This window comes from Loxodonta africana, chromosome X, assembly GCF_030014295.1.
Source record: "Loxodonta africana isolate mLoxAfr1 chromosome X, mLoxAfr1.hap2, whole genome shotgun sequence".
Lineage (NCBI taxonomy): Eukaryota > Metazoa > Chordata > Mammalia > Proboscidea > Elephantidae > Loxodonta > Loxodonta africana.
Window position 1 is genome coordinate 157,650,856 of NC_087369.1, and position 144,179 is coordinate 157,795,034.

At 40.6% G+C, this 144,179-nt stretch overlaps 2 protein-coding genes and 1 pseudogene across 2 annotated transcripts; 1 reads left to right on the forward strand and 2 right to left on the reverse strand.

Moving 5' to 3' along the window:
* Window positions 1-6,969: 6,969 nt before the first annotated feature.
* On the reverse strand, window positions 6,970-71,645 carry LOC100666873 (RNA helicase Mov10l1). The gene is made up of 25 exons (XM_064278482.1): window positions 71,552-71,645; window positions 69,111-69,295; window positions 65,931-66,072; window positions 63,595-63,707; window positions 62,354-62,538; window positions 49,386-49,529; window positions 48,858-49,102; window positions 47,571-47,709; window positions 45,932-46,126; window positions 41,511-41,625; window positions 39,620-39,797; window positions 39,241-39,311; window positions 36,108-36,199; window positions 35,188-35,246; window positions 34,648-34,724; window positions 26,025-26,267; window positions 24,732-24,878; window positions 23,996-24,117; window positions 21,546-21,645; window positions 16,842-17,006; window positions 14,481-14,654; window positions 12,928-13,077; window positions 8,984-9,091; window positions 7,492-7,629; window positions 6,970-7,065 (listed from the first exon to the last, which is right to left on the reverse strand). The coding sequence occupies exons 1-25, from the start codon at window positions 71,643-71,645 to the stop codon at window positions 6,970-6,972; spliced, it is 3,477 nt and encodes a 1,158-aa protein (XP_064134552.1).
* A 24,809-nt stretch (window positions 71,646-96,454) lies between these two features.
* LOC100667160 (zinc finger protein 449-like) lies at window positions 96,455-105,106 on the reverse strand (annotated as a pseudogene).
* A 29,604-nt stretch (window positions 105,107-134,710) lies between these two features.
* Window positions 134,711-143,251, forward strand: LOC135228793 (zinc finger protein 449-like). The gene is made up of 4 exons (XM_064277619.1): window positions 134,711-135,412; window positions 137,289-137,493; window positions 141,986-142,102; window positions 142,281-143,251. Exons 1-4 carry the CDS (start codon window positions 135,059-135,061, stop codon window positions 143,165-143,167), a joined length of 1,563 nt encoding a protein of 520 aa, XP_064133689.1. The 5' UTR covers window positions 134,711-135,058; the 3' UTR covers window positions 143,168-143,251.
* Window positions 143,252-144,179: the final 928 nt, after the last annotated feature.

Genomic DNA, 144,179 nt, shown 5'->3' on the forward strand with positions numbered 1-144,179 from the left:
CTAAGACAGGTTGGCGAAATGGCACTCCACTCTCACAAAACTGCCAGTCCAGGTAATAACACTTTTTGTCTTCCAAGCTCGTCATACAGGCTCTTATCTACCCTGGCATCATTCCCAGTAGGGGTGAAGGGCAGTGATCATTGGTCCCATTTGAGAAATTAGTTATTTATGGCAAATAGCAGGAAGTGATTGCCTTAAGATGTGTCAGGGCAGAAGCAGGAAGAGAATTATGGTTTCCTGGCTCATAGTTCACTTACTCCATTACCCTTTGAATGCAAATACCCCAGGAGGAAAGCAAATTTTAGTCTGTGCAGTTGTGGAACAGGATTAAGGAGTCAGGGATCCCGGCTCACTGGTTAGTACTCTTTCTTTCCGTTCATCCCTCTGGCACATACTCCCAGGATTCCGTTCCCCAGCCATCTTGACCACTCAAATCAGCCCTCACTGTCTCAGAATGAGGATAAGGGGATAGTAGGGCACTGAGGAAGGAAATATCACACTGCATTAAAGGGGAGTGATGATATTCCATCTCATCCCTGCCCACCACTTCCCCAGCACATGGCTGAGAGTCATCCATTCCACTGGATTTCTGAGGCCACAACAGGTATATAGAAGGCTTGAGGAGTGGAGAAATGGGCAGGCTATTCATTCAGGGACCGGGTGAAGAGAGAGAATGCTCCAACTCCAGATCCTATGGGCCTGAGGAGAAATTGAGGATGCAAAAGCTGACCTGAGCCAGATGTGTTAGGTGTGGGTTCATATACCAGTCTCTGGGCTCCAGTCTTCAGGAAGTGAATGACATCTGGAAGAAGATGGGTTGAGCAAGTAGAGGACAAGAAAGGGGGCTGGGAGAGCAGAGGATAGCAGCCCTTCTCTCAAGTCTGCGTTCTGTAGTTCTGATATTGGAAGTCAGGGGGTTGTGGAACAGAATGCTGCTTGTTGGATGTGGCTCAGGCAGGAGAGCACCTCCACAGATCCAGGTAGCTCCTGCAGGGCCTGGGTTGCTGCCTTCTCCCAGCCAGCGAACAATGACAACCTTCCTCTCCTCCCAGTCCCTCCTCCTTCACAGCCTTGCTCCCTCTGCCCCAGGCCAAGCCTGCTTCTACGACATTAACATTTCTATTACCACAGATTGAGGAGGAGGTGCCCAGGGCCAGGACCTAGTCGTTGGTGTTGTATTTCACGGTTCTAGAGGAATGGCCACAATTTAGTATGGGCAGGCAGGGCTGGGGAGTGTGTGTGTGTGAGAGAAAAGGAATAAAAAGGTTCATGGGCTAGTCTTTTTCAAGAGTTTAACTGCTCTCCCTATTACTGCTCTCTCCACTCTCCCTCTCCCTCTCTCTCTTCCTTTGGAAACACTAAATAGCACTTCCATTCAAAAACACTAAAACCCCACACCAGGCTCCACCATGGGAATGCCTCCAAAATCCAATAGCAGGATGGAACACAAGGTGAAGAAGAAATATTTGGATAATTCTCATTATCTCCAGTGAGGCCTGTGGGTGGGCAGAAACAGAAGTGGTACCTGAAAAGAAAACCCTCTCAAGGCAAGAATGAGCATGGGAGGAGGGCTTGGGTGGGGGCATGTGCAGCTGCTGAAAGAGGGACAGGATTTCTCTTGGGAGCCCCCCACCCCCTTTAAAGCAAGAAAAGCTTCCTCCCCAACCTGGTCATCAGCATTCCTACCTACTTGCTATACGTGGAGAAAACTTTCCTTCACATTATAAAGAATGGAGAAGGGTCTTCATGATCAGCTGACACAGGCCCACCCAAGACCAGGCCCCTGTCACTGTACAAAGACCCCCACCAACACCCTGCCAAAGGAATCCGAAGCCTTTCAACGTGTTGTGCTGGGAGGGGCACTTTGGGGACCAGGGCATCCCCCGGGATATGTAAACATGCATACACAAAGTAATTTCACTCAGCGGTCTTAGACAACCTGGGAAGCAAGACCTCTTAATCTGGGTTTCATACATGGCTTCAGAGGACCTGAAAAATATAGAGCATGTGGGCATTTATGTGGGAAGCTGGCCCATAGATTTTTTTCAGATTATCAAAAGTCTTCTTGACCCCAAAGCAGGTAAGGCACAACTATTGCGGCAATTACTTAAAGCTGTACCCCAGACTCCCTCAAGACTTGAAGAATGTCAGAGCTGAAAAGGACCATGGAGGCCATGGGTTTTATGCCTCTCACTTTACAGAAAAGGCAACTGGAGCCAGGAGGTAATTCCCATAGTCTGCTGGCAGAGAGGAGTCCCCAGCTGGTGTAAAGAGCTAACACGCCAGGCTGCTAGCCAAAAGGTTGGGGGGTTCAAGTCTACCAGAGGCACCTCAGAAGAAAGGCCTGATGATCTACTCCCCCAAATTGGCCAATGAAAACCTTACGGATCACAACAGAACACTGTCCAACTCACTTGCTTTGGACGTGTCATCAAAGGGATCAGTTGCTGGAGGAGGACATCATGTTTGGTGAAGCAGAGGGCCAGTGAGGGTGAGACACCCTCGGTGAGATGGATTAGCACAATAATTGCAACTAAAGAAACTGCTTTATTTTGTTAAGAGAGCGTTATGGCATTTTAATTTACCTGCCTACCGTCTCCCACAGCCCAGCTCAGCAGCAGCCATGAGGACAATGGCGCACATTTCTGGTGTGTCTTGCTGGTGCCAATGGAGGCAATACAGACTTTGTTCTCAAAGAATTGTGGTGGTGTGTTTTGATCTGAGGGACAAACTCAGGGGCTTGCCTTTGTTTTACCTGCCTGGAAACCTTCTCAGGGCTGGAGTGGCCTTCTGGGCAGCATTTGTCTAAAGCATTTAAATGCAAATATATTAGGCACAACTGGCTGGGGTAAGCAGCAGATAGGCCAAAATGTCTGGAAAGGAAAAGGCTGGAAAAGGAGATATGTGAGGAATTAACCCACCCAGTGCCATTAGGGCTTTGAAAAGCTCATGCATTGTAATGGGAACCCTAGAAGTCCACACGCATGTCCAGGGCTGAATACATGCCCAGAAAAGAGAATAGCCAAGGCTTTCACCTCTGTCCAACCTTTTGACTCTGCATAAGCAGGAAGTGAAGGCTAAGGCAGATTTGTAAATGGCCTGGCTAAGAGTTGAAGGAGTGATCTAATATTAGCCAATCCACAAAGACCAGCAGGATTTTTTTTTTAATCCGGACATTTAAGGAAATCTTTATTAAATCACAAGCCGACAACGAAGCTAACAAAACAGAAACTCCAGTGACCACACATAACACAGGATATACACTTTACGAACAGTTTAGAAGAGTCACTAAACTCCAGCCAAAAATTGTGACATTATCAAAGACTCTCCTCACCCTCTAAGTAATCAACCACCAGCTCCTGTAGCCTGTTTCCTTATTTTCTCTTGTATCTATTTTTCCTTTTCATCAGCTTTGCCACTTTTAATTTAGGCCTTTTCTCTATTAATCTATTAATCACATTTCTGGGTTTTCAGTGTAAGAAACCCAGCTCCAACTACCTTAAGAAAAGAAAAAAAAGAGGAGGAGGAAGACGAAGAATTTATTGGCTTATATAACTGAGAAGTCTGAGTAGAACTGATTTCAGGCTTCTCTGGATGGAAAAGTTCATATTGTATTATCAGGACTGTTTCCCAACGCTTTGTCTCCAATGGGCAGTTCCTCGTGGTAGGAAGATGGCCACTGGTAATTCCAAGCCTACACAAGCCCTATAGCTATTAATGCCATAAAAGGGCCCAAACATCTTTTTTGATAGCTTCAGCACTTCTCAAATCCCTCTACCATTAAATCCAGAATGACAAATTGGACCTTTTTTGCTTTCAAAACTATTTGTGGAGGTCATTATTTTTTTTTAGATTTAATTTTATGAAACTTTTTACTGGTTCCTACCTAATTCATTTTGGATGACTAATAGGTGACAGTACTATTGAAGCACTTTGGAAACCAGATTATATTGACTCAGCCCCTAGCTGTGACATTATGGGTAGCATGGGTATTTTTTTTTCCTTTTTTGTTGTGCTGTAGGTGAAGGTTTACAGAACTAGTTTCTCATTAAACAATTAATACACATACTGTTTTGTGACATTGGATGCCAACTTCATGACATGTCAACACTCTTCCCTTCTCGACCTTGGGTTCCCATTCACCAGCTTTCCTATCCCTTCCTGCCTTCTTGTCCTTGTCCCTGGACTGGTACGCCCCTTTAGTCTTGTTTTGTTTTATGGGCGTATCTAATCCTTGGCTGATGGGTGAACCTCAGGAGTGACTTCATAACTGAGCTAAAAGTGTGTCAGGGGGCCATATTCTAGGCGTTTTTCCAGTCTCTGTCAGGCCAGTAAGTCTGGTCTTTTTCTCTGAGTTAGAGTTTTGTTCTACAGTTTTCTCCAGCTCTGTCCGGGATCCTCTGTTGTGATCCCTGTCAACATGGGTATTTTTCAGGAAAGCCTTTTGGTCAGTGCTTCTTCCACTGTTAAGTGCCAAGACACGGTGTGCCCAAATGGAAGGGGTGCCTGGAATTAGAGTCAAAAGGTCAGAGCACGAGGTGTCTCATTTTTCCTGCCCATCTACAAGACCTTGAGTAAGTCACTTAACTTCCGAGTCTTGATGTCTTATCTCTGAAGTGAGATAATCATACTGGTATTGCCCACTTCACAGAACTGTTTCTAGTATCAAATGAGATGACATCATATGCTCACAGTTAATCAGTTTACAAATACGAGGGTTTTTTTTAACAAATCATTCCTGTGATTATACAGAGGAGCTTTCATCCTCTCCTAGTTCTCTGATTTGCAGAGGGTAACGATGTTGACTGCACAGTTTGCTATCTCCTGTGAGGAGAGACTCTAACCGCCACTGAGTTCAGTGAGGTCTTCTCTTTGGCAAATTGTACATTACATGATTTAACAATCCAAGAGACAAGTTTAACATGTGCCTGCATAGCAAGTGGGGGTAACTTGTGGTTTTTCTCCTTGTTGGTAATAGGGAAGGAAAAGGATGGGAGAGGAACATGGAAATTGGCAGCAATGCTGTTCCATTTTAATTTTTTCTCATAGATTAATTTTACGGAGAGAGCCTCTTCCTGCTGGAAAGCCAAAATTTTGATGGACATCCAGTTGTGTGAAAAAAGTTCTAATTTCTCCATCAATAAAATAAGTATTGAGTACTGTCTTAGTTATCTAGGGCTCCTATAACAGAAATACCACAAGTGGGTAGCTTTACCAACGAGGAATTTATTCTCCACAATCTAGGAGGCTAAAAGTCCTAATTTAGGGCACCAGCTCCAGGTGAAGGCTTTCTGTCTCTGTTGGCTCTGAGGGAAGGTCCTTCTCGTCAATCTAGGAGCTTCTCAGTGGAGGGACCCTGGATCCAAAAGACGTGCTTCCCTCCTAGTTTTTCATTCTTGGTGTGGTTGTGTGTCAGCTTGGCTGGGCCATGATTCTCAGTGGTTTGGCAGTTATGATGGAATCTGTCAGTTGTATGATGATGTGATCACTTCCATGATGAGATCTGATATAATGTGGTCACCTCCATGATGGGATCTGCTGTAACCAATTGGTTGAAAGGAAATTTCTTTGGGGGTGTGGCCTGCATTGAATATAAGTATACTTTCTGGCAAGGCTCACAGGCTTTTGCTTGGTCTGGATCCTGCAGCTAGCTCCTGTTTGTCTGACTTCTAGTTCTTGGGACTTGAGCTAGCAGCTTACCTGCCATCTTGCCTGCCGATTTTGACATTCGTCAGTATTCACAGCCTGTGAGCAAGAGCCCTGCTGTCTGACTTGCTGATCTTGGGTTCACCAGCCCCTGTGGCTATGTGAATCAGGAGAAGCCTCCAGCCTGACCCATGTTCCAGCCTCTACAACCACGTGAGCCATTTCCTTGATATAAATCTCTCTATATATGTATGTATATGCTTTACTGGTTGTGTTTCTCTAGAGAACCCACCCTAAGACAAGTACCTACTACATGTGTCAAGCACTAGAAATAAAACATGAGCAAACCACACAAGGTCATTTGCTTTAATGAATTTATTGTTCAACGAATAAGGAAAACCAGTAAACAATTAAAAAAACTAATTTAACCAATTGTAAAATTCCAGTGATGCAAACTTTTTCATCTGGGGAAGACTGCAGTTCATCATCTCAGGATTTATTTAGATCATGGTACACTGCTGGGCAGGAATGGACAGAGCCACCCCTCATCTAGTCAAGGCTACAGATGGAGGGAAAAGCAAAACAAAGGCGGTGAGATAGTGTCTCTACTACAGAAGGGCTAGGCTAATACTAAGAAGAACAAATTCTGCACAAATGACTGGCATTTCTGTTCCTCATGTCATTTTTCAAGTTGCAGTTACATTTATGTGTTCTGGGTGTGCAAAGAAAAGTTGACACCAGACTATAAAAGATGTTATAGGAAAGAACTGCCAGGACTGATCTGAAAGAGGGAACTGAAGTCTAGGAAATAGGAAGTGCTAAGTAGTTGAGAAGGAGCCCTGGTGGCACAGTGGTTAAGTGCTCGGGTGCTAACTGAAAGGTCAGCAGTTTAAACCCACCAGCTGCTCCACAGGAGAAAGGTGTGGCAGTCTGCTTCCATAAAGATTACAGTGTTGGTACCCCCATGGGGCAGTTCTACGCTGTCCTATAGGGGCGCTATATGTTGAATCAACTGGACAACATACAACAACAACATGTATTTGAGAGCAGGCCAACTGCCCTGAAGCTGTGGCCTGGCTTCTGTGCTGTGGCCTGGCCCTGCTTCTCAGTATGAGATGGAGGGTGTGCCCAGGGAAGAGTGGGAAGCTACTACAGAGGCGGTGGTCTGTACACGTGCACACGCATGTACACGCATGCACACACACATGTGCATGCAATCATCCTTCCCTTTTTTGCACATCTCATGAAACTTCTTGTTTTAGATCTGTTACTTCACAACTTCTAAACCTGCCCATCCTTTAGGAAGACAGAAAAGAGAAACATTCACCTTTGTAAGGACTGCAATTCAGGAGGTAAATCACATCCGATGTAAGCACCATTTGTAATACAGTATTCCAGTAAAGCATTGAAACAGGGCTCCTGTTTAAAAAGAAAAAGGAAATGAAGAGAAAAAAGAAGGCCGGTTGCAAATCATACAAAAGCACTTGTGTTTAAAGTAAGAGAAATGGGTCTGCATGTGTCCAGGCAGATACTCTGCCCAGGTACCCTGGCTGGCTAACTAGGGAGGCAATGCAAATGCAAGGACCCCGAGGCAGGAGGTCCCAGGCCTAAGCTGTTATGAGGACACCCCTGTGCCCTAGAGCCTGGTGCACAAATGGTCTGCTCAGCAGAGACTCTCTCTTCGTGGTCCTTCCCGGGCACAGGTCTCGAGCCCTGAGTGATCCAAATCACAGGGGTCAGGCAAAGCTGGCTGGACTCAGTTTCCACAGACGTCATTTTCAGTTGATATGACACCTTTCCCTCTAAACCCTTCCCTTCTTGGTTAAACAAAAGGCCCACACTCACTTTGGCCAGAACGTGAGGGTTTCCCAGCACAATCAGTAAAGCTTTGGTTCTGGTGATTGCAACATTAAATCTTTTTGAGTTGGCCAAGAACCCCAAAAAAAGCTTATTATCTTGAAAATTGATTTCACTTGATCGTACCTAAAAAAATAAAGAAATAATATGTATTTTTGTTGTTATGGAAAGAAATTCACAACATACGAAACAGTTTAGAAATGTCACGAATCACTGTGTCATTTTTGGAAAAACAACAGGAGAAACAAAACTATATTATCTATTTGCGTATACACCTGGAGCAAAATGTTTAGAAGGAAGCACTCCAAAATGCTAACAGTGGTTGAGCTTGGTGGCAAGATTTTGGGTGAATTTTATTTTCTTATCAGAATTTTTTAACATCTGCAATTAACACATACTATCAGTTGTTTTGAAGCAGCAGTCAAGAAATCAATCGGCAGCATATTGCACTGGACAAATCTGGTGCAAAAAACCTCTTTTAACTGTTAAAAAAGCAAAGATGTCACTTTAAGGACTACAGTGCACCTGACCCAAGTCGTAATATTTTCAATCGCCTCATATGCATGCGAAAGCTGGACAATGAGTAAGGAAGACCAAAGAAGAGCTGATGCCTTTGAATTATGACTGCCAGAAGAACAAATAAATCTGTCTTGGAAGAAGTACAGCCAGAATGCTCCTTGGAAGTGAGGATGGCGAGACTTCATCTCATTTACTTTGGACACGTTATCAGAAGGGTCCAGTCCCTGGAGAAGGACACCATGCTTGGTAAAGTAGAGTGTCAGTGAAAAAAAAGGAAGACCCTCAATGAGATGGACTGACACAGTGGCTCCAACAATGGTCTCAAGCATAACAACGATCATGAGATGGCACATGACCTGGCAGTGTTTTGTTCTGTTGTACATAGGGTCGCTATGAGTTGGAACCAACTTGACAGCACCTAACAACAATGACGTGAGTTGAATAGAGATAATTTAAAAGCCTCTGTGCTGCTATTTCACTTTCTTCCCCTTTAATTTCCACCTCTTTCCTAATTCTGTTGTTGCTTTTTCTTACATCTTGTCCCTTGCCTCTACTGCATTTACCACCTTCCCCTGGACACCTCCCCTTTATTGTGTTCTGCACTTTGAATTAGAAAAAAAATCTTCTACGGTTACTGCGCAAGGAGTCTTCATTCCACAACTGAGAAAAGCCCAAAGGCTGTAATGGGTTACTGTTTAGTCTCTGTTTTGTATATCTGAATGTAATGAAAACACAATCAAGAAAATTCCAGTGTGTATCCCCACTAAGGAAACCCTGGTGGCACAGTGGTTGAGTGCCACGGCTGCTAACCAAAGGGTCGGCAGTTAGAATTCACCAAGCGCTCCTTGGAAACTGTGGGGCAGTTCTACTCTGTCCTATAGGGTCGCTATGAGTCGGAATCGACTCGATGGCACTGGGTTAGGTTAGGTTAGTTATCCCCACTAAAAACAGGGTTGCATACAGTTGAAATGATGATAGCCATATATTCTTGTCCTTGAAATTCCTCTACCGATCCAACCTTTATATCCATCAGATCTATGCTTCGCAAAACAATTCTGATTTTCTCCACCTTTAAAACAGACAAAACCGAGAGATTACAGATCTCATCTTACAGATATGACCATTTATTTTTACATAAAATAGTACAAACCCAATATTAAGAAATGTGCAATATCATTTTTCAAGTCTATACCACACTTCATCAACTCTAAAATACCAAATCTTGATTTTAGATATGTTACAATGGGGAAGAAAGGGCCAATGTGTATGAGGATAGTAATCTTTTATGGGGGAAAATCCTCCATCTCCCCCAAGTCCATAGCAATGACAGGGTAATTGTATTTTGTAAAAAAAAAAAATAAATAAAAAGCTATGTCCCCACCTAAAAGTGAGATAACTCTCTTCCTGGACCAGTAGGGGATCCCAATGACAGAGAAAAATGGGAGCTGAAGCCACAGCCTGTCAGGCTTCAGGAGCAAAAAGTAAATTACTGCAACCAGAAATACATATCCAAAGGGATTTGGGCAGCAACAGGAGCAAGGTTCACCCACAGGAAGTGGGGAGGGGTGCTGAGAGGCAGAAGTTGGTTCTGCTGCTGAGGCTGGTCATGGAGGCACTTGTTTTCCTGTGACATGGTTACCAACACTAAATATAAACCTACTGTTTATGGCTAAGCTTTTGTGAAGTAAAAGTATAAAATCATGTTATGACCTGCAACATCATGACAGTGGTTTCTTCTAGAGAGGAAAGGAGGTGAATAGAGCTGAGGAAAGGCATGAAGGAACCTACAGTTCATCTAAAATATTCTGATTATATTAAAATAAACCTGAAATCCAAACCAATTTCACAAAAACTTACGAATCACCTACTATGTAAAAGGCACTACTATCTCATTACTAACACTTCTTGACCTTCCATACATCTCCAAGTTAATTCTAATTCAGTAACTTAATCTAACACATATATTCTAAGCACACATTAGGTGTCAGGTTCTCTGCTATGTGCTGGGAACATAGCAGATAAGGAGACAGATGTGGGTTCCTTACAGTGTAGTTGGGGACCAACCAACCACCCATCTGACCATCCCTCCATCCGCCTGTCCGCCCGTCCGACCATCCGTCCATCTGTCCATCCGTCCAGTTGTCTGTCTGTCCTTCCGTCTGTCCATCTGTCCAACATCCATCCAATGAATGTCTCCTATTTGCCAGACTCTTGTTCTTGGTGCTGGGGACTTATTAGTGACCATGACAAAACCCTGCCCTCACTGCACTTTGATTCTGGTTGCAGAAGACAGATAATGAACCACTAAACATGTTATAAAATGGAATATCAACTATAGTAAGTACTGGGAAACAATGAAGGAAGCTAAGAGTATACAGTGTGACTGGGGGAAGGGGGCCTATATCGAGATTGTCAGGGAAGGGATCTTTGGGGTGATAATGGAGCGGAGACCTGAATGAAGGGAAGGAGCAAGTCGTGCCAAGGATAGGCAGAGGCCAGCCACCCTAAGTTCCACTGCATGTTTCATGAGGCCCTGCCTTTCCACGTGCTGCCCACTATGCCTGAAAACTCTTATCTTTCAAGGTTTATTACAGTATCACCCTTTCCGTGAAGCCTTCCCTGGCTCTCCCAGTCAGACTGCTCTTGGGTTCAACATCTTCCTAAAGGCACTTTCGACCTGGTAGAGTAGACTGTGAATTCCCTGAGGGCAGTATTTGTGCCTCTTGTGTGTGCACACCCAGGGACATAGCCCATTACCTGACACACGGTAGGCATCTATTTTTTTTTTTTAATGAATAAACCACTTTTTAAACAATGTTTACTACTTTCCTTCCAGAGTCTACCTGTATTCCTGAATCTGGCTCTTCTAAAATCTGATTATATAGATTATTCCCTTCTTAATCTCCCATTCAATCTACAAATATTTATTGTATGCTACTCTATGCTAGGGGCTGGTGATAGGCACAAGGTCAGATCTCATAGGCCTTATGGTCAATTAGGAAGATGCAGGGAAACCACCTGTCTATTCAAACGCAGGCACTACAGGAACACAAAGGATGGTCTGGAGCTGATGAGGGTGGTCTGGGAAGGAGTGAGAAAGACATTTCCAGAAACATTACTTGATAGGCGACAAATAACACATTTAACAGTGAAATGTAAAGTATGGCTATTATTTCCACACATAGTTCACACCAACTACAAGTTGGAAGTCACTAACTGCAGGATGTCTTCCAAGAATGTGAAGGTAAAGGAAAGGAGGCACCCTTCTGATAATAAAATACAAGATCAGTGAGTAATGGTTCACAGCAGAGACCTCTAATCTCTGAGGATAGCATGCTCGGGCTCTGGCTTGACCCAAATAGCTAAGCACAGAAGGTATCACTCAAAAAGCAGGATGGTCTGGCCATGGAATCCTAAATATAGAATCATCAGGGAGTTGAGCTACAGCTGTCCCTGGCCACCTCTCCCCACAGCACTCCAGGGGAGGGTACCTGCTGCCCATCATGAATGTCAGTCTGCTCCTGGCTGGGGTGATCACATGGACTCATGGAACTCGATGCCTTTATACACTTCCATCCATGGCTCATTCCCTTCACTTTGTTGGTCCATCTGATAGTCATATTTCTTATGATAAAGTAGTAAAGAATGATCCTGGCCTCTAGACTTGAGTCTCTTTTGAATCTGTATCAGTAAGTACCATCAATACAATCGTGTTAGAATGCCAATGAGGCTGAGGTATTTGCCCTTTAAGGTGAAGGCCATACTTGAGTTTTGCCATAGAAGTACAAATGACATTTTCAGCAAGTCATTTCTTCATTGGGAAGGAGCGTCCCAGTCATGACGCATTGTGCAGGAGTGTCCCATGCTCCACTATATGCCCACAGTGCTCCCTATTTATTGGGACAACCTAAAAGGGCCTTACCCATTTCCAAATGCTCACTAAAGGGGTAAAATCACCCCAGTTTACAGTCACTGCTCTAGGCGGTGGCACATTCACCAAGGTAACACCATCTTGCAGCTAGTCACTAGGCTAGCCTCCTATAACCTGGATGTGTAACTATGTAGGCTTTACAATCTGAATGTTACCCATTACTGTCATATTTTCAACACGCTGAAAGAAAAGTCCATGGGGATTTAAACCAAACATGGACCATTTGTTTGTTAGACCCCAGAAGCTAAGTATAATTAGGCCAAAAGGATTTCTTATAATGCTTATGATCTACAAAAAACAAAGCAATAAGAAAAGCAAGGAAGAGGCATGGGTTGGGCATTTTGAGAAAGGCTAAAATGTGGAACATCGATCTGATATATAATGAGAGGTGAGACCCATAAAAGTGATAGTCTTGAATGTGTTTCAACTCAGAGACTCTTGGAGCCTATATTGGTACATATGAAGAAGAAAGAAGGGAACATTCTTCCACATTGAACATTGGACATAGCAAATGATTTGGTATTGACAGGTCTGGCTTAGTGGTGTGGCATATGGTCCTAAAACATGATGGTGAAGAGAAAGGGCTCTGGCTTTGGATTCTAGTTCCAACACTAACTAGCTGTGTGATATTCAGCACATTACTTTCCTTGTTTGAGCATTTGTAATCTTCTCTTTACAAACAGGAGAAATCAGTACCTAACTCATAGAAAAACCATCTTCAGAGTAAAATAAGATGATGTCTTTTATGGGCTTAGCATAGTGCATGGCACATTAACATGTACTCTGTCATATGAAACAGAGCCACAAGGAAAGAATTTTCCCATCCAAGATACCCACAGAAGCCCCTTTAGGAAACAGTGGTTTTCCATTTAAAGTGAGCTTATTTTTGCCTACCATGGCATTCTATGAACAGCCAAAGAAACAGGGCTGCAATGACATCGTAAAATGAGGCTCTTGGTAAAGCAGCACCATACCTGCTTCCGGTAGGGGGTGATCACACCAATATCACTCGGTGACAGGTTACTTGAGACACACTTGGTAAGAAGACAGCAATAACGCATGACTTGCACTGCTTCAGCTGTATTGAACCATGAGGAGCCTCTTCCTTCCTGCATTTCATTGCCCTATGTTAAGGAGGGGAGAGACAAAGAATGGAGCATAAAGTATAAAAACATCATTTGCTCAACAAGTGTTTATTAAAGGCCTATGTACAAGGCTAATGTTTTGCCAAATCTGACCATTTATGAGTTAGGTGAAAGCAAGAAAGCAATAAATAGAACAGAAAAGATCCCTATTCTTAGGGATCTCACACCATAGCAGGGAAGACTGACATTAATTACATAATTGCTAACAATTGTATGAAGCGCTACAAAGAAGAAAGGCAGGCCCTACAAGAGTGCATAATTGGAGAACTGACGACACCAGAATGGGAGTGGTGATGTGGTCATGGAGGGACTCCTTTATGAAAGGGAGGCTGGAGCTGACTCTGAAGGGTAAGTAGGGATTCGATAGCGAAGTGGGCAGGATGTAGGAGAACAGGGTTATTTGGTGGAGGGGACAGCATGCACACAGGTCCTAAAGTGGGAAGGATCATGACACATTAAGTAAAAAAGGCTGATGTGGCTAAAAAGCTCAGAGTACAGGCGAGAGTAGAAACGAAGGCAGGGTTGAGGCAGGCAGGGATCATTCTGTATAGGAACATGCCGACAGTAATGAGGACCCAATCAAAGGCCAATCAATTCCTCCACACAGGCTCATCCATTCTTTCCCTTGCAAGAAATTTGCTTGCATTCAGTCATCTCCTTGTCAACAGCTATAGCTTTCACTCTTCTGAGTGCTAGCAGCAGAGAAAATTAATTATTAATGGAATGGGAAAGTATAGTAGGGCTTCTCAACTGATAAGAAAATTCAATGAATAGTAACTGATAAAACTATCAAAATCAAGAAAAAAGCAAAAGAGGAAAGAACAATAATAAATTAATAAAAGATGAAGGAATAAAATTAAATAAATGTAGAATAAGTTGAATGATCTCATTAATAAACTGCTTTAAGCCTCACTTTAGCCAGTCTATTTCTATTGCTCTTCTCCAGCAAATGTCTCTTACAAATATCTAACAACAGGTAATATTTGAGTGCTTATATAAAAAAAAAATTTATTTTTACCACTTACCAGGCCATTTTCTAAACCCTATACATGTATTAACCCATTTCATCTGAGAAGTAATCAGCTGTTTGCCTGTCTTCCCCAAGGTTCAAAACCCCCTTGAGGGCAAAGAGATTATTTCTTATTGGTTTTCTGATTTTCAGGGAGTAGCACAATGTCTGTCACATAATAGTCATTTATTAAATGTTTGCCTAATTATCATACAAAGTATACACACAGAACACATATAAAGCACAATCATTTAAAAAAACAGTGTGGTAAATCTTATTTTGTAGCTGGGCACCTGAAATGACTGACTTCCTAGTGTTATTATTTTCACTTAACATAAAAAATCATACAAGAGTTCAAACCGTAAAAACGTACCCTCACACCATGAAAAATGAGAGGAAAACCCTTTCTAGGCAATTTCTCCCAGCCAAGCAAAGAATTCACTATGTTAGGATTTGCACAGACTTCGAGTTCTTGATGATAAAATAGTTTAGATGGCAATGTAAGCAAAGCAGAGTGGGATCTGTAGTTCTTCACAAGCTTTGTAACCTATGAGAGAATATGGGGCACTTTAATAGGGCGATCAATACACAACATACAAGCAACAGTTTTTGTCAATAGAAAAAAAAAGTTCTGCTTGGCAAATGCTAAGAGCCAGATCAAATTCCACTGTCACTGGGCAACTTCCTCTCTTCTGTGAGTGCTTACTTGCATGTTCTCTTCATCTCAAAATGAAATCAGTTGCTTAGGAGGTGCTCTCACCACTAGACCAAGCTCACGAAATGATTTAAGAATATTCGGTCCATTTGTAATATAAAATTGGCTTCCAGAAATAAACAGACATGGATATCGGCAAAAGAGAAGAGAGGCTCTCTTTGAGCCTATTCTGGGTCTGGGCTTCAGGATGCCTAGACATAGCCGAGGAGAGGCAGAGTTTCTGTTAGGAAGGGAGAGCCAGCTTCTGCCCCATGGAGCCAGGAAGCAAGGCAGTCTTGAAAGGGATCAAGGCTGAAGGAAGGTGATACGCGTATTTTATATGCCGGTCATCTGTCTGGCTACATGTGACTCTCTGGGTTCGCTGCCTTGTGACTCCATTGCCTGGAAATGAGGCCTCATTTAAGCTCTCAACTCAGCAGCAGAGAATGAAGGGATTCAGGGCTACTAATGTTGGGGTGGCTATGTAAATGACAACAACTTGGAGCACATGGTGGCTGTGAGATTTTTCCCTCCACTGCCAACCTCAGGAGTATCCAGTTATGATTGTATTGAGGAAGTTGATGATATTGATATCACCAGTGTGCTGAGAAAGAGCAATATCAAACACAGGTTCAGAGCAAAATATTCCTGTACTGTACATGTTTAGAGAATGTTACTTGGCTAGTACTAAGGACCAGTATTACAGATTCAGGATTCTCAAACACTAGTGTTCTGGGGAGCTTCTTAAAATGCAGATTCCAGAGCCCAGATTCTGCCTTGGAGGTCTGCTGAAATCCCAGGAATTTGCATTTTAATAAGCACCTGAAGTGATTCTGATGCAACTGGTAAGAGAACACTGTCTTGGCCTCTTTCTTTGAACATTTTCTTTTCTTTAGGCCAAGTTAAAACAAACAAACAAAAACCAGTTGCCATCAAGTCGACTCTGACTCATGGTGACCTCATGAATGTCACAATAGAACTGTGCTCCATAGGGCTTTCAATAGCTGAGTTTTCAGAAGTAGATCAGCAGGCCTTTCTTCTGAGGTGCCTCTAGGTGGACTTGAATTGCTAACCTTCTGGTTAGCAGCCAAGTGTGTTAATCATTTGCACCACCCAGGGACTCCTAGGCCAAGTTACAAAAGTTATTTGCAACATTAACAGAGTAACACAACCTACATTTTTTTCCTATCATCAACCTCATGGGAAGTCTTCCGTGATGCGTAACTAGGGTATGGCAGGTATTGCACCAGCCCTGGGTGCACAGCACCACTGAGCAGTTTCTATTAACCCAGTGCGGCCAGCGCCATATCTATGGAAAATGGCGCCTATGGTAGGCACTGAAATTCCGCCGTGTCCAAATATCTGACACTCCTCTTTTAGATAATTTTACCATAATATCATCTCAAAAATACAAGTCAAGCTTGTTAACCTTTTAATTAACACATTACTATGCTTGAGGAAGGACGTTGAGCTGAACCAGGTTAGTAGAAAAGGCTCAGTGGCTAAGTGCTCAGGCCTAGTGCAATACCCTAGACACGCCACTGCTTCCATCAACAGTAGAATGCCTGAAATTCCCTGATAACTTGCCAGGGGACCCTGATGAGACAAGGTTCAGTGTCTCTGTGACAAAAGAGCAAGTCTGTATGTGGTTAGGGGAAATGAGTTTGAATTGGCATTCATACATTCCTCATGTAGTTTCTGTTGCCCTGCACGATAATGAGTTTTCTCAGGTGAGAGCATTTGGGCTTCTTACAGTGTAGAGGTGTGAAAGGAACTGAGGGTTTTTCTACCTGATGGATGAAAACTCTATCAAATCTTGCCCTTCTTGGTATTGCAGAAAACTTTTGCCATGGAGTGTGACTTTGGGGGGACAAGGAAATAATGAGATGCAAAGCTTAATTCACTGTGACCACGTTGACACAGAACTGTTCACATATGAGCCACGGAGAATCCTTCTGTGTGGCTATTATGTGCTCTAATACAACTTCACTTATTCATTAAGATAAACTGAACAACAAAAAGGTAAATATGTTAACTTACCATCAAAGGGTTGTATGCACCACAATCACCAAATGCATTTTCATCTCTTTGATACGCTGGTCGAGACATCAATCTTTCCAACATAGACACATTCAGCCCATAAGCCAAAGCAAGTCTGGATTTGACAACTGGTCCAAGCTGCATGGGGTCTCCAGCAAGCACAATCTATGCACACACACACACAAAACAATACCTGGATACTTTTCCCCTCAAAAGAATTTTATGTCCGTAGAAATAAGACATTAAATTACCATAGAGAAGACACACACACAAATGTAGCTAGCTTACTTTGTTTACTTGAGAAGCTTAAGCGGTGTTCTGCAAAGGTAAAATGTTATCATGGTAGTCTTGCCAGGAACTTTACATGAATTATTTCATAAAATTTTAACAACATACCCAAAAGGTAGGCCCTATCATCTGCAATATATAGATGAAGGCATTGAGATTCAGATGGTCTGGCTTGCCCAAGATCATTTAGCTACAACACAGTACAAGCACAACTTGAACCTAGGCCTGTGTGGCTCTAAAGCTGCATTTTTTCCTATAGGCATTTCCCGAACATTTACTGAATGTGCCAGGCTCTGTGTTCAGTGCCCCATAAATAAATCCAATGCAGACTGCAAGTCTCATCCAGAGCCTCAACCTTGAAGGTAATCAATACTATTCTGCTTCTCTCATTCCCTTCACGCAGGGGCACACTAACCAGTAAGGAAGGTACACATGGGCTTACTTGTGTTTACTTCTAATCTGTAGTGCACAATTTCACACTGGTTTCATCATGTCAAAAATGAAAAACAGGTGAAATTGTGCACTACAGATTAGTAAATAAACACAAAAGTAAGCCTGTGCGTACCTTGCTTATTGGCTAATCCGCCCCACCACCATGTTTGCTATTGCCCAAAGTACACATCTCTACATTTACCTAACATTATTTTCCCCCTAATTATTCTTTTTTTTCTCCTCTGTCTCTTCTTCCAAACTTTTTAATTCAGAGATAACGCTCATACAGGGAAGTACACAAAACATAAATGCATGGCTTAATGAATTGTTACAAGGCAAATAGTCATGTAACTACCACTTGAGTAAATAAATGAAAACATTCCCAGCACCCCAGAAACTACTCAAATTCCATATCCCAATCAATTGTCCTTTCCTCCCCAATGGTAACCAGAATCTTCTTTTGCTATAGTTTAATAGGACTCTTTGTGAACTTTATATAAACAGAATAAAACAGTATGCATTCTTTCATGCCTGCCTTCTTTATCTCAGTATGATGTTGATGTGGTTTGTGCATGTTATTGTGTAGTGTTACAGTTTGTTTCCAATGCTGTATCGGAAACATTCTACTGTGTGAAGATACCACCGTTTATTTTTATTTTGCTGTTGACATTAGGTTGTTTTCAAGTTTTGGCTATTACAGACAATGGTACTACAAATAGCTGTTGACAACTGTTGCGATTCATAGGGTTTTCATTGGCTAATTTTAGAAGTAGATCACCAGGCCTTTCTTCCTAGTCTTTCTTAATCTGGAAGCTCTGCTGAAACCTGTCCACCATGGATGACCCTGCTGGTATTTGAAATGCTGGTGGCAGAGCTTCCAGCATCATAGCAACACACAAGCCACCACAGTACGACAAACTGACAGATGGGTGGTGAAAGTTGTCAATGATTTCATTCTACTCAAATCAACAATCAATGTCCATGGAAACAGCAGTCAAAAAATCAAACAACACATTGGGCAAATCTGCTGCAAAAGATCTCTTTAAAGTTTTAAAGGACAAAACAACATTTTGATGACTAAGGTGTGTCTGACACAAGCCCTGGTCTCTTCAATTGCCTCATGAGCATGCAAGTGTTGGATAATGAAAATGGAAGACAGAAGAATTGATGTGTTCGAACTGTGGTGTTGGCGAAGAATATTGAATATATTAAGCAAATCAGTCTTAAAAGAAATAAAATCAGAATGTTCTTTAGAAGTGAGGATGACAAGACTTCAGCTTGTTTACTATGGACACATCATCAGGAAAAACCAATCGCTAGAAAAGGACATCACCTTTGGTAAAGGAGAGGGTCAGCAAAAATGAGAGAAATCCTCGATGAGATGATTTGACATAATGGCCACAACTTTGGACTCAAACATACCAATGATCATGAAGAAGGGATAGTACCAGGCCAGGGTTCGTTCTGTTATATTTAGGGTCACCAGAAGTCAGAGCTGACTTGACAGAACCAACAACAACAATAAGTATGCAGAACAACTGGTGGCAACACTAAGTGGTACTTTGGAATACAGTTTGGCAGTTAGTGGTGCAATTAATTACTCTTTTGTGTGGCCTTTCTAGCCACAGTCTTGTAACTCCCACCCAGGTGATTCTGTGATAGGGTAATTGGGGTCTACCAAGGCTGTTGGTGATAGGATAATATCCACACACCTACAAGGAAGACCAATTAATATGACTATTATTCAAATTTATGCACCAACCATTAAAGCCAAATATGAAGAAACTGAAGACTTTTATCAACTTCAGCAGTCTAAAATTGATCAAACATGCAATCAGGATGCACTGATAATTACTGGTGATTGGAACGAGAAAGTTGGAAACAAAGAAGGATCGGTAGTTGGAAAATACGGCCTTGGTGATAGAAATAATGCCAGAGACTGAATGACAGAATTTTGCAAGACCAACGACTTCTTCATTGCAAATACCTTTTTTCACCAACATAAATGGCGACTATTCACGTGGACCTTGCCAGATGGAACACACAGGGATCAAAATTTGACTGTATCTGTGGAAAGAGATGGTGGAAAAGCTCAATATCATCAGTCAGAACAAGGCCAGGGGCTGACTATGGAACAGACCATCACTTACTCATATGCGAGTTCAAGCTGAAACTGAAGAAAATCAGAGCAAGTCCACGAGAGCCAAAATATGACCTTGAGTATATCCTACCTGAATTTAGAGACCATCTCAAGAATAGAGTTGACGCATTGAACACTAATGACCAAAGACCAGACGAGTTGTGGAATGACATCAAGGACATCATACAGGAAGAAAGCAAGAGGTCATTGAAAAGACAGGAAAGAAAGAAAAGACCAAGACGGATGTCAGAGGAGACTCTGAAACTTGCTCTTGAGTGTTGAGCAGCTAAAGCAAAAGGAAGAATTGATGAAGTAAAAGAACTGAACAGAAGATTTCAAAGGGCCTCTCGAGAAGACAAAGTATTATAATAACATGTGCAAAGAGCTGGAGATGGAAAACCAAAAGGGAAGAACATGTTTCTCAAGCTGAAAGAACTAAAGAAAAAATTCAAGCCTGGAGTTGCAATAGTGAAGGATTCCATGGGGAAAATATTAAATGTCACAGGAAGCATCAAAAGAAGATGGAAGGAATACACAGAGTCATTATACCAAAAAGAATTAGTTGATATTCAACCATTTCAAGAGGTGGCATATGATCAGGAACCTATGGTACTGAAGGAAGAAGTCCAAGCTGCTCTGAAGGCACTGGCGAAAAACAAGGCTCCAGGAATTGACAGAATATCAATTGAGATGTTTCAACAAATGGATGCAGCGCTGGAAGTACTCACTTGTCTATGCCAAGAAATATGGAAGACAGCTTCCTGGCCAACTGACTGGAAAAGATCCATATTTTTGCCTATTCCCAAGAAAGGTGTTCCAACTGAATGTGGAAATTATCGAGCAATATCATTAATATCGCATACAAACAAAAGGAACTGCAGCAATACATTGACAGGGAACTGCCAGAAATTCAGGCCAGATTCAGAAGAGGACATGGAACCAGGGATATCACTGCTGATGTCAGATGGATCCTGGCTGAAAGCAGAGAATACCAGAAGGATGTTTACCTGTGTTTTATTGACTATGCAAGGCATTCGACTGTGTGGATCATAACAAATTATGGATAACATTGCAAAGAATGGGAATTCCAGAACACTTAATTGTGCTCATGAGGAACCTGTACATAGATCACGAGGCAGTTGTTCGGACAGAACAAGGGGATGCTGAGTGGTTTAAAGTCAGGAGAGGTGTGCGTCACGGTTGAAAAGCAAAGATGTCACCTTGAAGACTAAGGTATGCCTGACCCAAGCCATGGTGTTTTCAATCGCATCATATGCATGTGAAAGCTTGACGATGAATAATAAGACCAAAGAAGAACTGATGCCTTTGAATTATGGTGTTGGTGAAGGATATTGAATACACCCTAGACTGCCAGAAGAACGAAGAAATCTGTCTTGGAAGAAGTATAGCCAGAATGCTTCTTAGAAGCAAGGAGGGTGAGACTACATCTCACATACTTTGGACATGTTATCAGGAGGGACCAGTCCCTGGAGAAGGACATCATGCTTGGTAAAGTAGAGAGTCAGCGGAAGAGAGGACTGACACAGTGGCTGCAACAATTGGCTGAAGCATAACATGAGGAACCTGTACATAGACCAAGAGGCAGTCATTCGAACAGAACAAGGGGATACTGCGTGGTTTAGAATCAGGAAATATGTACATTAGGGTTGTATCCTTGTACCATACAACTATATGCATTTGTCAAATGTATTCTTGTAATGTCAGACTTCTACATGGAAAAGAAAGGTGAATTTTGCTATTGGCACATAAAGCCTTAGTTAAAAAACTGAAAAATAACAATAATAAAAATGAAGACAAAGAATCAAAACATAAAGAAGCCTTACCTGGCCTGTGGAGTGTGAAATAAACCCTAGAGGAATAAGGCATTCTGGCTCCGATGCTTGTCCTGCTTCATCCACAAATACATGTGTAAAATGTCCAACTCTAGAATCAAATATGTTTTTTACATTTTAATTTTGGAGGAAGTATTAAGTTGTAAAAAAATTTTAGGAAATCACTGGCTTTTTAGACATTGGTTGCCCATTTTGAATTTTCCCCCAAATAAGTAATGATCAACACTATAGGAAACATAATAGAGGTAGCAGAGTATATTTCTTAGTTAAAAAAAAAAAAAAAACACAGCCATTGTCGTGGAGTCGATTCCAACTCATAGCGACCCTACAGGACGGAGCAGAACTGCCCCACAGAGTTTCCAAGGAGTGCCTGGTGGATTCGAACTGCCGACCCTTTGGTTAGCAGCCGTAGCTCTTAATCACTGCGCCACCAGGGTTTCCATATTTCTTAGGAACATGGACTTTTTGGTGTGTCCTTGGGCAATAATAATAACCACCTCGATAGGCTTGTTATTATAAGGATTAAATGAGTCATATTATTAAAGAGCTAAGCACAGCTTAGCCAATTGTCAGTGACATGTAAATATTTGTTAAATAGAGATTCAAGGGGGGAAGGGGTAAAATGAACAAATTATTGAATGTCTATTTTATACAAGTCTACAATGCTACAAAATTCATATTCTATATCTTGCATTCAGTACCTTATATATAATTCCTAGTGATGGGGTAAACAGATGCTCTAGTCAAAATGCCTGGGTTTGAATCCTGGCTTCACTCGCATATTAGCAGGTTACTTAACCCCTTTTTGCCACAGTTTGCTCACTTGTAATTTGGGTATATCAGCATAATCTCTTCCCTTACACAGTACAGGTGAGAATTAAATTAGTTAATAAACACTTGGCACTTAGGACAGAGCCTGACACATAGCAAGGGTTCAAAAAATGTTACATGTTCTACTATTTTTGTTTTATTTTGATTAAGCCTTTAAGTCATACTATAAGGGATTACCTCATCTTTACAAATGTAGACACTGAGGTACAGAGAAATTTAGTAACCTGAAAATGTTGTGACACAAAAATATTAATTCACAGTTTTTGAGCATTCATGATGCATCAGGCACTGTGATAAGCGTCGTTTATGCATTCTCACTTAATCCTGACAAGGATCCCATGAGGTAGGTACCATATTATCCCATTCTAATATATGAGGAAACTGAGATCTGGAGCAGATACCTAACTCATCCAGTATCGCAAAGCTAATAAGTGACAAGATGTAGACTGAATCTCAGGTCTACCTTCCTGTAGACTCTGAGCTCTTCATCAGTAATTTTATTTCTGCTCTGACTTCCTAAACTGGCTAGATTTCTTGAATTATCTGACTCTCACCTTTCTCAACTATGAAAAGTGAGACAACCACTGTCCTAGGTTTCTCAGGGGGTTTAAAGTACCTAAGAGTCCCTGTACATGTGTTGCTCCAGAAATGAATGTTATTTTTGTTTTCCAACTAATTACAAATTGTAATGAGAGTACGTTCATGTCTTAAAAAGCATGCCTGGGTCTGTAAGTCTCAAGCCTTTGGCCACATAAAGGAGACCTACAGATCCCTCCTTACAAAAGATAAGTGTGTTGCATTCTTTCATTTTCAAGATACTGTCAGAATGTGTGCTCTTTGGGTAGCCTCTACAGATCCGCAACATGCCTACAACATGCCGCTCTGTTGTGTGCCTACATCCTCCACAATACAAGTTGGTGGACTCCTAGGGTCTACCGCAGCACTGGGCATACATGCTGTGCAACTAGATACCTGACTTCGCTGACACTGATCTTAGGCAACCCCGCTCATTTACTAACCAAGCTCACCTTATAATGTCCCCTCTTTCCATCCTTGAATCCATTCAACTCCCTTACTCAAAAGCTCTTCAACAGCCTCCCACTAAATTAGATGAAATACACTTTTTCTACAAGGCCCTAGGTAACAAGCCCTTCCTTTCCAACCTCACCTTATGCTGTTGTTTTCCCTTGTTTACTCTGCTCCAGCCACAATGCCTCCTTTGAGTAATTTAACATGCCAAGATCCTTCTGACCTCAGGACCTTTGCACATGCTATTCCATCTGCCTGGGAATTTTTTCTCTGACCTTCCTTATGTTGGGTTCATCTCCTCTTTTAGGTCTCAGCTCAGACGTCACTTCCTTTAGAGAGAACAACGCTGACCATACTATACAAGTATCTTCCTATCCTCATCGCAGTTCCTTTTTACCATATGCTCTGGGCATATTACAGCAATTACACACTCTGTAATTACTTTGCTTGTTATTGTTAGCCTTCCCACAAACATAAGCTTTCAGAGGACAGAGACCTTTAACTGAGTGGTTCATCACTGATTCTCAGTACCCTAAACAACGCCAAGCCCACATTAGGTACTTTACAAACATTTTAAATACCTTATTCCTAATTGGTAAAAAAGTCCTGCAGTGCTGCATGTTGTAAGTATTATCCTGAAGTGTGAGGCTTTCTGAAGATTGTTGCCATCTTTGCAATATGGTCTAATTGCTTCATTGATTGCCTGAGGAAAAAGTCAATTATTTTTCTCAAATTCTTAAGCATGTATTTAAATGGGACAGAATTACACAACTGGAAGAAATTCTAAAAGAAAATCTTATGCAGTTGCCACTCCTGGTTTTTTTTCCCCTAATAAGAATATGACATGACATATGGTTTTGCACATTCCTCCCCAACACTATCTTTTTCATTCATTTCTAGATTCCTAACCTTTGCAGCAAAAGTTAGAAATCTAGAAGATGAATCCTTTTATAAGAAAATAAGGAACTTATAAGTTTTCTAAAGGGATCCTTATAAGAAAATAAATAAAAAAAAAAAGAATTAAAAAGAGACAATATTTGGGAATAATATGGAAGAGGAGCATTTAGAATTCCATAAGACTAATGACCATAATCTAATTGCTAAGTTATAGAAAACAACATGAAAATATAAGTAAACATCCAGAAATAAGATATATTTAATAAGAAGTTACAGCACAGACAAGAACAAATTCTTGGTTAAGAACTTTCTTTGCATGAGTCTCCACTCTCCTGTCCTCTTTCTCCCACCCAACACACTTCTCATCTCATCCCATGAGAGCACCCTTGTGGAGGCCTTGCTGAGCACCCCAGTGCTCACCTCCTCACATCTGCAGTTGGCGTTCACTCTAACCATGACCCCAGGCTTCAGCACCTTGGTCTCATGTAGCCGCAAACACAAGAGGTCTGTTGTACTGTTGGATGGTGCACAGATTAAAATCCGACTGTTGGGTAGAGCGTTATGCACCTTTGACAAAGACAAGAAAAGACAATCACTGTATCATGGAAACGTAACAATAAGTCTAATATCCAATGTGCATCATATTCATTTAGATGGATTCAGCCCAGTTTAGAGGATAGGGGATGGTTACAGCAAAGAGAACTGGGTTTTATTTTTTGATTCGTCACATCTTTTCAAATGGGCTTTGATATAAACCACTTAATTTCTCGGAGACTCAGGCCAAATGTCAAATGGATATGATTGCTCTGCCTTAACAGAGATGCTGAAAGTTAAGAGGATCATGGGAAAGTTGTTTGAGCTCTGCAGGATTGATAAACTACTCTTCAAACACAGAAACTGTTTAATATTTATTTCTATGCACCCAGCTCAGCAGTGTAATAGTAAGTGCTCACAAATGTTTTGCTGATCTGAACCAGTGAATGGTACCAAAATACTAAATACACACCATCTTTAGAAATATAAAGGACATCAGGACTTCTGCAGAATGGTAGCTTTCACTACAGTATCCAAAAAAGAAACTAAACCCAGTGCCGTCGAGTCGATTCCAACTCACGGCGACCCTACAGGACAGAGTACAACTGCCCCATAGAGTTTCCAAGGAGCGCCGGCAGATTCGAACTGCCATCCCTTTGGTTAGCAGCCGTAGCACTTAACCACTACGCAACCGTGGTTTCCTCACTACAGTATACGTAATGTTATTCTGTAGCAAACTTTCATGACAAATAGACTTCTAAGTATATTTTTATTAAATTATTAAATATAATTCAGTATAAATTACGTAATTAAGCATTAAATATAAGTAAGTGTAATTTAATAAGCTTAGTTAGTAGGATTTAGAAAGAAGCCCTAATAACTAAGCTTATTAAATTACACTTATTCATACAAAACAAACATAACTGAATAGTTTGGAAGAACTGAAATTTCTCAACCTCCTTACAATGTTGTGATTCTATAATATAAACTAACAAATTCTTGATGAATTAAACACAATAAATGAATAAGAGTACTGGAGCCCAGTTTATTAACCATTTAACAATAGTTTAGTTTCATCCCACATAATCTTATACTTTTAGAACTTCATTCATAACTATACATTTAAAACTTCAGAAATGTATCATCTCATAGGATTCATGGTATTCCAGCTATTATTACCTGTAAAGTTGCTTCTATTAATGTAACTGTTTTTCCAGTTCCAGGAGGGCCAAAAAGGATATATGGGATTGGTCGACATTCACCATTCAGTATCCTTCTAACTGCTGATTTCTGATTTTCATTCAGCAATGGATTGAAAAATTTCAGATTTCTTATTTTAGAGGTTGGACTTCTACTTTCTGCATTCAAAGCGGAGACACAAAGTATCAGTTGCAAACGAAAAAAGTTGAATATCAGTAGAAACTATTGTTATCTAAATAAAGTGTTAACAGTACAAACTGCCTTGAAGGCTAAAATAAAAGCAAAGGCATACAGGAAAAACTCTTTAGTTTACCTTTCATAAAACAACACCAAACCAAAAAAACCAAATCCATTGCTGTCAAGTCCATTCCGACTCACAGTGAGCCTATAGGAGAGAGTAGAGCTGCCCCATAGGGTTTCCAAGGAGTGGCTGGTGGATTTGAACTGCTGACCTTTCGGTTAGCAGCTGTAGCTCTTAAACTTGTTACCATTGAGTCAATTCGACTCATAGTGGCCCTACAGGACAGACTAGAACTGTCCCATAGGGTTTCCAAGGAGCACCTGGTAGATTTGAACTATTGACCTGTGGTTAGCAGCCGTAGCTCTTAACCACTATGCTACCAGGGTTTCCGTAGCTCTTAACCTCTGCAATAAAACGAGGCAAACTCTTTAAGAAGCTATTTGAGTCATCATTAAGCACAGTTAGGAAAATTACCCTAGTTTTCAGAAGGGAGAAAAACTAGGTCATGCAGTCCATGTTGTTGTTTCTAGCTGCTGTTGAGTTGGCCCCTGACTCATGGCGACCCTGTGCACAAGGGAATGAAATGCTGGTCCTGCACCATCCACGTGATTGGTTGTGGATCAGACTGTTGAGATTCATAGGGTTTTCACTGGCTGATTTTTGGTAGATTGCCAGGCCTTTCTTCCTAGTCTGCCTTAGTCTGGAAGCTCTGCTGAAACCTGTTCAGCATGATAGCAACACACAAGCCTCCACTGACAGACAGAGGGTGGCTGTGCACGAGGTGTACTGGCTGGGAGTTGAACCAGGGTCTCCAGTAATACCTCTGCCTAAATATCCATTGGCACTGAAAATATTAGCCATGGTTTTGAAATGCCTGAGAGATGAAAAGATCACATGGCAAGAATAATACATAATTGCAAACATTTAAAAAAAATATCTAACCTAAAATATTTACTCTTTACCAGTGTTCAATAAAGATAAACTTTTCTCATTATGCATAATACAATTTCCACAGTCTAAAAAAATCTCCCAATCTTTTTTTCTTTCCTCCTAAGAGTATTTTTCCTGGCACCTAGTTACTGGGCAAATATCACTTTAGTTGCTCTACTGTAAACCCTAATTTTCCAAACCCTTCACAAATATGCTCCTAGATTGTCTCTTCAGCAAAGGTTACCATACCTGGCACATCCAATGTTCTGACCCTCCCATGTTTAGTTTGGGCCATCATTCTTTCTCTATTCTACAAAAAAAAAATGCAGAAAAAGGTTAAGAGTAAAAAATGCTGATAAAGAACATCTTTGTGCTCATACTGGCTTATTTTAGAGATGAATACATTCTGAATATTCACTTATTATAATAATATCTCTTTCAATAGATCCACAGGACATTACTTTTAATACATAAGGCTAATACAGAAGGAAATTTGACAAAACATTGTTTAAAAGGTTTATGTTTCTTTTTTGGACTCCCTTTTTAAAATAAATACAAATAAACTAAGTTTTATAAAGAAGAAATATTGAAACCAAAACAAAGAATTACATTTTATATTAAATGCTGCTTCTTTTCAAGGCTCTTGATTGTGGTCAGTGCTGACAATGCTTACCTATTTTAGGACATGGGCTGAAGGAACAGACCAGTGACATCACTCTCTCTGGTGAGCTTAGTGTACCAAATTGAAAATGAAAATTTTCAAGGTCTTTACATTTATTTACTTTATAATTAAGTATAACTTTTATTTCATGTTGTTTGAGTCTATTTTATTTTATGACTGGTTGAGAAAGGTAGAAATAGTCTATGTTATAAAGTATTCGGGGCCTAGACAGACATGGTGGCAGGCAGTTTGGAATACCAGCTGAAAGAAAGCAAGGCAGTTAAAAATGTCATGCACAGTACTGAGAGCTCAGAGGGTAAGAGATATCATGTGATAGAGGTCAGGGAATTATTCTAAAAATGTCTCCCAGTTCCCTGTGAGGCACATAGTAGTATATCCCTCACTTACCTAGACCAAAGCACATTGAGACCAACAAATATGAATACCTTGTAGGGACCAGACACAGCACTATGTGGGATTTGCTCTGATCACCTCCTATCCCTTTCAAGACCATATTATTTTCTGCTTTGAATTTTTTTTGTGCCAGAGCGGGGGTTGATATCATGTGTTTTCATTAATGGAAGCATTGCTGAGTCATGGGAGTGTGTTTAAATTTTTGGTTGGTAATATGGATTTTGAGAAATATTATTTGGGAATACAGGGACCCACAAACCTCAGGGGGTTCTTGGGAGCCACGATTGGTGAGTGCCCATTTGTCCCACTGTTCACAGGAGGCAAGATTTATTGCCACACACACACACAAACTCATCAAGGTTCCCTAACTATCAGAAGGCTTATCTAGCTGTATAAAAGCCAAAAGAGACAAAATTTTTACTCAATCACACATCCCGGAGGCACTACCTCATATTTAAGGCTGATACCTCAGCTATTTTGCTTCAATGAATGTTTCTTTCACCTTCCACTGTTACACAAGTTCCCACTGGAGGGCAGCAAATACTTTTAGTGGGAAAAGTAGAGTCTCAAGAAACATGAGAGCTGGAAAAAGTAGATGGGATATGGTATGTCCCATGGGTCATGAAAGGGCTATTTACCTAGGGGTGGATTAACCAGTAGCAAGGTACATATGAGCTTAATTGTGGTTATTTACTCTGTAGTGCACAATTTCACATGGCATGTGGTAAAACCCATGTAAAACTGTGTACTACAGATTAATAAGTAAGCATAGGTAAGCCTGTGTGTATCTTGCTTATTGGGTAATCTGTCCCTTGGTGAGGAGGGATTCCCCTTTCTAAATAGTACTAGATGGGCAAACACATGACACCCAACACTGGACAGATGAGATTGGCAATCGTTTTTTAGTCACATACAGTCACAGCTTGGGGGAGGAGGATACCACATGCCATATGCCATACAGAGGTACACAGAGGTTGCACTCAGGAGCAGAATGAACCAGCAGGGGCTGGGGGAGGCAGGCTTTGTGGTATCCAGCGGGTGGGGTAACCTGTGGTTCCTGTGGAGGATGTGGTTAATTTGTTTAATAATTTCTTGGGCTGGCAGAGGGGTGAAACACATTTGGTTGAGGACTGGGTTGGGTCCAGCTGGTCTAGCTGACAGGGGAACTAGCTAGTGAGGGGGGACCTTTCCTGCTGGGTGGGGGACATTTTTGGCAAGAGGGGAAGTTATGGTTAGGCCTTTTTGGGGCCCTGTGAAGCTCAAAGAGGAAACCCTGGTGGTATAGTGGTTAAGAGCTACAGCTGCTAACCAAAAGGTCAGCAGTTTGAATCCACCAGGTGCTTCCTGGAAACTCTATGGAGCAGTTCTATCTACTGTCCTATAGGGTCACTATGAGTCGGAATCGATTCGACGGCAATGGGTTTGGTTTGGGTTTTGAGGCTCAAAGAAGTCAAGGCAGCACTTGAAATTTTAGATCTTACAATATAAGGATACGTGAATGAAAACAAAACAAAGCAAACGCGTAGCTGAATGCCCTGTCCTGAAAGAAATGACATTCTAGCAGGCCTCAGTTGACTTAACCTATCTTAATATTTGATTTAGTCATTCCCTCCTCCAAGAAACACTTCCTTCATTTGGCTTTCAGAACACCTAACTCTCTGCTTTCACTCACTTTCCTTTTCTAGTTTCTCCTTTTCCTCCCAATTTCATTGCTGGAGTGCCTAAGGGCTCAGTTCTTGAGCCTCTTTTTTTCCCTGTATACTTTCACTTTCTGGGTGATCTCAACCAATCTCAGGGCTTTAAATATCACCAATATGCTGATGAATTCCAAATTTATACATTTATAAAAAAAGTGCCTACAACAATGACTTGGGAGTTTAGCAGAGAAAAATAGGAATCAATGGACCATTTCTGAACTTTCATATAAATAGGGCATGGGAGAATGAAACACCTTACACATGCGAGGTGACAGCCCCAGAAAAGATCCATGTTTCTGCAGTAGTTCTCTATCCTATATTGAACATATCCATTGGAAACACCTGTGTGGCTTTAAACATACCCATGTGGAGGTCCCTCCACAGACCAATTAAATCAGAATCTCTGGAGGCCAACTCTCACACAATGGTCTCCACAGCTCTTCTATACTGTCTTCTCATCACATTTGCCAGAGCGATTCTGTCAAATTAAGTCAAGACTTCCACTTCCAGGTACAATGTACTACAGTGGTTCTCAAAATGTTAACATGAATAAGAATCACCTGGAAGGGTTGTTAAACAGACTGCTAGGTACCACTTATAAAGTTGCTTACTCAATGAGTCTGGGAAGGGACCTAAGAATATGCATTTCTATCAAATTTCCCTTTCCTTGGAAACCTTGCTGATGGAAGATATTTTCTGGAGCCTCTATTGTTCTTTATACAAAATGTCAGGCAACCAATCATAAATTGCTAGATAGGTGAAAGGCAGAAAAATGTAATCAGTAATAAGGAGAAAAAAAGACCAGACCCACAGATGATTCAAATATTGAAGTTAGCAAAGACTTTAAAATAATTATATTAACAGATCACAGAAAACAAGGTAAGACTGATAAATGGATAAAAGATGGACAATGTAAACAGAATTGGTATCTATAAAAAAGAAAAAAAAATATCCTGGACTTAAAAATCACAATTAGGGACTGATTTAAGATTAAACTAGAAATAATAGAATGCATGATTAATTATAAAAATGCAGCTATAAAAGCAATTCAACGGAGCCTTTTCAACAAATGGTGCCAGTGCACTAAAATAAACATAGGCAAAAAGGAATCCTCACACCTTATACAAATATTAACTCTAAATGGATCTAGGACTTAAACGTACAATGTAAAACTATGAAATTCATGATGGTAGGTGCCACCAGGTTGCTTCCGACTCATAGCAACCCTATGTACAACAGAACGAAACACTGCCAGGTCTGGCATCATCCTCACAATCGTTATCCTTGAACCCATGGTTGCTGCCATTGTATCAATCCATCTCGTTGAGGGTCTTCCTCTTTTTTGCTGACCCTCTACTTTACCAAACATGATATCTTTCTCCAGGGACTGGTCCCTCCTGATAACATGTCCAAAGTATGTGAGGCATAGTCTCCACATCCTTGCTTCTAAGGAGCATTCTGGTTGTACTTCCAAGACAGATTTGTTCCTTCTTTTGGCAGTCCATGATATATTCAATATTCTTCGCCAATGCCACAATTCAAAGACATCAATTCTTCTTGGGTCTTCCTTATTCATTGTCCAGCTTTTGCATGAATATGATGTGATTGAAAGTACCATGGCTTGGGTCAGGCGCACCTTAGCCTTCAAGGTGACATCTTCACTTTTCGACACTTTAAAGAGGTCCTTTGATGCAGATGTGCCCAGTGCAATGTGTGGTTTGATTTCTTGTCTGCTGCTTCCATGGGTGTTGGTTGTAGATCCAAATAAAATGAAATCCTTGATAACTTCAATCTTTTCTCCACATATCATGATGTTGCTTATCGGTCCAGTTGTGAGGATTTCTGTTTTCTTTATGTCCAGATGTAATCCATAGGGAAGGCTGTAGTCTTTGATCTTCATCAGTAAGTGCTTCAAGTCCTCTTCAGTTCAGCAAGCAAGGTTGTCATCTGCATATCACAGGTTATTAATGAGTCTTCCTCCAGTTCTGATGCCCTGTTCTTCATACAGTCCAGCTAAATTCATCTTTGGGATCTGAGCTTGCTAAAGAGTTCTCAGACTTGACATCAAAAGCACAGTCCATAAAACAAACAATTGATAAATTCTGTGTCATCAAAACTAAAAATTTTTGCTTTGTGATGATCCGTGTAAACAGGATGAAAAGACAGGCTCCAGACTGGAAGAAAATATTTGCAAACCACATATCTGACAAAGACTAGTATCCAAAAACCCCAAAACCAAACCTATTGCCTTTGAGTCAATTCCGATTCATGGTGACTGTATGTGTTACAGAGTAGACTGCTCCACTGGATTTTCTTGGCTGTAATCTTTATGGAAGCAGATCACCAGGCCTTTCTTCCACAGTGCTTTTGGGTGGGTTTGAACCACCAACCTTAAAGTTAATAGTCAAGCACAAACTGTTTGCACACAACCCCAAAACCCAAACCCACTGCCACTGAGTTGATTCCTACTCACAGCGACCCTAGAGTACAGAGTAAAACTGCCCTATAGGGTTTCCAAGGCTGTAAATCTTTACGGAAGCAGACTGCCTCATCTTTAACCCATGGAGCAGCTGGTGGCTTTGAACCACCGACCTTTTGGTTAGCAGCCAAGTGCTTCAACCACTGTGCCACCAGGGCTCCTCTTGCACAACCTAGGGACCTTTATATATAAAAAACCTCAAACCTCAACAGCACATAAACCAACACTCCAATTAGAAAACAGGCCAAAAACTTAAGCAGACATCTTATCAAAGAGGATATACAGATGGCAAATAAGCACATGGAGACGTGCTTAATATCCCAATGGGGAAATGCAAATTACTGTGCTATCATCACACACCTATCAGAACAGCTAAAATAAAAAATTACCATATGACCCAGCAATTCCACTCCTAGGTATGTGCCCAAAAGATTTGAAAGCAGGGACTTAAAAAGATACTTGTACACCAATGTTCACTGCAGCATTATTCACAATAGCCAAGAAATGGAAACAACACAAGTGCTTATCAACAAATGAATATATAAACAAAATGTTGTACATAAAATATTATTCAGTTATAAAGAGAAATGAAGTTCTGATACATGCTGACATGAACCTTGAAAACATTATGCTAAATGAAATAAGTCAGACACAGAAGGACAAATACTGTATGGTCCCACTTATGTGAAATATCTAATATAGGCAAATGCATAGAGACCAAATTTTGTTAGTGATTACCAGGTGCAGATGGGAGGGGTAGATAGGGAATTATTGCTTAAGGGGTACTGAGTTTCTGTTCTCGGTAACGACAAATTTGGAAGTGGACAGTTATGATATTTGCACAATATGGTGGACATAATATCACTGAACTGTACACATAAAAATGGTTGATATGGCAAATGTTTTGTTATACATATTTTACAATAAAATGGTCACTGTCATGGACCGAATTGTGTCCCACAAAAATATGTGTCAACTTAGTTAGGCCATGATTCCCAGTATCGTGTGGTTGTCCTCCATTTTATGATTGTAATTTTATGTTAAAGAGGATTAGGGTGTGACTGTAACACCTTTACTCAAGTCACCTCCCTGATCCAATGTAAAGGGAGTTTCCCTGGGGTGTGGCCTGCACTACCTTTTATCTCTCATGAGATAAAAGGAAAGGGAAACAAGCAGAGAATGGGGACCTCATACCACCAAGAAAACAGCACCAGGAGCAGAGCAGATACTTCTGGCCCGGGGTCCCTGTGTCTGAGAAGCTCCTCCACCATGGGAAGATTGAGGACAAGGACCTTCTTCCAGAGCCAACAGAGAGAGAAAGCCTTCCCCTGGATATGACACCTTAAATTTGGACTTTTAGCCTACTTTACTGTGAGGAAACAAATTTCTCTTTGTTGAAGCTATCCACTTGTGGTATTTCTGTTATAGCAACACTAGATGACTGAGGCAGTCACATACTGTGATTACATTTATACAGCATTCTTGACGTGACCGCATTATAAGAATGTAGAACAGATTAGTGGTTTCCAGGGTTTAGGGATGGTAGGGCTAGGAGGGTGGGCATGATTATAAAGGGGTAACACAAGCAAGATCTTTACGGTGATGGACTAGTTCTGTATCTTGATTACAGACGTAGTTACAGGAAATTACAAATGTGATGTAGAGCTGTACATACACTTTATTAGTGATAATTTCCTAGGTTTTATATTATACTATAGCTGTTGATGTTAGGTGCCATTGATTTTTGACTCACAGTAACCCCACGTGACAGAGTAGAACTGCCCCATAGGGTTTTCTAGGCTGTAGTTAAAAAAAAAAATTATAAGGTATATTTAGTGGGATAAACTGGGTGAAAGGTACATGGGCCCTCTCTATCCTATGTAATTTCCTTTAAATCTAGAATTATTTCAAAATAAAGTTCTGTTTTAAGTATAACATCCTACAGATCTGTACCTTGTTTTCTCAACATATTGCAGTCCTATTAGCACTGGTTAAATTTTAGGTAAATTTTACCTTACATCTACTTTGTGGCATATTTGAATCGGTTTAAATTTAAGTGTGGTTTGGGGTTATTTGTGACCTACTCTTCCCTAATACTCCAGTGGTTTGGGATCTATTACATCTAAAATGATTTCACAATCATTATCTACTAAAATATATCAAAATTATTAAAATATTACCATAGTGAGAGACTGTTCATCATTCCAATTCTCTGAAACTTGGGGAGCCTTTAATACGAGAGTGTCTGGAAATAATACTTTAAAAAAGAGAAATGGTGAGAGGGTAGATATAACTGAACGTGATACAAAATAATAAAAGCAATCTCTAGTTTTATGACCATCCTACCAAAAGTCAAAGATATTCTACTCCCTCCTTTTTTCCACCTTCTCTGAAATGTTTTCAAATTATAACATGGACAAAAGCACTGTTTATTCTTTATACCAAAGTCATTTACTTTTCTACTCATAAGCAAAAAATAAATACGTAAACTAACACATTAAATTAAGAGAGGTGAGGCAAAGTGTAATCAATTTCTTTTCAGATATAGCGGAAAACAGTAAAGCCCCTCAATACAAAGTTCAAAATGTGGATATCCTGTAGTTTTATTTCTAGTATGATTCAAAAGACTGTATTTTACTTAACATGTCACATGAAGATTCTCTAAAAATATTCTGGGAAAATGACAATCAATATACAATACACTTTCACAAAAATAATACCTTTTTCACCTAAATGTTTGGCTTCTTCAACTGCTAAGTGACATCGTCTGCTTGGAGTCCTACCAAAAAGCCAATAGAAAATGACTCACTTTCATATTTTTAAAAAGTCAAGACTACAAAGGTCATAGGAATCAGAGTATATAACATTTAAGTTCCTAAAAGGATCCTCTAGGAAATGTGAGAGACTAAAGGATCGATGTGCTCTGTGGACATGTCAACTCTATTATAAAAGTAGTACCCCGGGAGGAAGTACAGCAGAGACTCCCTCTTCCCTTAGGGGAGTATTTCTGTTTTAACGTATAAACCACAAAAGGAGAAAATAAAAACCATCCTATGAATGCCGATCCTCCTTTTGAGTTAACTGAAAAGTAATTTTGATTGTGAAAGGTCCCAACCCAACCCAACCAAACCCGTTGCTGTGGCGTCCATTCTGACTCACATTGGCCCCATAGGACAGAGTAGAACTGCCCCACATGGTTTCCAAGGAGCAGCCGGCGGATTTGAACTGCCGACCTTTTGGTTAGCAGCCGTATCATTTAACCACAGCGCTACCAGGGCTTCGTGAAAGGTTCAATCTCTTAAAATTAATTGAAAATAACAATCAATGGAGAATAAAATTCTATCTTCAAGGAGATAAGGCATGACAAAAAAACAGAAACGAAAAAGAATGCTGGCAAGGATGCAAGAGCTGAGGCACATCTTTTCAAAACAGAAGACAGACACAGATTTCTTTAAAATTCAGATTTGAAGTTCTGAAATTGGCTTATGGAGCCAATTTAGGATCCCCAAAGCATAAATATTTCAACACATGTCTGACATCATTACTGGAATGTCAAAGGATTTACTTTAAATTTTAAACAGAAGCCTGGCACTGACCAGGAATAAAGACAAGTTGTTATGAAATTCACTAAAAGAATTACCTATTAAATATAAATTCTACATCCATAGGTTCAAAATTATATGTTTCATTAAATCTTGAATTAACTTTAAAAATTATCTCTTCTTCGTGAATCTGAAAAAGCAACACAAATTTAATGTTCATAAACAATACTTAATTTATTTCTTATATCCAGCAACACATCCTGAAGACTTCATTCTACAGATCTGAGCTAAAATTTGGCATCTTAGATATCTGCAAAAATAACTGAAAATTAGAAATCATTACATCATTAGATTATACAAACAGCCAATCAATGCATCCATCCTTCCCAAATGCTTACTGAACTTTTATTTATCAGGCCAATGTTGTAGCTCTGGGAATATGAAGGTAAGTGAAACACAGGCTGAACACATAATTATAATACAAAATGATATGTGCTATATGAAAGCCCAGAAATAAAGGTCATTACAAGTCTTCTCCTTGTAGCAGTATACGTGACTAGGTATTCTGGGAAGGCTTTCAGCTATAACTTAATTTAATTTTTGTTCCTTTTCCTACACTAGCGGGAAGGAAGGGACGTTTCTAAGGACACACAGGAAGAGAAGTTCTAAGATGCATTCTAAACAAAGAGTAACCAAAAAAAAAAAGAGCTGGGGTGGCTATACTAATATCAGACAAATACTTTTTAAGTCAAAAATTGGTACAAGAGTCAAGAGACCATTATATGTTCATAAAAGGGTCAATTAATCAAGAAGATACAATAATTATAAACATGTACGTACCTAAAAACAGTCCCAAAATATATGGAGCAAAAACTGACAGACTTGAAGGACAGAAAGACAGTTCTACAATAACAGCTGGAGACTTCAATATCCCAATTTCAATAATGGATAGAAAAACCAGCAGAAGATCAACAAGGAAAGAACGAACTTGAACAACACTATATACCGCCTAGATCCAACAGATAGAACTCTCACAGAGCTCTCCAGCCAACAAGAGCACAATATACATTTTCTTAAGTAGACACGGTACATTCTTCAAGATATACCATGTGTCAGGCAACAAAACAATGCTCAATAAATTTAAAAGAACTGAAATCATACAAAGTATCTTCCCTAACCACAATGGAACTAGAAATCAATAACCAAACTGAACAAAAAAACCCTGGGAAATTCACAAATACGTGGAATCCAAACAACACACTCTTAAACAATAAACAGGTCAAAGAAAAAACCACAAGGGGAAATTAGAAAATATTTTGAGACAAATTTAAGGATTTCATATCTTTCTTCATTTCCAGAACAACTTATTCCAGATCTTTTAAAAGATTACTAGAACATTTGATGGATTTATCTTCCATGTATCTTAAGTATTCTTTAATATTTGCATCTCTTTTTCTCTTTCTGGTATCTTCTGAGAGAATTACTCAGCTGTTTTGATATCTTCTGAGAGAATTACTCAGCTGTATATCCAGCTCAAGAATTTTAACTTCACCTGCATCCATTCTGTTATTCAACAACTTGCCTACTATTTTAATGACAACAATAACATTTTTAATTGCTAAAACTAAAGCCAATTCTCTTCTATGTATAAGTAATGCCCAGTCAGCTCTTTGAGGATATTACTTCAAGTATAGTTGTGTTTGCTCTATGAACTCTGTTTTATCCCCTTCACTTCTGCACTAGATCCTGTCTCTTGTCACATACAAGGGCATTCCTTCAGCAAAATGTGTGCTCCTCTTTCCCTCATCTATTGGATTATTTCTATAAGCTCACAGATGTTCTTTTATCTCTCTAATTTGAGGACACTTCACCCTCCACCTATTGCTCCATTTCTCTGTGTCCACTTAACTACAAAAATTCTCCAAAGAGCTGTCTATACTTGCTGACTTGAATTCCTCTTTGTTCTGTTCCCCTAAACTCACTCCTATGAAGGTTTTGCCCCAACTGCTCACTTATGAAGGGCACCAGTAACCTTCACATTGGTAAATACAATGGTCTCTTCTTTGTCCTTATTTTACTTGACCATCAGCAACATTTGTGCTCATTGGTGGCAACATGTTTCAGAATCTGACCATTTAGAGATCTGTTAGGTGGATGGTGCATATCTTTTCTCTGTCAGATGGCATTAACAAAGAACCTAGTTTACTGTTTTTTATTGATCTGTTCTATTTGGAAGCTAAAATCAATCACAAAAAATGTGTGTGCCCTCTGAAAGGGAAAGCTGACCTTTGAGGTTTGTACCAGTGAGTTTTTGTGTGCCATTTTACTTTGGATCTATGGTGGAGGCTATAGGAAGCACAAGTTCTCTGTGTGCCTGTGTGTCTAAAAGAGATAAATGCCTCTCTCCCACTCTTACTGTGTGAATCTGAAATATTTCTCTTCCTTTCAAGAGTATTAACAAATTCAGGATAAAGGTATTCTTTTGTTATGATTGGTTTATAGACACTGATATTCTCCAACTTCCCTGGAAACAGATAAACTGAATTTGTAATGCTTTAGATGTGTTCACCTTTTAGGTCTAATGGACAAAAACTAAAAATAACCCAAATACCCATCAACATGGTGAATAAGTAAACCAATTGTGGTATATCCATATATGCAACATCACTCAGTAATAAAAATGAACTTCTGAAACATACGACAAGGCAAAAGAAAGTACATACTGTAGGATTCTATTTATTATATAAGATTCTAGAAAATGCAAACTAGTCTATAGTGACAGAAAGCAGATCAGTGATTGCCTGCAAATAGGGGTGGAGGGAAGGACTTCAAAGGGGCAGAAGGAAACTATTGGGGGTGATGGTTGTTTGTGCAAATGGTTTTACAAGTGTATATATATGTCAAAACTGATTAAACTGTACACTTTAAATATGTACAGTATATTATACTTCAATACGTACAAAACATGAATCTGTTTTTGTAGGATTTCTTTAGATAGCAAGTTCCCTTTATGCATAAAAACCATTCAAATTTTTATTTTATACCCACACTTTCCAAAAGAGGCAAATACCTAAAGAACACACTTACCTACGTCTGTGTGCCTAGACATACAAACCTAGCAACATTTTTCCCCACAGCCATGTGACTTTCAACAGAAGCAAGAATTAACATGATTCCTTACCTTCTGATAACCTATGAGGTAGTAAATACAATTACGAATAAAATACTCACCTGATGAACATAGGCATTGTACTGAATCACGTGTTCACGGCAATCCAGATTTCTTAAAACCACTCTATCACCTAGTTTGAAAAAATCACCACACATAAAACTATTACAAAATCTGAACATCCTGCTACTATACTATAAATTGAAATACTTTGAAGGAGTGGAATTAGACACAAGTATGGTTGGGTTCAACTGCTTAAATGCAAATGTGATAGATAAGAAGAAACACGCTGAAAAAACTTTAAGTGAAATTCTAACCAAAGAGAAGAAAAAGAAATACTGTGAATTTAGTGTTCCTGGATTGAAAAAATAGTTGTTCTAATTGTGATGTAATTTCTGCTATTTTACCTACTACATTAAAATGTGACAAGTAACAAAACACCTGGATTCAAAGGTGGTCTATTATCAGATAATCCTCGGATCTCCAAAACCAAGAAATTCCCTTTCTTCTTTAAAATGACTCCACTCATATTGAACTCCTTCATTTCCATTTCCTCATGAATCTCTTCAAGCCATAGCAAAGTTGAAAATATCTCTTTGTAGTTCAACATGCTCAAAAGCTGAAAACAAAACATCAAGAAGTTAGTGAAAGTAGGATAGCATGTCAGTGATATACCAAGTTTACAGAGTAGGCAGTTTTAAATAGAGAAATGCTAAAAGACTTAATTTGCTAAAAGACTTAATTTGTTGTATTTTTTTTTAACCCAACCACCACACAAAGGAAGCAATTTAAGGTCATAATTTATAAACTCTATTATTGAGCATTTCTGTTATGCTAAAATATTCACTCAACTCATGAACATAGACATTGTACTCAATCACATGTTAACTGCAATCCAGATTTCTTAAAACCACTCTACAGAGGTTAAAAGCTTGGCTGTCAACAAAAAGGTTGACAGTTCGAATCCACCAGGCACTCCTCGGAAACCCTATGGGGCAGTTCTACTCTGTCCTTCAGGGTCGCTATGAGTCAGAATCACCTCTACGGCAATAGGTTTTTTTTTATTTTATTATGCTATAATTCATTGGTCCCAGGAACAGTAGGAATATGACGGCTCTGCCTTGTATTTGGAAAGCGCCTCACACTCCTCAAACTGGCAGGTTTTACCCCCTACCTTTAAAGACCATCCATGCCTTTTTCTACTATCACAGGTCCCTGTGCCCCACTGTCCCTATTCTTTTGTTTATTCTGGTTGCCTGAGCTTATTCAGAAAGGGGCAGAGCGTGGCTTTTACAGGCCCACTTCACACACATTAGAATGGCTACAATAAAAAAGACAATACCAACTGTTCATTCAGGATGTGGAAAAACTGTAACCCTTATACATTGCTGGTGGGAATATAGAATGGTACACCTACTTTGGAAAAAAGTTTGACAGCCTTTTCAAAAGCTAAACATAAATTTACCCTGCAGTCTAGCAATTCAACTCCTCAAGAGAAATGAAAATAGATGTACACAAATATTTGTACATGAGTATTTATAGCAGCATCATTTATAATAGCCCAAGAGTGGAAACCACCCAATAGCCCATCAACTGGTAAATGAATAAATGGGATATAAAATAAAGATGAACAAACAATGGCTGTATGCTACAACATGTATAAACTTCAAATTCTTTACACTAAGTAAAAGAAGCCACATGCAAAAGACTATGTATTTTATGATTCCTCTTAAGCAAAACATCCAGAAATGGCAAATCTATACAGAAAACACATTACTGGCTGCCCGGAGCTAGGGGTAGGAATGGAGATTGACCGCAAATGGCCATGAGGGGTCTTTTTTGGATGATGGAAATGTTCTCAAATGGGACTGCAATAAGGAGTGCACGACTCTGCAAATTTACTAAAAATCAGTGAATTATACACCTAAAATGGATGGATTTAATGGTATGTAAATTATACCTCAACAAAGCTCACATGGCTTCCTACACTAGCTGAGAGAGGCTTGGCTGAAGACAAAGTATCATCAGCACCCAAAAGACCAGGTAAAGTGAACTATTAGGATCATTGACGATACCCACCTCCTGGCACGGCTGTAGACTAGAGTAATGTGAATTATATCTGAGTGCATAATTTCAACAGCATAAAGGGACAATAAACTTTTGACAGTTTGTATCTCTCACCTTCCTGAAATTCCCAGCTATCGTAAAAATGAATCAGAATAAGGCCTGTATCTGAGAAGGGAGACATCATTACTTTCGACAGATCAAAAAACGAAACCTAAAAGGAAAAGCCAAATATTTCATACACAATCACAGACACAACTTTTCTTACCTCTGCAAGAAGTGGTTGAAAATTTAATATGTCAATGTTTTGTTCCACACACGTTCTAAGTGCTTCTGGGATGGGATAATATGGAAGGAAATTTGGAAGTGCTCGTCTTGAATACCTTTAAGAAACAAAAGTTCAAAGCAATTATGAATTGCCAGGAATAAGTCTTTTATACCAGACATTTTAACTTGAGCATGTTTTTCTTACTTTAAAAAGAGCCACGTTTTATTCACTCACCAAAAAGTAACTGATATATGTACTAGCTGCTGGCCTGAGTCAGTAGTGTTCAAACTACTGTTTTAGCTTTGGCAAAAATATTTCAAACAAGGTCTTACTTGATACTTAAAAACTACATAAAAAGGCAGGGCTATTCTGGTTGCAATAGAGAGAGAGGGGCTGGATCTTCAAGGCACCTCATAGAACCATGAGTTTGAAAACAACTGTCTTCAAGCTGCTAATTAACTAAGTTGTTAAGACAGTATTTTTAATACTGATGGATAAAGATCAGAAATTATATACACACATACATAAATTATATACACGTGCAAACAAGAACATTTACTAAAGTTTGCTCTGCTTGGACCCTATCTTCCCATTTTTTGTCAGCCTGCATTTCTCTGGCAGGGTTTACAGTATTAAACACACGATTCTGGGCCATGCCTAGAAAGGACTGTGGCAGAAATCTGTAACACTTCTGTCACAAGCAGGATAAAGGGCACCACTAGCTACTATAGGCACATCTAACATATCAATGGGAATTACAGAAAAATTTTTAAAAATTGAGAGAAGAAAGGATGGGAAAGAAAAGGGAGTAAAAAAAAAAGTCAGAGTGAGATCTGAGAAACACCACTTGCAGTGGTCCAGAGTTAGAGATGGTCTACATCTAAATCAAGTATCATGAAGAAAGGTGAATTACATTTCCTCACTTATTCCTTTCTCGCTCTTCCTTCTAGTTTATCTCTGACTGAGAATGAGGGGAAAGTGGTTTTTGCCAATCCCCTTATGCCATAAATTATCCTCTCATGCTCGAGAGACAATGGAGAGAGCTGGGTTCTTTTACCCCAACTGTGAATAAGAAAACTGAATACAGAAAAGGCTTTGCAATCAGGAACAGATGGGACACACCCCAATTCTACCACTTAATAGCACCAGAAATATCTACTTAAACTCTCTGAACCTATTTACCTGAAAAATGGGGTAAAATGTAGATATCAACCACGTAAGTTTGTGGTAAAGTATTAAGTTAGGTGGCATAAAGGAAGCAAATATGAAAAGCAGTGGGTGCAATATGAATAAGTAAAGGTGAATAAGGATGGTTGTTCCACACACATTTGGTTAGCTGGCTGAATATCCGACCCTACCATGTGGCCCTTAAAAGATACAAACAACGCAATTATTCCGTGAAGCATGTGTGATTCCTTATGGTTTAAGATGGCCAACTCAGGTCCTTGCATAAAAAGAGTGCTCAATAAATATTTGTTGTTGTTAGGTGCCATCGAGTTGGTTCCAACTCACAGCGACCCTATGAACAACAGAACAAAACACTGCCCAGTCCTGTGCCATCCTCAAAATCATTGTTATGCTTGAGCCCATTGTTGGAGCCACTGTGTCAATCCACCTCGTTGAGGGTCTTCCTCTTTTCTGCTGACCCTGTACTTTGCCAAGTGTGATGTCCTTCTCCAAGAACTGATCCCTCCTGACAACATGTCCAAAGTATGTAAGACGCAGTCTCACCATCCTTGCTTCTAAGGAACATTCTGATTGTACTTTTTCTAAGACAGATTTGTTTGTTCTTTTGGCAGTCCATGGTATGTTCAATATTCTTCGCCAACACCACGATTCAAAGGCATCAATTCTTCGGTCTTCCTTTTTCATTGTCCAGCTTTATTTAGTTCAATAAAAATAAAAAGCAGTGAATGAATGAATATATTTTTAGAAGGAGGGGGCAAAAACTGAGAGATGCTGTTGACCGGTGCTGGATGGTTGAAAGATCAGGGCCCACTAAGGTCAGTAGCATGGTTGGATTGCCACCATGGTTAGATCACTAAAGTCCAGAATCTTGGCTTGGTAGATCCAGAAATTCTGTGTTTTATGTATACTCTGAGGAAACCAGGGTCAGATACGTGGGTTCACAAAATGGATTGGCAGGAAGCAGATATCTCTTCTTTCAGAGAAGTTCCTATACACTGATAATGTATTAATATTTGTCTTAGTTATCTAGAGCTGATATAACAGAAATACCACAAGTAGATGGCTTTAACAAAAAGAAATTTATTCTCCCATAGTCTAAAAAAGAGTCTAGGAGGCTAAAAATCTGAATTCAGGGTGCCAGCTCCAGGGGAAGGCTTTCTTCTCAGATGGCTCTGGAGGAAGATCCTTGTCATCAATCTTCCCCTGGTCTAGGAGCTTCTCTGTGCAGGGACCCCAGGTCCAAAGGACACTCTCTACTCCTGGTACTACTTTCTTGGTGGTATGAGGTCCGCCTGTCTCTCTGCTTGCTTCTCTCTTTTATATTTCAAAAGATTGACTCAAGATACAACCTAATCTTGTAGACTGAGTCCTGTCTCATTAACATAACTGCCTCTAATCCTGCCTCATTAACATCATAGAGGTAGGATTTACAACACATAGGAAAATCACCAAAAACCAAACCCATTGCTGTGGAGTCCATTCCGCCTCATAGTGACAAAATGGTGGACAATCACAAAATACTGGGAAATGTGGCCTAGCCAAATTGACACACATTTTTGGGGGACACAATTTGATCCATAACAATATTCAAAGAGAAATAACAGACATGAGGAATAAAATTCTTGTGGTTGCTGATTTTTATGTAAGTCAAATGAAAACTAGGAAGTTGCTTAATGTACCACTAAAGCAAAAACAAGGCAGTTCTTAAAAGCTAATTCACAACAGCCTTTGGCCCTCCACTACCTTGCAAGGCAATGTGAGTTTCTTGATACCTTTTTCTAGGTTCTACTGACTAGGCCCTTTAATGGTAACAGAGATTATTAGTATTTATTGAGTGCTTACTCTGCCACAAATGACATAAAGTATTTTACATATTTTATCTCATCTCATCATCACAAATACCATATGGAATAGGAACAATTATTTTCTTACATTTTTCCTCAAGTTGAGGTTCAGGGAAGTTAAAAAGAAATTCACTCAAGGTCACACTGCTAACTAGAGGAAGCACTGTAATTTGAACTGCAAAGCTTGATTCTAAACCACAATACAATCTGCCCCTTTCTGACAGTGGATTTTTCCTCCAGCCTGGAACCGAGTACAGGTCCAGAAGCTCTCATCCAAATCACTAGGGAAAATGTGTTATGGCATTCAGAATTTTCCAATTTTAACAAATAGCACATAACACCCTCAGTGGGGCCTGGGGCACTACCCACCAATATTAATGCAGCTAATGCATGGATAGTCTCACACTAAATGGGATAAATACAGTCTACAGATACACTTACATCCCTTCAGATCAGGTTGTGTTCTCCAATTTGGGCACCAAACTTAAGAAAAAAAACTTATTTTAATTTCATTCTTAATGAGTAAATTAATTTATTTTCATGCTTAATGGGTAAACGTACCTTCAAATAACCTTCAAGGAACCATTAAACAAACAAACAAACAAACCCGCTGCCATACACTTGATTGTGACTCATAGCGACCCTAGAGGACAGAGTAGAACTGCCCCATAGGGTTTCCAAGGAGTGGCTGGTGGATTCAGACTGCTGACCTTTTGGTTAGCAGACGAGCTCTTACACAGTGCACCACCAAGGCCCCATAAGTGATCACTAAGTCTGATCACTAAAGACAAAGCAGTTTTGCATCTCATGTATGTAGCATTTGTTGAGTCCTTGCTTGTGCCAGGCACTATGTCAGACGGCATACAAATATGACTAAGAGATAATTCCTTCCCTCATAGGAGACTGGTTGACTGTATGGTACATGAAGGGGTATGGCAAGAGATGAGGCAAAGGTCAAATCTTATCCTTCTAGTCCCTAGAGATACCAGATACCAACACTCGTGCGAGTCTCGTACTGTGATGTGTGACAGGATGAGTTAACCTGGTGGAATCCAAGGCCCATGTGAACCGTAGGCTCTTCACACTGCTGTAACAACTGGCTCATAAGTCTGTCTTACTCTCCCTAGTTTAAGATCAAATCCCTAGCACAGTGCCTGGCAGATATGTACACTTAATGAATTATACGTCAGTGAATATACAATGGGAAAAAGTGAAAAATAACAGAAAGAGACTCAAACCCTCACCTGACTCCCCAGGAGTGTGGTAGATAATAGGTAAAGGGGCAAATGTTTAGCATGTCAGTTTCTTTATAACAGAGAAAACAGCCAAGCAAACAGATCACATACCAAGAATGATATACTCATTACTATCTTATTTTAATTACATTACCTTCTCAGTCTGGTCCCGGGTACAACAGATCTTGAGGGATGTGGCGCTTGAGAACTTTCAGACCATTCCTGAGAATATGGTTCTGTGGCAGCTATGAGTGACTCCTGAGCACTTACTACATTTACCTCAATGTACCGCCCAATTGTGAAATCAGAAAAAAAAAGCAAAAGGAGATCTTTGCAATGGCCAGGAGTTCTTGGAAAAGCAAAGGAATAAAATCTAATTATAAATAAGTTATAATTTATTTAATTATAAATAAAATAGACAAAGAGTCAATATAATTTCACTTAGCAGCATATAGGAAAAGTCACATAACTAACAGTGATCATGAGCAGCATTTGATCATTCATTTTAAAGGGCAAAAAAAAAAAAAGGACTTTCTTAAATAAGCAATGAATATTTTTCCAAGATAAAATTAAGCACCTAAAGTTGTCTTTTTTATAATTCATAAACTTAGAAACAACATGAAAAAGTTTCAGTATACCCCAAGTCTAAATTAGAATTGTGCAGCATGATGAAAAACACACAAAATGGCTGACTTTACTTTTACCAATTTTTTTGCTTTTGTTTTAACTATGAACATACTGTATATACAATTATCTACATTTCTTTTTTGCTTATCTCAAGAAATATGTCTTTATGTTGTCCTTAACATTTTTAAAAATATCATTTACCTATTATGTGAATTCCCCAATAATCAGATACAATATGCCTTCTTTGCCCTCACCCCGAGATCTACTGGAACTACTGGTTTACCCGTCTGTCTTCCCTGCCTGCCTATGAGCCCCTGGAAGACAAGACCTATGCTCACCTCAAGGCCTGGCTTTTAGCAGATTGAGTGAAAATTGCAAGATATGTGAGAAAAGTTTTCTCTGCTGCTCTGTTGGAACCTTGCTCCAAATGTCTCCTATCTGCATTTTCGGGCTTCCCTTCCTCTCACTCTATATAAGCTCATTCATGTTTCCCAACCAGATACTCATACAATATCAGTGATTAAATGCACATAGTATACCACCCCTGTGTTCAAGGAATTCACAGTGCCATGACAAAAATATGGAGAAGGTATTGTGGGATCACAAAGGAGGGCGTAGATGCCCTGATCCCATGTTGTATGCTTCCCTAATCACAACCCTTATCACACTGCACCTTAATGGCCTGCTTATCTGTCTCTTGGTTAAGTGGTTGATGATTGGATGGCTGGAAGGCTATGTGGATGGGAAAAAGGTCTCAGAAATGAGTCAGTCACCAATGAGCTACAAAAACATAAGAAAGAAGGTAAACATGAAAAGAGATAAACAATTTCTAGAGCAGAAGGGATGAAAGAAATGTAGGGAGCTCATATCTGAATGTTTATGTTCTTTGTAAAGTAGGAACTTAAATCTGCTGCTGGGAATGAACAGAGTAGGGTTACAAATTGTAAAAGTTTTGAGTATCCATTGCTTCAAGTAGATAAAATTCATGCTGGCCAAATATGTAAGGGATTATCTAGACCAAAGCTTTTTTACATAATTTTGTCACATCAAAATAGTCTGTGAATACTCTTAATAATATATAGCCTAAAAGTATCACAGATAAAATTTAAAAAGAAAAAAGCATACATGTCGCCAAAGTAAACTCACTCCAAACCCAATTCACATACCTTGCATTACAGGTTACCATAACGAAGATTTTTCCACCTGGAGGAATTAGTCCATATCCACTGAGATTAGAATCTGTAATCTGATTCCTGGATACAGTCTTTTGTTTTTGTCTATTTTCTCTTTGCGAGGTACATTCATCTAATCCAATAAAGTTTAAATCCAAAATTACACCAAATGGTTTTCAACAGTGGAAATAAACATTCATACATAAATATCCACACATACATATACACAGGAAACCCTGGTGGTATAGTGGTTAAATGCTACAGCTGCTAACCAAGAGGTTGGCAGTTTGAATCCACCAGGCGCTCCTTGGAAACGCTATGGGGCAGTTCTACTCTGTCCTATAGGGTTGCTGTGAGTCAGAATCGACTCAACAGCAGTGGGTTTGGTTTGGGAGTGGCATATATACACGTACCCAGATACAAAAACAAACACCACCCTAGAGCATTAGATGGTAGCCTATTTAAAAATGCTAATAAGAAGTGGAGAAAAATGTGGAACAAAATTCTAACTCACAAAAAAAGACCAGACTTACTGGTCTGACAGAGGCTGGAGAAATACTGAGAGCATGTCCCCCGGACACCCTTTAACTCACTACTGAAGTCATTCCTGAGGTTCACCCTTCAGCCAAAGATTAGACAGACCCATAAAACAAAATGAGACTGAACGGGCAAACCAGGCCAGGGGCAAGGACGAGAAGGCAGGATGAGACAGGAAAGCTGGTAATGGACATTAAGACATGGCAACCAATGTCACAAAACAATATGCGTATTAATTGTTTCATGAGAAACTAATTTGCTCTATAAACCTTCATCTAAAGTACAATAAAAAAGTGCCAATAAGAAGTAGGAACAGGGTAAAACTACAAAAATCTTCCAAGTTATTGAGGGAGAAGAAACAATGGCAACATGGCTACAACCTGGAACATGCCTTCATAGCTTTTCCCCAAATTAGAAGCACTCTTGAGAAAGTGCCAAAATCAGAAGGAGTTCCTGGTATGGGTCAAGGCCAAACTATTTAAGTTTCCCTTGAAAATGTTAGGAGGAGAGAGCAGGAGTAATGGGGTCTTCAAAAATAGTACAGAGCATGAAGAACAAGGATAGCGTGACTGGCCCACTGTTGTTCCTCTTTGACCCCCCACCCCTACCACCCAACACACACACACACACACACACACACACGAAGACCAGGAGTTCTGACGAGATGTCCTGTTTAAGAAAACAAACTAAAGTCTTATATGGGTTTACAGGTGTAAATTCCATGCTAGCAGTTTAAATGCATACCTGGAGAGGATTCTCTGTTGTCCGCCAAACTCCTGTCCAATGTCTGAGGGTTCTCTGCTTTTCTGTCACTATCTAATTCATTAACATTTCTCTTTGAAAATTTCTTCTCCCCAGGATTGTCAGGAACATGAGGTACCCCTGGGTGCTTTTGGCCTTCATCAGGCAATTGCAAACTGAATTGTTTAGTTTTTTCCCAGCCAACAAACTGGCATCTGACTAAGGTTCGAGGAGATTCTCCTTTATTCCTGAATAATGAGATTTAATCATGAACACAGACAATATTTCTAATTCTAATATATTCAGTTGCCATAAAGCAGGGGCATAAAGCAAAGACCTCTAACTAATGAATGGCAATCTGAAATATTTTTATGAATATAGGGGAAAAGGCAATTATGGGATAAAAAATGAAAGGATTTAGATAAAGGAAAAAAATGAGCGAAGTAAACTTATTTGTGCATAAATTGTTCAACTATAGTTTAAAAAACCCTTAATGTAATTCTACTTAAAACTTTACAGTGGTAAACTTACTCAATCCAGATCCTCATGGTTTTACTTTCTCCTTCGCTTATGGTTCCAAAATGTGTCATTTCTGAAACCTGAATATTGCCTTTATTTTCCAGTAACAGGGATCCAGCTGATTCATCAATATTCTCAGTGAAGTCTGAAGAGTCTCTGGATAAAGCAACCAAACAAACCATATTATTATTTTCATAAAAGCATTCCTACAGGGTCTCTATGCGTCGGAATCAACTTGACGGCAATGGGTTTGGATTTTGGTTTTTTACATAAACATTACCCACTTCCTTAGATTTCCACTCTCCTTCTGAACCTATGAAACAAAGGGACATATAACAAAATGCTAGAGAACCTACATTTAAGAAAAAAAAAAACCCCAAAACAAGCACCCTTAGATAAAGCTACATAACCATGTATGTTTTTACACAATTTTAGATATTATAAAAATGCCTACAAGTCATTTGAAGGAACAAAAAATAAAAATCTTATAAAATAGAAGAAAATGATGTGATACACTGTTGACATCTCAAAAGAGCTGCTGACTTGAGAATATAACCTGGACTTGTCTCCACAAGGTGGACATTTCCCTGAAAAGCATTCATAGTATCATTCAGCAGATGAGAGAATCTCTATTACTCAGGAGAAATGTTAGAGAAATGTTACAGCAATGCTTTCTGGCTGTCTTTTCTATGGCTGCTTCATAGGCTAAAGTAAAGGGTAGAGGTGGGAGTCCAACTGGGAAGGGGTCAAAAACAGTCACATCCAGTTTCCTTGCTTTGTATATTGGATTTCATTTGAAAGGAGAATTTGGCTGCTTAAAAATATGTAAAAGCAACTAAATTATGAGTTTTTGTCTTGATAGAATGAGAAGATTTTGCCCTCACCTCAGAATATCTCTGTTTCGCTTTATTCTATAGATATCACTGTTTCAGTATAGTAGGAGGTGATCTACCATGGAAGAAAGGCCTGTGGAGCATAGTTCTACTCTGTAACACATGGGGTTACCATGAATCAGAATCAACTTGACTGTAACAGGTTTGTGGGTTAGATCTACAAAAACTGAATAATTAATTCTATTCACTGTCTATCCATTACGATCCTTCCAGAAGGTAGTCTGATCAAGTTAGACTATTCCACTCCATTAAATAGCAAGAGACTGGAGGCGGGGCCAAAATGACAGAATAGACAGATGCTTCCGGCAAGCCCTCTTACAACAAAGACCAGAAAAAACAAGTGAAATTAGCATATTTATGACAAACTAGGAGCCCTGAACATCAAAGACAAACGTAGAAAACGAACTGAGCGGCAGGGGGAGGAAGAGATGGTTTGGAAGCAGAGAGGAATTGCAAGACCTGAATTGCCAGGAGCCCTAAGGCACCATTCTCTGGAGCGGCTGTGGTGGGCTGGTACCACTGTTCGGCTGCAGTTTCCTCAGGGAGAAGCAGCCAACCACACAGCCTACTCAAACCTCCAGGACCAGAGAAGAACAGCACTCTCGGCAAAACCTAAATAATTCCATATATTTTACTGCACCCCCTGCCCCCAAGCCGGCTTCTGCAGCTGTTGATTTCCTTCAGCCTGAAATAGGCCCTGCTGAGCACCTAGGGCCATCGTCCCAGCCTTGGAGAAGGAATAAATTTGCAGTTGGGGGAAAAGATAATTTGCAGCTCCACTAACCTGGGGAACTCCAGACAGAAGCGGCTCCTGTCCAGGCATAAACAGTCCGTGGACATTGAGCACCTTTCCCCCCTGCACGGACCTGTATGGGCCTATTTCAGAATAGGCCCTTGTTGGCAGACTCCAACCATTTCAGCTGTGCAGTGGAGTGGTGGGTATTTCATGTTTGACACTGCTTTCCCTATTAAACAGGGTCCTCACCTACCCACATCAGGCGCCTAAGGACTGGTGGCTCCACTCAGCTCACCCAGCCACCTGCAATACGGTTCCAAGGATAACTGGTACCTCTAAGTCCTTACAACCAAAAACATTGGGTGCCGTGGTCTGTCTGCAGAACCCACCCACCTGTACGTTCTAGAGAAGAGGGATGCACTTTCCTCAGAGTCACTTCGGGGATGATTCTCAGACCCCTGCCTTGTTCAGAACGTGACCCCCTCCTGCAACCAGACATCAGTACCTACACCAATCACCCCTACCCCTCTAAGACCGTAGGACAGAATCTGTACCACACACCTGATGACCAGCTTCCTGGACACCTGAGCTGAATTCATACAAAAAAAAGTGAATGGAGTCCTAGACTGATACACCTGATAACAGCTCTAGCCATCTGGGGACAGAACGTCAGAGCTCCAAAGGTGAAAATAATCAAGTTAGCTCACTCAAGCAACCCATTTGGGCATATCAAAACAAAACAAAGCAAGAAGCTACGATAAGGATACAGTAAGCAAAATAAAATAAATTAATACAAAGCTAAAATAAATAAAACTAAAGTAAATTAATACAATAACTTACAGATGGCCTGGAGACAACAGTCAACATCAAAATACATAAAGAAACAGACCATGATTGCCGCAACAAGCTCTCAGAACAAAGAATCAAGGGATCTTCCAGATGAAAGTGCATTCCTGGAATTACCGGATGCAGAATACAAAAGATTACTATACAGAACCCTTCAAGACATCAGGAAGGAAATGAGGCAATATGCAGAACAAGCCAAGGAACACACAGATAAAGCAGTTGAAGAAGTTAAAAAAGGTTATTCAGGAACATAATGAAAAATTTAATAAGCTGGAAAAAATCCATGGGCAGACAGCAATAAGAAATTCAGAAGATTAACAATAAAATTACAGAATTAGACAACTCACTAGAAAGTCAGAGGAGCAGAACTGAGCAAGTGGAAGGCAGAATTGGTGAACTTGAAGATAAAGTACTTGGCACCAATATATTTGAAGAAAAATCAGATAAAAGAATTAAAAAAAATGAAGAAACCTTAAGAATCATGTGGGACTCTATCAAGAGAAGTAACCTATTAGTGACTGGAGTACCAGAACAGGGAGGGATAACAGAAAATACAGAGAGAATTGTTGAAGACTGGTTGGCAGAAAACTTCCCTGACATCATGAAAGATGAGAAGATATCTATCCAAGATGCCCATCGAACTCCACATAAGGAAGATGTTAAAAGAAAGTCACCAAGACAAATTATAATCAAACTTGCCAAAACCAAAAATAAAGAGAGAATTTTAAGGGCAGCTAGGGATAAACGAAAAGTCACCTACAAAGGAGAGTCAATAAGAATAAGCTCAGACTACTTGGCAGAAACCATGCAGGCAAGAAAGCAATGGGATGACTTATATAAAGAATTGCAGGAAAAAACTGCCAGCCAAGAATCATATATCGAGCAAAACTGTTTCTTAAATATGAAGGTGAAATTAGGACATTTCCAGATAAACAGAAGTTTAGGGAATTCATAAACACCAAACCAAAACTACAAGAAATACTAAAGGGAGTTCTTTGGTTAGAAAATCAATAATATCAGGTATCAACCCAAGACTAGAACACTGGGCAGAGCAATCAGAAGTCAGCCCAGACATGGAAATCACAAAAATAAATCAAGATAAAAAAACGCTCAAAACAGGGAACCAGCGATGTTATTATGTAAAGAAAGACAACATTAAAACAATAAAGAAGGGCTAAGAAATGTAATAATCTCTATATGGAGAGGAAGATAAGGTGATATAAAGAAATAAAAGTTAGGTTTAAATCGAAGAAAAATAGGGGTGAATATTAAGGCAACCACAAAGGAGACAAACTATCCTACATATCAAAATAAAATACAAGAAAAAAAACAGAGACTCAGCAGAAACAAAATCAACAACAATGAATAAAAGGAAAAGACAATATATAAAGATAAACTATTCAGCACAAAAAATTAAGTGGGAAAAAGAAACTGTCAACAACACACAAGAAAAGACACCAAAATGATGGCACTAAATTCATACCTATCCATAATTACGCTGAATGTAAATGGACTAAATGCACCAATAAAGAGACAGAGAGTGGCAGAATGGATTAAAAAACATGATCTGTCTACATGCTGCCTAGAAGAGACACACCTTAGACTTAGAGACACAAACAAACTAAAATTCAAAGGATGGAAAAAAATACATCAAGCAAAGAACAATCAAAAAAGAGCAGGAGTGGCAATATTAATTTCTGGCAAAATAGACTTTAAAGTTAAATCCACCACAAAGCATAAGGAAGGACAGTATATAATGATTAAAGGGACAATATACCAGGAGGATATAACCATATTACATATTTATGCACCCAATGACAGGGCTGCAGGATACGTAAAACAAACTCTAACAGCACTGGAAAGTGACACAGCTCCACAATTATAGCAGGAGACTTCAACACACCACTTTCGGTGAAGGACAGGACATCCAGAAAGAAGCTCAAAAAAGACATGGAAAATCTAAATGCCACAATCAACCAACTTGACCTCGTAGACATATACAGAACACTTCACCCAACAGCAACGAAGTATACTTTCTTTTCTCGTGCACATGGAACATTCTCTAGAATAGATCACATATTAGGTCATAAAGCAAGCCTCAGCAGAATCCAAAACATTCACGTATTACAAAGCATCTTCTCTGACCATAAGGCCATAAAAGTGGAAATCAGTAACAGACAAAGCAGGGAAAAGAATTCAAACACTTGCAAACTGAACAATACCCTGCTCAAAAAAGACTGGGTTATAGAAGACATTAAGGATGGAATAAAGAAATTCATAGAATCCAATAAGAATGAAAACACTTCCTATCAGAACCTTTGGGACACAGCGAAAGCAGTACTCAGAGGTCAATTTATGTCAATAAATGCACACATACAAGAAGAAGAAAGGGTCAAAATTAAAGAATTATCCCCACAACTTGAACAGAGAGCAACAAAAGAAATCCTCAGGCACCAGAAGAAAGCAAATAATAAAAATTAGAGCAGAACTAAATGAAATAGAAAACAGAAAAATAACTGAAAGAATTAACAAGACCAAAAGCTGGTTCTTTGAAAAACTCAACAAAATTGATAAACCACTGGCCAAACTGACAAAACAAGAACAGGAGAGGAAGCAAATAACCCGAATAAGAAATGAGATGGGTGATATAACAGACCCAATTGAAATTAAAAGAATGATATCAGATTACTACGAAAAATTGTACTGTAAGAAATTTGAAAACCTAGAAGAAATGGATGAATTCCTAGAAACACACAACCTACGTAAACTAACACAAACGGAGGTAGAACAACTAAATAGACCCATAACAAAAGAAGAGATTGAAAAGGTAATCAAAAAACTCCCAATAAAGAAAACCCCTGTCCTAGATGGCTTCACTGCAGAGTTGTACCAAACTTTCAGAGAAGAGTTAACACCACTTCTAGTAAGGGTATTTCAGAGCATAGAAAGGGATGGAATACTCCAAAACTCATTCTACGAAGCCAGCATATCCCTGATACTAAAACCAGGTAAAGCCACCACAAAAAAAGAAAATTATAGGACTATATCCCTCATGAACTTAGATGCAAAAACTCTCAACAAAATTCTAGCCAATTGAATTCAACGATATATCAAAAAAATAATTCACCATGACCAAGTGGGATTCATACCAGGTATGCAGGGAAACCCTGGTGCTGTAGTGGTTTAGTGCTACAGCTGCTAGCCAAAAAGTAAGTGGTTTGAATCCACCAGGCACTCCTTGGAAACTCTATGGGGCAGGTCTACCCTGTCCTATAGGGTCTCTATGAGTCGGAATCGACTGGATGGCAACGGGTCAGTCGGTCAGATGCAGGGACGGTTCAACATTAGAAAAACAATTAATGTAATACATCATATAAATAAAACAAAAGACAAGAATCACATGATTTTATCAATTGATACAGAAAAGGCATTTGACAAAGTTCAACACCCATTCATGATAAAAACTCTCAGCAAAATCGGAAGAGAAAGAAAATTCCTCAACACAATAAAGGGCACTGGAAAAAAAAATACAAAGCCAATACCCAACATCATCCTAAATGCAGAGAGTCTGAAAACATTCCCCCTGAGATTGGGAACCAGATAAGGATGCCCTTTATCACCACTCTCATTCAATATTGTGCTGGAGGTCCTAGCCAGAGCAATTAGGCTAGATGAAGAAATAAAGAGCATCCAGAGTGGCAAAGAAGAAATAAAAGTATCTCTATTCGCTGATGACATGACCTTATACACAGAAAACCCTAAAGAATCCTCACGAAAACTACTGAAACTAATAGAAGAATTCACCAGAGTATCGGGATACAAGATAAACACACAAAAATCAGTTGGATTCCTCTACACCAACAAAAAGAACATCGAAGAGGAAATCACCAAATCAGTACCATTTACAGTAGCCCCCAAGAAGATAAAATATTTTGGAATAAATCTTAACAGAGATGTAAAAGACTTATACAAAGAAAACTACAAAACAGTACTACAAGAAACCAAGAGACCTACATAAGTGGAAAAACATACATTACTCATGGATAGAACAACTTAACATTGTGAAAATGTCTATTCTACCAAAAGCAATCTGTAGATACAATGCAATTCCAATCCAAATTCCAATGAAATTCTTTAATGAGATGGAGAAACAAATCACCAACTTCATATGGAAGGGAAAGAGGCCCCGGATAAGTAAAGCATTACTGAAAAAGAAGAACAAAGTGGGAGGCCTCACACTACCTGATTTTATGGGTTTTTTGGTTATTATACTTTCATAGTAGTCAAAGCAGCCTGGTACTGGTACAACAACAGATAGATACATAGACCAATGGAACAGAATTGAGAATCCAGACATAAATCCATCCACATATGACCAGCTGATATTTGACAAAGGCCCAATGTCAGTTAAATGGGGTAAATGACAGTCTCTTTAACAAATGGTGCTGGCATAACTGGATATCCACCTGCAAAAAAATGAAACAAGACCCATACCTCATACCATGCACAAAAACGAATTCAAAATGGATCAAAGACCTAAACATAAAATCTAAAAAACAATAAAGATCATGGAAGAAAAAATAGGGACAACGTTAGGAGCCCTAATACATGGCATAAACAGTTTACGAAACATTATTAACAATGCAGAAGAGAAAGTAGATAACCGGGAGCTCCTAAAAATCAAACACCTATGCTCGTCCGAAGAGTTCACCAAGAGAGTAAAAAGACTACCTACAGTTGGGGAAAAACTTTTCAGCTATGACATTTCCGATCCGCGCCTGATCTCTAAAATCTATATGATACTGCAAAAACTCAACTGCAAAAAGACAATAACCCAATTAAAGAATGGGCAAAAGATATGAACGGGTACGTCACTAAAGAAGACACTGAGGTAGCTAACAGATACCTGAGGAAATGCTCATCACCATTAGCCATTTAGCCATTAGAGAAATGCAGATCAAAACTGCAATCAGATTCCATCTCACCCCAACAAGGCTGGCATTAATCCAAAAAACACAAAATAATAAATGTTAGAGAGGTTGTGGAGAGACTGGAACACCTCTACACTGCTGGTGGGAATGTCAAATGGTACGACCACTTTGGAAATTGATTTGGCGCTTCCTTAAGAAGCTAGAAATAGAACTACCATATGACCCAGCAATCGCGCTCCTTGGAATATACCCTAGAGAAATAAGAGCCTTTACATGAACAGATATATACACACCCATGTTCACTGCAGTACTGTTTACAGTAGCAAAAAGATGGAAGCAACCAAGGTGCCCAGCAAAGGATGAATGGATAAACTATGGTATATTCACATAATGGAATACTACGTGTCGATAAAGAACAGTAAGGAATCTGTGAAACATTTCATAACATGGAGGAATCTGGAAGGCATTATGCTGAGTGAAATTAGTCAGTTGCTAAAGGACAAATGCTGTATAAAACCTCTATTATAGGAACTCGAGAAACAGTTCAAACAGAAAAGAAAATATTCTTTGATGGTTACAAGAGTGGGGAGGGAGGGAGGGAGAGGGGTATTCACTAATCAGATAGTAGATACGAACTACTTTAGGTGAAGGAAAAGATAATACACGATACAGGTGAGGTCAGCACAACTGGACTAAACCAAAAGCAAAGAAGTTTCCTGAAAAAACTGAATGCTTCAAAGGCCAGCATAGCAGGTGCGGGGGTCTGGGGACCATGGTTTCAGGGGACATCTAAGTCAATTGAGAGAGTAAAATCTATTAAGAAAACATTCTGCAACCCACTTTTGAGGGTGGCGTCTGGGGTCTTAAACGCTAGCAAGCAGCCATCTAAGATGCATCAATTGATCTCAACCCACTTGGAGCATAGGAGAATGAAGACCACCAAAGACACAAGGTAATTATGAGCCCAAGAGTCAAAAGGGCCACATAAACCAGAGACTACATCAGCCTGAGACCAGAAGAACTAGATGGTGCCTGGCTACAACCGATGACTGCCCTGACAGGGAACACGACAGAGAACCCCTGAGGGAGCAGGAGAGCAGTGGGATGCAGACCCCAAATTCTCATAAAAAGACCAGACTTAATGGTCTGACTGAGACTAGAAGGACCCCGGTGGTCATGGTCCCCAGACCTTCTGTTAGCCCAAGACAGGAACCATTCCTAAAGCCAATTATTCAGACAGGGATTGGACTGGACAATGGGATAGAAAATGATACTGGTGAAGTATGAGCTTCTTGGATCAAGTAGACACATGAGACTATGTTGGCATCTCCTGTGTGGAGGGGAGATGAGAGGGCAGAGGGGGTCAGAAGCTGGCAGAATGGACACAAAAGAGAGAGTGGAGAGAAGGCGCGTGCTGGCTCATTACGGGAGAGCAGTTAGGAGTATATAGCAAGGTGTATGTAAATTTTTGTATGAGAGACTGACTTGATTTGTAAACTTTCACTTAAATCGCAATAAAAAAGAAGCACAACATGACTGATGTAATTGGTGTCCTGAAATTGTACAAGTGAAAAAAATGTGGAATTGCAAATGTTGTTATATATATTTTTACAATAAAAAAAGAAAAATAGCATGAGACCTAGCTTCCAAGAGTATCAAGAGACAAGAGAAAAGAGGGCCTCCAAGAAATGAGCTCCCTTAAATTCCTGTCTCCCTGTCCACAAACATCCCGACATTTGCAATCACAACAGTGATCCTCCCATTGCCTGAACGTCAACCATCTCCCTTCTCAATCAGCTCCAGCCACACTCTATAAACATGCTCAAATTCTTCCTCTCCTCAAAACACTTCCTTTCTGCTCGGTATTCACCATTTTTCCCTGCTCAGCTGAAAATTCCAATGAAATGAGTTCTGTTTTTCCCCTTTCACTTCAAAGTTGCATCCAAACTTACCACCTAAAGCAAGATGACAACAGCAGGAGAACTGGAGGAAGTGGTCACATTTGGCAGTTTTGGATACCTTTTGCAGATAGTCAAAAGCATTCGTTGGTGGATGTGTTGAGGAACATAAGAGAAAGAACTACTGAAAATGACTCAGGTATTTTGCTTAAGCCATCAAAATGAAGATTGTGGAAAGAGCTGGATTTGTGGAAAAGCTGAGTTTTGAATATGTTAATTTTGAGACATCCAAACGATTATCAACTCGGCAGTTGTATATTGAGTCCCACGCTAGAAATAAAAAGATGCCCTGAGCTAGAGACAGAAAGTTGGGAGTCATGAGAATAGAGATGGTATTTAAATCCATGGGACTGGATCTGCTCACCTAGTAAATAAGCATATATAGAGAAGGGTCCACTCCAATATTTAGGACTGGGAAGAACAGGGAGAATTGGCAAAGGATGTAGTCGTCCCTATTCCTGCTATATCAAATCACCACAAACTCAGTGGCTTAAAATAATACAAATTTATTAACTTACACTTTTGGAGGTCAGAAGTATAAAGAGTCTTATAGGACTAAAATCAAGGTATCAGCGTAACTGCATTCCTTCTGGAGACTATAAGGGAGAATCCTTTCCTGGTCTTTTCCAGTTTCTAGAGGCATCCCGCAGCCTTGGCTCCTGGCAGCAACACACTCCAACCTCTGCTGCTGTCATGACATCTTCTCAGACTCTGACCCTCCTGCCCACCTCTTTCCCTTATAAAAAGCATTGTGATACATTCAGCCCACCAAATAATCCAGGATAATCTCCCCACATCAACATCCCCAATTTAATTACATCTGCAAAATCTCTTTTGCCATGCAAGGTAGCATATTCACAGGGTTCAGAAATTAGGACATGTATACATTAGAGGGGCAGTATTCTACATACCGTAAAGGTTAAATAGGGGATTTAGTGAACTAACCAGAGAAGTAGAAAAGAATGACGTACTCCAGAGTGCGTGAAGGAAGAGTTTCAAGAAAGAAAGAGTGACCACTGTACAAAATGTTGCTGCTAATTTGATTAGGATGAAGACTGACAACAGGCCACTGGTCTTAATGTTGAGATCACTGGTGACATTTCCCAGAGCTACTACCATGGAGTGATGGGTGTAAGCCAGTTTTCCACGGATTCAAAAGACAATGGAAAGCTCCTTTCTTTCCTCCCTTCCTTCTTTTGAGGGTAGGCCATCAAGGATAGGAAGGCAGGCTGCAGGCCTACCCAAAAAGGGTGGGAAGGTAGAACCCATGGCTCCCATGAGTAGGACAAACTGGCACTCCAAGGCAGCCCAGCAGGGTCAGGAAATTGCCTATATACAGACGGGCTGAGTAACTAAGTAAATAGACTTGAGGAAAACTGGAAGTAGGGTTCTTCATGTCTAAGAAGGGAGCTATAAACATGGAAAGGTGGAAAGAGAGGAAAATTCAGAATAAATTCTGTGTTGTTGGACTAGTACTAGAGATATTGATGCAAACTCACGGTTTCCAATAGATACAGAAATAAATATGGATGCTAATGTGTGCACAAGTATATGTGTATATTCTCATACATAACATTTCGAACTGCCCATTGAGAGGGCCTGAGAGCAGTGACACCCCAATAGCAAGGAGCACAACTAGTCCCAGATCTTGGTTTCTAAACACTATACTCTCCACTAAAAGGAAACAGGGCTCCTTAAAGAAACGGCTGATACATGGCTTCGTCAAGGCTAAGGTACAAGATGAGCCTGGAACATCTTGTGTCAGAAAGGAATGGCTCAGAAAATGACAGGACACAGAAGCCAGGTTGAAGGTTCCTACAGGCCAAATATGAGACAAATGTAAGTATCACACTTGCTGATTTCAAAACACACTATAAAGCCACAGTAATTAAAACAGCTTGGTACTGGTATAACAGACATATAGACCAATGGAATAGAATTGAGAGCTCAGAAATAAATCCATGTATCTATGGTCAACTGATTTTCGACAAGCGTGCTAAGTCCATTCAATGGGGAAGGAAGAGTCTCTTCAATAAACGGTGCTGGGAAAATTGGATTTCCACAAGCCGAATAAGGATCCACGCCTCATACCATATACAAAAACCAATTCAAAACAGATCAAGCACCTAAATGTGATAACTAAAACCATTAAAATTCTTAGAAGAAAATGTAGGGGCATGTCTGTGAAACAGGTTTTAATGATAGATTATCATATATGACAACAAAAGCATGAGCAGCAAAAGACGAAGCAGATAAATGGGACCTCACAGAAATTAATTACTTTTGTTCATTAAAGGACTTTATCAACAAAGTGAAAACACAATCTATAGATTGGGAGAAAATTTTCAGGAACCATATATCCAATAAGGGTCTAATACCCAAAATATATTAAAAAAAGTTTACAACTACTTATAGACAAACAATCCAATCACAAAGTAAGCAAAGGATTTGACTAGACAGTTTACCAAAGAGGATATTCAAATGGCCAAACACATGAAATGATGCTCAGGTGTCACTAGACGTTGGAGAGATGCAAATCAAAACCTCACCCCTATTAGAATGGCAACGATGAAAAAACCAACCAAACAATAACAACAAACAGAAAACAAGAGGCGCTGGTGAGGTTGTGGAGAAACTGGAACCCTCATCCATTGCTAGTGGGAATATAAAATGGTACAGCCACTGTGAAAAACATTTCGGCGGTTCCTCAAAAAGTTGAACATAGAACTACCATAAGACCCAGCAATCCCAATCCTAGGTGTATACTCAGAAGAAGTGAATGCAGGAATGCAAACAGAAACCTCTACATCAGTGTTCACTGTAGCACTTTCCACAACAGCCAAAAGGTGGGAACAACCAAACATTCATCAACAAATGAATGGAAAAATAAAATGTGGTATATGCATACCATGGAACATATCCAGCCATAAAGAAAAACGATGTTGTGATGCATGCCACAACATGGGTGAACCTCGAAAACATCATGCTGAACGACGTAAGTCTGTCACAAAAGGACAAATACTGTACGAACTCATATGAAATAAGCAAATACATGGAAATGAAAAATTAATAGTGGTTACCAGGTGTGGGTCGCTATGAGTTGGAATCGACTCGATGGCAATGGGTTTGGTTTTTTGTTTGTTTTTCTACTGGGGGGCAGAAGGGAGCGGGGAAGGGGGAGCTTTTGCTTAGGGGACATTGAGCTTATGTTAACGGTGGTAGAATGATTTCCAAAAGGATAGAAAGAATGGTTGCACAACCTGAAGAATATAATCAGTATCACTGAATTGTAAACGTAGAAATTGTTGAGTTGGCATATATTATGTATATTTTCACCACAATTTAAAAAATTCACATAAAATAAAAAGCACCAATATGAGATTATTAGAAAGGATTAAGAGGGGAATCTCATTAATCCACCGTGAAAATTGCTAATGCCCTTTACATACTCTATGTTTAGCCAACACACTCAGGTAAATCTTATCTGCTTGAGAAACTCTATTTGGCATAACTGTCTAAGTTTACTATTCCTTTCAAAACACATTTAAACCAGGCTCTTTCACGTTCAGAGAAAAATGCTGCACAGGGAATAAAAATGTTGTTTTCTTATTACTACCTTTTCACCAGGGTCATAGAAAGTGCTCTCCAGATGTACCATGACTGAATGCTCTTCACCATGACCACATTGACGACATCTAATTTTTGAGGTATGTATCCATCAGAAATTTTCAGAGAATCCAAGGTGAAAAACACAGTATCATCTAACACCCCACTTCTTTCATAGAAGCTAGTGATGCAGACCTGTAAATACAATAAATGAAAATGTTTATTTAAAAGCATACACTGTCTCTCTGGCTCTAAACCTGTAGTTCACTCCAAATCAGTGATTCCTAATCTGACTGGCACTTTTGAAACACCAGGAGTGCTTTGTAAAAATATTCATGCCCAGACCCCATCTCAGACCAATTAAATCAGAATCTCTGGGGATGGATCTCAGATGAGAAACACTGCTCTAAATATTACACAAAATGTTTATTAACCTCTATAGTCAACAGTTAGGAAACCCTGGTGGCGTAGTGGTTAACAGCTATGGCTGCTAACAAAAAGGTTAGCAGTTCGAATCCACCAGGCACTCCTTGGAAACCCTTTGGAGAAGTTCTACTTTGCCTAATAGGGTCGCTATGAGTGGGAATTGACTTGATGGCAATGTTTTTTTTTCTTTATAGTTACGGTTGAGAGAATGAAAGGGGTTGAGTAAGAAAGGAATGCGGTGGTAAGGTGACCTTCATTTTTCCCCTACTTCCTCTGTCACATTCCAAGCTCATTCCTCCATCTGCACCTTTGTGCAAAGTGAATTTCCAACTCCTTTTCAGTCTCCACTGCTCAAATCATAACCCAATTTTTATAGGTAAGCCCAAGTCCCATGATCCACTTCAGTCATACTTTCCCAACAATTCTCTGGCATACAAATTGTTTTTGTTCCTTTTGTTCTCAGAACATTCTAAGACTTCTCCAATAAATTACATAATTTAAAACTCATTTTATATGCCTTCTATAAACCCCATAAAAAACCCATTGCTGTTGAGTCGACTCCGACTCATAGTGACCCTATAGCACAGAGTAGAACTGCCCCACAGGGTTTCCAAGGAGTGCCTTCTATATAGTATTCTCTAATTATTTCCTTTCAGCAGTACAGCCTTTTCAATAAGAAACTAGGCTCCTCTTTGGCAAAGAATGTGTTTTCTCCTATTTTTCTAGATTTTCCAGCATACTCAATAGAATTCTGGGCAGTGGAAATTATTATTAATGGAAGGTTTGGTAGAAACAAATGACAAATAGAACATGTAATCGAATTACCTTATCCACATGTCTGCAGTTCATGGGCTTCACTGAGATTATATTGAGCTTTGATGTGCCTGGCTTGACAGAATAATCAGCTTCTACCCAGTCACCCTTATAAGGCTCAAATCCTAAAACAGCCAGGGAAAGAAATTTAGTTTAATAATCTCTAGTTTTTAACAATATTAATTTTCACAAGTTACTTTGAATTAGTGTAGTACCTGAAAATATTTTTATTAGATCTGAGATACATTTTCGACACTTTAAAACATGTATGCTGTAAGTTTTTTTCTATCAGAAAGAAAGTTTATAATACTTTAGGCATTGATTCTCCTCTACTGATTTGACAAAGTCATATGGAGAAAGCAGCAGCTATGCATTACGGCCCAATCTTTTCTGAAGCAGCACTGGCCACATTCACAAGTCCTTCGAGAGAAACAGTAAAGCACACAGGTAAGAGCGCACATTTGAACCTAGCTGCCTGAGTTCAAATCTTGATGCTGCCACTTAGCTTACAACCATGGTCAAGGTACATAACCTTTCTGCGACTTGGTTCTTCACTTATAAAATAATAATACTTACATATAGAGTTCCTGGGACAATCAATATGTGTAAAACTCAGAGAATAGTGCCTTGTACATAATTAGCACCAAATAAGTGCTGACTGCTATCAGTGATAGCAATAGCAGTGAGAAATACTGCTACTGTAATAATGAGTCAATTTTCCCAGACTTCTTTTAGGCCTGATGATGAACTCTAAGATATACACCTTACATTTTATAGTTATGAACAAATAATTACAAACAGATTTTCACAGTAAGTTAAAAATAAGTCACAGGATACAAAGGTACCAGCAGGGATTTGGAACAAGTGGAAATCTCAAGCAGTATAAAGTAGGACTCTAATTTGGTACAGCCACATCAGAAAACTGGCAACATCGACTAATTTGAACATTTGTTTATGCTGTGACCTAGCATTTCCTATTTCCTTCATAGTACTTTCCTTGTTCCTTCCTCCTCATTTCCTTTACAAGCAAATTTCAGAATGACCTAAGATGCAAGCCTTGGGCCTGTCCTCTGGTGTCCTCTCTCTATTTGTTTGGTGTGGCTTTATATAATATCCATAGGCTTATCAATCCAAAATGTGTATACTTCCACCTCCAACCAACCTCAGATTCATATATCCAAGTGCCTACTACAATTATTAGGTTGTAAGTTGAGCTCTTGCTATTCTCATGCACTCAACAATGTTGTGCCTCTCAGTCTTCCACATCTCAAATAAGTAACTCCATTCTTACCATTACTCAAACCAAAAACTTTGGAGTAATGCTCAACTCTTCTTTGCTTCGCGCCAAAGATCCAATATATCAGCCAATACTTCCATCTCTACCTTTAAAATATATCCATACAGAATCACACTCTTTACAGCCTCCATGCCTACCTTGGTCCAAGTGTCTATCAATCTCTCACCAGGACTATTACAATGAATTACTAACTGATCTTCCTGATTTCTTCCTTGCCCCATATAGTCTCTTCTCAACAAAGCAGACAGGGTGAACATCTTAAAACACAACTTAGGTCAGAGTTCTGGCTTTTATATCCAGGAAGAGTAAAATGGCAAACTGCGTTGTGGGGCTGAGCTAATCTCCTCTTTTGTACCCAAGCTACATGGTAGCTGAATAAACTCAAATAGTATAAACAAATAATCACTTTAGGCATAAATAAAATCTTATAACATATCTGCTAATTACAAATAGAATTCAACAATGGGTGCATGCACACACATACATGGAAAGGTACATGGCTACCTCTACACCTTAGGTGAAGCGTATGAAAGATTTTTAAAGCAACATATCCCTGTATACTTGCAATAGTTTTCAGTTAGATTAGAAATTCAATATTTATATGAACAAAAAAAATCCAGATATCAGCAACTGCACTCAACAAGTGAACAATAAGTGATAGTATGAGTTTAAAAAAATTACATGTTTGTCCCTATAGCATGAGTTTTAGAAGCACTATGTGTTATATGGAAACCCTGGTGGCGTAGTGGTTAAGTGCTACGGCTGCTAACCAAAGGGTCGGCAGTTCGAATCCGCCAGGCGCTCCTTGGAAACTCTATGGGGCAAGTGTACTCTGTCCTATAGGGTTGCTATGAGTCGGAATCGACTCAACGGCAATGGCAATGGCTAATGGAATGTGTTATATATTATTTCAACTCTAAAGGCTCACCTCAAACATGAAAGAGCACAGGCTGAAGCCAAGTACACTGTAGTAGTTATTCTAGTACTAAAATTCTCTAAAAAATGAAGCATGCACTAATTTGGCCCTTTTAAATAAGTAAATAAATCATACCTTTACAAACAACGTTTAGAGAGAAGTAAGTTGTCTTATTAATGAAGCCACCACCTTTCGTTAGAGAGGTAATATAACCAATTAAAATTTTGCTGCCAGATATTGATGGTCTACTACCACGATTATCAACGAAAGCATCCACCTGTAAGATAAGGAAACAGTTATTTCAAACATAGCGGAAGTTTTAAAATGAGAAATAATATGCTTAAATCATTGTTGTTCAAGAAATGTTTTAAACAACTATACTCGACAGTAGTATTTCAGATGACAAATACATTCTAGATATGGGATGATGGTAAAAATAATGCCTGAGCTTTATATATTAAAATGCATCTAAAAACATTTTAAAAATATTAATTGTGTACCCACCAAGTTTAATGTGCTGATAGTATTAGATTCAAAGATAAAAAAATACACTGTCCCTGTCCTCCAGGAATTCACAATAACTGGAGATAACAGACAAAAATAACTACTAATTCAAAGCGAGCTGTGATAAATGTCATAAAACAAATTAAAAATTGGCTCCTGAGAATTCCCTGGAAAGAGAAAGTTGCAGACTGGGAAGTAGAGGGAGTTTCTTGGAGTAAGGGGGATTTGACCTGAGCTGTGAAATGGAACGATTTTACCTGGCAAATGGGAATGGGGTGAAGGGTAGGGACAGGGAGACAAAGAGGAGAAAAAACACAAGTTAGAGAAACAGGAAGGAAAACCATAAGATTAAAGATCGGGGCCCTGGAGGGACTGAAGCATGAGCTAAAGTTGAAAAAATAGACTTAAACTGGAGAGGGTTCTTAAAAAAAGACAAGATAAATCAGACCTATAATTAATCTATAATAGGGAGGCATCCAAAATTCTCTGTCTATTTAAAGTATAATAGTTTTTATTTTACATTTTGTTTCATTTCATTACATAAACAATACATATTCATGATGCAAAACTATTAAACACTGTCTAATATTGCTAACTTAAAAAAAAAGCATAAGCATATTATTCAAGTTATCCAGGTGCCCACCAGAAAAGCTAAAAGTAGAAGCCATGATAAGAACCACGTCTGAAGAATTAAAGTTGGAATGGAGGGCATAAAGGGAGATTTCTGACTTTTCATTTTATACCCTTCTAGAGTTTGAACTATTTATTGTAATTTTTATGTGTATATAAAACTTTTCAATTTAAAGAAAGTCGACAGTAAGCACTGAATGACCAGCTGCTATCTAAATAGTATTAATAAAGTATATCTCAACCATCTGAGAAAGCAGCAGAAAAAGTTCAGTAGGTGTGCAATCTACCAAATGATATAGCAAAAATCAATACTTTTACTATACAGGAAGAAAATATCAGTTTGAAAACACAGTGTAAAATTATGTTGATAATGAACAAAAACATAAAAAAAATCTTGGAAATACACTTAGCAAGAATGTGCAGAACCTATTCAAAGAAAACTATCAAACATTTCAGAAGCATGTAAGAGAAGAAACATGCTTTGTTGGGAGAGACTATCGTCAATATACCAATTCTCCCTAAATTCAATCGATAAGCTCAATGCTATCTCAATAAAAAATCCCCCCCCAAAAAAAATCCCAACAGATTTTGTTGTTGTTGGGAGGGAGGAGGGAGAGTTAACAGAACGATTTTTAAAATTCATCCAGAAAAACCAACATATAAGATTGGCCAAGAAAATTAAAAATAAACTTAAAAATAAAAGTTTGACAGCAAAACTAGGCTACCAAATTCTATACTGAAATGCGTTATCACATGTCAGTAATTCAAACCTTTTGATCATACAACCAAGGTAAGACAACACAATCAATATAATAGGGAGTCCCAATAGATTCAAATGCTTGTGGTAATGTATATGTACCATTTCAACTCAGTGTGGAAAAGGTGGATTATTGAATTAATGGTATGGGAATAACTGGATAGCCACTAGCAAAACAAGATATGGATTCTTCTCAGTCTATACTGCCAAATAAATTCCAGACAGACTAAATGATTGGATGTGAATAAATAAGTAACTTTCAAAGAAAACCTAAGTGAATATTTGTGTGTATTATAAAGTAGAATAAGCCTCTCTAAGGAATCTTCCAAACCCATTCCTGTTGAGTCAATTTTAACTCATAGCAACCCTACACGACAGAGTAGAACTGTCTCACCGGGTTTCCAAGGCTGTAAATCTTTACGGAAACAGGCTGCCACAAATTTCCCCTGCGGAGCGGTTGTTGGGTTCAAACAACAGCCAAGTGCTTTAACCGCTGCACCGCTAGGGTTACTCTAAAGAATCTTACTGAACCCAAAAGTCACAATAGATAAGATGGACATATTTATAGTACATATAGTGCATAAAGTACATAAAAATTACACTCTATAAAACAAAGTCAAAAGAGGTGTCTTGGGGGAAATATTTGCCAAGTCTTCATACGATAATTTCCCTAACAAAGCTCTAATTTCCCTAGCAAATAGTTCGAACAATCCTAAGATATAAGTAGTGCTAATAAAAGAAATGTTGCTCCACTCATACTAACATTTAAAGAAAGGCAAAATAAAATGATGACAACTACTTTTCACTTTCTCAGACTGGCCAAGATTTGACAGACCAATTATATCTCCATCCTTTTCAAACTGGCAAACAGGCAGTCTCACACCCTGCTGCTGAGACTGCAAATTAGCACAGCGGAGCTCAAGGATTATTTGATGGTAACCATTAAAACCGTAAATATCTGGTTGCACAACACTGTAAATTTACTAAAAAAAGGCTTTCAATTGTACTCTTAACATGTGACAATTTTATGGTATGTCCATTATACCTCAATAAAGCTGTTTTAAAAAATGCTTAAAATGCACATCCTTTGACCCAGTGATTCCACTTCTACAAATGCATATCACAGAAAGTAATTTTTATGTGAAAAAATCCATTTCTCAAGTGAAGAAAGGACGTTAAGAATAAAATTAATTATCATTGTCGATCATATATTTTAAATGCTAGAATAACACATATATAATCTATACTTTTATTAACAGAAAAAACAACAGATATAAAAACAAAGGCACTCACACAGTGAGGCTTCAAATTCCATTCTTTATCCATTATACTGGGTATATCAAAGAGATCGAATAAATACAAGAAAAGCAAGGCTCAAGTCACACCAGGAATAGAGACTATCCCCAAATTCATGCAAATCTTACTTTGATCGCTTTCAATCCATGAGATGTTTTATCGTCTTTCACAACTGCGGTAACTTTTTGTCCAACATTTAGAAGCACATTGTCAGTCACAATGTCATTAGTAAAGTAGATTAACTCATTAATCAAGCCATAATCATCACAGAACCTTGTCACAACTCCCTGCACGGTATTCAACTTGCTGTCATCTATGAAATGGATAAACAAAAGGTTACATTAATTAATCTCAAAAGCAAAAAACCGGTTCCATCTTTCCTCTGTATAGCACAGAAGCTACATGCCGCAGGCAATGGAGTGCTGTGGTTCAGAGCATTAGTCTGGAGCCAGACTGCCTGGGTTTGAACCATGGCTTCTTCACTTACCATCTGTGTGACCCGGGAACATTTCTTAACCTCTCTGATGCGCTTTTCATCTGTAATACCAGGACAATAATAATATTTCCCTAATAGGGTTGTTGTATTAACTGACACATCCATTACCCGGAGGTGCCTCAGAAGGAAGACAAGCCTGGTGATCTGCTTCTGAAAGGTAACAGCCTTGAAAACCCTATGGAGTAGTTCTACTCTGAACGCATGGGGTGACCATTAGTCGGAAATGACTCCATGGCAACTAACAACAACATTATTATATAACTTTATCATTATCATCAACACCATCAGCAGCAGCATCTAGAGATTCTTAAACATCTTGCCAGATGAAGCACTAAAAGAGATCTGGGGATTTAAGTCTAGCCCCACAGTGCATCTGACTCACAGCGGGAAGTTTTGCGTCCGAACGAGCACAGATGGTAAGGGACAGTTTGGGATCTGAACCCAGGCAGTCTGCCTGCAGAACCACGCTCTGAACCTCAGCACCACAGCTGCCTCCCCAGACTTGGGTGAATTGACAGGATAGATGGGAAGAATCTTGATTATACTACATTACACAATCAGAAACTAAGAAAATATTGATAAAGTGAGAAACTGGGTAACATTTGTTAGATGAAATCATTATCACAGAAGAAGGTGTAAGGGGCGAGGGAGAGAGCTGTCACTCAGGCACATGGAAACCTGCCAAAGACTCTTCCATGTGGCCCTTTTGGTAAAATTAGGGATAATTAGTAGATGCTACAATAAGGGATTTCAGCCAAAACCTGAGCAGCCCTCTAGGACAAAGGTGTGCTAAGACTCAGCCACCTCTGGAAGGGGTTCAAACTCAGCTGGCAGAAAAGCCTAAGAGCTTCAAGCTCCAGGAAAACAGGTACCTCTGCTGAGAGAATAGTGTTGACCAAAGAGGCATCCCTTTTAAAGTACCATCCTGAATTCACTGTGAAATTACTCTTGTAGAAATAACTGCCTCCAGAGGCTGAGAACTAAGAGGTTAGGAACGTGGATGCTGGGTCTGACTGCCTGGGTGTGAATTCTGCTTCACCACATTCCAGCTGTGCACGCCTTTACCTGTCGGGGTCTCCCTGACTCTGCTGTAAAATGAACCTGGTAATACTACCACCGTGTTCATTATTGCTGTTGTTGTTAGGTGCCGTCCAGTCGGTTCTGACTCATGGCCACCCCATGTGATAGAGAACTGTCCCATAGGGTTTTCTAGGCTGTAATCTTTATTGGAAGCAGAACGCCAGGTCTTTCTCCCGAGGTGCTGGGGTTCCAGCCGACAACAGTTTGGTTACCAGCGGAGCCATTTAATTAACTATTGTGGCACCAGGGCTCCTTATCTCGTTCACTGGACTTTAAAAAAAATTGTGTGAGGATTAATGCTCATAAGGCCCTTAGCCCAGTGCCTGGCACAAGAACTCAACACACGAGACAAAAGGGCAAGTCAGAGCAGTGATGAGCCATCCGAGGAAACTTTGTCACGTTTTAACCGACTCCTCCGACAAAATGCCTGTCTTCACAAGCACCCACTGAGCGTCCACTCGGTGCCAGACTCTGGGGCAGGATTTTAGGCTACAAGGGCGAGCAAGTTAAACACAGTTACTGCCCGCCTCTGCTACCAAGTGCGCCATTCACCCACTTGGCTTGAAAAGATCTTTCGGAAACGAAATCAAATTGACCCTCAAACCAGGGCAATCCACTACTACTGGAAATATAAAAAGGAATCTGTTCCATGTTCACATAGCATCTGCACAAGATAACCTTCAAAAGCCTCTGGGGTAATGGAGGCGTGGGGCTGCCCGCCAGAGGCCTTCTTTGCCAACACCATCGCCACTTCCGACCATTTCTTAGGGACTCTTGACTACGAGACACCTCCCTCACACAAGATGGCGTCCTCCGCCCCCTCGGCCCTGCCCCCCCCGGCCCTGCCCCCTCCCGCCCCCGCCCTCCCCGCCCCCCGGCCCCCGCCCCCGCCAGCAAGCCTGCCTGAGAGCCTGCCCCCTAGGCCTGGGACCCGAAGAGGAGCACACCCCTATGGGAAGGCCCTTGCGGGTGGGGTGCAGACACAGTGGATACCTTTTGAGAGCTCTGGCTGCCCAGGCCGCTCCTGATTTAAGGTGTTCAGCCTCCTCCAGAAAAAGTTCAGGGCCCTAATCACATAGTGGAACATGGTTCCGTTGTCTTCGTCTGAGGTCTGACTGGCGACCACGAGAGACGCGGGGCGAGTCCTGCCTCAGTGGCGGCCTCCGCCTCCCAGCCGCCCTCTGGTCACAGTAGCCGCTCAGGGGCCAAGCCTCTTCTCCTTGGCCTCTGTGCTGCTCCTCTTACAGGTGCTGTGGCGACAGCCACCACCTGAGGAACGGGCGCTTATGCCCCGTGGTCCTCAGCGCGTGCCCCGCCCTCCGCCGATGCTCAGCCAATGGTGGAGCAGCGCGCGAAGCATCGCCCACAAAGATGCCGCCAGCCAGTGGACTGATGTTGTGGCTCCTCCCACCAACGAAGAGGGCGGGAACACAGTTGGCCGCAGGGAAACGCTTCATATAGAAGCCCTTGTGTGCACCTTAGAAGGTTGAGGTGTAATCTGTGGGGGTTCTCTGGAAAGATTGAGTTCCAGGCCTCGAATGTGGGGCAACCCCCATACCTCCTGCCTCAGAGTCCCTTTCTCTCTTTTTGTCTCTGGGCGTCCTCCTCTCTAGCACAGAGAATTTGAAAGCAAGGGCTTTCAGTACAATGTTATATCCTACCACACATCTTGTGGGAAAAAAAGACAAGCTTCATATCCATTGTGGCTTCAAAACTCAGGCTGGACCTAGTTCTGCTTGGAAGCTCATGCCGACAGTGGTTTTATAGCAAAACACTCCTTGGAGAAATGGTTCCATTATCGGTGCCCATAAGCGAAGTGTCACACTAAGTGGCCTGAGCCTGGTTACCTTATGGGTGGAGACACCCATCCTCCCTTTATTCAAGAAATATTCAGGGAGGGAGATGTAAGTTAAATCGTGGACTTCCCTATGCAACCAGTTAAAATACTTTGCAGTATTTAATTTCTTGTTTATTTTATCAGAAAATTTAAAACTAAAACAACCTTTCTTCACATTATTTTCAAGTAAATCTGAATCTAGGTCAAGCTTATTACCTTGTATCTAGCAGATTTGTGATAAAATATGTTGCTGATTCAGTATGGATAATTAATTACTAAAGCTAAAACAGTGTAATAAAATCATGTTAAGAACATCAGTGTGATGCACAGACTGTCCAGGTTATAATTCGTCTGGTTAACTCTGTTCTTGGTGCTTTTTCCAGGGCATTTCTTTTACTACCATTGCCATCCAGTCGATTTCAACTCCTAGTGACTCTATAGGACAGAGTGGAGCTGACCCCTGGGGTTTCCAAGGCTGTGATCTTTACATAAGCAGACTGCCACATCTTTCTCCTGAGGAGCTGCTAGTGGGTTCAGACCTTCCCGTTAGCAGCCAAGTGCTTAACCATTGTGCCACCAAGGCTCCTTTACTAACTCCATTAGGGAACAAAATGTGGTGAGCATGAATTGAAAATGAGAAGGTTCCAATAACAAGAAGTCTTCATAGGTAGATGGACTGCCTCTGGTGCTGGACTGTTCCTGCCCCTGGTAGGTGAGCAGCCAAAGCCCAGCTGAATCTTGTTTCGGCTAAGTCCCTCTGAAGTGCTGTTAGGCACATTTATAGGAGACATACATTCCATAAGCCCAGTGCCATCAAGTCAATATGTTAAGGATACATTCCATAGGCAGAGCAGTTAAAAGGGAATCTCATTCCTGGCTGGGCCTTTCCCACTGGGCTTTAGAGGACATTCAGATACAGCAGTCTTCTCCCATCCATTCCCATCAAATCCCCAGAATGTGGAGCAAGAAACCAATTTCTCCATTCTCAGGCTTCTTGCTGCCCTTTCTCCCACCATTCTCACTCCTCTCTCCTAACAAAGAATCCTAAGGAGGAGGAGGCCCAGTAATTGCCTGACCAGCCAGGATTCTCCTTAGTGGGCTGCTGAGGGCACTGAGTGACGGTACCCACCTGTGTTAATAACCCTGACCCTGTTATACTCCTTAGGGTTTTAAATTAATAACCCAGTACTTAAATTGATTTGACCTTTACTTTAATTAGTAAATGCACACAGACACACACTCTGATGCAATTAAATTTCAGATTCTCAAAGTTCAAAGGTCAGATATTATGTTTAATTTAGTTTGGACTCAAACTTTTCCTGAATCAATCAGCAATAAACTGGAGTTGTAAATAAGAGAAATAATTTACACATAGCTTTTCCTCTTCTTACTTAGAATATATTTTCTATCCCATTTTAAATATTGTGGTTCCTAGAGGAACCTGTACACAGATCAAGAGGCAGTTGTTTGAATAGAACAAGGGGATACTGAAGGTTTAAAGTCAGGAAAGGTGTATATCAGGGTTGTATCCTTTCAACATACCTGTTCAATCTATATGCTGAACAAATAATCTGAGAAGCTTGAATATATGAAGAAGAACCTGGCATCAGGATTGGAGGAAGATTCACTAACAACCTGCGTTATGCAGATGACACAACTTTCCTTGCTGAAAGTGGAGAGGACTTTAAGCACTTACTGATGAAGATCAAACACCACAACCTTCAGTATGGATTATACCTCAACAGGAAGAAAACCAAAATCCTCACAACTGGACCAATAACCAATACTGTGATAACCAAGGAAAAGACTGAAGTTGTCAAGGATTTCATTTTACTTGGATCCACAATGAACACACATGGAAGCAGCAGTCAAGAAATCAAAAGACACATTGCATTGGGCAAATCTGCTACAAAAGACCTCTTTACGGGGCCAAGATGGCTGACTAGGTAGAAGCTACCTCGGATCCCTCTTGCAACAAAGACTCCGAAAAACAAGTGAATCAATCACATACATGACAATCGATGAACCCTGACCATCAAACACAGATCTAAAGAGTTGACCTGAGTGACAGAGGCTGAGAATGAGCAACCACGGGGAAGCAACGACTGTTTTCGGAGCCTGGAGCCAGTGTCCCAGTCAGAAAACCTTGGCGCTGGGCTTTGGACTGGGCACAGGGGAGCTGAGCACGGCATCCTGAGACGGCGAAAACATGGGATGCAGCCCTAGCCCCCAGAAGTGACCTCGGAGGAAGCCCAGCCAGTGCACGCAGGCAGTGCAGCAACGTGGCTGACAGAAGGAGAAGTCACCGGGAGGCAGCGACTGGTTTTGGAGCTTTGAGTGTGGTGTCCCAGCCGGGAAACCTTGGCGCTGGGCGTTGGACTGGGAGCAGAGGAACTGACCATGGCTTCTGAGACAGCACAAGCACAGGACGCAGGCCTGACCCTCGGGGACAATCTCGACCCAGCCAATGCACACAGGCTACACACCCCTCGGGAATCTCAGATAAAACAGTCATCACCAAGCAAGATAAGTAACTTTGTCTATATTCTGGGGAGCTACTCTCTCCTATCTATCAGATCCCTCCCCTCCCCTTCCCAGGCAGCTTCATTAACACTGGAATTTCCTGAGCCAGAGAGTGAAGTGCTCTGCAGTTTTTTTTTTGTGTCTTTTCCTAACCCATTCTCCTGGCCTGAGAGAAGCAGCTACAAAAAACCCAGGGACCAAAAATCCTTCCCTGACTTCCTGAAATTGGACTAAAAATACAGAACCAGCTCCAGCCAAGCATATGAGATCCACAGTCTTGGGCTTTCATCCCTACATGGAACAAGGTGGCTATTATAATGCAAAGGAAATTCTGAGAGGGATCTAACTGTAATTGTTTTAGCCGATTACTGGAAAGACAAGCTTCCTGGGTCTGATATATTTGCGTATTAAGCAGAGCCCTCACTGACCCACAACGGGGAACTGAGGGCTGAAGCTCCCTCCAGACCACCTAGCCTCCTGCCTTAGGGGTCTCAGGATGGTGACAGCTACCAATCTGTAGAGGTACATGCATTGGATGCCTAAGGTACAGCTGCAGAGCCCTCCCACCAAAGTGCCTTAGGAATAGAGACACACCTAACTCACTGGCACTTGGGGGAAGCCTGTCAGCATCCTGCCCCCCCTAGAGTGTGAACCCCTGCTGCTACTAGAATCTGGTGCATAAACCTATCTCCTCTACTCCTCTAGGTGGACAGGTGACAGTCTGCACCATGCACTTGGTGACACAAAATCAGATTCTACTCAAGAATAGTGAATGGAATCTTAGGCTTATATATCTGTTAACAGCCCAAACCAGCTGGTAATAGGACATAAGTGAGTCAAGGGTTACAACAATCAAGACAGCGGAATCTAGTAGCCCATCTAAGTATATTGAAAGAAAGCAAAACAAGATAAGACTCAGTGAGCAAATATAGAATAAATCACTACAATATCTCAGTGATGGCTTGGAGACTGCAGTCGATATCAAACCACATAAAGAAGCAGACCATGATTGCTCCTACAACTCCCCAAACTAAAGAATCAAAATCTTTCCCAAATGAAGATATAATCCTGGAATTGCCAGATGCAGAATATAAAAACCTAATTTACAGAATGCTTCAAGACATCAGGGATGACCTCATAAATGAAATAAGGCAATCTACAGAAAACGCCAAGGAACACACTGATAAAGCAGTTGAAGAAATCAAAAAGATTATTCAAGAACACAGTGGAAAAATTAATAAGCTGCAAGAATCCATAGAGAGACAGCATTCAGAAATCCAAAAGATTAACAGTAAAATTACAGAATTAGACAACTCAATAGGAAGTCAGAGGAGCAGAATCGAGCAATTGGAATGCAGAGTGGGGGAGCTGGAGGATAAGGCAATCGACACCAATATAGTTGAAAAAAAATCAGATAAAAGAATTTAAAAAAGTGAAGAAACCCTAAGAATCATGTGGGACTCTATCAAGAAGGATAACTTGCGTGTGATTGGAGTTCCAGAACAGGGAGGGATAACAGAAAATACAGAGAGAATAGTTGAAGATCTGCTGACAGAAAACTTCCCTGACATCATGAAAGATGAAAGGATATCTATCCAAGATGCTCATCGAACCCCATTTAAGACTGATCCAAAAAGAAAAACACCAAGACATATTATCATCAAACTTGCCAAAACCAAAGATAAAGGCAAAATTTTAAAAGCAGCCAGGGATAAAAGAAAGGTCTCCTATAAAGAAGAATCAATAAGTTCAGACTACTCAGCAGAAACCATACAGGCAAGAAGGCAATGGGATGACATATATAGAGCACTGAAGGAGAAAAACTGCCAGCCAAGGATCATATATCCAGCAAAACTCTCTCTCAAATATGAAGGTGAAATTAAAACATCTACAGATAAACACAAGCTTAGAGAATTTGCAAAACCCAAACCAAAGCTACAAGAAATACTAAAGGAAATTGTTTGGTCAGAAAACCAATAATATCAGATACCAGCACAACACAAGGTCACAGAACAGAGCAACCTGATATCAACTCAAATAGGGAAATCACAAAAACAAATTAAGATTAATTAAAAAAATGCTCAAAACAGGGAATCATTTAATTCAATATGTAAAAGATCACAATAATCAAAAAGAGGAACGAAATACAGGTGGCATAGAACTGCCATACGGAGAGGGATACAAGGCGATATAGGACAATACAAGTTAGGTTTTTACTTAGAAAAATAGGGATAAATATTGAGGTAACCACAAAGAGGTATAACAATTCCATAACTCAAAATAAAAACCAAGAAAAACATAACGACTGAGCAAACATAAATTCAACTACTATCAAAATGAGGAACACACAATTTACAAAGGAAAACGTCTCAGCACAAAAAAACTAAGTGGAAAAATGAAATTGTCAACAACACACACAAAAAGGCATCAAAATGACAGCACTAAACACATACTTATCTATAATTACACTGAATGTAAATGGACTAAATGCACCAATAAATAGACAGAGAGTCTCAGACTGGATAAAGAAACACGATCTGTCTATATGCTGCCTACAAGAGACACACCTTAGACTTAGAGACACAAACAAACAAAAACTCAAAGGATGGAAAAAATATATCAAGCAAACCAGAAGCAAAAAAGAGCAGGAGTAGCAATATTAATTTCTGACAAAACAGACTTTAAAGTTAAATCCACCACAAAGGATAAAGAAGGGCACTACATAAAGATTAAAGGGACATTTGACCAGGAAGATATAATCATATTAAATATTTATGCACCCAATGAAAGGGCTGCAAGATACACACAAAAAACTTTAACAGAATTGAAAAGTGAGATAGACACCTCCCCAATTATAGTAGGAGACTTCAACACACCACTTTCGGAGAAGGACAGGACTTCCAGCAAGAAGCTCAATAGAGACACCGAAGACCTAATTGCTACAATCAACCAACTTGACCTCATAGACTTATACAGAACATTCCCCCCAACAGCTGCAAAGTATACTTCTTTTTCTAGCACACATGGAACATTCTCTAGAATAGACCACATATTAGGTCATAAAACAAACCTTTGCAGAATCCAAAACATCAAAATATTACAAAGCATCTTCTCAGACCACAAGGCCATAAAAGTGGAAATCAAGTACAGAAAAATCAGGAAAAGAAATCGAATAGTTGGAAACGGAACAATACCCTGCTGAAAAAAGACTGGGTTATAGAAGACATTAAGGAGGGAATAAAGAAATTCATAGAATGCAACGAGAACGAAAATACTTCCTATCAAAACCTCTGGGACACAGCAAAAGCAGTGCTCAGAGGTCAATTTATATCAATAAATGCACACATACAAAAAGAAGAAAGAGCCAAAATCAGAGAACTGTCCCTACAACTTGAACAAATAGAAAGTGAGCAACGAAAGAATCCATCAGGTACCAGAAGAAAACAAATAATAAAAATTAGAGCTGAACTAAATGAATTAAAAAAAAATTAGAGAACAGAAAAACAATTGAAAGAATTAACAAAGCCAAAAGCTGGTTCTTCGAAAAAATTAACAAAATTGATAAACCATTGGCCAGACTGACGAAAGAAATACAAGAAAAGAAACAAATAACCCGAATAAGAAACGAGATGGGCCATATGACAACAGACCCAACTGAAATTAAAAGAATCATATCAGATTATTATGAAAAATTGTACTCTAACAAATTTGCAAACGTAGAAGAAATGGATGGATTCCTAGAAAAACACTACCTACCTAAACTAACATAATCAGAAGTAGAACAACTAAATAGACCCATAACAAAAAAAGAGATTGAAAAGGTAATCAAAAAATTCCCAACAAAAAAAAAGCCCTGGCCCGGACAGCTTCACTGCAGAGTTCTACCAAACTTTCAGAGAAGGGTTAACGCCACTACTACTAAAGGTATTTCAAAGCATAGAAAATGACGGAATACTACCTAACTCATTCTATGAAGCCACCACATCCCTGATACCAAAACCAGGTAAAGACACCACAAAAAAAGAAAATTACAGACCTATACCCCTCATGAACATAGATGCAAAAATCCTCACCAAAATTCTAGCCAATAGAATTCAACAACATATCAAAAAAATAATCTAACAAGACCAAGTGGGATTTATACCAGGTATGCAAGGCTGGTTTAATATTAGGAAAACCATTAATGTAATCCACCATATAAATAAAACAAAAGACAAAAACCACATGATCTTATCAATTGATGTAGAAAAGGCATTTGTCAAAGTCCAACACCCATTCATGATAAAAACTCTCACCAAAATAGGAATTGAAGGAAAATTCCTCAACATAATAAAGGGCATCTATACAAAGCCAACAGCCACCATCACTCTAAATGGAGAGAGCCTGAAAGCATTGCCCTTGAGAACGGGAACCAGGCAAGGATGCCCTTTATCACCGCTCTTATTCAACATTGTGCTAGAGGTCCTAGCCAGAGCAATTAGGCTAGATAAACAAATAAAGGCATCCGGATTGGCAAGGAAGAAGTAAAATTATCTCTATTTGTAGATGACATGATCTTATACACAGAAAACTCTAAAGAATCCTCCAGAAAACTACTGAAAATAATAGAAGAGTTTGGCAGTCTCAGGTTATAAGATAAACGTACAAAAATCAGTTGGATTCCACTACATCAACAAAAAGAACATCGAAGAGGAAATCACCAAATCAATACCATTCACAGTAGCCCCCAAGAAGATAAAATACTTAAGAATAAATCTTACCAAAGATGTAAAAGACCTATACAAAGAAAACTACAAAGTACTAGTGCAAGAAACTAAAAGGGACCTACATAAGTGGAAAAACATACCTTACTCATGGATCGGAAGACTTAACATAGTAAAAATGTCTATTCTACCAAAAGTCATCTACACATACAATGCACTTCCGATCCAAATTCCAATGACATTTTTTAATGTGATGGAGAAACAAATCACCAACTTCATATGGAAGGGAAAGAAGCCCCAGATAAGTAAAGCATTACGAAAAAGAAGAAGAAAGTGGGAGGCCTCACTCTACCTGATTTTAGAACATATTATACAGCCACAGTAGTCAAAACAGCCTGGTACTGGTACAACAACAGGCACATAGACCAATGGAACAGAATTGAGAACCCAGACATAAATCCATCCACATATGAGCAGCTGATATTTGACAAAGGCCCAGTGTCAGTTAATTGGGGAAAAGATAGTCTTTTTAACAAATGGTGCTGGCATAACTGGATATCCATTTGCAAAAAAATGAAACAGGACCCATACCTCACACCATGCACAAAAACTAACTCCAAGTGGATCAAAGACCTAAACATAAAGACTAAAATGATAAAGATCATGGAAGAAAAAAGAGGGACAACATTAGAAGCCCTAATACAAGGCATAAACAGAATACAAAACATTACCAAAAATGACGAAGAGAAACCAGATAACTGGGAGCTCCTAAAAATCAAACACCTATGCTCATCTAAAGACTTCACCAAAAGAGTAAAAAGACCACCTACAGACTGGGAAAAAATTTTCAGCTATGACATCTCCAACCAGTGCCTGATCTCTAAAGTCTGTATGATTCTGTTAAAACTCAACCACAAAAAGACAAACAACCCAATCAAAAAGTGGGCAAAGGATATGAACATGCACTTCATTAAAGAAGATATTCAGGCAGCTAACAGATACGCGAGAAAATGCTCTCGATCATTAGCCATTAGAGAAATGCAAATTAAAACTATGATGAGATTCCAGCTCACTCCAAGAAGGCTGGCATTAATCCAAAAAACACAAAATAATACATGTGGAGGGGCTGCGGAGAGATTGGAACTCTTATACACTGCTGGTGGGAATGTAAAATGGTACAACCACTTTGGAAATCTATCTGGCATTTTCTTAAAAAGTTAGAAATAGAACTACCATACAACCCAGAAATCCCACTCCTGGGAATATACCCTAGAGAAATAAGAGCCTTTACACGAACAGATATATGCACACCCATGTTTATTGCAGCACTGTTTACAATAAATAGCAAAAAGCTGGAAGCAACCAAGGTGTCCATCAACGGATGAATGGTTAAATAAATTATGGTATATTCACACAATGGAATACTACGCATCGATAAAGAACAGTGACGAATCTGTGAAACATTTCATAACATGGAGGAACCTGGAAGGCATTATGCTAAGTGAAATTAGTCAGATGTAAAAGGACAAACATTGTATAAGACCATTATTGTAAGATCTTGAGAAATAGTATAAACTGAGAAGAACACATTCTTTTGTGGTTACGAGGCGGGGAGGGAGGGAGGGTGGGAGAGGGTTATTTACTGATTAGTGGATAAGAACTACTTTAGGTGAAGGGAAGGACGATACTCAATACACAGAAGGTCAGTTCAACTGGACTGGACCAAAAACAAAGAAGTTTCCGGGATAAACTGAATGCTTCGAAGTTCAGCGGAGCAAGGGCGGGGGTTTGGGGACTATGGCTTAAGGGGACTTCTAAGTCAATTGGCAAAATAATTCTATTATGAAAACATTCTGCATCCCACTTTGAAGTGTGGCGTCTGTGGTGTTAAATGCTAACAAGCGGCCATCTAAAATGCATCAATTGCTCTCAATCCACCTGGATCAAAGGAGAATGAAGAACACCAAGATCACACGATAACTATGAGCCCAAGAGACAGAAAGGGCCACATGAACCGGAGACTTACATCATCCTGAGACCAGAAGAACTAGATGGTGCCCGGCTACAACCGATGACTGCCCTGACAGGGAGCACAACAGAGAACTCCTGAGTGGTTAGATTTTTTTTTAATTTTTATTGTGCTTTAAGTCAAAGTTTACAAATCAAGTCAGTCTCTCACACAAAAACTTATATACACCTTGCTACATACTCCCAATTGCTCTCCCCCTAATAAGACAGCCCACTCCCTCCCTCCACTCTCTCCTTCTGTGTCCATTTCACTGGCTTCTAACCCCCTCTATCCTCTCATCTCCCCTCCAAGCAAGAGATGCCAACATAGTCTCAAGTGTCCACCTGATCCAATAAGATCAATCCTCACCAGAATCCCTCTCCAACTCATTGTCCAGTCCAATCCCTGTCTGAAGAGTTAGCTTTGGGAATGGTTCCTCTCCTGGGCCAACAGAATGTCTGGGGGTCATGACCACCGGGGTCCTTCTAGTCTCAGTCAGACCATTAAGTCTGGTCTTTTTACGAGCATTTGCGGTCTGCATCCCACTGCTCTCCTGCTCCCTCAGGGGTTCTCTGTTGTGTTCCCTGTCGGGGCAGTAATCGGTTATAGCCAGGTACCATCTAGTTCTGGTCTCAGGCTGATGTAGTCTCTGGTTCATGTGGCACTTTCTGTCTCTTGGGCTTGTAATTACCTTCTGTTCTTGATGTTTTTCATTCTCCTTTGATCCAGGTGGGTTGAGACCAATTGATACATCTTAGATGGACACATGCTAGTGTTTAAGACCCCAGACACCATTCTCCAAAGTGGGATGCAGAATGTTTTCTTAATAGATTTTATTATGTCAATTGACATAGATGTCCCCTGAAACCATGATCCCCAAAACCCTGCCCTTGCTACGCTGGCCTTCAAAGCATTCAGTTTATTTAGGAAACTTCTTTGCTTTTGGTTTAGTGCAGTTGTGCTGACTCGCCTGTACTGTGTGTTGCCTTTCCTGTCACCTAAAGTAGATCTTATGTACTGTCTAATTAGTGAGTACCCCTCTCCTACCCTCTCTCCCTCCCCCCTCTCATAACCATCAAAGACTATTTTCTTCTCCATTTAAACTTTTTCTCCAGTTCTTATAATAGTGGTCTTATAATGGACTTGACAGCAGTGGGGTTTTTTGGGTTATACAATATTTGTCCTTTACCAACTGACTCATTTCAGTCAGCATTATGTCTTCCAGATTCCTTCATGTTATGAAATGTTTCACAGATTCATCACTGTTCTTTATCAGTGTGTAATATTTCATTGTGTGAATATACCATAATTTATTTATCCATTCATCCGTTGATGGGCAACTTGGTTGCTTCCATCCTTTTGCGATTGTAAACAGTGCTGCAATAAACATGGGTGTGCATACATCTGTTCGTGTAAAGGCTCTTATTTCTCTAGGGTGTACTCCAAGTAGTGGGTTGCTGGATAGTATGGTAGTTCTATTTCTAGTTTTTTAAGGAAGTGCCAAATCAATTTCCAAAGTCGTTGTTCCATTTTACATTCCCACCAGCAGTGTATACGTGTTCCAATCTCTGCACAGCCTCTCCAACATTTATTATTTTGTGTTGTTTGGATTAATGCCAGCCGTCTTGGAGATGGAATCTCATTGTAGTTTTGATTTGTGTTTCGGCTAATGATGGTGAGCATTTCCTCGGGTATCTGTTAGCTACCTAATGTCTTCTTGAGTGAAGTGTCTGTTCATATCTTTTGCCCATTTTTAATTGGGTTATTTGTCTTTTTGTAGTTGAGTTTTTGCAGTATCATGTAGATTTTAGAGATCAGGTGCGGATCGGAAATGTCATAGCTAAAAACTTTTTCCCAGTCTGTGGGTAGTCTTTTTACTCTTTTGCTGAAGTCTTTGGATGAGCATAGGTGTCTGATTTTTAGGAGCTCCCAGTTATCTAGTTTTCCTTCTGCATTGTTAGTAATGTTTTGCATACTGTTTATGCCATGTATTAGGGCTCCTAACGTTGTTCCCTATGTTTTCTTCCATGATTTTTATCCTTTTAGATTTTATATTTAGGTCTCTGGTCCATTTTGAGCTCATTTTTGTGCATGGAGTGAGGTACGGGTCTTGTTTCATTTGTTCGCAGATGGAAATCCAGTTATCCCAGTACCTTTTGTTAAAAAGACTGTCTTTTCCCCATTTAACTATTTTGGGGCCTTTGTCAAATATCAACTGCTCATATGTGGATGGATTTATGTCTGGATTCTCAATTCTGTTCCATTGGTCTATGTATCTGTTGTTGTACCACTACCAGGCTGCTTTGACTACTGTGGCAGTATAATAGGTTCTAAAATCAGGTAGAATAAGGCCTCCCACTTTGTTCTTCTTTTTCAGTAATGCTTTACTTATTCGGGGCCTCTTCCCCTTCCATATGAAGTTGGTGATTTGTTTCTCCAGCTCATTAAAAAATGTCATTGGAATTTGGATCGGAATTGCATTAAATGGATAGATCACTTTTGGTAGAATAGACATTTTTACAATGTTAAGTCTTCCTATCCACGAGCAAGGTATGTTTTTCCACTTATGTAAATCTCTTTTGGTTTCTTGCAGAAGTGTACTGTAGTTTTCTTTGTATAGGTCTCTTACATCTCTGGTAAGATTTATTCCTAAGCATTTTATCTTCTTGGGGCTACTGTAAATGGCTTTGATTTGGTGATTTCCGCTTTGATGTTCTTTTTGTTGGTGTAGGGGAATCCAACTTATTTTTGTAAGTTTATCTTGTATCCCGATACTCTGCTGAACTCTTCTATTAGTTTCAGTAGTTTTCTGGAGGATTCCTTAGGGTTTTCAGTGTATGAGATCATGTCATTTACAGATAGAGATACTTTTACTTCTTCCTTGCCAATCTGGATGCCCTTTATTTGTTTATCTAGCCTAATTGCTCTGGCTAGGACCTCTAGCACAATGTTGAATGAGAGTGGTGATAAAGGGCATCTTTGACTGGCTCCTGAACTCGAGGGAAATGCTTTAAGGCTGTCTCCATTTAGGATGATGTTGGCTATTGGCTTTGTATAAATGTCCTTTATTATGTTGAGGAATTTTCCTTCTGTTTCTATTTTGCTGAGAGTTTTTTTAATCATGAATGGGTGTTGAACTTTGTCAAATGCCTTTTCTGGATCAATTGATAAAATCATGCGATTCTTGTCTTTTGTTTTATTTATGTGATGGATTACATTAGTTGTTTTTCTAATGTTGAACCATCCCTGCATACCTGGTACGAATCCCACTTGATCACGGTGAATTATTTTTTTTATATGTTGTTGAATTCTATTGGCTAGAATTTTCTTGAGGGTTTTTGCATCTGAGTTCATGAGGGATATAGGTCTGTAATTTTCTTTTTTTTGTGGTGTCTTTACCTGGTTTTGGTATCAGGGATGTGGTGGCTTCACAGAATGAGTTTGGGAGTAATCTGCCCTTTTCTGTGCTCTGAAATACCTTTAGTAGTAGTGGTGTTAACTGTTGTCTGAAAGTTTAGTAGAACTGTAGCGAAGGCATCTGGTTGAGGCTTTTTATTGTTGTTGGGAGTTTTTTCATTACCTTTTCAATCTTTTCTTTTGTTATGGGTCTACTTAGTTTTTCTTTACCTCTGTAGCGTCGCTATGAGTCTGAATCGACTCGACGGCACTGGGTTTGGTTTTTTGGTTTTGTACCTCTGTGATAGTTCAGGTAGAATTCATCCATTTCCTCTAGGTTTTCAAATTTGTTAGAGTATAATTTTTCATAGTAATCTGATATGATTCTTTTCATTCAAGTTGGGTCTTTTATAATATTGCCCAACTCAATTATTATTTCGGATATTTGCTTTGTTTCCAGTTTTTCTTTTGATAGTTTGGCCAATGGTTTATCAATGTTGCTGATTTTTTCAAAGAACCAGCTTTGGTCTTGTTAATTCTTTCAAATGTTTTTCTGTTTTCTATTTCATTTAGTTCAGCTCTAATTTTTATTATTTGTTTTCTTCTGGTGCCTAAATGTTTCTTTTGTTCCTCTTTCTTTTTCTTCAAGTTGTAGGGATAATTCTTTGATTTTGGCCCATTCTTCTTTTTGGATGTGTGCATTTATTGATATAAATTGACCTCTGAGCACTGCTTTCGCTGTGTCCCAAAGGTTCTGATAGGAAGTGTTTTCATTCTCATTGGAGTCTATGAATTTCTTTGTTCCATCCTTAATGTCTTCTATAATCCAGTCTTTTTTGAGCAGGGTGTTGTTCAGTTCCCAAGTGTCTGATTTCTTTTCCCTGCTTTTTCTGTTATTGATTTCCTCTTTTATGGCCTTATGGTCAGAGAAGATGCTTTGTAATATTTCAGTGTTTTGGATTCTGCTAAGGTTTGCTTTATGACCTAATATGTGGTCTATTCCAGAGAATGTTCCATGTGCACTAGAAAAGAAAGTATACTTCGTTGTTGTTGGGTGGAGTGTTCTGTATATGTCTATGAGGTCAAGTTGGTTGATTGTGGCATTTAGATCTTCCATGTCTTTACTGAGCTTCTTTCTGGATGTCCTGTCCTTCACCAAAAGTGGTGTGTTAAAATCTCCTACTATTATTGTAGAGCTATCTCACTTTTCAATGCTGATAGAATTTGTTTTATGCATCTTGCAGCCCTGTCATTGGGTGCATAAATATTTAATATGGTTATGTCTTCTTGGTATATTGTCCTTTTAATCATTATATACTGTCCTTCCTTATCCTTTATGATGGATTTAACTTTAAAGTCTATTTTGTCAGAAATTAATATTGCCACTCCTGCTCTTTTTTGATTGTTGTTTGCTTGATATATTCTTTCCCATCCTTTGAGCTTTAGTTTGTTTGTGTCTCTAAGTCTAAGGTGTGTCTCTTGTAGGCAGCATACAGACGGGTCTTGTTTTTTAATCCATTTTGACACTTTGTCTCCTTATTGGTGCATTTAGTCCATTTACATTCAGTGTAATTATGGAGAGGTACGAATTTAGTGCCGTCATTTTGATGTCTTTTTGTGTGTGTTCTTGACAGTTTCTTTTTCACACTTAATTTTACGTGCTGAGTAGATTATCTTTATATATTGTCCTTTCCTCATATTCGGTGTTCTTGATTTTGTTTCTGCTGAGTGTGTATTTTTTTCTTGGATTTTATTTTGATGTGTAGGATAGTTTGTCTCCTTTGTGGTTTTTTTTCTTATTATTTACCCCTATCTTCTATGTTTAAACCTAACTTTTATTTCTCTGTATCACCTTATCTTCCTCTCCATATGGAAGAAATATGGCTACATTTCTTAGTCTCTCTTTATTCTTTTAATGTTGCCTTCTTTTGCATAATAACATCGCTGTTTCCCTGTTTTGAGCTTTTTTTTTTTAAGTTTGATTTATTTTTTTTATTTCCCTATCTGGGTTGACTTCTAATTGCTCTGCCCAGTGTTCTAGTCTTGGGTTGATACCTGATATTACTGATTTTCTAAGCAAAGAAATCCCTTTAGTATTTCATATAGTTTTGGTTTGATTTTTACGAATTCCCTAAACTTTTGTTTATCTGGAAATGCCCTAATTTCACCTTCATACTTAAGAGACAGTTTTCCTGGATATATGATTCTTGGCAGGCAATTTTTTTCCTTCAATTTTTTATATAAGTCATCCCATTGCCTTCTTGCCTACATGGTTTCTGCTGAGTAGTCCGAGCTCATTCTTATTGGCTCTCCTTTGTAGGTAACTTTTTGTTTATTTCCAGCTGCTCTTAAAATTCTCTATCTTTGGTTTTGGCAAGTTTGATTATAATATGTCTTGGTGACTTTCTCTTAACATCTGCCTTACGTGGAGTTCGATGAGCATCTTAGATAGCTATCTTCTCATCTTTCATGATATCAGGGAAGTTTTTTGCCAACAAATCTTCAACAATTCTCTCTGTATTTTCTGTTATCCCTCCCTGTTCTGCTACTGCAATCACTTGTAGGTTATTTCTCTTGATAGAGTCCCACATGATTCTTAAGGTTTCTTCATTTTTTAAAATTCTTTTATCTGATTTTTCTTCAAATATATTAGTGCCCAGTGATTTATCTTCCAGTTTAGAAATTCTGGCTTCTATTTGCTCAATTCTGCTCCTCTGACTTTCTATTCAGTTGTCTACTTCTGTAATTTTATTGTTAAACTTCTGAATTTCTGATTGCTGTCTGTCTATGGATTTTTCCAGCTTATTGAAGTTTCCATTATGTTGCTGAATAACCTTTTTAATTTCTCCAACTGCTTTATCTGTGTGTTCCCCGGCTTGTTCTGCATATTGCCTCATTTCCTTCCTGATGTCTTGAAGGGTTCTGTATAGTAATCTTTTCTATTCTACAGCCGGTAATTCCAGGAACATACTTTCATCTAGAGGGTCCCTTGATTCTTTGTTTTGAGAGCTTGTTGAGGCGATCATGGTCTGTTTCTTTATGTGACTTGATATTGACTATTGTGTCCGAGCCATCTATAAGTTATTATATTAGTTTATTTTATGTTTGCTTATTGTGTCACAGATTGTTGCTTTGTTTCATTTTGATATGCCCAAATGGGTTGCTTGAGTGAGCTAGCTTGATTATTTTTGCCTTTGGAGCTCTGACGTCCTGTCATCAGATGGCTAGAGCTGTTATCTGGTATATCAGTCTAGGAGTCCATTCATTTTTCTTGTATGAGTTCAGCTCAGGTGTCCAGGTATCTAATCATCAAGTGTGTGGTACAGGCTCTGTCCTACAGTCTTAGCGGGGTAGGGTTGATTGGTGTAGGTACGGTATCTGGTTGCAGCAGGGGGTCACACTCTGAACAAGGCAGGGGGCTGAGAATCGTCCCCCACATGTCTCTGAGGAAAGCATGTCCCTCTTCCCTACAGTGTACAGGTAGGTGGGTTCTGCAGATGGACCATGGGCTCCCAATGTTTTTGGTCGTAAGGACTGGGAGGTACCAGTTATCCTTGGACCCCTTTCACGGGTGGCTGGGTGACCTGAGTGGAGCTACCAATCCTCAGGCCCCTGATGTGGGCAGGTGAGGACCCTGTTCAACAGGCAAAGCAAAGTCAAACATCAAACGCCCACCTCTCCACCGCACAGCTTAAAGAGTTGTAGTTTCTAACAGGGCCTACTCTCCTGAAATAGACACACACAGGCCCATGCAGAGGGGAAACGTAATCACATTCCATAGACTGTTTACGCCTGGACAAAAGCCACTTCTGTCTTGAGCTTTCCCGCTTAGTAGAGTTGGGAAATTACCTTTTTCCCCAATTGCAAACTTATTCCTTCTCCAAGGCCTGGAGGATGGCTGTAGTTGCTCAACAGTGCCTATCTGAGGCCCAGGGAATTCAGCCGCTGATGCCGGCTTGGGGGTGGGGGGACGCAGTGAAATATACGCAAGTACTTAGCTTTTGCCGAGAGTGCTGTTCTTCTCAGGTTCTGGAGATGTGTGTGTAGGCTATGTGGCTGGCTGCTTCTCCCTGAGGAAACTGCCACCGAACGCTGCCGCCACTCCGGGAATGGTGTCTGAAGGCTCCCCGTGATTCGGTCCGCTAACTGCTCTCCGCTTCTCAACAGTCTCTTCCCTTGCCCCTCGGTTTGTTTTCTAAGCTTTCCTTTGATGTTCAGGGCTCCTAGCTTCTCATAAATATACTCGTTTCACTTGTTTTTTCAGGTCTTTGTGGTAAAGAGGGCTTGCCGGAAGGTCTGTGTATTCCGCCATCTTGGCTTTGTCTCCCAGTGGTTAGATTTTTGACAAAAAAATGTATTTAAAACATATGCTTTCAATAAACTTTTAAATCATAAGTAATACAATATCACATTTCATCAAATCTAAAATATCACTGCTTGAAAGACACAGTTATTTTGTGTAACACTATGAAAGACTAAAAGAATTCTCATTTAAATGATGACGCTATCGATTGTAAAATGTATCCTGATTTCAAAGACATTGAAATATGGGGAAAAATATCTATCTTAGAATTGATAAAATATAGTATCACAAGTAGTTAAGGAATTAAAAAACTCAGATATGATGTTACTACTCTAAAATAAAGCATATACTTATTTTTGTATATTTAGCAGTTCTTTATTGTATACTTAAACCCCTTGCTGTCGAGTTGATTCCGACTTTTAGTGACCCTATAGGACAGAGCAGAACTGCCCCATAGGGTTCCCAAGGAGTGGCTAGTGGGTTTGAACTCCAACTTTTGGTAGCAGCCAAGCTCTTAACCACTGCACCACCAGGGCTCCTGCTACACGATATTCACCGCCCCGATTCGCGGAGGTCAACCATGGCCTGAAAATGTTAACACGAGTAGTGTGATGAAATCTTGAACCTTCCTGTGTCCACCCACTCCGGGATCACATGCATTTAACTTTTATTACAGTACATGGTTATAATTGTTGTATTTTATTATTAGTTATTGTTGTTAATCTCTTATTGTGCCTAATTTATAAATTAACCCTTACCATAGGTATGTTTGTATGTATAGGTCAAAACACAGTATATATAGGGTCCGGTACTATCCTCAATTTCAGACATCCACAGGGGTCTTGGAACGTATGCCCTGTGAATAAGGGGAGACTACTTCTATATATGGAGCTCTGGTGGTGAAGTGGTTAAGAGTTGACTGCCAACCAGAAGATCAGTAGTTTGAATCCACCAGCCACTCCTTGGAAATACTAAAGGGCAGTTCTACTCTGTCCTATAGGGCCGTTATGAGTCAGAATCAACTTGACGGCATCCAGTTTGGTTTGCTTTGTTTTACTTGTATATACAAATGTTTATATATTTAATTTTTACCACGAAAAATTTGAAACACATAAAGATGAGAGAATAGTATACTGAACCACCATTTACCCATCCTTGTGTTTCAACATTTATAAACTCATGACCAATTTTGCTTTATCTCTGTTACCTCTAACTCCCCAACCACGAGGTTTTGTCATGTCTTCCCCATTAGAATATATATTCCAAAGATCAGGGACTGTGTCTGTCTTGTATACTATTTTATCTCCAGCAGCTAGCACAAGTTTGTATTAAATTCATTCCTGCTGGCTAAATAAATTTATCTGTACAAAACAGACATTTTCCTAGAAAAACATAATTTATCCAAAATAACTTAAAAAAAAAAAAGAAAGCCTTGGTAGTCCCATGACCATTAAATCAGCAGTTCAAATTTCTGTCAAAATTAACTGGCTTTATAGGCAAGTTCTGACAAACATTTAAGGATTGATTGATTCCATTTGATACAAACTCTTTCAGGAAATCGGAGGGAGTACTCCCCAACTCATTGATGATGCCAGCATAACCATGATACCAAAACTGATAAAGAAAGAAGATAGGAAAATTACAGGTCAATCTCAATCACAAACATAGATGCAACTATCCTGAATGAAACAAGCAAATCAAATCCAATGGTATATAATATTAGCAATACTTCATGGCTTCATATTAGGAATTCTGTCTGTCCATTGATGGAATTGGACCAAACTTCACCACATAGGGATTCTGTTATGGGTGAAACTGCCTGATCTTCCTCAGATATATATTAAGAAGGGTGACTGGGATCCTAGGCTGTTCGCTCAGGTACAACTTTTCCCTCTATTCTCAGAGATACATTCAAGTACTTCATTCTGTATGAGTCACTTTGTTCTCTGAAAGGTAGGAGTGCTTCAGGGCCAGGGACGTTAAGGAAGGAGCTTTCTTTCTTTCTGAGATCACATTATCCTTTAGGCAACAAACAGTAAATTACTCTGAAGCAGATGAAAGTAACAGAGGTTGGGTGTAGTGAAAGAGTCAATAGTGCCTAGCTGGAGTTTTTCCACAGGTTAAATAAGTTTTGCATATGATTCCTCTCATTGAGACAGCAATAAAGTTTCGAAGAGAGCAAAGTTGATGCCAAAGGAACAAAGTCAACCTGGAAAACAGGTTCAAGATTAGGGGTTGAACACGCTGCATGAGGGGTGGAGGGATGACGCAGGGTGAAGAGGTCTCTAGGGAGGAAGCAAATGGTTCTTCAAGGGCCTAGAGCAGTTATTCTTAATTTTGTCAGTGCTCTCCACTCAAAGACCACCAAAAATACATCTGTAGTTGAGTAAATTGAGTTCATTATCTTGATGCAGCCAGATCCATGGGGGAAATGCAGGGATTCTCAGAAAGAGGGTGTTAGGAAAGACTTAGAGAATTTGGGCTTCCGCTAGGTGAATTTTTTAAGGAAGCGGGCCTTTGATCTACATTGGATGCTGTCAAGAAGCAGGGGTAATTTGATGGTTAGGTGTCTTAGTAAATCCTATTCACAAGGGACGAAGACTAGAAGGAGGCTAAAATTGTAATTGGTAACGAAAGCAGCATTCACCCACATTAGCCAGGATAGAGAATGTTTCAAACATTGTGCGTGCTTTCGGTGAAAGTTTACAGAGCAAATTAGTTTCGTATTAAAAAATTTATGCACAAATTCTTTTGTGACATTGATTGCAGTCCCCGCATTATGTCAACACTCTCCCCTTGTCCCTTTCCACCCCAGCTTACCCGGGTCCATTCGTCGAGTTTTCCTGCCCCTTCACACCTTGTCATCTTTGTTTTGGGGCACATATCCTAAGGTTCCATTCATATGAAATGTCCAATAGAGGGAAATTCATAGTGACAGAAAGTAGATTAGTAAGTAGTTCCTTATGGTTGATGTCTTAGTTATCTAGGGCTGCTATAACAGAAATACCACAAGTGGATGGCTTTAACAAAAAGAAATTTATGCTCTCACAGTCTACTGGGTTAGAAGTCCAAATTCAGGGCGTCGGCTCCAGGGGAAGGCTTTCTCTCTGTCAGCTCTGGAGGAAGGTCCTTGTCATCGGTCTTCCCTTGGTCTGGGAGCATCTCAGCACAGGGACCCTGAGTCCAAAGGACACACTATTCTCCTGGCTATTGTTTCTTGATGGTATAAGATCCCCTTGTCTCTCTGCTCACTTCTTTTTTTTTCATGTCAAAAGAGATTGGCTCAAGACACAATTCAATCTTGTGGATTGAGTCCCGCCTCATTAACATGACTGCTGCTAATCCCATCTCATCAACATCATAGAGATATGATTTACAACACATAGGAAAATCACATCAGATGACAAAATGGTGGACAATTCACACACTACTGGGAATCACGGACTAGCCAAGTTGACCGATATTTTGGGAGGTCACAATTCAATCCATGACAGTTGATGAGGGGGTCAGGGGATGAGAGGGTAGGCTCACCATCTGTATCACCTTGGGCACGTTGCTTAACTTCTCTGAACCTGTTTTCATCTTTATGCTTAATTGGGTCCTTTTGAGTGTTAAGTGACACACACACGTAACCTGCTTAGAAGTGGGTCTCACACATGTTCAGTCGTAACTGTTGTTATCATCCTATCTTTTAAACATCTGCTATTTATTATTATATAACTTAATCATTACCACCAACAGCCTCGGCAGCAGCATCTGGAGATTCTTAAACATCACACCAAGCAAAGCTCTCACAGAGATCTGGGGTCTGGGGCTTTAAATCTAGCCCCAAAGTGCATCAGAATCACCAGGGAACTTTTGGATCTGAACCCAGGCAATCTGCCTGCAGAGCCCATGCTCTGAACCACAACACCACAGCTGCCTCCCCAAAGACAGGTGAATTGACAGGATGGGTGGGGGATATCTTGATTATACTACATTACAGAATCGGAAGCCAAGAAAATACTGATCAAGTGAAAAAAATGGAAGGGACATGGAAACCTGCCAAAGACTCTTCCATGGAGCCCTTTTGGTAAAATTAGGCTAATTAGTAGATGCTACCTGAGGGATTTCAGCCAAAACCTGAGCAGCCCTCTGAGATAAAGATGTGCGAAGAGTCACCTGGCAGAAAAACCTCGGACAGATTCAAGCTCCAGGAAGACAGGCACCTCTGCTTAGAATATAGTGTTGACCAAAGTGGTGTCCCTCCCAAAGTACCATCCTGAAGACACTGGGAATTTACTGTCGTGTATGGAACCACCTCCACAGGCAGGGTTCATAGGGGTTAGGAACGTGGACGCAGGGCCTGATTGCCTGGGTGTGAATTCTCCTTGGAAACATACCACCTGTGTGTTTGTATGTTAGGGAAATCAGAGCTTTAATGGAGAAATTATCATATGCAGGTTTTGCAAATATTTCCTCCGAATGACTACACGGGAAATTCAGAAACAGCTGAAGAGGATAAATGTGAAAACAGGGGACTGAGGTGATGCAAAGGAGAAGGGACCCAAGATATATGACAAAAAAAGAGAAATATTCTCAGCTCTTTTACAAGAGGGAAATTAGACAAACAAGGATGTGTGTACGTGTATGTGTATTTATTCAGTAAACATTCTCCTGTGTGTGCCAGGCACTAGGCGTGAAACAATTCATGAAATGTCATCCCTGCCTTCTGGAACCTCACAGTAGACAACTTCGAGGTCACAGCGAATGAATAAACAGTATAAGTCAGTTTCATATGTACTTCAATAGCAGTGCCACCTATTAATCATCCAACTTGAATAAGATAGCAACAAGTAGAAAGTTTCATAAAACTAAATCTAAAAATACTGGCCTCCACAAATTGTTTTGAAAACAAAGATGGTTCAATTGGTCTTTTTGGATTTAACGGTACAGGGGCCTGAGAAGCGCTGGATGTTAATTTCTTTAAAACATTTTCCACGTTCTTGCTATGAGCCAGGTTCTGGGACTAGTGCCGAGGATGCAAACATAATCACTGAGTACAAAACAGCATACTGTAAATGGAGGCAGACATGTAAACTAGCAATTACAGTTTGGGAAAAGTGCTACTAGAGAGTTTATTAAAGAATGCATTAGGGCAGAAAGACCATATTTAAATCAAATTTGGAAGGAAAAAAAAGGACTTCCCAGTAGACATGACCCTTAAACTGGGTCTCAAGGGTAAAAACGAATATACTAGGCTTAGTACAAGGGGATGAAAGATGGGGGCAGGTATTCTAGTAGGAAAGAATAGTACCTCATAAAAGCACAGATTCTCAAAATCACGTGTTAAGAAGTTTGATATTTCTAATCACAATATAGTAATGTCAGCATTGTCTAACTCTTGGGTCAAAGAAAATACAATGAAAATTGCAACAATAAATGATCTTGAAATCATCAATAATAAGAACATTATACATACATACATATACAAATATATATACATAGAGAGTGTGTATGTGTCCCTGGGTGGTGCAAATGGTAACCTACTCAGTTGCTAACCTGAGGCACCTCGGAAGAAAGGCCTGGCAATCTACTTCCAAATATCAGCCATTGAAAACCTATGAGCACAGTTCTACTCTGACACACATGGGGTCACCATGAGTCAGAACTGACTCAACAGCAACTTGGCTTCGTGTGTGTGTGTGTGTATTAAATTATGGAATGTGACCAAAGCTAGACTTGGACGAAAATTCACAAACTTAAATGCTTGTATCATTAAGCAACAAAGAATGAAAATACAATATACAAGCATTTGTTGAAAGCTTTGAGAGTATTATCAGGTAAGTGCTTTTTTGCCCTTCATAGTACTTATGAGATGGGTACATTTTTTGCCCTTATCTTTTTTGAAATACTCAAAAGTATAACCAGGCATAACTATACAACATTCTATGTTACTTATTTTCAAGAAATATTTCATATTTTTCTAGATCCAATGCTACAGATATCTATTAAAGCTTAGTATATACCAAACCAAAGCCAAACCCACTGCTGTCGAGTAAATTCTGAATCATAGTGATCCTGTAGGACACAGTAGAACTGCCCCCATAGGGTTTCCAAGGCTGTAAATTTTTACAGAAGCAGACTGCCATATTTTTCGCCCACGGAGTGACTGGTGGATTGAAACTGCTGACCTTTTGGTTAGCAGCTGAGCACTTAACCACTGCACTACCAGAGCTCCCCTTTAGTATGTACAGGGCACCGTAATTAATGGATGACCCTGGGTGCCACATATGGTTTGCACTTGACTACTAACCTAAAGGTTGGTGGTTTGAACCCACCCAATGGTGCTGTGGAAGAAAGGCCTGGCGATCTGCTTTTGTAAAGATTCCAGTCAAGAAAACCTTATGCAGCAGTTCTACTCTGTGACACATGAGGTCGCCATGACTTCGAATCAACTTGACAGCAGTAGGTTTCTTGGGGGCTAACAGATGAAGATACGAATAGATGTTCTCGATCCTACACAAACCCAGTCACGTGTGTTTATGATATGGACTGGGGGGTTGCAGCTCGTATTATAATTGCAAGTAATCCTACAAGCTAAAATGGACTGTGTTAAATGCTGAAAAATAATGAATAAACACAGCACCATGGCTGCAAGGAGTAAACTGATCCTGACTTGGGGTAGGGGGAGTCAACTGCAGTGCTTATTGCTAGTTCAGGGATGCACTTCTAAATTGTTCAAACTATTAGTTAATGAGATTGAAACAAGAAGGACATATACAGTCACACTTAATTAAAATAATACATAGATTCACATCAATTGGTCACATCTACGGTTACTGGGAATATGTTATATTGACTGCAGATCTGAGAGGAATGTCATCATTTATATGTTTTACAATTACACCTATGATATGGTTGGCTTGGGGCACAAAAATTTTCATTGCAATGAAGAAATAAGAGCTCTAGAGACATAACAAATCAACTCTAGGACAGTTGCAAAAGTAGGTGGATACTCTAGAACTCATATGCCTTGGACGATGGGTTTAAAAAGCGGGGCGGGGGGAGCTGTTCCTATAGCTCAAACAAAACTTTTCACTGAACACAAATAAGCTGTTGTAGGTTAAGACTTTTATGAGTTAGTTTCACTTTCTATAGGACCTGTTTCCCTCAACATTTCTTAGAGAATTCTTGGCTAAAGTGAGAGACTTGGTGCATAATAAGGCCTGATCTCTGTCTGAAGACTTTAGAACAATGGCTACACTTGTATGGCTTCTCCCCTGTATGAATTCTTAAGTGAATAGCTAAAGTTGGCTTATGTCTAAAGCTTTTCTCACAGTAACTACATTTAAAAGGTCTCTCTCCAGTGTGAGTTCTCTGGTGCGAAGTAAGAGCTGACTGTTGAATAAAGCCTTTCCCACAAGTACAACACTTATGAGGTTTTTCACCTGTATGAGTTTTCAGATGTCTTTTAAGACTTGGTCCATGACAAAAACTTTTCTTGCACTCAGGGCATTTAAATGCTGCTTCTTCAGAATCGGTTCTCTAATGCCCTGTAAGGTGAGACCTTCGAGTGAATCGCTTTTAGCATATCGTACATTCATAGGGCCTCTCCCCTATATGAGATCGTTTGTGTCTGTAAAAGTCTGAACTATGCATGAAGGAAGCTTTTCCCACATTCAGGGCACTTGTGAGGTTCCTCTCCTGAATGAATTTTCTGGTGCCCATCAAGTTGTGACTTCTGAGCAAAACATTTTCCACACTGAGAACATCGGTGAGGTTCCTTTCCTGCATTCTTTTGTTGATGGGGTCCAAGACTGAGAGGTTTTTCTGCGTTGTTGCTCTCAGATTTCTCTCCTGAAGAGTGTTTCTGATCATCTAAAAGCTTTGATAACTGTAACTCCTTTGGGGGATTTCCCCATTGATTTTCTAATTCTTCACAGGCTTTTTGTGAAGTGGGACCATGAAGAATATTCCCCTCAAAAGTAAAAATAAATGCACATGTATTCTCTAGTTTATTCTGTTCTGACGAATCTTCACTTTCTCTCCCAGTATCAAAATCTGAGAGAAGAAATAGATATTTCAGATGCCACAGTGTTCCAAGGAAAATAAAAAGTGTTAGAGTAAACCACTAGTGGGAAGATAGAAAACACTACACAGAATCTCAAAGTTCATTACTCTGATTAAAGCTGAATTTTTCTTTTCTTTCTTGTCGACTATTCAATTAGCAATTACTTACCTATCTTGGAGAAACCTAATTGTTTTACTCCTTCAGAGCTCTGTAATTCCTTCACCCGTGGATCTTCTTCTCTATATTCCAATGGGAAGCTCAGGTCAGGTTTTGGTATTGGATATTCTGGCCAAAAGAGAGACGGAACCGTGATGGTTTGAGTTACTACTGGCTTCTCTGCAATTCAGGGTGATTTCTTAGAAAATAGTCTCTCCGTACCTAAACCTCCACCATTAGGTTTACTTCATCTGGAGGCCCTGACAATTGTTTTTATAACTGTAAGTACAAAACCAAAATGAAGGGAAGATCCTTTCCTCTTCAACTCAAAGAACTTTTCCCATATCTATGGAAGTGGAGTAAATCGATTCCGTGTTGATATCAATGCACTGCATTAGTTCTATATCTATTTTGATAATCAACTATTTAGGTTAGAAAAAAAAATGAAGTAAATTTGACCTAAAGCTTTGGCATATTAAAACTGAGAAACGCTGTGTTCTTTAGTACCAAGTGAAGAGAGAGAGGCAGAAGTGGTAGTTTTGAAATGGTTTACTGGAATAATTTCAGTTAAAAACCCATTGCCGTTGAGTCAACTCCAAAAACATAGCGACCCTATAGGACAGAGTAGAACTGCCTCATAGGATTTCCAAGGCTATAATCTTTACGGAAGCAGCCTGCCACATCTTTCTCCTGTGGAGCCGCTGGTGGGTTCAAACTGCCAACTTTTTAGTTAGCAGCCGAAAACTCTTTAACCACTGCACCACCAGGGCTCCAAAACTCAGTTAAGAGATGTTCAGATTAAAACGGTAACTAAACTGGGCTGCCAACCAGCAAAAACTGTCTTCACATTTTTGATTCAGCTCAAGTTCAGAAGTGTATTGATTTGAAATTCAAGGAAAATTTCTCTCTCCCTGTGCTCTACTACCTCTCTCCTTATTGAGAGGAGTTGTAGTTCGAATCCTCTTTCCACATCCCTCCCTCTTCCTTATCTCTGGCAAAGTTTGGAAAATACTGATTTAAGAGCTATATATATGACAATCTTTAAATATTAATATCATTATTAAAAAACATTAATTTGGCTAATGTTAATCTGAAGGAAAATTTTAACTTGAGAACACTATATAAAAATATAGGAAGTGGACAATACACCAGTTTCAATAACAGATATAAGATCTAGAAAGAAAATCAATAAGGAACTAGATGAACTGAACAACACTATAAATCAAGCAGATCCAGCACACATACATAAAACATTCTACCCAAAAACAGCACAATATACGCTCCTTTCCAGTGCACATGGATCATTCCCCAGGAGAGATCATATGTTAGGTCACAAAGCAAGTCTTAATAAATTTAAAAAGATTGAAATCATATAAAATATCTTCTCCAAACACAATGGATGAAACCAGAAATCAATAAAAGGAGGAAAAATGAAAATTTCACAAATAAATGTAAATTAAACACCACACCATTAAACAACCAATGGGTCAAAGAAAACATCACAGGAGAAATTAGAAAATACATGGAAATGAATGAAAATGAAAGTACAACATCTCAAAACTTATGGGATGCAGGGAAGGCAGTATCATGAATTGAATTGTGTTCCCCAAAAAGATCTGTATCAATTTGGCTAGGCCATCATTTCCAGCATTGTATGATTGACTATCATTTTCTCATCTGATGTGATTTTCTTATGTGTTGTAATCCTGCCTCTATGACGTTAATGAGGGGGCATAGGCAGCAGTTATGTTAATGAAGCAGGACTCAATCTACAAGATTGGATTATGTCTTGAGCCAATTTATTTTGAGATATAAAAGACAGAAGCAAGCAGAGAGACAGGGGGACCTCATACCACCAAGAAAGCAGCAAGGACCTGAGGTTCTTGTGCAGAGAAGCTCCTAGACCATGGGAACGTGGATAAGGACCTTCCTCCAGAGTCGGCAGAGAGGGAAAGCCTTCCCCTGAGCTGATGCCCTGAATTTGGACTTCTAGCCTCCTAGACTGTGACAGAATAAACTTATCCTTGTTAAAACCATCCACTTGTGGTATTTCGGTTATAGCAGCACTAGATAACCAAGACAGTTGTGTTCAGAGAGAAATTTATAGCTGAAAACACCAACATTAAAAAAGAAGAAAGATCTCATATCAATAAACAAACTTTACAACTTGAGGAACTAGAAAAAGAAGACCAAACCAAGCCCAAGGGTACTGGAAGGAAAGGAAATAATAAAGATTGGAGCAGAGAGAAATGAAGTAGAGAACAACAAGAAAAAAAAAAAAACAGGGAAAATTAAGGAGACCAAAACTTGGTCCTTTAAAAAGATCAATAAAATTGACAAATCTCCAGATAGACTGACAAAGAAAAAAGGGAAGACATAAATAACTAAAATCAGAAAGGAAACTGGGGACATTACTATCAACCTTACAGAAATAAAAAGGATTGTAAAAGAATGCTATGAACAACTATACTCCAACAAATTAGATAATCTAGAAGAAATGGATAATTTCCTAGAAGAAATACAAACTATATAAATTGACTCAAGAAGAAATAGAAAATCTCAATAGGTCTAAAACAAGAGGCTGAATGAATAATCAAAAACTCCCAACACTGAATACACACTTCTCCAAAATAAGAATACAAATGGCCAATAAGCACATGAAAAGGTGCTCACCATCAGCTGTCATTAGGAAAATGCAAATAAACCCGCAAGGAAGATACCACTTCACAGGCACCTGTTGCCATTGCAACCCTATAGGACAGAGTAGAACTGCCCATAGGATTTCCAAAGAGCAGCTGGTGGATTCAAACTGCTGATCTTTTGGTTAGCAGTCCCACTCTTAACCACTGCACCTATGGAAATGTTAATATTATTATCTACTTCTGGCATCTGGAAATGTCTGGTTTGAATTCAAATGAGGGTTTTTTTTTTTTAAGCTTACCTCTTTCTTAGATTACATTCCACTGCAGAAAGGCATTTCTTCACAGGTTTCATAACATTCAGCTCAGCTCCTTCTCACAGTTTGCTGTTTTCACTATGCAAATTTGTTTTCTATTCTACGTTTTATAGGTTGCCTGCTAGTGAGCCCTGCAAACTCCTGAATATGTTTTTTTCATCTCCAACATTTCCTTCACCTGATAGGAGTTTTCATCCTGCAATATTTCCAAGATCTTGTTTCTACCTTACATGTATTCCCTGTAGATCAGGAGGAAAGTGATAATCCTATTTTAATAGCATAAACAAATACTATCTGATATCTGACCTTCATTTCTGACCTCTCTTTGAAGGTTTCATTTGTTTATCCTCTCATCGAAGGCAAATTCATTATTTTAACAAAGTGTAGACCCTCATATTGCAGTAGCTGCCTTGAATTGCCTCTATTCAACCTTGTTTTGATTATCTCCATTAGCTCCTTTCCCAGTGACAGGAGTCTAAGTCTGGCAAAGCTTTTCTCAAGGGGCTGTTAAAGTGATTTACAGACATGCAGTTCTCAGTCATATTTTAATTTACACCATGCCATGTTTGAAAAAGGGATTTAGCTTTTGTTTGCAGTTTATCAATAGGTATGCAATTTTGTCAGTTATTAGTTAACAGAAAGGGTTCCTAAAATGTAAAAGGTATACTTACCTCTGTTCTGTCTTTTACAATGACTATTTTTTATATACACATATATTCATACATATTCACATATGCATTACATATATTCACATATATTCATTACATATATACCCACAGGGAATACAATCCAAACTTTCACAATCAATAGAATTCTTCAATGATTTTAAATTTTTTTCTTTTTTATTCCACTATCGGCATCTTGTGCTTTCCACTCAGTCTCCAACAGGCTCTACTTAGGTCTGGAGGGATCAAGCCCTCCTCGCCAAACAGAGGGAGGAGTCTCCCCTGAGAGGTGAGATTATTCCCTGTGCCCTTGTGAAACACACACCCCAGGGGGTTTGAATCTTCCCAGTCCATTTACTGCAGTTTGAGAAACACGATTCTCAAAGGTTTTGATTTAATGATATAACTGTGTCCTTCATGATGGTTGACAGCCCCACTACTAACCAAAAAGTCGGCAGTCCGAGTCCACCAGCTGCTCCTGGGAAAGCCTATAGGGTCGCTATGAGTTGGAATCGACTCAACAGCAAGGGGTTTCATAATTTTGTAAGCGGTGAAGCCCCTTTCAAGGTTCGGAGTAGAGCGTATATTGCTCCAAGTATTAAGCTGAAGCTCTTATCACATAAAAGCAAGTGAGGAGGGCCCAAGAGTGACAGAAAACCCTCAGGATCTACAACATCGCACATCCAAATGTTTAAGATTTGCTGCTGGAAATGAGTCCTTAGCCAGAGTATCTAATTTCACACAGTTTGCCTGTATCAAATCCCTGATGCAGAATCTTCTGAGCAGGGTCCTTAGCTTAACGGGTTCCTAATCCCATTTTCTCTAACTGCTTTGTTCCCTGCTATTCCCAGAGATCATTTGCTCCTCCTCCTCTTTCTCAGACAGGTCCATTTCCATTGGGTGCTCACTGTTTCTAACCCCAGGCCCAACCCTGGAGAGCTCTTGCTCTCTCAGAACAGAAACAAAAGAAGCAACATAAGCCCCTTGCCTTACCTGGCCCGGAAAAGGGCTGGCATTCCCTATCATCGCCATCCCTCGAGTACTGTGGCCCTGCCTGTGGGATCCGCTCCTCTGCCACGGTGGCCTCCGGGGGAGGTCCCAGGACGTGGAACTCAGGTGAGTCCAGTTGGATGTTTGGTGGTATATGTGTCGTTCCCACTGGTGCCAGTTCTTCCAAGAGCATTTCCTGCCTACCAACCTGGGGCAAATGACAGAACCCATCACTCTGACGTCTAGACCAGCACTGCCCAGTGGGCGTATAATGGGAGCCACACATGTAATTTTACATTTTCTAGTGGCCATACAAAAACAATAGAAAGAAACAGCAGAGGTCAATCTTAATAGCATGTTTTACTTAACCCAGTATATCCACAACGTCATCAATTCAACATGTAATTAATATAAATTATTAATGAGGTATCTTACATTCTAAGCTTTTGCGTTCTCTTGTGCATGTTACACTTACACATACGTCAGTGTGCACTGGTCACATTTCAAGTGCTCAGGAGCCACATGTGGCTACCGGCTACTGTACTGGGCAGCACAAGTCTAGACCATACGATGCTAAAATCTAAATTAATCGGCAAATCCCAGAAGAGACAGAAAGGTGGGGAACTACAAACTCCGTCCTTCCTAGGGCAGAAGATCACTTCGGAAGACCCCTGTTAGGGCGGGACACCTGCCCTGATGCTCATAGCTACTGCAGAGCCTCACCAACCCACATGCTGCAGCACCCCATATGCCCACCTAGAAGCACTGCGTGCCTTCTCCCAAAGATCTTGGCCTGGGCTCAGCCAGAAGCCTCCCCAGACAGAGGTTTCACAGGGGGGTTCTCAACAGAGGACACTGCCACCCCCACCCCTCTGAGACGTTCTGGATGTGATGGCAGGTGGTGTCTCTTGGAGTCTAGTCGGCCAGGGATATAATATTCACAATGCAGAATGGTTCCATGTTCCAAACAACTTTGGACTCTCCCCCTCAAGCATCCATATAGATAAAAAGAACCTGTCAAGAACCTCACTCTCTTCATCATATAAATAGAAATATCTTTATACTTTTAGCATAACTTGAATTTTCGAGGAATGCACAACTGTGAAAACCAAAGGAAGGCTATACTATTTTCGCTCAGAATTTTACCAAGACTTGTTTCGAAAATCACATGACCAGCAGCAACAGTGCTCATAGTATTTGAGCTGTATCAGCCTGAATTGCTGGCTGTTGCATTCACAGTGATTCTATGCACACATGCAAGCATCGGACAACTTCATTAGGTCTAACAGCGGAGTCAAGCTCAAACAAGTATATACCGACATACACACTGTTGGTGGTGGGCGTTACTGTCTAGTCGATTCAAGTATATACGGACATACACACTGTTGGTGGTGGGCGTTACTGTCTAGTCGATTCCGACTCACACTGACACCATCAGTGTATACTAAGCTAGTTTTATCAGTGTATACTTAGTTTTTTTTTTTTTACTGTTGCTTTAGATTTCAGCTCGAATCTTCTTGACTCAGGGGTTGTGCAGCTCTTTTCTGGAAAGTGCCAGGCAGGAAATATTTTAGTCTTTGTGGGCCAGATTCGATCTGTCAAATATATTTATTTTAAATAAGCCCTTAAAAAGGTAAAAACCCTTCCTATCTCATGACTGCACAAAAACAGGCCCTGGGTTGAATTAGGCCCCAAGGCATTGGAATATTTATTAAATTGATGTTTTTTTATTGGAAACCCTGGTGGCATAGTGGTTAAGACCTATGGCTGCTAACCAAAAGGTCAGCAGTTCGAATCCACCAGGTGCTCCCTGGAAACCATATGGAGCAGTCCTACTCTGTCCTATAGGGTCACACTATGAGTCGGAATTCACTCAGCAGCAACGGATTTTTTTTTTAATTGCATGTATGTATAAAAAGTTTTTTTTTTTTTTTAATACAGGTTACATTTGCTCTGGATTTCACTTCAGGATAGCTAAAGGGACATTACCAAGTAACGGTTGTAGGCCGGGTTTTGGTCTGAGAGTTCAGAACCACTGACTCATATGCTGAGTCTGGCAGAAGAAAAAAGTGAAACGGACTTGGGGCTGAAGGATAACACAAAGACCAGACATCTGAGCTGGCCCCAGCTGCCTCTGCTACTTCTTTTTCTCTGACAACAGAGATCCCACCTTCTTTTCTCACCTGCTGCTCTGGTATCTCAAGTTCTCTCTGTAAGTCTTCTACCAGTGCCAGAACTCTTTCTCTGTTCTCTGGGCGGTACAGCCTCACCCAGGTCTCTATCTCTGAGGGCAGAATAGTCAGGAATTGCTCCAACACTAGCCGCTCCAGAATTTCCTCCTTAGAATGGATCGCTGGCTTCAGCCACTGAGAGCAAAGCTCCCAGAGGCTGTTGAAAGCTTCACGAGGCCCGGCTGCCTGTTGGTATTGGAACTGCCTGAAGCGCTGACGGAAGACTTCACACTCAGTATCGTACTCTTTAAGCGTGGAGCCATGATTCAAGGCGGCCCGGATTGCACAGCCCAGGGCCACAGCCATCGCTCCCTTCCAGCAGCTGAGAACTTATCTAACAGTCCAGCAGTCACCTATAGCTGAGGACAGGAAAATACAAGAAAGTAGAAACAGCAGTGGTTACCAGATGGCATACTTACTCACTCCCTTGCCTTACTTTTCACCAAAGTCCTAAAGCAGAAGTTCTTCATCTTTCTGGTGGTTTTCAGAATCTGATGAAAGGTGTGGACTCACTTCGGAGAAAAACAGACCTACATATCCGACTCTACAAACATTCATATAATTTCATAAGGTTTACAAATTCTCCAAGGCCATCCACGGACCTTTTAGAACTGCGCAAGACCCACGTGATGATTTAAGGCAAAATTTAAAATAAAAATTCAGTTCCTCAGTCACACTAGCCACATCTCAAGTGCTCACCACTGGAAAGTTCTACTCGGCAGCTCTCCTCTAGAATTCCAAGGACCTCTGGTGAAGAACACCTGCCCTTCCAGAGCCCCGTATACATGACTGCATCCCCGCTACAAATTTAATTCCAACACTTTTGCATTTCTGAGTATAGATTGGCCTCAAAAAAAAATGGAGGAGGGATACTAACAATACATTTGAATAACGTGAATGTCCATCTAGCATTAAAACCCCATTGCCATCAAGTGGATTCAGACTCATAGCGACCCTATGGGACATAGCAGAACTGCCCCACATTGTTTCCAAGGAGCAGCTGGTGGATTCAAAGTGCTAACCTTTTGGTTAGCAGCTAATCGCTTAACCACTGTGCCACTATGGCTCCCCATCTAGCATCAAGTAGCCTTTAATAGCCTTCAATCAAAGGGACCTTAGCTGGAGCAATGCTTTGCAAGAACAGCAAATCATCAGCCCCTCATTCTTCTTACCTCCAGGTATGTGCTGTTCCCCTAACATCTCCTTACAGACTCCCTGCAATAACACTCCAAGAGGCTTTCATTAAAATATTCTTAGGGCTATCTCTGAGGTCATAGAGGCAGGTCACACACGTCTCAACAGGTCTCAAGACCTGCATTTGACATGACTTTCTGTGCAGCTTTCCTCTTTGTTCCAGTGGAAATCAAGGCGGGGGTGGGGGGTAGGGCGAGGCGGTGGGGTGGGGGTGGGGTGGGGTGGGGGTGGGGTGCGGGGATGCGGTGGGGGTGGGGTGGGGGGATGGGGTGGGGGTGCTGTGGGGGTGTGGGTGTGGGTCACACACGTCTCAACAGGTCTCAAGACCTGCATTTGACATGACTTTCTGTGCACCTTTCCTCTTTGTTCCAGTGGAAATCAAGGTGGGGGTGGGGGGTAGGGTGGGGCGGTGGGGTGGGGGTGGGGGTGGGGTGGGGGATGGGGTGGGGATCGGGTGGGGGATGGGGTGGGGGTGGGGTGGGGGCGGGGTGGGGGGATGGGGTGCGGGTGGCGTGGGAGTGGCGTGGGGGGTGGGGTGGGGGTGGTGTGGAGGGCGGGAGGGTGTGGGTGTGGGGGTGGGGTAGGGTGGGGGGTGTGGGGGTGGTGTGGAGGGCGGGAGGGTGGGGGTGTGGGGGTGGGGTGGGTGTGGGGGTGGGGAAGGTGCTCCAGACTCTCGGTACCTACTCAACCAAAATCGACATACTGCCCCCATTTCGCCCTTTCCATGAAGGTAGCCTGAACTTTAAGGATAGAGCGATAACCAGCTTTCAGTTACCCGGTAGCTGCGTGGCCTAGGAAGTGACTTAGCTCACATGCAGTGCCAGTAGGCTGTAGCATGAGCACGACAACAACATGTACTTCATAAAATTTGCCGTCTGGCTGCAATTGCATGGAAGCGAATAGCGGCTTGCCTGGCACAGAGTAAGGTTATCGCTTGTTCCTCCGAAGCTTCCATCTCCCTAAGCCCAGGCACCTCACTGTCGCCTGAGGGCATCTCGGAACTGTGCCGACCTGGGCTGTGGACCCACCCGTTAGCCCGCTCAGCCTCACAGCTGGCCAGCCCTCCCCTCACCGACCCAAGCCTGCGGCGACCACGTCCACTAGGGATTGGACTCTCCCAGGGCTCCTTCCCCTCCGAACTGAAAGTCCCCTTCACGCGGGTCCGGTGCTTTCTGCTCCAAACCCCCTCACAGGACCGAGGAATACAACACTGTGCGCAGAGACGGCACCTGATGGACGGCGAACGGCACACGTCCCGGAAAAGTTGGAAATCTGGTTTAAGATCGTTCGCTGCTGCCTGGCGCGGTCCCGCGCGCTCTTCGGTGGCCTCCCGCCGCCTCAGAACCGGGCGCCCACCCGCCCTGGAGGAATCCCAGGAAGGCCCGACCACCCGGGGTAGGACAGGCAGGGCCGCTTCGCGTGGTCCGCACCTGGCCTGGAGGGAGCCTGGACACCACCACCCGTGCCCCAAGGTCGGCTACACCCTCCGGCCCCCACAGAGCTCACTAACTCAGCGCCCACAGCTCTCTAGCCCGCGCTCGCCTGCCCGGGACTCACGTGGATGACGAGGAAGGATTGGCTGCGGCTCCCTCAGGGTTCCTCTGGGCGCCAAACTGCAAACGGAAATGCGCCGGACCCGGCCCCGCCCCCAGGCCCAAAGGGCGGGAATGGGTGGGGCCGAGGGTTGGACTCAGGTGAGGCTCCTCCCCCTTCCGCCCCAGCGTAACGGAGCAGGTGCAAACTTCATTCCAAGTGTTCTGAGGGCTCAGTGCGACTGTAGCTTCCCTGAGTGGGGAACCTTCTTGGGAGAAGTCCTTAAAATTTCCGAATTCTCAGCCAGATTCTGACACCCTGACTCATAGATTGCTTTGTATTTCTCCTGATTGGGGTCTCAACAACTTCTCGTATTGGTGAACTTCTTTGCCACCAAATATGGGAAAGTTTCACCCATTATTTCTTCCAATTCTCTTTCAGCCCCACTCTCTTTCTCCTCTCCTTCTGGGATTTCTTAGAAAGGAGTGTTGGGTCTTCTGTTATTTTCCCACAGATCCCTGAGGAAGGCCTGTATGAGGGCCCCCCATAGACAGACCACCATGCAGCAGAAATGCAAGAGCATGGCTAGTTCGGGAGAGGATCATAGCTGAGTTCTTGACTGCAACTCCCTTCAGAGACTGCCATGAATTGGCTGTGAACCAAGTCTGGTTGGGGAGGGGCAGCTTCCCCGCTGGGGCCTTCTAGGTAAGTCTTGTATTTGCCTAGGGTCAGACCTGACAAACCACATGACAACTGAGAGTCCTCAGATACAAATCTATTTAATATAAATACCTTGCATGTAGTGTTATCAATGCATCCGTGCATCTTGATTGCCTCTTTGGTCCATTTCAGGCTGCAGAAATAATTACTGGTGATTGGAATGTGAAAGTTAGAAACAAAGAAAGATCATTACTTGAAAATATGGCCTTGACGATAGAAACGAGGCTGGAGATCACATGATAGAATTTTGCAAGAACAATGACTTAATCACATCAAATACGTTTTTTCAACATAAAGGGCGACAATACGTGTGGACCTCAATGGACGAAAAACACAGAATCAAATGGAATAAAGCTGTAGAAAGAAACAATGGAGAAGCTCAATATCATCAGTGAGAACAAGTCCAGGGGTCTACTGCTGAACAGACCATCAAGTGTTCATATGCAAGTCCAAGCTGAAGCTGAAGAAAACTAAAACCAGACCACGAGAGCCAAGATACAACCTTGAGCATATCCCACCACCATTTAGAGACCATCTCAAGAATAGATTTGACACATTAAACCCTAATGACAGGAAACCAGATGAGTTGCAGGATAATATCAAGGACATCATACATGAAGAGAGCAAAGGTTATTAAAAAGACAGGAAAGAAAGAGAAGGCCAAAAGAGACTCTGAAACTTTCTCATGAATGTAGAGTAGCTAAAGTGAATGGAAGAAATGATGAAGTGAAAGAGTTGAACAGAAGACTTCGAAGGGTGACTCGAGAAGACAAAGTATTATAGTGAAATGTGCAAGGACCTGTGTTAGAAAACCAAAAGGGAAGAACACACTTGACATTTCTCAAGCTGAAAGAATTGAAGAGAAAATTCAAGGCTCCAGTTGCAATATTGAAGGATTCTATCTGCAGAATATTGAACAACCTAGGGAGCATCACAAGAAGATGGAAGGAATACACTGTCAGTGTACTAAGAACAGTTGGTCGATGTTCAACCATTTTAGAAGGTAGCATATGATCAAGAAGCGATGGTATTGAAGGAAGATGTCCAAGCTGCGCTGAAGGCATTGGCGAAAAACGAGACTGTATGTATTGACAGAATACCAATTGAGATATTTCAACAAACGGATGCAGTGCTGGAGGTGCTCACTTGTCTAAGCCAAGAAATTTGAAAGAGAGCTACCTGGCAACCGACTGGAAGAGATCCATATTTGTGCCCATTCCGAAGAAAGGTGATCTAATGGAATGTGGAAATTATTGAACAATATCATTAATATCACACACAGGTAAAATTTTCCTGAAGATAATTCGGAAGTGGTTGCAGCAGTAAATTGACAGGGAACTGCCAGAAATTCAAGCTGGAGTCCGAAGAAGATGTGGAGTGAGGGATATCATTGCTGAGGTCTGACAGATCTTGGCTGAAAGCAGAGAATACAAGAAACATGTTTATCTGTGTTTTATTTTCTATGCAAAGACTTTCGACTGTGCGGAACATAACAAATTATGGATAACATTTCCAAGAACAGGAATTCCAGGACACTTAATTTTGCTCGTGAGGAACCTGTACATAGACAAACAGGCAGTCATTTGAACAGAACAAGGGGATACTGTGTGGTTTAAAGTCAGGAAAGGTGTGTGTCAGGGCTGTATCCTTTAATCATACTTGTTCAATATGCCTGCTGTGCAAATAATCTGAGAGGCTGGACTATATGAAGAAGAGCACGGCACCAGGATTGGACAAAGACTCATTAACAACCTGTGATATGCATATGATACAACCTTGCTTGCTGAAAGTGAAGAGGACTTGAAGCACTTACTAATGAAGATCAAAGACCACAGCCTTTAGTATGCATTACACCTCAACATAAAGAAAACAAAAATCCTCACAACTGGACCAATAAGCAACATTATGATAAATGGAGAAAAAACGGAAGTTGTCAAGGATTTCATTTTACTTGGATCCACAATCAACGCCATGGAAGCAGCAGTCAGGAAATCAAATGACGCATTGCATTGGGTAAATCTGCTGGGAAAGACCTCTTTCAAGTGTTGAAAAGCAAAGATGTCACCTTGAAGACTAAGGTGCGCCTGATCCAAGCCATGGTGTTTTCAGTTGCCTCATTTACATGAGAAAGCTGGATGATGAATAAGGAAGACTGAAGAAGAACTGATGCCTCTGAATTGTGGTGTTGGCAAATAATATTGAATATACCACGGACTGCCAAAAGAACAAACAAATCTGTCTTGGAAGAAGTACAACCAGAATGCTCCTTAGAAGCAAGGATGGCAAGACCACGTCTTATATACTTTGCACATGTTGTCAGGAGAGATCAGTCCCTGGAGAAGGACATCATGCTTGGCAAAGTACAGGGTCAGCGGAAAAGAGGAAGACCCTCAAACAAGGTGGATTGACACAGTGGCTGCAACAGCGGGCTCAAGCATAAAAACAATTGTGAGGATGGCGCAGGACCAGGCAGCGTTTCATTCTTTTGTACATAGGGTCGCTATGAGTCAGAACTGATTCGACGGCATCTAACAACAACAACAACACATGTAGTATGTGTTGTGTATTTGCATATTCTGTGGGTGTTCTGCTGAATTCGAGAGATTGTCATTGCCCTGGAAAAGACAAAAAGACTTAAATGCTGGATTGTTCTACTCGTTCCCTGATTTCAGAGACATCAATAGCAGTGTTGCTATGAGTTGGAACCGAATCAATGGCAATGGATTTGGGTTTTTTTTGGTGCCCCTTTTGGACAATATAAAGTTACAGGTACTTTTAATGTTTTATTGGCGAAGCACACTGGAAATCGAAATTGAAAGCACAATGCCATTTACAATTGCTCCAATGAAAAGGAAATGCTTAGGCATACTCCTAAAAAAAATGTAGAGGAGCTGTATGCTAAAAATTACAAAAAGCTGATTCAATAAAGCAAAGAGGGCCTAAATAATTAGAGAGACATATCATGTTCGTGGCTTGAAAGACTCAGCACAGTAAAGATGTTAATTTTCCCCAAATTGATGTATAGATTTAATGTAATTCCTATCAAAATGTCTGCAAATCTTCTTGTAGACATAGATTTATTCTGAAATTCACATGGAGGGGTACAGGCCCTAGAATAGCTAAAACCATCTTGACAAAGAGTCAAGTGGGAAGAACCACTTTACCCAATGTTAAGGCTTACTGTATAGCTACAGTAGCCAAGACATAGTGGTATTGCCAGAGGGACAGACACCAAGACCAATGGAACAGGATAGAGAACTCAAGAACCAATGCACACAAATATGCCCTACTGATCTTTGGGGGAAAAAATGCAAAAGCAATTTAATGGAGGAAGGTTAACCTTTTTATACAAGAGGTGCTGAAGCAGCGGAGCCCTGGTGACACAGTGGTTAAGAGCTTGGCTGCTAACCAAAGGGTCTACTGTTCAAATCCAGCAGCCACTGCTTGGACAGTCTATGGGACAGTTCTACTCTGTTCTATGAGTTGGAAGGGACTTGACAGCAACAGGTATTTTTCTGAAGAAATGGGAAATCCATAAGCAAGACATAAATAAACCACAACATAAACCACACACTTTATAGAATAGCTAATTCAACATGGATCATGGACTTTAATGTAAAACTATAAAACTTTTAGGAAAAAACACTGGAGAAAATCTTCAGAATCTAGGGCTGGGCAAAGTTCTTAGAGTTGACAGCAAAAAAAAAAAAAAAATCCGTAATGGGGGAAAAAAAGATAAATTAGACCTCATAAAAAGTGAAAAACTTTTGCTCTGCAGAACCCCGGGAAAAGAGGACAAAAAGAAAAGCTACAGACTGGGAGAAACTATTTGTAAACCACACATTCAAAAAAAAGGACTAGTATCTTTTGTAAAGAACTAGCATTTTTTATAAAGAACTCTTAGAACTCAACAACAAAAACAAAGAAACAAACAAATAAACCTGAACAATCCAATTAGAATATGGGCAAAAGACATTTCACCTAAAAGGATATACAGGTGGCAAACAAGCACATGAAAAGATGTAGAACATCATTAGCCAGGAGGAAGATTCAAATGAAAACCACAATGAGGTACAACTACACTCCGAAATAACGGCTAAATTAAAAACCAGTGACAACCCCAGATGCTGGCAAGGATGTGGAGAAGTGGGATTTGTACCTCGCTGGTGCGAATGTTTTTTTGTGGTGGGAATGTACAACAGTGCAGCTGCTCTGGAAAACAGTTTGTTGGTTTTTATCAAACTAAATATGTAATTATCATATGAAGCCGTAATTGTACACTTGGGTATTTTTTTTCTCGGAGAAATGAAAACTTTGTTTCAAGAACCTGTACATGAATATTTATAGCAGCTATATCCATAACATAGCAATGATTGTGAGGATGGCACAGGACCGGGCAGTGTTTTATGTTGTTGTACATAGGATTGCTGTGAGTCAGAACTGACTAGACGGCACCTAACAGCAACAACATATCCATAATAGCCAAAAACTGGAGCAGCAAAGACATCTTTCATTGAGTGAGTAGTTTAAAAAAACAACAAAACTGTGGAACATCCATTCCCTGGAATACTACTCAGCAATAAAAAGGTATGGAGTCGGTTCTGATTCATAGCAACTCTATGTCCTACAGAAGGGAATACTGCCTGGTCCTGCACCATGCTTGCAATTGTTATGCTTGAGCCCATTGTTGCAGCCACTGTGTCAATCCATCTTGCTGAGGGTCTTCCTCTCTTTTGCTGATCCTCTATTTTACCAAGCAGGATATCCTTCTCCAGGGACTGATCCCTTCTGATAACATGTCCAAAGTATGTAAGATGTAGTCTCACCATCCTTGCTTCTAAGGAGCGTTCTGGTTGTACTTTTTCCGAGACAGATTTGTCCCTTCTTTTGGCATTCCACGGCACATTCGATACTTTTTGCCAACACCATAATTCAAAGGCATCAATTCTTCTTTGGTCTTCCTTATTCATTGTCCAGCTTTCGCATGCATAGGAGGCGATTAAAAATACCATGGCTTGGGTCAAGTGCACCTTAGTCTTCAAGGTGACATCTTTGATCTTCAACACTTTAGAGAGGTCTTTTGCAGCAAATTTGCCGAATGCAATGCGTCCTTTGATTTCTTGACTGCTGCTTCCATGGCTGTTGATTCTGGATCCAAGTAAAATGAAATCCTTGACAACTTCCATTTTTTCTCCATTTATCATAATGTTGCTTAATGGTCCACTCGTGAGGATTTTTGTTTTCTTTATGTAGAGGTGTAATCCATACTGAAGGCTGTGTTCTTTGATCTTCGTCAGTAACTGCTTCAAGTCCTCTTCACTTTCAGCAAGCAAGGTTGTGTTATCTGTGTAATGCAGGTTGTCAATGAGTCTTCCTCCAATCCTGATGCCCCATTCTTCTTCATATAGCCCAGCTTCTCAGATAATATTTGCTCAGTATACAGATTGAATAGGTATGGTGAAAGGACACAACCCTGGCACACACCTTTCCTGACTTTAAACTATGCAGTATCCCCTTGTTCTGTTTGAACAACTGCCTCTTGATCTATGTAAAGGCTCCTCATGAGCACAATTAAGTGTTCTGGAATTTGCATTCTTCCCAATGTTATCCATAATTTGTTATGACCCACACAGTTTAATGCCTTAGCATACTCAGAAAACCACAGGTAAACATCTTTCTGGTATTCTTTGCTTTCAGCCATGATATCATCAGCAATGATATCCCAGGTTCCACTTCCTCTTCTGAATCTGGCCTGAATTTCTGGCAGTTCCCTGTCAATATACTGCTGCAGCCGCTTTTGAATGGTCTTCAGCCAAATTTTCCTTGCATCTACTCTGTCCTATAGGGTCACTATGAGTCAGAATCTACTCGACGGCACTGGGCACTGGGTATGTGATATTAATGATATTGTTCTATAATTTCCACATTTGGTTGGATCACCTTTCTTGGGAATAGGCATAAATATGGATTTCTTCCAGTCAGCTGGCCAGGTAGCTATCTTCCAAATTTCTTGGCATAGACAAGTGAGCACTTCCAGTGCTGCATCCGTTTGTTGAAACATCTCAATCGATATTTCATCAATTCCTGGATCCTCATTTTTTTCCAATGCCTTTAGTGCAGCTTTGACTTCTTCCTTCAGTACCATCGGTTCCTGATCGTATGCTACCTCTTGAAATGGTTGAACATCGACCATACATGCAACAAACTGGATGAATCTCCAGGAGTTTATACTGAATGAAAAAAACCCAATTCTAAAGGTTACATACATTGTGACTCCATTTATACAATCACGGTTGTGGATGCATATACCTGCACATGTGATAAAGTTATGCAGAACTAAATACACACAGAAATGAGTACAAGTAAAACTGGAGAAAGCTGAATAAGATATGTGGATTGAATAAGTATCAATAACCTGGTTGTGATATTATAAAATAGTTTTCCAATACATTACCATCACAAGTTCTCTATATATTATACATTTTAAATATGTATGTGAAGCTACAATTATCTAAATACAAATTGCAATTAAAAAATACAGAAGCAGAATCTTAAAATGATAAGCTTCTCTAAGTTTCCTAATAAGGTGCATTTCTTTTCTTCTCATGTGTATATTTAATTGTAAGATATTCTCCAAGATTGTCTTTGTACTCTTGGAGACCTTGGATTTACAGTTCTTCCCCTTGCTCAAAACAGATCACTTAGGATTAGGGTGCAAAAATAATGCTCTGAGAAGAAAATCTTGAGATCGTGGACTGCCATCCTAACAGTGAATTGTTTCAGGACTATTTTAGGAAGACAGAATGACCCTTTTGCATTTTTTTCAACCCAAATGGTTAAATGGGCAGAATTTTGATCCATATCTAGAATATACTCTACCGTGGTTGTGGGAAAATATGCAATGAGAGAACTAAGAAGCAAACCTAAGGTTTAGAGATGAAAAGGATATGGGAACTGGGAATCCAGTATATGTTGTCCATGTCCATCTTCCGCCACCACGAACACCCTGTTCACACCAAGGGGAAACCAAGCTCCAAAGGTGGCAGGGAATATGTTTTGGTTTATTAATGCTTTAGGATGACATACTCTTATGCTGGATGAAGCTAGGTCCAGTGGAGCCAGTTTGAAAGTCTGTAGTTTGGGTAACATATGCACAACCCATTCCTGTAATAATTACACTAAATTTATTTAGCACTTAAGCATGATACATTGGAGTAGGAGGGATTTCTAACATCCCTGGAGCACCAGTTCATACCCTAGTGGAGGGGACAGACCAGAATCGCTTCATGAAATTTTTCAAAATACAGGTCTCCGACTGGTGGTCACTCAGGCATCTAGTAAATGTATATTGAGAGCCTATAGTGGATGAAGCACTGCTCTAGGTTCTGGGGATAGCAGTGAATAAGAGCGGATAAGACAAAGTCTGCCTTTCTCATGGAATTTACGTTCCATTGGGAGAGTCAGACAATGAATAAATAAATGAAGTAACAAAGTAATGTCAGGAAGTGAGAAATGTTTTGAAGAAAACTGAAGTAAGGTAAAAGTAGAATAATGATTTGCTTGGAGTGGAGCTATTTTAGGTAATACGGTGGTTGTGGAAGGCCTCCATGAGAAAGCGATATTCAAACAGCAACCTAAAACAATGGAAAAAGCTTAGAGATGTGAAAAGATGGTGTGAAAGCGTGCCAGGCAGAGGAAGTGGGAAGGAAGAAATGAATTACTGAGTTCAAGAAACAGCAAGAAAGCCAGTGTGGCTAAACAGGACTGAGTATGGCAGGGAATGGTAGGAGAGGAGGGTAGAGAGGCAGGGAATGGTAGGAGAGGAGGGTAGAGAGGCAGGGAACAGATCAAGTAGAATCTTGTAGGCCTCCGTAAAGAGTTTGGATTTTATTCTGAATGTGAAGAGAAGGCATCACAGGGTTCAAAGCAGGGAAAGCTTATGATCTGATTATATCTGTAAGAGACCACTCTGGCTGCCTGTGTGGAAAACAGAATGGAAAGTTGAGAGCAGAAGCAGAGGGGCCCCAGGTGGAGAGTTGTTGTTGCTGACTTGGGTTTGAGATGATGGTGGCTTAGACTAGGTAGGTAACAGTGGAAAAGGATGAGACATAGTTGGATTCAGGATACACTTTGAGGGTAGAACTAAGGAGACTTGCTGAGGGACTGGTTGTGGGGTGTGACAGAAAGAGTGGTACAAAGGATGACAATGAGGATTTTGGCCTAAGCGTTTGGGTGAATGGTGGTGCCGGTTACTAAGATAGGAAAGACAGGAGAGGGGTATGTTTGCAGGGCAGAGGAGGTGGGTAGATCAACAATTCTATTTAGAATAAGGAAGTGGAGCATGTGTATTTGGGAAACACTCTCCAGGTGGTCTGGATACATCTTTCCCCTTCCCCACACCATCAAGTTCTTGAAAACCAACCAGCTGTTGTTAGAGTGGGACTCTTTCACAGGGTTGCATTCTCTATAAACTGAGGACAGAAGAAAACAATCAAATTCTACACAAAGGGAAGAGTGAGTCTTTACTGAGATAGATGGCAGTCTCATAGATTTCCTGCATTACATCGTTGTAGAGGGCCTTCTGGGTGGGGTCCCATAATTCCCATTCTTCCTGGGAAAAATTCAGGGAAACAACTTCAAAGGACAACAAACTCTAAAGAAGAGAATGGACTTGAGGTCAGTACTTGCCACTACAAAGCAGCCCAACCATCATCTCAGCTGCATGGTAGGCCACATGCTGAAGGAAGGAACCCTCAATGCTGTTGAGTCGATTCCAACTCATAGCAACCCTACAGGACAGACTAGAACTGTCCCATGGGGTTTCCAAGGAATGGCTGGTGGATTCGACCTGCCGACCTTCTGGTTGGCAGCCAAACTCTTAACCACTGCACCACCAGGGGTCTGATGGAAATAACAGTATATGACAAAAAGAGACAGAAAAGCCATCAAATAAGGAGCCAAAGCCATCAGAGTAAACACCCTGGGAGGTGCCCAGTCTCCACTGTGCCAAGCCTGGTTGCCTAGGGGAGAACGTCTGGGGGGAAAATGCCTCAGAGCACCTGCCGGGCAGTGTGGCCATGGGCAGCAGGGAAAAGATCCGAAACCTGTGGAAGACTATTGCTGGGGACCTAGGATTTCAGGTCCTGCCTCAGCTGTCCTAAGGGAAAAACAGAAGAGTGACCCAATATCCATCTCATTCCTCATGAAGTGCCTGCCTCCCCAATAGACTCACCTTTACCCTATTTTATTGTGTATGTCCAGAATCTTTCTTCTCACCTCATTCTTCCTTTGCCCAGATTCTCTATGAAAGTGTTGGACCAGGGCCACAGCCGCCTCGATGCTCTGTGGATGATGCTTCTGCATTTGGGACTGGAGCTCCCTGGGCAGAATGGTCAGCACTAGCAGTTCCAAGATCTCTTGGAGTGGATCTCTGGCCTCAGCCACTGACAACATAATTCTAGAAGTAGGCTGATAGCCTGGAGAGATTCAACTGCTTCAGGATAGTAGAAACTCTGGAAGCGCCGGCAAGAGCTCTCAGGATCAAGACTGTTTGTCTGTGGGGTGGATTTTTTACTCTAACTGGAGCTCTCTTTCACAGATACCTTAGTTTCCAACACACAGACCTCATTTTGGGGTTCCAGCATGCAGCCTCCCCAAGATCTCCCATAATCATTCTGCTCTAGGAACGGCTTTACTCCTGGGTGTGACAACCCCCTGGCACCACCTTTGACAACTAAGGCCCCTTCAGGTTTGGTACAAAATCAACAAGAGGATCTTCTTCCTGAGGACACTGAGGGCAGGAAAAAAGTACATGTCAAATAGAAAGCCACATGGCTTTATTTGTTGCTTTTGTTAGGTAGTGTCCAGTCAGCCCCCAACTCATAGCAATCTCATGTGACAGTCATGCCCCATAGGGTTTTCTTGACTATAATCTTTACATAAGCAGAACGTCAGGTCTTTCTCCCTTAGAGCTTTTGTTCTTAGGTGCCTTCGAGTTGGTTCTGACTCATAGCGACCCTATGTACAACAGAATGAAACACTGCCTGCTCCTGAGCCATCCTCACAATCGTTGCTATGTTTGAACCCATTGTTGCAGCCACTGTGTCAATCCGTCTTCTTGAGCCAAGTATGATGTCCTTCTCCAGGGACTGGTCCCTCCTCATAACATGTCCAAAGTATGTGAGAAGTAGTCTTGCCATCCTTGCTTCTAATGAGCATTCTGGTTGTACTTCTTCCAAGACAGCTTTGTTCATTCTTTTGGCAGTCCAGGGTATATTCAATATTCTTCATCAACACCATAATTCAAAGGCGCCAATTCCTCTTCAGTGTTCCTTATTCATTGTCCAGGTTTTACATGCATATGAGGCTATTGAAAACACCATGGTTTGGGTCAGGGGCACCTTACTCCTCAAAGTGACATCTTTGCTTTTTAACATTTTAAAGAGATCTTTTGTAGCAGATTTGCCCAATGCAATGCATCATTTGATTTCTTTTTTTCTCTCTCTTTAGAAATAGGTTTATTTGATCAATTTCAAACATGTCTTTTTGATTGGGTCAGCAGAGTTGGTAAAAATGTTGATGATGAAAGCCGAGATATGAGCAGAGAAATGTCCTTTCAGTGGCTGATGAGAGCCCATGAGATCCAGCGTTTGAAGATCAGGAGAGAGGTAGAAAACCTTCCAGAAATGATGCAACTGATAGAAAGCCTGGTTGTCTCTGGGGTGTGGACAAGAGTGGAAGATTTTTTTTTTAATTGTTCTTTAGAGGAAGGTAGAGCAAATTAAGGTCGGCAGTTCAAATCTGCCAGGCGCCCCTTGGAAACTCTATGGGGCAGTTCTACTCTGTCCTACAGGGTCGCTATAAGTCAGAATCGACTCCACGGCGCTGGGTTTAGAGCAAATTAGTTTCTCATTATACAGTTAATACACATATTGTTTTGTGACATTGTTTGCCAACCCCACAACATGTCAACATTCTCCCTTCTCAAACTTGGGTTCCCCATTATCAGCTTTCCTTTTCCCTCCTGCCATGTCATCCTTGCCCCTGGGTTGGTATGCCCATTTAGTCTCATTTTGTTTTGTGGGCCTGTCTAATCTTTGGCTGAAGGGTGAGCCTCAGGAGTGACTTCAGTACTGAGGTTTAAAAAGATGTCCAGGAGCCATACTCTCAGGGTTTCTCCAGTCTCTGTCAGACCAGTAAGTCTGTTTTTTTTTTTTTTAGTTAGAATTTTGTTCTACATTTTTCTGCAGCTCTGTCTAAAAAAAAAAAATTTTTTTTCTGTCTAGGCACTTCTATTGCGATCCCTGTCAGAGCAGTTGGTGATGGTAACCAGGCACCATCTAGTTGTGCTGGACTGAGTCTGGCAGAGGCTGTGGTAGCTGTGGTCCATTAGTCCTTTGGACAGGAAGAATTGATGAAGTAAAAGAACTGAATAGAAGATTTCAAAGGGCGTCTCGAGAAGACAAAGTGAAGTATTACAATGGCATGTACAAAGAGCTGGAGATGGAAAACCAAAAGGGAAGAACACGCTTGGCCTTTCTCAAGCTGAAAGAACTGAAGAAAAAATTCAAGCCTCGAGTTGCAATAGTGAAGGATTCTATGGGGAAAATATTAAACGACGCAGGAAGCATCAAAAGAAGATGGAAGGAATACACAGAGTCATTATACCAAAAAGAATTAGTCGATGTTCAACCATTTCAAGAGGTGGCATGTGATCAGGAACTGATGGTACTGAAGGAAGAAGTCCAAGCTGCTTTGAAGGCATTGGCAAAAAACAAGGCTCCAGGAATTGATGGAATATCAACTGAGATGTTTCAACAAACAGATGCAGCACTGGAGGTGCTCACTCGTCTATGCCAAGAAATATGGAAGACAGCTTCCTGGCCAACTGACTGGAAGAGATCCATATTTATGCCTATTCCCAAGAAAGGTGATCCAACTGAATGTGGAAATTATAGAACAATATCATTAATATGGCACGCAAGCAAAATTTTACTGAAGATCATTCAAAAAGGGCTGCAGCAGTATATTGACAGGGAACTGCCAGAAATTCAGGCCGGTTTCAAAAGAGGACATGGAACTGGGGATATCATTGCTGATGTCAGATGGATCCTGGCCGAAAGCAGAGAATACAAGAAGGATGTTTACCTGTATTTTATTGACTATGCAAAGGCATTGGACTGTGTGGATCATAACAAATTATGGATAACATTGTGAAGGATGGGAATTCCAGAACACTTAATTGTGCTCATGAGGAACGTTTACATAGATCAAGAGGCAGTTGTTCAGACAGAACAAGGGGATACTGATTGGTTTAAAGTCAGGAGAGGTGTGCGTCAGGGTTGTATTCTTTCACCATACCTATTCAAACTGTATGCTGAGCAAATAATACGAGAAGCTGGGCTATATGAAGAAGAATGGGGCATCAGGATTGGAGGAAGACTCATAAACAACCTGCGTTATGTAGATTACACAACCTTGCTTGCTGAAAGTGAAGAAGACTTGAAGCGCTTACTAATGAAGATTAAAGACCACAGCCTTCAGTATGGATTACACCTCAACATAAAGAAAACAAAAATCCTCACAACTGGACCAATAAGCAACATCATGATAAACGGAGAAAAGACTGAAGTTGTCAAGGATTTCATTTTACTTGGATCCACAATCAACAGCCATGGAAGCAGCAGTCAAGAAATCAAAAGACGCATTGCATTGGGTAAATCTGCTGCAAAGGACCTCTTTAAAGTGTTGAAAAGCAAAGATGTCACCTTGAAGACTAAGGTGCACCTGACCCAAGCCATGGTATTTTCAATCGCATCATATGCATGTGAAAGCCGGACAATGAATAAGGAAGACTGAAGAAGAATTGACGCCTTTGAATTGTTGTGTTGGCGAAGAATATTGAATATACCATGGGCTGCCAAAAGAATGAACTAATCTGTCTTGGAAGAAGTACAACCAGAATGCTCCTTAGAAGCAAGGATGGGGAGACTGCATCTTACATACTTTGGACATGTTGTCAGGAAGGATCAGTCCCTGGAGAAGGACATCATGCTTGGCAGAGTACAGGGTCAGCGGAAAAGAGGAAGACCCTCAACAAGGTGCATTGACACAGTGGCTGCAACGATGAGCTCAAGCATAACAACGATTGTAAGGATGGCTCAGGACCGGGCAGTGTTTCGTTCTGTGGTGCATAGGGTCACTATGAGTCAGAACCAACTCGAAGGCACCTAACAACAAAAACAACAACAGTCCTTTGGACTAATCTTTCCTTGTGTCTTTGGTTTTCCTCATTCTCCCTTGCTCCAGGTGGGATGAGACCAGTGGAGTATCTTAGATGGCCGCTCACAAGCTTTTTTAAGACTCCAGGTGCTACTCACCAAAGTAGGCTGTAGAACATCTTCTTTATAAACTCTCTTATGCCAGTTGAGCTAGATGTTCCCTGAGATCATGGTCTCCACAGCCAGTAATTCGGTCCCTTGGGGAGTTTGGATATGTCTACGGAGCTTCCGTGACCTTGACTTGGTCAAGTTGTGCTGGCTTCCCCAGTATTGTGTACCGTCTTACGCTTCACCAAAGTTAACCACTTATATCTGGTTTATTTGGTGTTTTTCCCTCCCACCACTCCCCTTCCTTGTAACCATTAAAGATTGTTTTGTTTGTAAACATTTTCATAAGCTTTTATGATAGTGGTCTTATAAAATATTTGTCTTTTGTAATTGACTTATTTCACTCACCATAATGCCCTTCAGACTCATCCATGTTGTGAGATGTTTCAGAGATTCGTCATTGTTCTTTATTGTTGCTTAATATTTCATTGAATGTACATAGCATAGTTTGATTCCCCATTCATCTGTCGATGGGCACTTAGGTTGTTTCAATCTTTTTGCTGGTTGTGAATAATGCTGCAAAGAACACGCGTGTGCATATGTCTATTTGTGTGACAGCTCTTATTTCTCTAGGATATATGGTATTTCTATTTGTAGCTTTCCAAGTAAGCACCATATCGTTTTCCAAAATGGTTGTACCATTTTGCATTCCCAGCAGCAGTGCATAAGAATTCCAATCTCCCTGAAGCCTCTCCAACATTTGTTATTTTCTATATTTTTTGATTTGTGACAGTAATTTTGGGGTGAGATGGTATCTCATTGTGGTTTTAATTTGCATTCTCTAATGGCTTTTTTAATGGCTAGTGATCAGGAGCATTTCCTCATGTGTCTGTTAGCCTCTTGAATGTCTTCTTCAAGAGTCTGTTCAGTGTCTGTTCATATCCTTTGCCCATTTTTTAATTGGCCTTTTTGTTGTAGAGGTGTTGGATTTTCCTGTAGATTTTAGAGATTAGATCTTTGTCCAATTTGCCAAAACCAAAATTTATTTCCCAGTCTGTAGGTTCTCTTTTTACTCTTTTGGTGAAGTCTTTTGATGAGCATAAGTGCTTAATTTTTAGAAGATCCTAGTCATTTAGCTTATCTTCTGATGTTTGTGTATGGTTAGCTATGGTTTGTATCCTGTTTATGCCGTGTATTAAGGCCTCTAGAGTTGACCCTATTTTTTTTTATCTGTGTAGTTTTTGGTTTTATATTTAGGTCTCTGATGAATTTTGAATTAGTTTTTGTGTATGGTGTGAGGTTGAGTCCTGTTTCGAGTTTTGCAGGTGGACGTCCAGTTTTGCCAACACCATTTGTTGAAAAGACTGTTTTTTTTCCCCATTTGATGAACTCTGGGCCTTTATTGAAGATCAGGTGACCGTAGGTGAGTGGATTTTACGTCTAGGTTCTCAATTCTGTTCCATTGGTCAACGTGTCATAGTTGTACCAGTATTGGGCTGTTTTGACTGCCATAGCTGTATAGTAGCTTCTGAAGTCAAGTAGTGTGAACACTCCTACTTTATTTTTCTTCTTCAATAGTGCTTTTCTTTTCTAGGGCCTCGTCCCTTTCCATATAAAGTAAATGACTAGTTTTTCCATCCCTTAAAGTATGCTATTGGTATTTGGATTGAGATTGCATTATATTTGTAGATTGCTTTGGGTAAAATTGACATTTTCACAATGTTGAGTCTATATATCCATGCACGTCATTTGTTTTTTCATTTATGTAATGTCTCTTTTGGTTTGTTGCAGTAGCGTTTTGTAGTTTTCTTTCTATAGGTCTTTTACATCCCTGGTTAACTTTATTCCTAAGTATTTTATTTTTTAGGTGCTATTTGTTTTCCTGATTTCCTTTCCCAGTTTTCTTTTTTGGCCTTTAGGAATCCAACTGATTTGTGTATGTCAGTCGTCTTATATCCTGCTGCTCTGCAGAATCTTTGTATCAGTTCCAGTAGTTCTCTTGTGGAGTCTTTTGGGTTCTCTATGTATTGTATCATATCATCTGCTAAAAGGTACAATTTTACTTCTTCCTTACCAATTTGGATGCCCTTCATTTGTTTTTCTTGCCTATTGTTATAGACAGGACTTCTAGCACAATGTTAAATAGGAGTGGTGATAAAGGGCATCCTTGTCTTGTTTCTGTTCTCAAGGGGAATGTTTTCAGCCTCTCTCCATTAAGAATGATGCTGGCTGTTGGTTTTATCTAGATGCCCTTTATTATGTTGAGAACTTTCCCTTCTATGCCTATTTTTATTGAAAGTTTTTATCAGGAATGGGTGCTGGACTTTGCTGAATGCCTTTTCTGTGTCGACTGAGATGATCACGTGATTCTTTTATTTCTGTGATGCATTACGTCGATTTTCTAATTTTGAACCACGCTTGCATATCTGGTATGAATTCCACTTGGTCATGGTGTATTATTTTTTGATAAGATGCTGAATTCTATCAGCTGGAATTTTGCTGAGAATTTTTACATCTATATTCAGCGGAGATACTGGTCTGTAATTTTCTTTTTTTGTGGTGTCTTTGCCTGGTTTTGGTATCAGGGTTATGTTGGCATCATGGAATGAATTTGGCAGTATCCCTTCTTTTGCTGGAAACTCTGGTGGCGTAGTGGTTAAGTGCTATGGCTGCTAACCAAAGGGTCGCCAGTTCGAATCCGCCAGGAGTTCCTTGGAAACTCTATGGGGCAGTTCTACTCTGTCCTATAGGGTCGCTATGAGTCAGCATTGACTCAACGGTGCTGGGTTTGGTTTTTTTGGTTTGGTTCTTCTTTTTCTATGTTCTGAAATCATTTGAGTAGTACTGTTTTAAGCTTTTCTGTGAATGTTTGGTAGAATTCTGGAGTGAAGCCATCTGGGCCAGCGCTCTTTTTGCTGGGAGTTTGTTTTTATTACCTTTTCACAATCTCTTCTCTTTTTATGAGTCTGTTCAGATTTTCAACTTCAGTTTATGTTAGTTTGGGTAGGTAGTGTGTCTCTAGAAATTTGTCCATTCCCTCTAGGTTTTCAAATTTGCTGGGGTATAGTATTTAATAGTACTCTGATCCTATTTATGTCAGTTGTGACTGGTGTAATATCCCCCAGTTCATTTCTTATTTGGGTTATTTGTGACCTCTACTGCTTTTCTTTTGTCGATTTGACCAATGGTTTGTTGATTTTGTTGATCCTTCCAAAGACCCAACTTTTGGTTTTGTTGATTCTTTGTTTCGTATTTCTATTCTGTATTTCATTAATTTCTACTCCGATCTTCATTATTTCCTTTCTTCTGGTGGCTGTGGGCTTTTTTTTTTCTGTTTTCTTACTATTTGTTCGAGTTGTGTAGCTGATGTTTTTTATTTTGTTCCTCTCTCTTTTTTGATGTGTGCATCTATTGCTATAAATTGACCTCCAAGCACTGCCTTTGCTGTATCCCAAAGGTTTTGTTATGATGTGTTTTCATTCTTGTTTGATTCTAGGAATTTTTTGATTCCATCTTTGATTTCTTCTCTTATCCAGTAGTTTTTAAGCAGGGTGTTATTCAGTTTCCATGTATTTGATTTTTTTCTCTTGCTTTTCTTGTTAATTTCTATTTTGATGGCATTGTGATCAGAGAATAAACTTTGAATTATATCAGTGTTTTGGATTTTGTGGGAGGGTTGCTTTGTGGCATAAAGATGTAGTCTATTCTGGAGAACGTTCCACGTGTGTTGGAAAAAGATGTACTTTGCTGTTGTTGGGTGGAGTGTTCTATGTATATCTATGAGGTCAAGTTGGTTGATTGGGGCCTTTAGATCTTCTGTATCTTTGTTGAGTTTCTTTCTAGGTGTTCTGTCCTTTACCAAGAGTGGTGTGTTGAAGTCTCCTATTATCGTGGAACTGTCAATTTCTCTTTTCAGGGTTCGTTTTATTTATTTTGGAGCCCTGTCATTGGGTGTGTAGATATTTATTATGGTTATGTCTTCATGGTGGATTGTCCCTTTAATCATTATATAATGTCCTTCTTTTTCTATTATGATAGAATTTATTTTAAACTTTACCTGAGATTAGTATTGTCACTCCTGCTCTTTTTTGGTTGTTGTTTGCTTGCTGTATATTTTTTTCCATCCTTTGATTTTTAATATATTTATGTCTTTGTTTCTAAGATGTGTCTCTTGTATACAGCATATTGATGAATCCTGGTTTTTTATTCATTCTGTCACTCCTGTCTCTTTATGGATGCATTTAAGCCATTTACATTTAGTGTGATTATTGATAGGTATGAATTTATTACTGTAATTTTGTAGTGCTTTTTTTGTGATGCTGATGCTTCTTTGTCCCTCTTATTTGCCTTTGCTGACTTCCTTTTGTTTGTTGATTTTTTCATTTCTTTCATTTTTATAGATTTTGTGTTTACTGAGACTTTATGTTTTTCTTCTTCATTTTGATGAGTAGATTTGTTAACTTTTTTGTGGTTACATTGAAATTTACCCCATCTTCCTATTTAAACCATTCTTTCATTACTTGATATCACCTAGACTTCCTCTCCATTTGAAAGTTTTATGCTTATACCATTTATTCCCTCTTTGATTGTTCTGACATTGTTTTCATTTACAGAATGACCTGTCTGATCCCTCGTTGTAAATCTTTTAGTTTTGTTTTATCCTTGTGGCTTCACAACTTAGCTTGGTATCTGGCTGATGCTGTCCTGTGTCCTAGATTCAGGTTGTTTTTTTGTTGTTGTTGGTTCTCCAACTGAAGGACTCCCTGTAGTAATTATTGTAAGTTTGGTTTGGTTTTTATATATTCCCTTAATTTCTGTTTATCTGGAAATGTCCTAATATTGCCATCATATTTGAGCAAGATTTTTAAAGGATATATTATCCTTCGTTAACAATTTTTTTTCTTTCAAGGTTTCATATATGTCCCCTCATTGTCTTCTTGCCTGCATGGTTTCTGCCAAGTAATCAGAGCTTAGTCTTATTGTTTTCCCTTTGTATGTGACTTTTTATTTTCCTCAAGCTGCTCTCAGGATTCTTTCTTCGTCTTTGGTTTTAGGGATTGTGATTATGATATGTTTTGGTGATTTTCTTTTGGGGTCTATCGTACGTGGGGTTAGTTGAGCTCTCTGGATGGTCAATTTTTCATATTTCAGGATATTATGGAAGTTTTCTGTCAGCAAATCTTCAATGATTCTCTCTGTGTTTTCTGCTTTCTGTCCCTATCTGGAACTCTGATCACATGCAAATTTTTGCTTTAGATTGTATCCCACATCATTCCCAGGGTTTCTTCATTTTTCTTCATTATTTTCTTTGATTTTTCCTCAAACGAAGTGGTATGCATGGATTTGTCTTCAATTTCATTGATCCTGTCTTCCATTGTTTCAAATTTGATCTTAAAACCTTCTATTGCACTGTCCATTTCTGAAATCTTGTTGTTTATCTTTTGGATTTCTAATGGCTGCTTTTGTATGATTTCTAGTTGTTTGTTCATTTTGACATTTTGTTCCTGTATTATTTTACCGAATTCTTCCATTGTTTTTTCTGTCTTTTCCATAATTTTGTCTGTGTTTTCCATGATCTTGTCTACTTTTTTGTTATTTCTGTCTGCATTTCCCTTCATCTCATGAAAAGCCCTGAATATTAGAGTTTTGAATTTCCTATCAGGTTGTTTGAGTGCCTTTTCTTCTAGCAGAAGGTCATCTGGTGTTTTGTATGCTTTCTGCAGCCATCCTGTCCTGTGTTTTTATATGTTTTGATGTTGTCTGATGTATTTGGAACATTTAGGAATTATTTTCTGTATTTATTGATTGTGGATTTGTTTGTGTTGTCCAACTTTTTGTTTTATTTGCTTATATCTGAGCAGGCAGGCTGGGTGTGCTTTGTTGCTTGTTCATCTGTGGGCACAAAACTTCCCACCACCTTGTCCAAGTTGGCAGGACCGTTTGCTTAGCTATGGTGCAGCAGGGCCACTCTAGCAGAGAGGGAGTTGTAGGGAAGGGTTGTTTGTGGCATGTACTGGGGCCGGCAGGGCAGGGTCCAGTGGTCCACGCATGTGCTGCTTGGGTGTGTGGTACTTGGGGCTCAGTGCAGAAAGGCAGGAGGGAAGGGAGAAGATATGATGTGTGGAGTGGGTGTTTTCTCTCCTGTTCGGCACTCTGTGAATTTGCCTTCCCATACTCCCTGTACACTGTTCTTTGTATCTGTGGTCCAAAAGGGCGAGCTAGTGCTATGTTAGCTGGTAGGGAACCTCCACCCTGTAGTTCTCCTTGTTCTCTGTCTGTTTCTTATTCCATTCATTGCTTGGTTGAGTTCTTTATCCCATCATTTGACACTTAGGGTTGCAGGATTGACATTTGCATCTGCTTTACTTAGTTTTTCAGGTCTTTGCTATAGCAGGACAGCATGGTGCTATTTGGCTCTGCCTCCCCTGGATTTTTTTTTTTTGCTGCCATCTCTAAGAACTCTGTCTAGCCCTTGACTCTGAAGATTCTCCCTAATGTTTTTTCCATAGCTTTACATTTAAGTCCATGATCCATGTCACATTAACTATTGTATAAAGCGTGAGGCTTATACTGTAGTTTATTTATATCTTGCCTATGGATTTCCCATTGCTTCAGTAAAAGTGCCGTTGCTATCAAGTCAATTCTGACCCATAGTGACCTTATAGGACAGAGCAGAACTGCCCCATAGGCTTCCCAATTTGTGGCTGGTGGATTCAAATTGCCAACCTTTTGGTTAATAGCCAAGCTCTTAATCACTGTGCCACCAGGGCTCCATTGCTTCAGTACCAATTGTCAAAAAAGGTTATCTTTCTTCCATTGAATTACTTTTGCACTTTTTTTTCAAATATCAGTTTGGCATAGTTGTACGCTTCAGTTCCTGAGTTCTCTATCCTGTTCCATTGGTCTTTGTGTCTATGCTTCCAGCAATACCATCATGTCCTGGCTGTACAGTAAGCCTTAACATTGGGTGCCTTAGTCATCTAGTGCTGCCATAACAGAAATACCACAAGTGGATGGCTTTAACAAAGATAAATTAATTTTATCACAGTCTAGTAGGTTACAAGTCCAAATTCAGGGCGTTGGCTCCAGGGGAAGGCTTTCTCTCTCTGTCAGCTCTGGAGGAAGGTCCTTGTCCTCAATCTTCCCCTGGTCAAGGAGCTTCTCAGGTACAGGGACTCCGTGTCCGAAGGACATGCTCTGCTCCTGGTGCTGCTTTTTTGGTGGTATGAGGTCCCCAACTCTCTGCTAGCTTCCCTTTCCGTTTATCTCTTGATAGATAAAAGGTGGTGCAGGCCACACTCCAGGGACTCTCCCTTTAGGTTGGATCAGAGAAGTGACCTGGGTAAGGGTGGTGTAACAATCCAACCCTAATCCTTTTAACCATAGGCAAAGATTATGGTTTATAACACATAGGAAAATCACAAAATGGAGAACAACCACATATGGCCTAACCAAGCTGATACATTTTTGGGGGGACATAATTCAATCCATGACATTGGCTAAAGTGAGTCTTCCCAATTGATTCTTTGTCAAAATGATTTTAGCTATTCTAGGGCCTGTACCCCTCCATATGAATTTCAGAATAAACCTATGTCTACAAGAAGATTTGCAGACATTTTGATAGGAATTGCATTAAACCTATACATCAATTTGGAGAAAATTGACATCTTTACTATGTTGTCTTTCAATCCATGAACATAATATGTATCTCTAATTATTTAGGCCTTCTTTGTTTTATTGCATCAGCTTTTTGTAATTTTCAGCATACAGCCCCTCTACATTTTTTTAGGAGTATGCCTAAGTATTTCCTTTTCATTGGAGCAATTGTAAATGGTATTGTGCTTTCAATATTGATTTCCAGTGTGCTTGGCCAATAAAACAAAAGTACCTGTAATTTTATATAGTTCAAAATGGGCACTAAAGAAGCACACCAAACCTGTTGCTGTCAAGTTGATTCTGACTCATAGCAACACTGCTCTTACCATCTCTGAAATCAGGAAAGGATTAGTACAATCCAGCATTTAAGTCTTTTTGTCTTTTCCAGGACAATGACAGTCTCTGAAATTCTGCAGAACACCCATAGACATACACAAATAGACCACACATACTACATTTGTTGTCATCGTTGTTACTTGTCGTCGAGTCAGTTCTGACTCACAGTGACCCTGTATACAATAGAATGAAAGACTGCCTGGTTCTTCGCCATCCTCACAATCATGCCTGAATTTGTGCCCATTGTTGCAGCCACTGTATCAGTCTATCTCATTAAAGGTCTTCCTCTTTTTCACTGACCCTCTACTTGAGCAAGCAAGATGTCCTCCTCCAGGGACTGGTCCTCTTGATAAACATGTCCAAAGTATGAAAGACAAAGTCTCGCCATCGTCCCTTCTAAGGAGCACTGTGGTTGTCCTTCTTCCAAGATACATTTGTTCATTCTTCTGGCAATCTGTGGCATATGCAATATTCTTCACAAACACTATAATTCAAGGGCATCAATTCTTCTTTGTTCTTTCTTATGCATTGCCTAGCTTTCACATGCACATGAAGCTATTGAAAATACCATGGCTTGGGTCAGTTGCACCTTCATTCTCAAAGTGACATCTTTGCTTTTTGACACTCTAAAGAGGTCTTTTCCAGCAGATACCCAATGTGATGTGTCATTTGATTTCTTCACTGCTGCTTCCGTGAGCACTTATTGCAGATGCCAGTAAAATGAAATCCTTGACAACTTCAAAATTTTCTCTGCTTTTCATAATGTTGTTTATTGGTCCATTTGCAAGGATTTTTGTTTTATTTATGTTGAGGTGTAATCCATACTGAAAGCTGTAGTCTTTAATCTTCATTAGTAAGTGCTTCATGTCCTCTTCACTTTCATCAAGAAAGGTTGTGTCATCTGCATATCACAGGTTGTTAATGAGTCTTTCTTCAATCGTGACTCTGTCTTCTTCTTCATATAGTCCAGTTCCTCAGATTCTTTGTACAGCATACATATTGAATAAGTAGGGTGAAATGATATGGCCCTGAGACAACCTTACCTGATTTGAAACCACACAGTATTACTTTGTTCTGTTAGAATGACTGCCTCTTAGTCTATCTACAGGTTCCTCATGAGCACAATTAAGTGTTCTGGAATTCCCATCCTTGGTAACGTTACCCATAATTTGTTATGATCCACAGAGTTGATAGCCTTTGCATAGACAATAAAACACAGGAAAACATCTTTCTGGTATTCTCTGCTTTCAGCCAAGATTCATCAGACCTCAGCAATGATATCCCTCGTTCCACATCCTGTTCTGAATCCAGCCTGAATTTCCGGCAGTGCCCTGTTAGTGTACTACTGCAACCACTTTTGAGTTATCTTCAGGAAAATTTTACTTCTGTGTGATATTAATGATATTGTCTGAAAATTTCCCCCAGTCCATTGGATCACCTTTCTTTGGACTGGGCACAAATATGCATATCTTCCAGTTGGTTGCCAGGTTGGTGTCTTCCAATTTTCTTGGCATGATGTGTGAGCACCACCAGTGCTGCATCCATTTGTTGAAACATCTCAATTGGTTTTCTGTCAATGCATGGAGGCTTGTTTTTCTCCAGTGCCTTCAGTGTAGCTTGGGCTTCTTCCTTCAATACTATCGCTTCTTGATCATATGCTACCTCCTGAAATGGCTGAAGGGCAACCAGTTCTTTTTGGTACAGTGACTGTGTATTTCTTCAATCTTCTTTTGATGCTTTCTGAGTTGTTCAATATTTTGCCCATAGAATCCTTCAGTATTGCACCTCGAGACTTGAATTTTTTCTTCAGTTCCTTCAGCTTGAGAAAGGCCGAGCATGTTCTTCCCTTTCGGTTTTCTATCTCCAGCTCTTTGCACATGTCATTTTAATACTTTACTTTGTCTCCTCAAGCTGTCCTTTGGAATCTTCTGTTCAGCTGCTTTACTTTATGATTTCTTCCATTTGCTTTAGCTACTCTATGTTCAAGAGCAAGTTTCAGAGTCTCCTCTGACATCCATTCTGGTATTTTCTTTCTTTTCTGTCTTTTTAATGGCCTTTTGCTTTCTTCATGTATGATGTCCTTGATGTGATCTTACAACTTGTCTGGTTTTTGGTCATTAGTGTTCAACATGTCAAATTTATTCTTGAAATGGTCTTTAAATTGAGATGGGATATACTCAAGGTTGTATTCTGGCTTTCGTGGACTGGTTTTAATTTTCTTCATCTTTAGCTTGGACTTGCATATGAGCAATTGATGTTCTGTTCAGCACTGGGCCCCTGGACTTGTTCTGACTGATGATATTGAGCTTCTCCATTGTTTCTTTCCACAAATGTATTGGGTTTGATTTCTGTGCTTTCATCTGTTGAGGTCTACGTGTACAGTCACAATTTATGTTGTTGAGAAAAGATATTTGAAAGGAATAATTCATTGTTCTTGCAAAATTCTATCATGTGATCTCCAGCCTCGTTTCTATCATCAAGGCCATATTTTCAAGTAATGATCCTTCTTCCTTGTTTCTAACTTTCACATTCCTATCATCAGTAACTATTTCTGCAGCCTGAAATGGACCAAAGAGGCAATCAAGATGCACGGATGCATTGATAACACTACATGCAAGGTATTTATATTAAATAGATTTGTATCTGAGGACTCTCAGTTGTCATGTGGTTTGTCAGGTCTGACCCTAGGCAAATACAAGACTTTACCTAGAAGGCCCCAGCGGGGAAGCTGCCCCTCCCCAACCAGACTTGGTTCACAGCCAATTCATGGCAGCCTCTGAAGGGAGTTGCAGTCAAGAACTCAGCTATGATCCTCTCCCGAACTAGCCATGCTCTTGCATTTCTGCTGCATGGTGGCCTGTCTATGGGGGGCGCTCATACAGGCCTTCCTCAGGGATCTGTGGGAAAATAACAGAAGACCCAACAGTCTTTTCCTTGGAATCCCAGAAGGAGAGGAGAAAGAGAGTGGGGCTGAAAGAGAATTGGAAGAAATAATGGGTGAAACTTTCCCATATTTGGTGGCAAAGAAGTTCACCAATACGAGAAGTTGTTGAGACCCCAATCAGGAGAAATACAAAGCAATCTATGAGTCAGGGTGTCAGAATTTGGCTGAGAATTCGGAAATTTTAAGGACTTCTCCCAAGAAGGTTCCCCACTCAGGGAAGCTACAGACGCACTGAGCCCTCAGAACACTTGGAATGAAGTTTGCACCTGCTCCCTTACGCTGGGGCGGAAGGGGGAGGAGCCTCACCTGAGTCCAACCCTCGGCCCCACCCATTCCCGCCCTTTGGGCCTGGGGGCGGGGCCGGGTCCGGCGCATTTCCGTTTGCAGTTTGGCGCCCAGAGGAACCCTGAGGGTGCCCCAGCCAATCCTTTCTCGTCATCCACGTGAGCCCCCGGCAGGCGAGCGCGGGCTAGAGAGCTGTGGGCGCTGAGTTAGTGAGCTCTGTGGAGGCCGGAGGGTGTAGCCGACCTTGGGGCACGGGTGGTGGTGTCCAGGCTCCCTCCAGGCCAGGTGCGGACCACGCGAAGCGGCCCTGCCTGTCCTACCCCGGGTGGTCGGGCCTTCCTGGGATTCCTCCAGGGCGGGTGGGCGCCCGGTTCTGAGGCGGCGGGAGGCCACCGAAGAGCGCGCGGGACCGCGCCAGGCAGCAGCGAACGATCTTAAACCAGATTTCCAACTTTTCCGGGACGTGTGCCATTCGCCGTCCATCAGGTGCCGTCTCTGCGCACACCGAAGAGCGCGCGGGACCGCGCCAGGCAGCAGCGTCCGATCTTAAACCAGATTTCCAACTTTTCCGGGACGTGTGCCGTTCGCCGTCCATCAGGTGCCGTCTCTGCGCACACTATTGTATTCCTCGGTCCTGTGAGGGGGTTTGGAGCAGAAACCACCGGACTCGCGTGAAGGGGACTTTCAGTTCGGAGGGGAAGGAGCCCTGGGAGAGTCCAATCCCTAGTGGACGTGGTCGCCGCAGGCTTGGGTCGGTGAGGGGAGGGCTGGCCAGCTGTGAGGCTGAGCGGGCTAACGGGTGGGTCCACAGCCCAGGTCGGCACAGTTCCGAGATGCCCTCAGGCGACAGTGAGGTGCCTGGGCTTAGGGAGATGGAAGCTTCGGAGGAACAAGCGATAACCTTACTCTGTGCCAGGCAAGCCGCTATTCGCTTCCATGCAATTGCAGCCAGACGGCAAATTTTATGAAGTACATGTTGTTGTCGTGCTCATGCTACAGCCTACTGGCACTGCATGTGAGCTAAGTCACTTCCTAGGCCACGCAGCTACCGGGTAACTGAAAGCTGGTTATCGCTCTATCCTTAAAGTTCAGGCTACCTTCATGGAAAGGGCGAAATGGGGGCAGTATGTCGATTTTGGTTGAGTAGGTACCGAGAGTCTGGAGCACCTTCCCCACCCCCACACCCACCCCACCCCCACACCCCCACCCTCCCGCCCTCCACACCACCCCCACACCCCCCACCCTACCCCACCCCCACCCCACCCCCCACGCCACTCCCACGCCACCCGCACCCCATCCCCCCACCCCCATCCCCCACCCCACCCCCACCCCATCCCCCCACCCGATCCCCACCCCGTCCCCCACCCCACCCCCACCCCCACCCCACCGCCCCACCCTACCCCCCACCCCCACCTTGATTTCCACTGGAACAAAGAGGAAAGGTGCACAGAAAGTCCTGTCAAATGCAGGTCTTGAGACCTGTTGAGACGTGTGTGACTCACACCCACACCCCCCACCCCATCCCCCCACGCCACCCCCCCACCCCATCCCCCCACCGCACCCCCACCCCATACCCGCACCCCACCTCCACCCCACCGCCCCACCCTACCCGCACCCCCGCCTTGATTTCCACTGGAAGAAAGAGGAAAGGTGCACAGAAAGTCATGTCAAATGCAGGTCTTGAGACCTGTTGAGACGTGTGTGACCTGCCTCTATGACCTCAGAGATAGCCCTAAGAATATTTTAATGAAAGCCTCTTGGAGTGTTATTGCAGGGAGTCTGTAAGGAGATGTTAGGGGAACAGCACATACCTGGAGGTGAGAAGAATGAGGGGCTGATGATTTGCTTTTTCTGCAGAGCATTGCTCCAGCTAAGGTCCCTTTGATTGAAGGCTATTAAAGGCTACTTGATGCTAGATGGGGAGCCATAGTGGCACAGTGGTTAAGCGATTAGCTGCTAACCAAAAGGTTAGCACTTTGAATCCACCAGCTGCTCCTTGGAAGCCCTGTGGGGCAATTCTACTATGTCCCATAGGGTCGCTATGAGTCTGAATCCACTTGATGGCAATGGGGTTTTAATGCTAGATGGACGTTCACGTTATTCAAATGTATTGTTAGTATCCCTCCTCCATTTTTTTTTGAGGCCAATCTATACTCAGAAATGCAAAAGAGTTGGAATTAAATTGGTAGCGGGGTTGCAGTCATGTACACGGGGCTCTGGAAGGACAGGTGTTCTTCAACAGAGGTCCTTGGAATTCTAGAGCAGAGCTGCCCAGTAGAACTTTCCGGTGCTGAGCACTTGAGATGTGGCTAGTGTGACTGAGGAACTGAATTTTTATTTTAAATTTTGCCTTAAATCATCATGTGGGTCTTGCGCAGTTCTAAAAGGTCCGTGGATGGCCTTGGAGAATTTGTAAACCTTATGAAATTATATGAATGTTTGTAGAGTCGGATATGTAGGTCTGTTTTTCTCCGAAGTGAGTCCACACCTTTCATCAGATTTTGAAAACCACCAGAAAGATGAAGAACTTTTGCTTTAGGGCTTTGGTGAAAAGTAAGGCAAGGGAGTGAGTAAGTATGCCCTCTGGTAACCACTGCTGTTTCTACTTTCTTGTATTTTCCTGTCCTCAGCTATAGGTGACTGCTGGACTGTTAGATAAGTTCTCAGCTGCTGGAAGGGAGCGATGGCTGTGGCCCTGGGCTGTGCAATCCAGGCCTCCTTGAATCATGGCTCCACGCTTAAAGAGTACGATACTGAGTGTGAAGTCTTCCGTCAGCGCTTCAGGCAGTTCCAATACCAACAGGCAGCCGGGCCTCGTGAAGCTTTCAACAGCCTCTGGGAGCTTTGCTCTCAGTGGTTGAAGCCAACGATCCATTCTAAGGAAGAAATCCTGGAGCTGCTAGTGTTGGAGCAATTCCTGACTATTCTGCCCTCAGAGATAGAGACCTGGGTGAGGCTGTACCGCCCAGAGAACAGAGAAAGAGTTCTGGCACTGGTAGAAGACTTACAGAGAGAACTTGAGATACCAGAGCAGCAGGTGAGAAAAGAAGGTGGGATCTCTGTTGTCAGAGAAAAAGAAGTAGCAGAGGCAGCTGGGGCCAGCTCAGATGTCTGGTCTTTGTGTTATCCTTCAGCCCCAAGTCCATTTCACTTTTTTCTTCTGCCAGACTTAGCATATGAGTCAGTGGTTCTGAACTCTCAGACCCAAACCCGGCCTACAACCGATACTTGGTACTGTCCCTTTAGCTATCCTGAAGTGAAATTCAGAGCAAATGTAACCTGTATACATACATGCAATAAAAAAAAAACCTGTTGCCACCAAGTCAATTCCGACTCATAGTGTGACCCTATAGGACAGAATAGGACTGCCCCATATGGTTTCCAAGGAGCACCTGGTGGATTCGAACTGCTGACCTTTTGGTTAGCAGCCACAAGTCTTAAGCACTACACAACCAGGGTTTCCAATAAAAAAACATCAATTTAATAAATATTCCAATGCCTTGGGGCCTACTTCAACCCAGGGCCTGTTTTTGTGCAGTCATGAGCTAGGAAGGGTTTTTACCTTTTTAAGGGCTTATTTAAAATAAATATATTTGACAGATCGAATCTGGCCCACAAAGACTAAAATATTTCCTGCCTGGCACTTTCCAGAAAAAAGCTGCACAACCCCTGAGTCAAGAAGATTCGAGCTGAAATCTAAAGCAACAGTAAAAAAAAAAGAAAAAAACTAGTTTAGTATACACTGATGGTGTCAGTGTGAGTCGGAATCGACTAGACAGTAACGCCCACCACCAACAGTGTGTATGTCGGTATATACTTGTTTGAGCTTGACTCTGCTGTTAGACCTAATGAAGTTGTCAGATGCTTGCATGTGTGCATAGAATCACTGTGAATGCAACAGGCAGCAATTCAGGCTGATACAGCTCAAATACTATGATCACTGTTGCTGCTAGTCATGTGATTTTCCAAACAAGTCTTGGTAAAATTCTGAGCAAAAATAGTATAGCCTTCCTCTGGTTTTCACAGTAGTGCATTCCTAGAAAATTCAAGTTATGTTAAAAGTATAAAGATATTTCTATTTATGTGACGAAGAGAGGTTCTTGACAGGTCCTTTTTATCTATATGGATGCTTGAGGGGGAGAGTACAAAGTTGTTTGGGATGTGGAACCATTGTGCATTGTGAATGTTATATCCTTGGCCCACTACACTCCAATAGCCACCACCTGCCATCACATCCAAGACGTCTCAGAGGGGTGGGGGAGGCAGTGTCCTCTGTTGAGAACCCCCCTGTGAAACCTCTGTCTGGGGAGGCTCCTGGCTGAGCCCAGGCCAGGATCTTAGGGAGAAGGCACGCAGTGTTTCTAGGTGGGCATATGGGGTGCTGCAGCATGTGGGTTGGTGAGGCTCTGCAGTAGCTGTGAGCATCAGGGCAGGTGTCCCGCCCTAACAGGGGTCTTCCGAAGTGATCTTCTGCCCTTGGAAGGACGGAGTTTGTAGTTCCCCACCTTTCCGTTTCTTCTGGGATTTGCCGATTAATTTAGATTTTAGCATCGTATGGTCTAGACTTGTGCTGCCCAGTACAGTAGCTGCTAGCCACGTGTGGCTCCTGAGCACTTGAAATGTGGCCAGTCCACACTGACGTATGTGTAAGTGTAGAATGCACAACAGAGCCCAAACGCTTAGAATGTAAGATACCTCATTAATAATTTATATTAATTACGTGTTGAATTGATGACGTTGTGGATATACTGGGTTAAGTAAAACATGCTATTAAGATTGACCTCTGCTGTTTCTTTCTATTGTTTTTGTATGGCCACTAGAAAATGTAAAATTACATGTGTGGCTCCCATTATACGCCCACTGGGCAGTGCTGGTCTAGACGTCAGAGTGATGGGTTCTGTCATTTGCCCCAGGTTGGTAGGCAGGAAATGCTCTTGGAAGAACTGGCACCAGTGGGAACGGCACACATACCATCAAACATCCAGCTGGACTCACCTGAGCTCCACGTCCTGGGACCTTCCCAGGAGGCCACCGTGGCAGAGGAGCGGATCCCACAGGCAGGGCCACAGTACCCGAGGGATGGTGATGATAGGGAATGCCAGCCCTTTTCTGAGCCAGGTAAGGCAAAAAGGGCTTATGTTGCTTCTTTTGTTTCTGTTCTGAGAGAGCAGGAGCTCTCCAGGGTTGGGCCTGGGGTTAGAAACAGTGAGTACCCAATGGAAATGGACCTGTCTGAGGAAGAGGAGGAGGAGCAAATGATCTCTGGGAATAGCAGGGAACAAAGCAGTTAGAGAAAATGGGAATAGGAACCCATTAAAGCTAAGGACCCTTCTGAGAAGACTTTGCATCAGGAATTTGATACAGGCAAACTGCGTGAAATTAGATACTTTGGCTAAGGACTCATTTCCGGCAGCAAATCTTGAACAATTGGATGTGCGAAGTTGTAGATCCTGAGGGCTTTCTGTCACTCTTGGGCCCTCCTCACTTGCTTTTATGTGATAAGAGCTTCAGCTTAATACTTGGAGCAATATACGCTCTACTCCGAACCTTGAAAGGGGCTTCACCGCTTACAAAATTATGAAACCCCTTGCTGTTGAGTCGATTCCAACTCATAGCGACCCTATAGGCTTTCCCAGGAGCAGCTGGTGGACTCGGACTGCCGACTTTTTGGTTAGTAGTGGGGCTGTCAACCATCATGAAGGACACAGTTATATCATTAAATCAAAACCTTTGAGAATCGTGTTTCTCAAACTGCAGTAAATGGACCGGGAAGATTCAAACCCCCTGGGGTGTGTGTTTCACAAGGGCACAGGGAATAATCTCACCTCTCAGGGGAGACTCCTCCCTCTGTTTGGCGAGGAGGGCTTGATCCCTCCAGACCTAAGTAGAGCCTGTTGGAGACTGAGTGGAAAGCACAAGATGCCGATAGTGGAATAAAAAAGAAAAAAATTTAAAATCATTGAAGAATTCTATTGATTGTGAAAGTTTGGATTGTATTCCCTGTGGGTATATATGTAATGAATATATGTGAATATATGTAATGCATATGTGAATATGTATGAATATATGTGTATATAAAAAAATAGTCATTGTAAAAGACAGAACAGAGGTAAGTATACCTTTTACATTTTAGGAACCCTTTCTGTTAACTAATAACTGACAAAATTGCATACCTATTGATAAACTGCAAACAAAAGCTAAATCCCTTTTTCAAACATGGCATGGTGTAAATTAAAATATGACTGAGAACTGCATGTCTGTAAATCACTTTAACAGCCCCTTGAGAAAAGCTTTGCCAGACTTAGACTCCTGTCACTGGGAAAGGAGCTAATGGAGATAATCAAAACAAGGTTGAATAGAGGCAATTCAAGGCAGCTACTGCAATATGAGGGTCTACACTTTGTTAAAATAATGAATTTGCCTTCGATGAGAGGATAAACAAATGAAACCTTCAAAGAGAGGTCAGAAATGAAGGTCAGATATCAGATAGTATTTGTTTATGCTATTAAAATAGGATTATCACTTTCCTCCTGATCTACAGGGAATACATGTAAGGTAGAAACAAGATCTTGGAAATATTGCAGGATGAAAACTCCTATCAGGTGAAGGAAATGTTGGAGATGAAAAAAACATATTCAGGAGTTTGCAGGGCTCACTAGCAGGCAACCTATAAAACGTAGAATAGAAAACAAATTTGCATAGTGAAAACAGCAAACTGTGAGAAGGAGCTGAGCTGAATGTTATGAAACCTGTGAAGAAATGTGTTTCTGCAGTGGAATGTGATCTAAGAAAGAGGTAAGCTTAAAAAAAAAAACCCTCATTTGAATTCAAACCAGACATTTCCAGATGCCAGAAGTAGATAATAATATTAACATTTCCATAGGTGTAGTGGTTAAGAGTGGGACTGCTAACCAAAAGGTCAGCAGTTTGAATCCACCAGCTGCTCTTTGGAAATCCTATGGGCAGTTCTGCTCTGTTCTATAGGGTTGCAATGGCAACAGGTGCCTGTGAAGTGGTATCTTCCTTACGTGTTTATTTGCATTTTCCTAATGACAACTGATGGTGAGCACCTTTTCATGTGCTTATTGGCCATTTGTATTCTTATTTTGGAGAAGTGTGTATTCAGTGTTGGGAGGTTTTGATTATTCATTCAGCCTCTTGTTTTAGGCCTATTGAGATTTTCTGTTTCTTCTTGAGTCAATTTATAGTTTGTATTTTTTTTAGGAAATTGTCCATTTCTTCTAGATTATCTAATTTGTTGGAGTATAGTTGTTCATAGCATTCTTTTACAATCCTTTTTATTTCTGAAAGGTTGATAGTAATGTCCCTAGTTTCCTTTGTGATTTTAGTTATTTATGTCTTCCCTCTTTTTTCTTCTTCAGTCTATCTGGAGATTTGTCAATTTTATTGATCTTTTTAAAGAACCAACTTTTGTTCTCCTTAATTTTCCCTATTGTTTTTTGTTCTTGTTCTCTACTTCATCTCTCTCTGCTCTAATCTTTATTATTTCCTATCCTTCCAGTACCCTTGGGCTTGGTTTGGTCTTCTTTTTCTAGTTCCTCAAATTGTAAAGTTCATTTATCGATATGAGATCTTTCTTCTTTTTTAATGTTGGTGTTTACAGTTATAACTTTCTCTCTGGACACAACTGTCTTGGTTATCTAGTGCTGCTATAACTGAAATACCACAAGTGGATGGTTTTAATAAGGATAACTTTATTCTGTCACAGTCTAGGAGGCTAGAAGTCCAAATTCAGGACATCAGCTCAGGGGAAGGCTTTCCCTCTCTGCCGACTCTGGAGGAAGGTCCTTATCCACGTTCCCATGGTCTAGGAGCTTCTCTGCACAAGAACCTCAGGTCCTTGCTGCTTTCTTGGTGGTATGAGGTCCCCCTGTCTCTCTGCTCACTTCTCTCTTTTATATCCCAAAATAAATTGGCTCAAGACACAATCCAATCTTATAGATTGAGTCCTGCTTCATTAACATAACTGCTGCCTATGCCCCCTCGTTAACATCATAGAGGCAGGATTATAAAACATAAGAACATCACATCAGATGAGAAAATGATAGCCAATCATACAATGCTGGAAATGATGGCCTAGCCAAATTGATACAGATCTTTTTGGGGAACACAATTCAATTGATGACACTGCCTTCCCTGCATCCCATAAGTTTTGATATGTTGTACTTTCATTTTCATTCATTTCCATGTATTTTCTAATTTCTCCTGTGATTTTTTTTTTGACCCACTGGTCGTTTAATGGTGTGTTGTTTAATTTACATTTATTTGTAAATTTTTCATTTTTCCTCCTTTTATTGATTTCTGGTTTCGTCCATTGTGTTCGGAGAAGATATTTTATATGATTTCAATCTTTTTAAAATTATTAAGACTCGCTTTGTGACCTAACATATGATCTGTCCTGGGGAATGATCCATGTGACTGGAGAAGAGCGTATATTGTGCTGTTTTTGGGTAGAATGTTTTATATATATCTGGTGGATCTGGTTGATTTATAGTGTTGTTCAGTTCCTCTAGTTCCTTATTGATCTTCTTTCTAGATGTTATGTCTGTTATTGAAACTGGTATATTGTGCACTTCCTATATTTTTATATAGTGTTCTGAACTTAAAATTTTCCATCAGATTAACATTAGCCAAATTAATGTTCAAATACTATTTTAATAATGATATTAATCTTTAAAGATTGTCATATATATGGCTCTTAAATCAGTATTTTCCAAACTTATGCCAGAGATAAGGAAGAGGGAGGGATGTGGAAAGAGGATTCAAACTACGACTCCTCTGAATAAGGAGAGAGGTAGTAGGGCACAGGGAGAGAGAAATTTTCCTCGAATTTCAAATCAATATACTTTTGAACTTGAGCTGAATCAAAAATGTGAAGACAGTTTTTGCTGGTTGCCAACCCAGTTTAGTTACCATTTTAATCTGAACATTTCTTAGCTGAGTTTTGGAGCCCTGGTGGTGCAGTGGTTAAAGAGTTTTCGGCTGCTAACTAAAAGGTTGGCAGTTTGAACCCACCAGCGGCTCCACAGCAGAAAGATGTGGCAGGCTGCTTCCGTAAAGATTATAGCCTTGGAAATCCTATGAGGCAGTTCTACTCTGTCCTATAGGGTCGCTATGTTTTTGGAGTTGACTCAACGGCAATGGGTTCTTAACTGAAATTATTCCAGTAAACCATTTCAAAACTACCACTTCTGCCTCTCTCTCTTCACTTGGTACTGAAGAACACAGTGTTTCTCAGTTTTAATATGCCAAAGCTTTAGGTCAAATTTACTTCATTTTTTTCCTAACCTAAATAGTTGATTATCAAAATAGATATAGAACTAATGCAGTGCATTGATATCAACACGGAATCGATTTACTCCACTTCCATAGATATTGGAAAAGTTCTTTGAGTTGAAGAGGAAAGGATCTTCCCTTCATTTTGGTTTTGTTCTTACAGTTATAAAAACAATTGTCAGGGCCTCCAGATGAAGTAAACCTAATGGTGGAGGTTTAGGTACGGAGAGACTATTTTCTAAGAAATCACCCTGAATTGCAGAGAAACCAGTAGTAACTCAAACCATCATGGTTCCGTCTCTCTTTTGGCCAGAATATCCGATACCAAACCCTGACCTGAGCTTCCCATTGGAATATAGAGAAGAAGATCCACGGGTGAAGGAATTACAGAGCTCCAAAGGAGTAAAACAATTAGGTTTCTCCAAGATAGGTAAGTAATTGCTAATTGAATAGTCGACAAGAAAGAAAAGAAAAATTTAGCTTTAATCAGAGTAATGAACTTTGAGATTCCGTGTAGTGTTTTCTATCTTCCCACTAGTGGTTTACTATAACACTTTTTATTTTCCTTGGAACACTGTGGCATCTGAAATATCTATTTCTTCTCTCAGATTTTGATATTGGGAGAGAAAATGAAGATTCGTCAAAACAGAATAAACTAGAGAATAGATATGCATTTATTTTTACTTTTGAGGGGAATATTCTTCGTGGTCCCACTTTACAAAAAGTCTGTGGACAGTTAGAAAATCAATGGGGAAATCCCCCAAAGGAGTTACAGTTATCAAAGCTTTTAGATGATCAGAAACACTCTCCAGGTGAGAAATCTGAGAGCAAAAATGCAGAAAAACCTCTCAGTCTTGCTCCCCATCAACAAAAGAATGCAGGAAAGGAACCTCACCGATGTTCTCAGTGTGGAAAATGTTTTGCTCGGAAGTCACAACTTGATGGGCACCAGAAAATTCATTCGGGAGAGGAACGTCACAAGTGCCCTGAATGTGGGAAAAGCTTCCTTCGTAATTCAGACTTGTACAGGCACAAACGATCTCATACAGGGGAGAGGCCCTATGAATGTACGATATGCAAAAAGCGATTCACTCGAAGGTCACACCTTACAGGGCACCAGAGAGCCCATTCTGAAGGAGCAGCATTTAAATGCCTTGAGTGCAGGAAAAGCTTTTGTTATGGACCAAGCCTTAAAAGACATCTGAAAACTCATACAGGTGAAAAACCTCATAAGTGTCGTACTTGTGGAAAAGGCTTTATTGAACAGTCAGCTCTTACTTCGCACCAGAGAACTCACACTGGAGAGAGACCTTTTAAATGTAATTACTGTGAGAAAAGCTTTAGACATAAGCCAACTCTAGTTATTCACTTAAGAATTCATACAGGGGAGAAGCCATACAAGTGTAGCCATTGTTCTAAAGCCTTCAGACAGAGATCAGGCCTTATTATGCACCAAGTCTCTCACTTTAGACAAGAATTCTTTAAGAAATGTTGAGGGAAACAGGTCCTATAGAAAGTGAAACTAACTCATAAAAGTCTTAACCTACAATAGCTTGTTTGTCTTCAGCGAAAAGTTTTGTTTGAGGTATAGGAACAGCTCCCCCCCCCTTTTTAAATCCATCGTCCAAGGCATATGAGTTCTAGAGTATCCACCTACTTTTGCAACTGTCCTAGAGTTGATTTGTTATGTCTCTAGAGCTCTTATTTCTTCATTGCAATGAAAATTTTTGTGCCCCAAGCCAACCATATCATAGGTGTAATTGTAAAACATATAAATGATGACATTCCTCTCAGGTCTGCAGTCAATATAACATATTCCCAGTAACCGTAGATGTGACCAATTGATGTGAATCTATGTGTTATTTTAATTAAGTGTGACTGTATATGTCCTTCTTGTTTCAATCTCATTAACTAATAGTTTGAACAATTTAGAAGTGCATCCCTGAACTACCAATAAGCACTGCAGTTGACTCCCCCTACCCCAAGTCAGGGTCAGTTTACTCCTTGCAGCCATGGTGCTGTGTTTATTCATTATTTTTCAGCATTTAACACAGTCCATTTTAGCTTGTAGGATTACTTGCAATTATAATATGAGCTGCAACCCCCCAGTCCATATCATAAACACACGTGACTGGGTTTGTGTAGGATCGAGAACATCTATTCGTGTCTTCATCTGTTAGCCTCCAAGAAACCTACTGCTGTCAAGTTGATTCGAAGTCATGACGACCTCATGTGTTACAGAGTAGAACTGCTGCATAAGGTTTTCTTGACTGGAATCTTTACAAAAGCAGATCGCCAGGCCTTTCTTCCACAGCACCATTGGGTGGGTTCAAACCACCAACCTTTAGGTTAGTAGTCAAGTGCAAACCATATGTGGCACCCAGGGTCATCCATTAATTACGGTGCCCTGTACATACTGAAGGGGAGCTCTGGTAGTGCAGTGGTTAAGTGCTCAGCTGCTAACCAAAAGGTCAGCAGTTTGAATCCACCAGTCACTCCGTGGGCGA

Coding starts and splice junctions, on each gene's coding strand:
- LOC100666873 (XM_064278482.1), bottom strand. CDS start 71,645: ATGTTCCACTATGTGATTAGGGCCCTGAACTTTTTCTGGAGGAGGCTG. Junction 66,073..69,110: donor ATGGATTGAAAGCGATCAAA/GTAAGATTTGCA, acceptor CTTATCTTACAG/GTGGATGCTTTCGTTGATAA. Junction 7,066..7,491: donor ACCCTCACGTTCTGGCCAAA/GTGAGTGTGGGC, acceptor CTTTTTAAACAG/GAGCCCTGTTTCAATGCTTT.
- LOC135228793 (XM_064277619.1), top strand. CDS start 135,059: ATGGCTGTGGCCCTGGGCTGTGCAATCCAGGCCTCCTTGAATCATGGC. Junction 135,413..137,288: donor TTGAGATACCAGAGCAGCAG/GTGAGAAAAGAA, acceptor CATTTGCCCCAG/GTTGGTAGGCAGGAAATGCT. Junction 137,494..141,985: donor CCAGCCCTTTTCTGAGCCAG/GTAAGGCAAAAA, acceptor TCTTTTGGCCAG/AATATCCGATACCAAACCCT.